The sequence below is a fragment of the Lissotriton vulgaris genome, chromosome 1_1 (assembly GCF_964263255.1).
Source record: "Lissotriton vulgaris chromosome 1_1, aLisVul1.2, whole genome shotgun sequence".
Lineage (NCBI taxonomy): Eukaryota > Metazoa > Chordata > Amphibia > Caudata > Salamandridae > Lissotriton > Lissotriton vulgaris.
Window position 1 is genome coordinate 305,533,152 of NC_141685.1, and position 144,179 is coordinate 305,677,330.

Sequence of the window (144,179 nt, forward strand, 5' to 3'; positions counted from 1 at the left end):
AGTCAGGGTTAACATCAATAATATAAAAAAATAAAAAGCTTTGTCAGTGTGGAATGCCTAAACATCGGTAATACATAACAGCAATAGCTGCAATACCCTTGGCACCAACATAATACCAATAATAATAATCTTCCCCAATGAATCATGATATATCAGCTATAAATATATTTAGGCAATTCAACCATTTTTCTCCAAATATCTGTTTATGAGTTTTATTTTAATATTCAGCCAAGCAAAAGGTTCTAATTTAGTAGACTGGGCTGCACACAGGAGAGACACTTCAAGGTAGCGGGAGAGCTACCAGTAGCCCACAAGCAACTCGCTGGAGAAGTCTCGTATACACAGTACATTGCTATGTGCCTTTAAAGGTGCTAAATTTCAGAGTACTGAGATGGCAAAAGCGTAAGGCAAAAGCAAAGCATGCACATGTACTGGCTGGGGGTGAATTTTCTCTTTCAGAACAGGAATGGACCATAGGATGGCTGCCAGAAGTCGCAGAAGGTTGCAGCCTTTGCAGTTAATTTTTCAAGACTTTGGGCCTCAAGGGCCATCATGAGTGTCAAGTTCTTCTGATGTCAAAGGGCACAAAACACAATAAGTCAGCAGTTTTAGTGTCAGACTTGTGCTTGAGCAGTGACAAGTACATTAAGCAATATATTTTAGAGTGAAAATAAAAAATTGGTTGTCTTCAGTTTAAAATGCACATATTAGATAAAGGACTGAATGTGACAAAAGTGTGAGGTGGTGCTTTTTAGATATAAAATAGTCCATCATACATTGCAAAAAATCTACTCCCATGGAGGCAAAATGATGCACCGAACATTCAACATCGGTAGTGAAAGATGTTTACTCAGAAACCCCACTCTATGTTTTAGAATAGTAGTAACAACAGCTCTGGCGACCAGATCTAAAGAGAATGAACGTACCAAGGGTCTATCCTCTGGTGTTCTCTCTGACTTACTGCCAAATACATATATGTAACCTAAAGCCTTTTGTTGTAACAATACACCCATCCATCCCCTGCCTTCATTTTTCTCCATCTCTCAGTAATATAACCCGTCTCCTTTACACACTGCTTGATCAGAACCACTGTATTACAATAATAATAATTCCGCATTTGTAAAGCGCGAGCTTATCACCCCTAATGGTATCCAGGCGCTGGGGGCAATATATAACTGAATTTATCTCCCTGGGTCCATCATTACTGCAAAAGGGGCCAATGTGCTCTTTACCCCCTTGCCCTTGAACTGTTTGATATAAAGTGGATACAAAGGCTGAATATCAAACCTACATCAACGCAAAGAAGGCAGCTGTGCTCACTAGAAAACCGCTAATGCCTCCTGTAAGTACACACGTATGCACATGTAGTTGTAAATTCTGGAACTAGTGTAGTGACATCTACTGATTAAAAAAATAATTAATAGAGCCAATTAGATACAGGTAACCTTGTCTGAGCAGCACCTGTAGTTAATTAAAAAAGTTCGCGGTTGTAGGTCATTATCCATCTAAGTGACCAACTGCAAGAGGTTTCTAATTGACCTGGCTAATTGGATTGTAGGCCTGTAATAATCTTGTGTTTTAGGATGGTCACATTGGAGGAAATGCCCAAAAACCCACATGGCCACCACAGCATCATGTAGAATCAATGTTGAAGTGGTCAACTCGAATTTCGCCATGACGCCAATATTTTAGTGTGCCTTGAGCACTGTGTCTATACTTCGAAGCACTTCTCTTTTGTTCGTTTAACAACTGCAAGTACTGGTTTAGGCAAATTTGCCATCAGATGCAAAGTGAAACATAATGACAATGGTCCCCGCAAACATTCCTCTTGGAGTAGCCTCTAAGTAAATGACCCCAGTCCCTATGAATATATAAAACTGAGTATGCTGGTTACATTTCTCGTTAACAGATGCAGCGGCAGTTCTCTAGTTTACCACACGGGGGTAGCGCAAGACTGTGTTTGCATCAGGCATAGACCTGCAGGAATGCGTGTGAGAAGTCCATTGCAAATGTGGGAGATGTGTGCTTATTGAAGTGTTAGAGCAGACCTGCCGACTCAAGGTGCTACCGCGCATCACGTGATGTACGTTGTCTTACTCTTCAATAAATGGCAGACACAAGAACAAACGTTACGTAGGCAATGGTGGCACTTGTGCAAGTATCTAAAGCAAACAAAATGAAGGAGGTAGCAAATAGTGTGTTACAAGAGAAAAGTGACGTGTGCATGTTACAAAAGAGTACCAGACACATGTAGAAGGATAATACTTTAAAAAAAAATGGCAGACCACTCAACACCACTCAAACCACAAGAACACACTGGGAAGGCACTTCCATAGTCATGGAGAATATAAATTCCTATAATGGAAGGTCCTCCTTCAGATAATAGAGAGGGCGAGCATTATACATGGAAGTGTCTGTGAAGGAGGAGAAATTTGAGGTCAGTTTTGAAGGCTGGGGGGGAGGTGGTGGTCCGGAGCTGAGGCAGAAGTGAGTTCCAGATTCTCACCGCGTTGCCTGAAAAGGATTGGGCCATCGATCTTTCCTTCTTGAAAGTGGGAGGTTCAAGCAGTAGGTTTTCCGCATTGCGTGAAGGTCTAGAGCCTCCAGAGAGTTTCAGTTTATACACCAGGTAGCGAGGAGAGGAGGAGTGCAAGGCTTTGTGGGTGATGCAAGCAGTCTTGTAGATAGATCTTGCCTCGATGGTAAGCCAGCGGAGGGTGGATAACAAGGGTGTGATGTTGTTGCTTCTTTTAGCTCCATAAATAATAATAATAATAATAATAATAATAATAATAATACACATTTGTAAAGCGCACAATCACCCGTAAGGGTCTCTGGGCGCTGGGGGCCTTCGAGAAGATTAAGCAAGCTATTGCCCAGAGTCACATGGTGCTGGGCTAATCCGCCGCCGGTGCCGGGGATCGAACCGTGATTCCCAGGTTACGGAGTCAGTCGCCCTAGCCGCGGCGCCACACCTCTTCCAAAAGAAACGAGCTGCTGAATGGAGAACAGATTTAAGGGGGGACAGGTGGGATTTGGGGATGCCAGTAAGAAGAGAATTACAGTAGTCCAGTCTGGGGAGGACCAGCGATTGGACTAGGGTTTTAAGGTCTTGCTCCGAGAAGAAGCAACGAACTCCCCAAAGAAGGCGCAGTTGGTATCGAGCAGACTTTGCAACAGAATTGATGTGGGAGATTAGATTGAGTTTTTTGTCGAGTATGACACCAAGGGATATTGCGCTGTCGACAATGATGGGTTTATTGTTAAGTAGATTCATCTGATCCATCCATGATTGAACCGGGGGAGGAGAAAGTGAGGAGGAGAGGAGGAGGAATTCAGTTTTTGCGGGATTCAGAATCAGTTGATGAGTTGACATCCAGTTTTGAATGGAGTCGAGAGTAGAGCTTAGGATAGAGAGATCGTGAGTGGAGGCAACCTTGAGGTAGATTTGAGTGTTTGTGTCTGCATAAAGATGATAGTGGATCCCGGATTTACTTAGGAGATTTCCCATTGGTTCTAGGTAGAGGTTGAACAATGTCGGTGCAAGTATAGAGCCTTGAGGAACACCTTGACCTACCGCCAGAGAAGATGAAAGACTGTTTGCTATTTTGATCATTTGGGATCTATCAGAGAGGAAGGAAGCAAACCATTTAAGCACAGTGCCCTCCATGCCCATTCTCTGTTGAAGAGTGTTGAGGAGAGTGTTGTGTTTTTTGGAGGGAGGGGGCGCGCGGGGAGGTGCAGGTCACTGTCCGGTACACTGGAATTGTGTAATTTTGCATCCGCTGGGTTTTCCGAATAATTATTTATTTCCCTCATTTGCCACATGATCTATCCTCTGCAGATTTTAACCCAACAATGTGTTTTTATTTTGAATCGATCAAAGGTACTGAAAGCACAGCAACATGTGGCCGTGTGGTTAAAGTCCCTTTGCAAAAGTTGACTGGTCCCGTTTCTGTTGCTTATTCTGTATTTGGATGTTAAACTGGTACTAATGAGCTGAAACCTTCTTCCAACCAGTGTTTGCCAGTGGTGGCTGCTTCCAATTGAAAGTGGGGAGGCAGTGGGGGGATGAGGGTAAAGGTGGGGGGAATAATATTTTTTTAAATAAAATTACCTGGCGCTCCCATGCTGCCAGAGTCCAGCTTCGTCCACGAGTGCAGTCCAGCTCCCAGACTCCCCTCCCAATCCTGATGTTGCTCTCATGCTATTACCCAGCCTGAGAGCAGCCCAGGATTGGCCTGAGTGGGCTGGTTTAATGCTCGCTCAGGCACTGGGAGCTAGGGCCTCTTCTCCACCCTGCTGTATAACACAGCTCGGTTGGAGAAATGTAAGTGCGCATGCCAGTTTGGCCGTCCTAAGATGGCCAGCCAAACCGACATGTGCAATTAGAATGCCCACCATGGCAAAATAATGAAGTAATACTAACACAAAATGTGCCATGTTACACCACCTGAATTGTCTTTTCTAGCTGTATAATTTAGACAACCTTGCTGCATAATTTGTTTATCCCCTGGCGCATAATTCCAGGGGCCTTTGTTTCAGTCAGTGCTCAGAATAACAACCTGCTCTGAACCCATTCAATAGCCCCACCCACCCTTCCTTCTTTCGTACTTTTCTTACTCTCGTTTTTCACTCAGAAGGAGAAGAAAGGGACTCTTGAACCCGCGATAGGGATCGTAGCTAGGGAGGTGGTGAAACCAAACTTGGTTCAACCACCTACCTTTTTTTGGGACAATCAGCACTATTTGTAGGTCATTGCATTAAAAAAATAACCCTTTATTTGCTTGGCAGTTATTCTGGAGCGACGCAAGTGGAGACATTTTATGACCAGCATGTCCAAACACAGGTTGTATAATCTGACGTGATCAATTTCTACACAGTTATTAGTAGGGAACCAACCCTTTACCTCAAGACAACAGCGATACTCATTTTATAGAACTACATTCTGGGAAATAGTTATGCAAATGTTATTTAATTTGTTACTTTAATTTGATTTTCTGCATGTGATTTAATTGTGTTTATATAATTCAAGCATACCATCCTGGCACTGCACGACGAAGGGTCAACAATGATGTCATTTGAGATGTCATCAGTGATGTCATACATGATGTCATAGAACATGTCATGAGTAATGTCATATGTGAGTTCAAAAGCAGCGCAAAGCGGGGACGCAAGTTATGGTTAGTGATGCTAACTATATGAGTTTCTGTGTTTTTTTTAGCTCAAAACGTTAACTTAGTCACTGAGAAATTCACCCAATTATAATGTTACTGAAACCTTTTTCTTTTCAGTGAAATTCTAGGGTTTTTTAAACGTAAAGTGATAATTAATTACCATATGTAAAAGTAACCCCTGCCGTGCATGGACTTTAGCAGTGCATAGCGGGAAGTTGGCTGCAGGCCAGGCCCTTCATCCAACACCCCCCATTTAGCGAGCCTCATGTTGTACAAGGCCTTCTGCCGTGCGCAGTCAGGCTCAGCCATATGGCCTGGCTTTGGCGATCCCATCTCCCAGGGCCGCAAAAAAATACAGGAAGGGGAGCACGCAGCCCTCCGGTCCAGTTTCAGGCCTGGGGACCGGTGCCATTTGAAAGGGGGAGGAGGGCACGCAGTACCCCTCCCTGGGTTTATTTTGGCCCCGGGGACCCCATCCCCCAGGAACCTATATCAAATGAGGAGAGAGGCATGGGGGTCCACTGCCCCGGCCCTGGGAACCCCATCCCACGGAGCCCAGCACTATGTTGGAGGGGGAGGGAGCACATAGCCCCCCTCTCAGGGCTGTTTTGGCCTGAGAACCCCATCCCTCAGGCCTAGCACCTATTTAAATGGGGAGGGGGCACTAAACTACTTTCAGTGCTGGGGACCCCATCCCCCAGCAGTTATTCAAATGGGGAGGTGGGCATGCAGGCCCCCTACCTCCAAAACAGTGTGCCCCAGGGAGATGGCGGTCCCCGAGGCAGTAGGGGGACTGAGCAAGCCCTGTCCCTCATTTAGAATGTTCATGTCCCGGGGAGGTGGCAGTTTCCTGGGGAGTTGAGCGGGCCCGCCAGTATTTTTGTCGTTTACAGGAGGTCGTGGTCCCGGGGTTTTGCATAAATCCCCTTCCTTCATGCACCCGGGATTTGGCCCACCCGGGGCCTGAAACAGCCGGCCAAACCCTCATGCGCAGAGAAGGGACAAGGGAGTGCACTCTTACTCCCCCACCACAGTGTCATCCCCTGGACCCGCCCCCAACACTCGTCAGAGTCCGGGGGCGGGCCCACGGGGATTAAAATAAAACGTTAATAAACACGTTTCATTACCGTTTTACTTTTCGGGTGGTGTCGGGGGTGTCACTCCTTCGCCCTAATGGAGGGGCCGCCGCTGGTGTCTAAAGGGTTTGCTGTGATCAGTGAAATGCATATTTGGGACTATTCACCTGTAAAAAACACACTAAATACGTGGAGAAGGTATTGGAACTAGGCCTCACTGTAACAAAGAATTATTCAGCAATAAGATGGATATCCAAGCGAAAGCAATGGTAATGGGAATTTGCAAGGTGGGTATGAGCTGAATGTGGGGTATGCCAGAGGTTGGTTTACAACAGAGTGGAACAGGGAGGAAGGATGGAATTGGACTTAGTAGAAGTCTGTAAACAACAGGGAAAAAAAAGAAAATATGGGGGAAATTGTAGGTGTTTCATGACTTAGATCGCGACTGACCCTATATGGGATGGGTGGGTCTTGGAACAACCCTACTACTATATATGCATGCTGTTATCTCTGAAAATCAATAAAATCTTGTTTATTACAAAAAAATGCATATTTCTGTCTGACCTGTCAAGTGTACACAAGTCCCAATGTAGCAGTAATCAGTTGTCTCAACTATATTGGCCTCCTATTGAGTTAGTCACGGAGATCAAATCAGGCCTAGCAAATGTCCACACCCATTGATAACAGTGTTCAAATTTGAACACTCTTTGGACCCTCTTGTTTATTTATTGATTTATTGGATAGATTTCTGAGGATAAGATTGGAGTCGAGTGGGAAACCTAAGTATTTGCTAGAGGTTCAGGCAAGTTCGCACCACTTTAAAGATTGAAGCCACAAACGATTGGTGGCCAGATTTGGGATGAGAAGAAGAAATTCAGGGCCTTACTTAAACTTTCGATGATGGTATGCTCTGTCACAAAAATGATATATCAAGGTTCTAGCCAGTAGCCTGCAGTTAAAAAATCTCTACTTCAGTTTTCAATTTCTTCGCAAAAGATCTACAAAAAATACTGATGCAACGCTATGAGTTCTTCATTAATCAAATTTATTTAATATGAATATAAAGGGTACAAAAAGATTAAAGCAGATGCAAAATTCACCGAGGTTTACAAAGAAATGTTGTGCTATTTTACCTCCTAGTCACTGAAGTGGTAGCGGCTTGTCAGAGGAGTTTCACTCTGTCTCGTGTTCGACTTTTGCGAGTATAATCACCAGTTAAACCTACATGCCCATTGTATATTGGTGAAACAAGATGCCAAGTACTCTGAGAGGTTCACCCAGGGGTGCTATATAGATATTATGAGGAATGAATGCTAGAATGGATAACATTGCTGTCTGTCTTAACACCAGCTTTTACCTAGTTTTAATACCAAATGTGAAATCTAGGAGAGTGTAAAAATAATGCACTGAAAGCACGAACTAAAACAGTTTGCTTGTGTTACTCTTTTTCCAGCAAAAATGTAAATCAGGAAAAACAACTCAGTTAACACCTTGAAGTGTTATTTGCACCATGGAGATTTTGTGCCAATAATAGACTTTGCTCTAAGTGAGTGTCTGATGGTACTCTTATAGAGGTAAATACAAATAGGATTATTTATAACAGTTCACGCAAAGCAGGGCTGCAATCAAAGTTGCTGCCGTGTGTTGGGTGAATGGGAAAGGGCCAAACAACATCCTGGGCCTCATTTATGAAAAGTGACGCATCGCTGCGTGAAAACAGCGATGTGTCACTTTTGACTGCGCCCTCGTTGTGACACCAATGATGTGTCATATTTACTGTATAACGCATCATGTCGCAAGGAGTTACAGGTACGTCAGTATTTCTGACTTATCTGTATGGCGCAAAAGTGACGCATTGCTGGAGTGTGTCACAAAAGTGACGCAACTCCAGCAATGTGTCCTTTCACATGGGGCAAGCCCCATGTGAAAGGGCCTGCATCAGTCTTACTCCTGCTGTGAGGCAGGCATAAGATTTTGACGCATTTGCGTCCTAGAAGTGGCGCAGTGAAATCTCATAGATTTCACTTCGTCACTTCCATGACCCTTTCTTGCGTCATGACCCCCCTTGCATACATTATACCTGGCGCAGGTATAATGTGGTGCAGGGCTTTACAAAGTGACGCATCTACCAAGATGCGTCACTTTGTAAATATGGTGCAACAAGGCACATTTTTTACGCTGCTGGTGCGTCACAAAAAGTGACGCACCGGCGGCGTAAAAGTGACGCACGGCCTCATAAATGAGGCCCCCTATCTACTATGATATAGCGCTATTTGGCTCTCTCCCTAACCCTAGCGCCAATGCACACACCCTTGCATTACAGGCGGGATCGTTTTTGTGCAGGAATGGCTACTTTCTTAAAGAAAAACAATCCTTAGAGGCATATTTGTTTTTATGTGTGCTGCAGAAAGTAACGAGAAGAAATGAAGCTATTTCGCCTCATTACACCTCTGTCAGGTAAGCGCACCATTTAGACGCCTACACAGGTTTACAAGCGTGTATAAATCTAATTTTGCATCAAAATGCATGGGTGGATGCCTAGAAACGTCCAACCTTAACCCATGTAATGCAAAGTAATGCGTTGCAGCGCTCTCAGCTGTGTTGCGTTACTTTGTATATACTAAACTGCAGAAAGCCACACCCATCGACTTTGGGAGGCTTAGTAACAGCCAAAAGGGTTTTGCATCGGGCTACACTATAAAAATGATGCAACCACACTGCATAATCCTAGTAAATCCGGGCCAAAGTGCATAATCAGATGCAAACACACGTTCCACCTATTTTTACAATTGTTTATATTATTTTTGTACTGAATTTTCCTCCAGGTATTGTCTCACAGTTAAACAGTGTGCAGAATGGGTGCAATCAGGGGTATAGCTTGGAAGGATTAGGGGAATGTTAGAATCAAATTTCCCAACAATAACACTGGAGCACAATGTTAAAATTCATTATACGACAAGCAGGGGACATGAGAGGATCTTAAGGGACAACGGAAAGGGAGAGGAATGTGTATTAGTAGGGGTACCAAGTGAGAGAAGACACATTATTTTGTGAAATAACCAACATTTTTTAAGTCTTCCCAAACAAAAGAAATCAAGAGAGTCTGTGTGCACTTTTGTCTGTGAGTGTGAAAACCAGCAGGCACCTCACCATACTCTTCTGCTTCTATGGTTACCCCCACTTTTTGCCTGGTGCTAACCTGTATTTTGACTTGTCTGACTGGGATCCTGCTAATCTGGACCCCAGTCTATCTGCTTTCTCTCTAAACTGTTCTGTTCAGTACTTAGGTATATCCCAGATTGGATACTGGGGTACTTTAAAGATCCAGGAATAGCATATACTTCATATAACCAACTTCTTCCATTATCAATCCTCAACATTCCCTTCCAGATCTGGCATCATAACATTCCATGTTGTCAGCTCTGCATGTCTCCACACATCTCCCCCTAACAATATCTTGAACAGGAAATTTACATTTGCAGATAAAACCCTTAGAACAATGACAAAGCAACAATAATAAATTTCCAGAAATATATGCATGCTGTAATATCATAACTAATTGTGGAGAAAAAAATGTGCAACTATAGCACAACGCACACATAATGGTGCCTATATTGTAGAAATTGATCCCATGAATTTACACACATCACCCATACTTCTCGTGGTGCCATTCTCCAAGACCACCACACTACGCTTGACTTCCTTCACTCTGCATGGAGCAGAGCACCTGCTTTCTCCCTTGGAAACAAAATCTTTTCTCTTTAGAACCACCCGATCACCAGGTCCAGCAATACACCTTCTCACACCCTTCCTTCTGTTGAAGTATACCACATTTTTCCTTTGCAAACGTAAAACTTTTTTTTCTAACTTCCTCCTCATCCCCCTCTTGATCCCCTACGACCTTCACTACACTTCGCAACCACACAGGATATTCTTTCATACCCGGCATCCTTCCCTTTAAGAAACAAACAGTGAAACTCCTGTCACAGAATGAGGAGTTGCCTATGTGACCACATCATTCTCCTCAATTCCTTCTGCCATGATAAGTGGTTAGCCAAGGACAATTGTACATTCTCCATTACCAACCGGTTCACTCTCTCCACCAATCCACTGACTTGGGGTCGGAAAAGAGCCACCTTCTCCTGCACAATCCCCATACCAGAAAGATAAGTCATCATTTCCTTATACACAAATTGCACCCCATTATCTGGGACGATGATCTTTGGTATACCCTCATTCATGAAGGTTTCCTCCATGAACTCGATGACAGCTGACGTGTTCACTTCTGGCAACACCTTGATCACAAACCATTTGGAATGGCAATCTACTAAAAAAACTCACAGTTCCCAGTCTAGCTACAGGTCCTAGAAAGTTAATGGCTAGCTTCTCCCAGGCCTTGTCAGGAAAACTTAACACCTCAAACTGAGGTTGTCTGAGCACCTTGCTCTTATCACTATTTGCACATGTCACACAATTGTTTACTCTTTCCTCCACGTCATGGTCAATACCAGGCAATCAGAACAATTGTATTGCTTTCCTCTTCATGACACCACAACCAAGATTTCCTTCATGGATAATGTCAAGAATCCTAGGTCGCATACTCTCGAGTGGAACAAACTGGCTCCTTCTCCTTAACTTCCCATCAACAATGCTCAACTTGTCCCTGATCTTAAAGAATTCATGCATTCCCTCTGTCTGTCCATCTCTTGCCTCCCATCCACACACAACCTTCTCCTCCACTTCCTTCATAACATCATGATCTTCCCTCACAACCGTCCATTTACTAGCAGCAATAGCTAACACCCCATCTACACACATTCCAGTGCTGGAAACTATCTCAGCAATTGTATCCTCTATTTCCACAGGCATCCTTGATAGATAGTCCACCACCACATTCTTGATACCTTTCACAAATTCTATTTCAAAGTTGTACTCCATCACGGTTAATAACCATCTAGTGATGCGTGGTGTAACATTCCCTTCCACACCTCTTCTGCCCTTAAAGATATAAGTTAAAGGCTTGTTATCAGTTCTTAGTTTGAAAAGATTTCCCCACACATAGAACCTGAAGTGATTGATTCCCCAGCAACAATCTAATGATTCTCTTTCAATCACGGAGTAAGGAGTCTCTGCTGCTTGCAACCTCCTGGACGCGAACCCAATCACATTTGGAGAAGTGTGGCTCAGGGGTTAGAGGCGGCAGACCCGGAAGCTGAGATCGGTCCTGGACCAGGGTTCAATTCCCCGCCTCGGCGGGTCTTGGGCTAAAAATTCCATGGACTCGATAATTCTCGCTCCGGTGCCTTCTCGACTCACGGGTTCACACTCTGCGACTCTGGGCAATAGCTTGCTTAATCTCCACAACGGCCCCTCGCGGCGGGATGTCTGACTTTCACCTTGTGGATACCCGCTGGGGCTATCACACAGGGGAATATCAGGACGGGTTCCCTAAGCAAGCGCCGGGACACCCACTGCGGGTAGCTGTGCGCTATATAAGCTCAACTACATTTACATTTACATTTACATTTACATTTTCAACACTATCCTTAAGCTGTGTTAAAACTGCTCCAATCCCAAACTTGCTAGCATCAGTAGTGACATATGTTTTTCCTGTTACATCAAAATATCCCAAAGTGGAGGCACGGACGATACACTCCTTTATTTTTAGAAGGCATTCTCACACTCCTCCGTCCAATCAAACTCCACTCCTTTTTCATTAATCCTCTCAAGAGTTCAACAATCTCCGTAAAGTTTTGTGTGTGATGCAAAGGGCTTTGAAGTTGATTCTCTCCTGAATCGGGAACCAGTGGAGAGATCTTAAAGCGGGCTTGGCTGAGCACCGATTTTTAGTACCTGTAAGAAGTCTAGATGCCGAGCTCTGGACTACCTGGAGGTTAGAGATGACTGTTTTGGGGGCGCCCAGATTGAGTGCGTAGCAATAGTCCAGTCTGGAGAGGATACGCCCCTAAATAAGCAGACCATAGCAGACTCCAGCGGTTTTCCTTGCTTGGGCTTTAAAAGTGAGGTCCTGGTCGAGCCAGATGCCCAGGCTTTTTATCTCTTTTTTAGGGGTGGGTGCTGGTCCCATACAGGTCGGCCACATAGAATTAGGGATGAACTTTGACTGGTTGCCTAGCAGTAGGAGCTCTGTTTTTACGCCGTTAAGTTTAAGGTGTGATCTGTTCATCCAGCTAGTAAGTTCTTTGAGGCAGGAGCACAGGTCTTCCGGGGATTGGTCTGCCTGATTTAGTGATACGATAAGTTGGGTATCATCTGCGTAGGTGACCAGTTTAATTCCAAAAGTGGCTACTATTTCCTCCAGTGGAGACATATACACATTGAAAAGTGTGGGGCTCAGGGACGAGCCCTGGGGAACCCCACAGTGAAGTGGAATAGGTCGGAATAGAGTGTTACCCTCGAAAACCTGGAACGTTCTATTTTCCAGGAATGATTTCAGCCAGGATAAGGCCGAGCCAGTGACTCCTACTTTGTTAAGCCATTGTACCAAGATACAGTGGTTCACCATGCCTTTAGCATTAATGGTATGTCCTAAATATGTTACTTCCTCTTTCTTAATTTGGCAATTCTCTTTCTTCAAAGTCAAGCAATGTTTTTCCAGCCTCAACATCAATTCTTGAAAGAACTTGTCATGGTCACTATCGCTTTCTCCACAATGAGTCCATTACCTTGGAAACACAAAAGATGATCTAAGTCTGCTAAAATATTCTTCATTACCATTTGGAAAAGTGCTGAGGCTGAAGCAAGACCGAAAGGCATTCTTTTATAACAAAACGCACCCAACGAAGTAACAAAAGCAGTCAGATGACATGACTCAACATGCAGATTAACTTGGCGGTATGCGGATGACATATCCAGGATGCTAAACACAACCCCTTTACCCTCCATGGTCAGCATTTCGGCAATATTGGGTAGTGGTTGCCTGTCCAGCCAAATGCACTTGTTCAAGTCACATAAGTGTATGCACTACCTAATCTTTCCTTCTCCCTTGGGTGCCACCAGAATCGGAGCTAACCATTCCGAGGCTTCAATAGGCTTGATGATTTGTTGTTTTAATAGTCTATCCAGTTCTTCCTTCAAGGATTCCCTCATCATGTTAGGAACATTTCTCACTCTATGCACCACCGGTTTTACACCTTCCTTTACAACAATTTTGTGTAAGAACCCCTTCAACAAACTACTGTAGGATATTTCTTCATCAAGCACTCCCCCACATAGACTTCTTCCACCACATCCTGTTCAACCAACATTATCGGTTCCACAGCATTGGGATTAATAATTATGCTAAATTCACGCTGATGACACCAACCTAGCAAATATGATGCATAGTCAGTAATATACACCCTTCCATAGACATCTCTGCCCTTAAAACTGATCATTACCCATTTCGTTCCTAAAGTTTCTATCTTCCTTCCTGCATATCCCACATCTCTAATGTCATATTTACACAGATGGGAACCATCAGCACAGTACCTTTTGTTCTTATATGTTTCTCTAGAAATAAGAGTGAATAGACTCCCAGAGTCTACTAACACCTCTATGGGTTGTCCTTCAAAGAGAACATGACAATGCGGGTTCTCTAACTTGTCAACACTTTCTAGCTTCACTCCCAGTAACTTGACCTTTGCCTCTTCTTTTTTGACGTTCTCCTCTACTTCTACAGTCAAGATTATTTCTTGAATGCTCTCACACCCATCGTTAACTTCTTGGTCAACTTGTTGGACCCTTCGTGTATCCCTGACCTCAAATCTGGCTCTTCACAATTTAGCATGATGTCCCCTTTTCTCACATTTTTTGCACACCATATTTTTAGCAACACACATTGTAATGGATGTGATATGGCCTGGAGCACCACATCCGAAACACTTTATTTCTCTTCAATTCGTATTTCTCGGTCTCAACTCTGGTTCCCCTTTATTTCTTTCCTCACTCGATTTCTTAGTATTGCCATCTTTATCTTGAGTTTTTTTCACTGCCTGCACAGCTCCAATTTCACCTAAGACGCTGTTTTTTTTTCATTGTTTATACTATCGATCTCTTTTAACCATATCGCTGTATGTTCCATGCTTTTTGCAATTTGAATTGTTCCCTCTAAGTTGGGGTCCTTCATTAACAATCTCTCCTTGACCCTCTTATTGTTGGCGCATCGTACTATTTGATCCCTAATAAGCGAATCTGTTAACTGTTCAAAGCGACAATGCTAATCCTCTCAAGTTTGTAACATAAGACGCTATGTCTTCATCCATCCTTTGCACTCAGGAGAAGAATTTATGTCGTTCCAGCACTAAATTGTTCTTAGGGGTAAACTGTATACATAGCATTTGCATGAACATTTCAAAAACATTGTTTGATTACCCATCACCGATACCCAAGTATACTTCCGGCAAATCTTAATAAATTCTCCTTCTCTCAGTGCCTAAATGATGGAGGAGAAGTGCTTGATGTCTGGGTGGACCATAACGATCCCCAATTGCCAAACATGTATGTAAGAAAAAAAAATTTCCACTGCTTCCACAGCACAAGTGGATCACCAGGAGAGGCCAAGACAGGTGGAGGTGAAGCCATGCTTTGATCTGCCATCACTGCAATAAATCCAACACAATGAACTAAAATAATAAGTTAAAATAACAATCTAATATATAACTGATTAATGTAATTAACTAAATTAAATAATGCAATTTTTGTCTTTCTATTTCAGCAGTCTTATTTCTATGTTCATTGTATTGGGCCAATAGTCCATCTTCTTCCTCTACTACAGTTGCCGGAGCAGGAAACAGGAAACCAATTGTTGGAATCACAGACCAGAGAACCAAAGGTCAAGGTGAGAAGAGGACACACACATGCAAAGGCCTTGCTCCGATCCCATGCTCCGAAATTGGCCTTGTGCTGGTGTCTGCTTTACGTTTGTTGTAATCGGCCGCACGCAGATGCCGCAAGCAGGTGCACGCCCATGACATTCCTTTTGTCATTACTGGCCGTGCTCAGATGCCGCAAGCAGGCACACACTTCAATATCAGTTAATTTAAATTAGGCCACATGCCACAATGCCACTTCTATCTTGAGTTTTTCCTGAACATTCATGCTGCTTGGCTTCAATCTCAGGCTTCAATCTAGAGCTGCTCAATGTAAAATCGAGGCCACAGGTAGGCATGCTTTTTGCACACAGTTGGGCTCAGTAAATTACAATTGTGCTACAATACAAACACAACAAATGTGAACGTGTGATATATATATAGCCAATATGATTGATATTAATCAGTTTCAAATGTCACGCTCATCCATTTTGTCGATTACCCCACACCAACACTGGTAACTTGCCTTGTATTTGATCCAGGGCTGAAGATGTCACAGGACTGTTACCCTGCACTGTTCCCTCAACCCGTCGCCAATGTAAAGATCCAGGAACAGCAGATACACCATATAAAGTTTTATTTTCAACACAACATCTCCAGCTGAGCTCAATGCTCACCAGCTTATTTAATTATCAATCCTCAACATTCCCTTACAGATCTGACATCATAACCTTCCATGATGTCAGCTCTGCATGTCTCCACACGTACCTTTATAAGTCCCTAGTATATGGTACTAAGGTACCCAGAGCATAGATACCCCAGAGGTCTCCCATGGGCTGAAGCTTGTATTATGCCACCCATAAGAGATCATTCAAAATGATTTACAGGCCTGCCATTGCAGCCTGTGTAAGCTGGTACTAACACCACTTACTAAAGATATAGGTTTACTATATCTAGGGTCACTGCACTTGAAACCAATAAATCACCCCTATAGCTGGCCTTTGCAATCCTGAAGGCAGGGTGCTTGGTTCTAAGTGAGAGGGTGCCCCTGCATGAGCAGGACACCCCTGCAGCCTACTGAGTCAATTCTCCAGTGTTGTCAGTGAAGCAGCCATATACTATTTAGAGGGGCACCTCGAAGTTACGCGATGACCATCTCGAAAACGTCTGCAAATAATCCTATCATGTTTGGTATCAAACATGTTGGAATCATATCCCCACACCGTAAATGGTGTGGGAGGTATGATTCCAAGCAAACATTTTGGAATCATACCCCCCACACCGTAAATGGTGTGGGAGGTATGATTTCAAGCACTGGAAGAGCCCTTCGTTAGGCTCTCAGTGTTTCAGGTACCAGCCTTCTTGACCCAGACAGCACAAAATGGTTGGTGCCGCCCAAAGACACGATCCTGCCCTCCTGTTGCTGAGCCAAACTTAAGCAGGAGAAGGCAGAACAATAGGCATCATGTCACAGTGAGGCGTGCCACCCCCCCAGATAGAATTTAGTTATTGGGATGAGGTGCGTGTGCTTACCAGTGCCACTCAGTCTGCACGAGGGGCACATTTGGCGTCCCTGTGCATAGTCCAGTTCAAACCAGTCCTGGGAGCCGATGGCTCCCGCTCTGGCTCAAAACTATACAAAGGACATGGGAATAACCTCCTCCTGTCTAGATCCTCTGGGTCCCCAGAATCTTCTCAACCCTTTCCCTAGGGTAATTAAGGGCTTAACTAGGTGTAGGTCCCTAGATTCATCGTGGGATAAGATTCAGATCAGACACCACTGCACTTTTACCGTCTGGGCACTCTGGACTTCGTGTGGGCCTGACTTCGTCTCCCTTCCAGTCTGCTGCATTGTCTGTGTCTGTACAACAAACAGGAACCTTCCAAGGCCTGTGAAGCATCAAAGACGCCTGAAGCATTCTCCCTTGGAGTCACTCACCTGCATTTGTAGGCACTGCTACCAAGTCGACCAGTCTGTAGATCCTGAGCTCCTCCCGACTCTGCGGGCTCTGCAACACAGGTGGTGGTTCTCCCTGGCTTCCAAGGCCTGCTCTCTCATCAAGTTTGAGGCCAGTATCCCTTGTGGGGGTTGCAATAACTGAAACCGTGTGTCAAACTTGCAGTTGCAAAGGCTTGTTGGTTTCTTTCCAAGAAGATCTTAGGGCTCCAAGTAGCCCTAAACTCAAGCATCTCCAGTGACCAGAATCTTCAGCCACACCACACCGCACCATGTGCATCGTGACCACCATCTTTTCATGAGCTGCTTGAGGTCCTCATGCGACTCCAGTGCCTCTGTCCTATTGGTCCACTTGAGAGTCACACTTGTATCTTTTAGGCTCCCTTGATTGCTGATCTGGGGGTAAATTCATTGTTCTTTTGCTCGCCATGCCACCCCAGTTTAGACCCAGCCATAAGCAAATCAGTCTTGACACTTTGCCTCATGGGAACAGTGCAGACCGAAATGCCAATCCAGGTCCTCCCTGGACTGGAAACAAGCATCCTGGGATCTGTTTTTGGGTATTACCATTCATCAGCAAGGCTAGCTTGAATCCAGTGGCACGGTGAGCAAGGAACCCACATCTGGGCATACCCATCCCACTTTGGGGGAAAGGCGCTACGCAAACAAATGATCGACGGAATGCTGAATAAATCATACATTCAGCCCCAGTCAAGAGATCTTGGTTAAATCCATCGTTCTTTTGCTCACCATGCCACCCCAGTTTAGACCCAGCCATATGCAAATCAGTCTTGACCCTGTGCCTCATGGGAATAGTCCAGACCGAACTGCTAAGCCAGGTCCTCCCCAGACCTGAAACAAGCATCCTGCAACTGGTTTCTGGGCATTACCGTTCATCGGACACTGACCCATCAGCACTTGACATCCTTTGTGGGACTCCACGTACATGGCTCTTGGTCCTCCTCAGTGTTGCCTGGTCCTCACAGCTGCAGAGTCAAGGTCACCGTCATCCATCCTGCCGCACTTGTCATCGGAGGGCATCCTAGTCTCCTGATCACTCCTGAGTGACATAGACTCTATTCCCTCTGCTTGGAGGTACCTCTCATCTAGAATCCACCTTCAGATTCCACCGGGCACTTTCTCCTTCTTCAGCACTGGCACTTTCCTGAAGTCCTCCGTTGGGTTTGAAGGCGGTTTACGACACCACTTCACATGTATGCACCCGGCTTCCATGGTGTAGGTAAAGTGGGTACTAGGGTATCCATGGGTAGGGAGGCTCTCCAACCTTCTGTCTTCCACAGGGTTTCTTCAGGGTCCATTGATAAGGGCTCTTAATATTTAAAAATCCAACTGTGACTTACATGTAGAGTTGTATGGAGCCTGCAGTCGTTTTCCCACACTACACACACTCTCCGTGGGGTCCCTATCTACTCACCTTGGGTGGTTCCTTTGGTTCACAGCACTTCTATACCCTCTTGACATTGTCTAGACTCCCGTCGTGGTTCTTATACCACTTTCTTAGTATATGGTTTGGTCCCCCCCCCCCAGGCCACTGTGTATTTTGTGCTATTTACTGTGTTTCTTTGCTAACGTATTGTGTGCATTGTGCACATCTTCGGGTAGGAGATATTTCTATGTGTTAGAGAGTGATGAATAATAAATACATACTTTTATAAATACTTTGTGTAGTTCTTTTTCACTTAATCTATCCTATAAGATTGCATTCTGGTACAACAAGCTGCTTTACACTCCTTCAGGACTAAGCCTGAAGGCTGCTCTCCACGGCTACCACTTAGAGAGCTTTCTAAAGTTGTCTAAAACGTCTTAAATCACCATAGGGGTTGTCTGGACTGGTGCAAGGTATCCACTTACATAAGTGTACATCATATACCAGGCCAGTTACTCACACCAACTATCACAAAATACATTTATTAAGGGGGTGTAACACCCCAAACACCCTCCCTGAAGCTACGCCCCTGGGTCCAATTACAAATGTAGATAATTCTTGTACGTATAATGTTCAGCTTTTAGCACCAAAGCATAAATATGCTTTATGAAATGGCAGCCCACGGAGGCAGGTATTGGGCCGGACTGGGAACCGAAACCGGGCCTGGCAAAGAGATCGGCCGGACCCCCGGGGGAGTTGCTAGGGTCAAGCTTTGTGTCGCTTTGGTTGCTGGAGGCCGATATTGCAGGTGTGCCGCAAAACAGGCCCTCGGTAACAAAAATGTCCCCCCACCCCCAGGGGTCTAAAACAGCCCCCCGCCCTGACGGCCCACCAGGTGCCCGCTACGGCCAGTCCGGCCCTGGGCCAGTAGTACTTAAAACCTGAGACCCTCAAGCTCTTTTATAAAATGGCCGCCGGGTCCCATAACTCAATATTTATTTATTTAATGCATTTTTATAAAGCGTGGACTTTACCCGAAGGTGCCAGAGCGCTGTACAATAGAACCAGTTACGTTACATGAGAGAAATGTTACAAAATAGAACGTTACAAAAATAGCAGGACACTGTACCAAACACAGCAGGCAAGAGGAGGTAGGGAAAAACAGAAGGCAAAAACACAAAATCAAACACAGCACGCTAGGAATGTACAAATGAAATATTACAAATTTACAATGACTATCGAACTTCCTGGCGGGGTCTGAGAATGATGAAGGAATTAGTTCTGAAAGTGTCTTTGGAACAGAGGAGATTTGAGGTCAGCTTTGAAGAATGGAGGTGGTGGCACGGAGCAATGGAGAAAGCGAGTTCCAGATTCTCACCGCATTACCTGAGAACGATTGAGCCATCGATTTTTCCATTTTGAAGGAGGGGGGCTCAAGCAGAAACTTTTCCGCATTCCGAGAAGGTCTCAAGCCCCCAGACAATTTCAGTTTATTCGCAAGATAGCGAGGAGAGGAAGAGTGCAAGGCTTTGTGGGTGATGCAGGCCGTTTTGCCTCGATGGGAAGTCATCATAGAGAAGACAGGATAGGAGTGATGTGGTCACTTCGTTTAGACCCTGAAATGAAGCGTGCTGCTGAATGGCAGACGGATTTGAGGGGGAGAGGTGAGATTTGGGTAGGCCAGTCAGAAGAGAATTACAATAATCCAGTCTAGAGAGAACTAGCGATTGGACCAAGGTTTTTAGGTCTTTCTCCGGGAAGAACCGACAAATCCCCCACCGAAGGTGCAACTGATAACATGCGTTCTTGGCCATAGAGTTAATGTGTGAGATTAGGTTGAGTCTTTTGTCAAATATGACACCTAGGGATTTAGCGCAGTCGACAATGATGGGTTTACTGTTGAGTAAATTCAGCTGATCCATCCAGGATTGAACAGGAGGCGGGGAGAGAGAGCTAGATAGAAGGAGGAATTCAGTTTTGGAGGGATTGAGAATGAGTTGGTGAACTAACATCCAGTTGTGAATAGCGTTGAGAGTAGAGTTGAGTAGTGAGAGATCATGAGGGGAAGACACCTTGAGGTAGATTTGGGTGTCATCCGCATAGAGATGGTAAAGGATTCCAGATTTGCTTAGGAGGTTCCCTAATGGTTCCAGATAGAGATTGAACAGAGTGGGTGCAAGGACAGAACCTTGAGGGACGCCCCGACCAACCACCAGTGGAGACGAGAGACTGTTCGCCATCTTGATCATTTGGGATCTGTCCGAGAGTAATGAGGCAAGTCATTTAAGCACTGTAACATTTAAGCCCATAATTCATACAAACAGGTTTGGGGCTTGGTTTGTGCTTGGCGTTGACATTATCTTTTAGTCGAAGTTAACTTTGATGTGTCGCACAGCCCTCCGTACGATTCTCCATTTCAATAAAGGACATGCGGAAATCTCACGGAAAGGGGCGGGCCCAGACACCCCTGCCCTTGCGTGGCTCTGTGATTTGCGAAGGAATCCTGCAGATGACTTGGCCTTCATTTTACATCTGCTCAATTAAGAACCCAATTTTATGGCGTATTTCAGCTTTATGTATTTATTTTGAGGTTTTATATAGCGTGTACTTTACCTAAAGGTGTCATAGCGCTTTACAATAGATCCAGTGACATTAATTAAGGACTTCAGAGTACATGGATTATATATAAAATACAAAACAGATACATGAGTCTTTCGGTCCTCTGTTGCAATGCTAGGCAAATTGAATTTTGCCACAGAACTGCTGGGTACCTTATTAATATCTTGTTTTTACATAGCGCTTAATACTACACTTCTGTTTCTACTATTGCTTTTACAAAATATAATGATTCTCAATTTACCGACCTCAGGCAGTTGAAAAACTCAGTCAGCCTTGCCAGAATTCATATTCTTCACCTTCATATAGCAAGTATTTTTCAATATTGAACATATAACTCACTGAGCCATCTTGTTAGACGCATAAAACCTGACAGCCTTACCCGTGATGAAGGCAGCAGCTGATCGAGGTCCGCTCAATGCCTCTTGGGAAATGCATATTTTTACGCCAGCTTGTTAAAAAGAGGACAACAGGCACTCAGTGCTCATCAGCCCGACAGCTGTGACCTATATTTGGCCTCCTGTCTTATGCATGTTTAATCTTCATAAATGGACATTTTATGTTCATAGCTTTTTGTTTTCTGAATAATGGCAGGGGCCTACTTAAGGTGCTTGTGTTATTTACATGTTTAAAAAAAAATACAAAATGCAAGGTTGTGTTAACAGAACTAGAGCACATACAATGAGCTTACTGTACAAATTCAAATTTAACAAGCATTATAAAACTGTTCACATTAAAAATATTCTAATTTAAACCCAAAACATTAATTTTAGATTATACAGAGACATACCAGCAAAGTATAGAGCCTATACAATTTTAAGATTCATGTTATTTTAATGGCACACTACGAAGAAAGGGAGAAATAAAGACAATACATATAAGCACATTTACAAAACCACAGAAACACATGGCATGCAGGACTAAATAACAAAGATTTTTTTTTAAATGTAAAGAATTCTTTAGACTAAACAGTCGCCTAGTACACCATCAAAATTTTGCAGAGACAGAGGTACAATGCATTGGCTGTGGTGGGAGAAAAGTAATAGGCCACAATTCTTTGATAATAATAACCCACAGTGTCGCCCCCTGCATCTCGAGGTCCTAGTGCCCCGGTTGCTTCAGTACATTTCCACATACTTCTCAATTAGTTTCTATATTCCACCCACGGGGTCCAAATCTTTTTCTATTTTTTGTGGCATGCCCTACTCAGATAAACTACTTTCTTCGCCTGCCGGTACCAGTCCATATCATGCTCCCAGTCCTTTAGCCTAGGGGAATCGGCTACACCCCATTCCCTCGCAATTGTTCCTCTTTACAACACCAGAGGCGATCTTGAGCCATATTTTCATGTGCTTGGGGCATGTCTCCTGCCCCGTCTCGCCTCCACCGGTACCCGGAGACACGTGGCATCCACCATAGCCCGAATCACCCCAACCCAACTAAATGATAGAGTTGACCAACACTACGTCATACGAGTGGAACTCAAATGTGTCTCCAACAGTATGTGTATTATTAATCTTAAGCATCTCACATTGTATTCCACATATTTAACTATCTGTTGGACCTGGCCCTTTTTGCAAGGTTATCCCAAAACGTTTTACCTTCTTCCTCCTAATCTTTCTGACCCTCTTTTTGTTGGCTTTAGGATTCTGAGCACTTTACTAATGCTAACCATGGTTCAAGTGCATGCACTCTCTCCTTTAAACATATAATTGGTTTACACCTGTTTGGCATATTTGATTTACTTATAAGTCCCTTGCACAGTGGTAAAGCATATACCCAGGGCCTGTAAATTGAATGCTACTAGTGGACCTGCAGCCCTACTTGTGCCACCACAGACGTAGCCTTTCAAACCTGTCTCAGGCATGCCGCTGCAGAGTGTGCATGCACAGTTTACTGCCACTTTGATTTTTCATTTAAAACTACTTGCCAAACCTTAAACTCCCCTCTTACTACATATAGGTCACCCATAAGGTAGACCCTAGGTAGGTGTATGGGCATGGTGCTGTGTAAGTAAAAGGTAGGACATGTGCCTTTGTTGTGTGGCATGTCTTAGTAGTGACAAACACACTATTTTGTTTCTCCCTACTGTGAGGCCTACTCTTCTCATAGGCTAGATCGGAAATTCCCTTATATATGTTTACGTGGTAATTCCAGATCTAAAAGGAGTAGACTTGTTTGGTGGAACCATGTTTGGTATGTTAGGAATAGTGATAATAAATACTGCTTACTAGTTTTGTTGGATTTTACATTACTATTTTAGAAAAAACACTTTTAGAAAGTGGGCACTTCTCTGTGCTTATGACTCTTTGTGATTTGCAGCCTGAGTCCAATCCATAGCTAGGCCTGGGTGACAGCTACACTTTGTCCATACTTTCAAGACAGCCATCACATAGGACGGGTTTGGTGTGACAGGGTTACACCTGCATTGATCTGCATACTGATGGTCCTCTTGGGCTGGGAAAGAGCATGGACATCATTTAAGGCTACCAGTGGGTCGCAGATCCGACCGCTAACTTGCTTCCTGCTACTCCTGGAACTTAATTTGCAACTATATCTCAAGAAAGAGAGAGGGGCCCTATTACACAAAAGGAGTAGGGCGCCAGACAGACCAAAATAACATAAACAATCCCCCTTAGGTAGCTACAATCACATCACATTCATACTCAAACGAGATTTTTTTTATCACCAAAACATAAACAACAAGAATCTCATAAATCCCAAAAACTCAATATGGGTCAATTGAACATTGCATATTTATTTTCCATTCATTAAAAACACATAAAACACATATATGTTATACAGTAAAATTAATTCTACAATGTGTAAAAAAACAATTAAAATAATCGTGCAAATGTCAATACATTGTCCAAATATTACAAGCCACAAAATTTGCATAAAAACAGTTATTGAGCCGAAACCAAATAGTACACTGCGGGAGAACAAACAAGAAAGTTATTTCTAGTCATAAAAGCACCACACCAATCTTACACAAAACACTTATTACACAGATGGATGGCTTTTTCTCTTATAATTTGTTTAGTGTAACAGTTGTCCGCAGAGATCTAGGGTGGGCTTTATCATTAAAGCATCGACGCGTTTAGGTGAGTACTAATATTCGACCGCCACCTTCTTCACGAAAAAACAATATCTCCCCAAATTCAAATTCCTGGTCTGCACTACGTTATAAAACAAAAAACATAAAAACAATGAGCAATTAAAAAGACAATTAACCCACAGTTTTTAGGTCTATGGGTGTTATTCATGCCCTGGTGATAAATGGATAACCATATACACACATGAGATACCATTCATTCTCACAGCACCACAAATTTTCAATACCTAGTAAACACTATGGTATCTTGGTGGAAGTACCTTAATATCTTCCAGAAGTATTTATAGTCCACAATAGGATTGTATCTTGTTTCAAAGCAGGGTATGTTTTTCTCAACCTCCCTGTACCACAGAAATCTGAAATAACATAGCACAATGTGCTAGTATTCTCCATGACATAAGCATATATACACATGGTTATTAAAAAACTCAAACACCCGATAACCTACCCTGTGCCTGCCTCCAACTATGAAATAAGGCTGGGCCCAGGGGATGGGGCCCCCGGTTCCAATATCGGCCTAGGGAAAGGAGCTGTCCAATATCGGCCTAGGGAGGGGGGCTTCTTCTACTCGGAGTGGCCCAGGAATGGGATCCACGTGCAGCCCTCCCCTATATATTAAATAATAAATTTCCCCAGGACCTGGCCTATCTAGGGGGCTAGAAAAACACTAGAACAGGAATGTATACTTGTGTTTTTCAAAACAAACAATTCCAGCTAATTAACCAGGAATTCCAAATTTTATTTTAATGGTTTTTCTTGGGACTCGGCCAAGTCCAAGTACCAAGATGGCGCCAACACGTCCTCATTGAAGTGCTGGCAGCCAATCAGATCTCATTTTGAGATCTATCAGATCCGAGGAGGATTTATGTCCCTAAATATACATTCATTTTTTTTCTTTTTTAACTTCAAAACTATTGAAAGGATTTAGACCAAATGACAAAAAAGGCTCTTTTTCTACCAAGAGCTAGCTTTCTGCCAAAGGAAGTGTAATATCGTCCAGCAGTTTGGGCTGTAGTCATATGAAAAAATCTTATAGGAAATCGCATGGGGAAAATGCGTTTTGGGATCTCCCATTTTTCTCAGCCCCCGCTTCATGAATCACCCCAACACCTTCCAAACAGCAGCTGGAGTTGAATATTTCATGAAGATTTGTCAAATGGCACCAAAGTTATTAGCAAAATAAAAAAAAGAAGGTATTCCTATGGAAACTAGGTCCTAACTATAGCTACCTACTGGCGACCGAAAAAGCAAAGATTATAAGAAAGTTATAGTTAGGTAAAATGTTCAGTAACAACGACAACAAACATCACTCATAACATCTAAAAACCATGTTAATTCACCAGTTATAGTTTCCTCAAGTCATTATAACTCATGCCGTAAGGTAACTATAACTCGCACCTTTACCATTCACAGTTTTCTCATCAATAATTTAATTGCAAATGTTGCAGTGAAATTATCAATGATGTCATGGAAGATCTCATGAGTGATGTAATAGGTGCATGTGCAGTGCATGGCAAGGGCATGAGTTATAGTTTTCTTAGGGCAGGAGTTATACCCCTACATGCATCAAAGTTTGATTTTGCGATTCCTCAATAGTGATTTTTAAGGAATCGCTAATAAGGAATCGCAAAAGCCAATGCACTAAAACAATCGCTTAAAAATTACAATTCGCTAATATTTGCAATCGCTTTTAGATATTACTGACTCGTTAATAGTAAAATCGCAATTAGCGAGATCGCAAAATGCAATTTCGATATTAGCGAGATCTCAAATTGCGATTTCGCTTTTGCGAGTCGCTTTTGCTGCAGCTTGATGACATCACAATCAGGAAGTGATGCATCCCATGTTGATTCCAGTACATTGAGAGAGTCAGAGGAGGAGGCAGAGTGCAGGAGCCCAGCTGAAGTTCCAATTTATTTTTTGCAAAAACTGTCTTGGGACAAAGCATGGCTACTGGAGCAACTGGGAAAAAAGCTGCCAATCGAAAAAGGAAACTGAAATTCAGTGAGAAGGAGATAAAAATCCTCATTGAGGAGGTAGTGAGGAGCCATGACAAGGTGTTTGGCAAACTATCACTCCAGGTCCCTGAGTCAGAGAAGCGAAATATTTGGCTAAGGATACAGGCCAAAGTGAACTCAGTTGGGGTCACCCACCGCACAATACAAGACCTGCGCAAACGGTGGTATGCCCTGCGCAGCTAGGCAAAGAAGAGGGTTGCTGACAGGTTTTCAAAGGCAAAGCAGACTGGAGGTGGACCTAAAACACTGCCTGGGAACACACCCCTGGAGGACCTAGTGGAGTCCACACTTCAGCCTGAAGATGTAGTCAGAGTGACGCAGTTGGACACCTCTGCATCGGCCAGTATATCACAAGGTGAGGCATGCTAATGACCATTTAATACAGAATAGAAAATTAAGAAACATTACGTCAGATCAGGTCCAGTGTGCAGAATCCTACTCCAGTCCATATTTTACTTGCTGCACCCAAATGCATTATGGGAGGAACAGGCAGGGAGGGAATTTGATAGGAAAACAGCATTGTTGCCCAAAAGTGCAAGGAAGGAAAACATATGGGCACTGATTGTCAGTAATTTAATGTAACTCAAAAATGCACTCTGTGGGACATAAATATTTACATGATAACTGAAAATTGCACTGTTTAACATCACAGGTGCAGCTGCATAGGAGTCAGAGGTAGTGAAGGCGGAGACAGACATGAGAATCTGGCTGAGGCAGCTGTGGACACCCGTGGCCATACAAACCACAAACCCTGCACCTACTAGACGCAGGTCCACTGTCCCACCACAAACAAGCACATAGAGAGGCAACAAAGCAGTTATTTTTCAAAATGCTTCGACACACTAAAAATAAGAGTGTCCTTCAATGATGCGAAAAACAGTCTCTTTAATACATCTTTGAAATATTCTCGATGCAAGATGATCAAGCACAACAGCCACAGTACAGCCAACGCATTTCGCCCAATTGGGGCTTCCCCAGAGCATAGAACTGAGTCCACCAGTGTAGTGGTGATCTCTGAGATACCCACTACTATCTGCCAGGGAAATTGAGGAAGAGAGCGAACATGATCCCCAGACATCCAAGCCTAGGCCTACGCCCACGACAAGACCCCAGTCACAGGTCTGGCGCAGCAATAATCAAACCTGGAGGCACAGGTCAGGGGCACAGATGACAACACCAGAGGATGAAAGTCCTAATGTGTGGGTAGGGCTGGAGAGCCAAATGCAGAGGGTGCCGCAACTGCAAACAAAGAACATGAGGTTAATGCAGGCACAACTTTGTGCTATGTGTAACAACATGGCAGACATGAGGGACTGCTTGAAAGAGCTGCCTACAGCAGTGGTGGAAAGGCACAGAAAGTCCAATGAGGCCATACAGGAGCTATGCAGGGTGAAGCAAGAGGACCAGGCGTCCCAAAGAAAAAGGCATCACCATTTCTTAAGGCCCCAAGATGGCGACACAAGATCCATCAACAGGCTCAGCACTAACACAGCTCTGCTGTCCCATCATTCTGTGGCCATGCAGGTAGAAATTAGCCATTGCTGTGGGAATGTGGCCAGGGAACTTGGCCAGGTCACAAATGCAGTGGAGCAATTTCAGACTGCATCTGCTGGGGGCAGCAAATGTCTTGGTGGGTGGAGAGAGTGAGGAGGCGTCCAGCCTCAGTAGTCTCTTGGTGCCAGAGGCGCATACTAGGAGTACCACAGCTTCTGAAGGCTCCACGAGGGAGGTGCATGAGGCTACGAAAGGCGTTTGAGAGTGTGTGGACAGGAAAAATAGGGTGGCATTGGCAGACTACCTCATATATGGTGATGTAACCATTATCATGGCCATAGTTGTGACTGACATTCAAGTCCATTGATCATGTCTTGTTTTTGTTTTTTGGTTTACACCCACTGCGCTATTTAGCATCTGGTATGTGTGCATTAACACTACCACATTTCTACATTAATACAAATCCTGTACAGTTCTGCCACGCTGTGTGTTGTCTCATCATTACTCACCTCAAAAATAAGGCTGTGTTATTTCTGCTCGTCTCCTTCTCCCTTCTGCTAAGCTTGCCCCAGCTGCTGCTTGTAGTGGTTGCCCTGGCTGGTTGTCCTCCTCAGGCTCGCTGTCAGACAGTTCCAGGGGTATCCCTCTCCTAATAGGGATGTTGTGCAACATGGCACAGGTGGCCACAATTCTGCAGCAGGTCTCAGGCCGGTACTGCAATGACCTGCCAGTCTTGTGGAGGGAACAAAGTCTTTTTTTCAGTAGGCCAAAGGTGCGCTTAGTGAGGTTTCTTGTTGGGATGTGCGCTGCATTGTAATGCTGCTCACTTGGGGTACTTGGGTTGAGGTTTGGTGTCAGGATGTAGTTGCGCATGGAGTATGCGCTGTCACCTATTTATTTATAAAGTTTTATATAGCGCAAACAGGATCCCAGAGCATATCAGAGCGCTTTACAATTTTACGGAAAGGAGGTAACAGTTCCATTACAGGCATCAAAAGGAATACCAACCCAAACAAATCAAATATGCATACCAAACAAAAAAGTAACAATCGAAAGGGAACAACAAGGGTAAGATAATAACTGGTACATAGCGAACTAGGAGGGGGGCAAGTAGTTAGTAAAGAAGAATAACACCCAATGCAGGACTTAGGGTGTGAGTCCAAAGCATTAGAGCAGACGATCCATGACCTTTATAAGGTAGGAACTTGTTCATGAGGAATCTTTTTACTTCCAATTTGAAGGTAGCCTTGGAGGAGATTCTGCGTATTTCCGTTGGGAGAGATTTCCATATCTTCAGCGCAGAGCCAGAGAAAGCTCAGTGACACGTTCTCTTTTTGCGAAAGATCTGAGGTTTCAGGGGGAGAGAGTTAGGACTCCTAGAAGGTCTACCCCCTCCGGATAATTCTAGCTTTTGTGCTAGATAACTGGGGGTTTTGAAATGGAGGGTTTGTGTGACAGACAGACAATCTTTAGCTGAGTTCTTGCCTCATGGGGCAACAAATTTAGGGATTTTAAGACTGGGGAGATGTGCTCATTTCGTTTGGTACCCGTAACCAATCTGGCCACAGCATTCAGTGAAGCCCTTAGTGGGGCCAAGGTATAATTCGGGAGGTCCAAGAGCATAGCACTGCCATAATCGAGCCTCGGCAAAACAAGCGCTTGGACCACTTGCTTGAAATCAGCTTGTGGGAGGAAAGGTTTGAGATTCCTGAGTATCCTCATCAGGTGATTAGCTCCCTTGCACACATTACTGATATGATTCTTCATGTTCAGATGCTTGTCCAGGATGACTCAGAGAGATTTGGCTGAGTCAACAATAAGGGGGGAGCAGTTTAAGGCGGTGAGGTGGTTCATCCAAAGGTCTAACTTGGGGATGTGATTTGGGCAAGAAATTAGAAGGAATTCTGTTTTGGAGGTGTTGAGCAAGAAGTGGTTCTCAGTTAACCAGTTTTGAGTATTTATTAGGGTAGAGTTGAGTGACATGAGGTTATTCGGGGAGGAGATTTTCAGATAAAGTTGCGTATCATCCGCATACATGTAAAAGAGAATGAATAAATTGAAGAGTATGGGAGATAAGGCGGACCCTTGGGGGACCCCCATGGATACAGGTGATGGCTGGGAGACAGAGTGGTTCGCCTTAACTCTTTGGGATCTGTGGTGGAGGAAGGACGAGAACCATTGCAGCACCGAATCAGAAAGGCCCATCCTGTGCTCCAAAATGTATAGAAGGTTGTCGTGATTAACAGTGTCAAACAACCAGGCGTGGCCAGCAGCATGGCCGGCTAGACGTGCCTTGCCGGAGCTCCTGTCGAGCTGCGACTAAATCCGACGAAAGACTTTCCCCACGAAGCACACACGGCACCCAGCGAAAAACAAAACAGGGGAGCAGTTGAAGGCGGTGAGGTGGTTCATCCAAAGGTCTAACTTGGGGATGTGATTTGGGCAAGAAATTAGAAGGAATTCTGTTTTGGAGGTCTTGAGCAAGAAGTGGTTCTCAGTTAACCAGTTTTGAGTGTTTATTAGGGTAGAGTTGAGTGACATGAGGTTATTCGGGGAGGAGATTTTCAGATAAAGTTGCGTATCATCCGCATACATGTAAAAGAGAATGAACAAATTGAAGAGTATGGGAGATAAGGCGGACCCTTGGGGGACCCCCATGGATGCAGGTGATGGCTGGGAGACAGAGTGGTTCGCCTTAACTCTTTGGGATCTGTGGTGGAGGAAGGACGAGAACCATTGCAGCACCGAATCAGAAAGGCCCATCCTGTGCTCCAAAATGTATAGGAGGTTGTTGTGATTAACAGTGTCAAACAACCAGGCGTGGCCAGCAGCATGGCCGGCTAGACGTGCCTTGCCGGAGCTCCTGTCGAGCTGCGACTAAATCCGACGAAAGACTTTCCCCACGAAGCACACACGGCACCCAGCGAAAAACAAAACATCCTAGAAGCTGGGAGGAGTGCCGCGGCGACAATACCGAGTCGGGCTCTGCAGAAATCAGTGATTTTAAGTCCGACCCGGTGGGTCCTTAAGCAGCCAAGATGGCGGCCGCGCCGCCCGACGGACCCCGGCGAGCCTAGGAGCCAGTCCGTATCCCTACAGAGACGGAGCAAGCCAGCGGAGGCACCGCGACACGACAACAGGCCAGGAGGTACTAAAATAACTTTGCCAGGCGCTTGGATGAGAGACTGAGTAGCCTCCGACGGCCAGCCACCTTTACCAATATGGCGGCCGGCAGTACCGGTGATCGGCGATGAGGAGCTGCGGCGCTCCGATGCTCTGAGGCTCTCTCCCCGCGCTACAGTGAGGCCGGGGGACGCCGAGAGTGGAAACCGGAGGAGCAGCGGTGCAGCCAAGTGCGGAGGCGGTGAGTGGCCGAGACCGCGAACGGCGGGAACCGGGGCACACTCGGAGAAAGAGGAAGACTGCACCTGCATGGCGGCGGCGGTCGGGGGCAACACGGGGGGTGCACAACAACAGTGAAGGTGGCCGGATGGTGAGGGCATTGCGTGGGCTCATCTGTGAAACGCGGCCCCACCGTGGGGCCCCCCCTCCTCGACAAGGCGCTGAAGGTGCATAGCGCCGAAGACCCGGCAACCCATAGAAGGGAAATCTGCACTCACCTGGGGCAAAGACTATTCGGACACTCTGGGCGCATGGTGGCATAAATACTGCGGCCCCCACAGTGCATAACGCCAACCCCCCACCCCTGCCCGCTATACCAAGTGGAGAGACACAGGGTCGGGATCAGAAGATAGCGAGGAGGTACTGGACGGGGCCGCCACAGACAGGTGGGGCTGGGGGTCACTAAACAACACGAACCTGAGGCCCACGGTGCGGCAGGACAGATACCCACCACTCCCTGATCAGACCGGCCCACTGCTCCACCACCCCGGGGGTCGGTGACCTGCAGCCTGCGGCGGGAGCTCCTAACCGAGGAACAAGCAGCCATGGGGAAACGAGACATGATCCCTAAACCCTCAAAGCAGGGCCCCATGGACAACTTTGCGGCGCCAAGGCATGTGGCGGAGCAACAGTCTATGCCGCCTGGAACGCGGACTGATACGGAAATGTTGATGGAGGCCATCCAGGCATCCGCGACTGACATACAGGCATCTCGGGCGGCCCTATAGGTGAAAATTGGAGAGGTGGGTGTCGAGGTGACGCTGCTGAGGCAAGATCTTCGGAATCTGACGGATAGGGTGGCGGCGACGGAAACTGGGATAACCGAAGCCGATGCATCGATCTCTGGCGGAGCTGCAGGCCTCACACCGTCAGCTGATGTGGAAGGTGGACGATGCGGAAAACAGATCGAGACGCAACAACCTTTGCTTTGTGGACTTTAGGGAGGGAATCGAGGGGAAGAGCATGTCATCCTTCCTCCACTCCTGGTTGAAAACTACATTCCCATCAGCGCAGTTTTCCCCGTGCTTCATCATTGAGAGGGCTCACAGGGCCCTTCTGGCCAAACCACCGGAGGGGGCAAGACCGAGACCATTTATAGCACGCTTCTTGAACTATGCAGACAGAGATCTAATCTTAAGGGAAGCCAGGAAGCTGGGAGAGATCCGTTTGGAGAATGCCACCATAATGATTTTCCCGGACTACAGCCAGGAAGTCGCGAAACAACGCCGCTCATTCGACTCAGTAAAGGCAAAACTGAGATCCTTAAACATAACGTACATGCTCCTCTTCCCCGCCAAACTCAAGGTGCTTTACAAGGACAAGGCCATCTTCTTCGCACACCCGGAGGATGCATGGCAGTGGCTTGAGGAACGCCCTATCCAAAATAGTAGAGAGGCGGCAGGCCGGGAAGCGCTGGACAGATCTCTGCGGGAGAGACCGCGTTGGGTGTTGCCGAAACCACAGAGACGGAAAACAAGAAGGATAAGGAAACAGACCCCGGCGACGCCATACCGAACCCGTGGTACAGACGACAGGAGAGGAGGCAGATCAGCATCGCCGGGAAATGACTCTGTGGCGGGTTCTAGGTTCAGTGGCCTGCGGAACGGAATCCGTTCGGAAGGAGACGAGGGGGAAGACTCGGAGGGCCGCACATCTGGAGCAGAAGAGGAAGATACAGTGGGCGATTCGGTACACCCGCTGGTAAAAGAAATCCAGCATTTGGAACAAGACTCCTCGGGGCAGGTGCCCGTCACGGACACTCAGGACTCGCACTCATGAACAATGGTATTCGGGGAACAGGGAGATCGCAGCTCGATGACAGGGAGCACGCAAGTTGACACGCCCTTCATTGTTTCTTGAGTTTCTCATACTGTTTTTTGGTTTGTGATGGGAGGGATGTGTGGGAGGGCGACAGGCCTTCTCACGTGGTTTGGTCCCATGTTGGGATACGACTGGAAGGGGGGGGAGATGGGGTGGGACAGTTTTCGATGTCTCTCGAGTTGGGGCCAGTGAGGGACAGGGGGGGAGGGGAGGGTCAGTTTGCGAACAGCAGCAGCGCACCTTGGGGCACCGAACCACTCTTCTAACACAGGGACAAAGCAGTACAGGAAGTAGCCTTACACAATGGCAAGTACACTAAATACAGCACATGTGGGTGATCAAGGGGTCACCATCTTGACGTGGAATGTCAATGGACTAGGGTCAAAGATCAAGAGGGGACTGGTAAATGCCTACATCAAAAGAGTGGCGCCGGATATCGTCCTGCGACCCACCTCAGGGGCACCAAATGTGCTTTCATAGCGAGGGGACGATACATAGCTCTGGCGCATGCAGGGTACACCTCAGACTCTAGGTGGCGATTCTCATAAAAAAAACGTCCCCATTCAGTGTCACACGCTCGTGGCTAGACCCACAAGGTACCTATGTGGGGGTGCAGGGGACATGGAAAAGACGTCGATACACTATCATTTCGGTATATGCACCGCCGAAACTCCAGGCGCGTACCCTCAAATCAATCACCTCCATTCTCATTGATACGGCGGATTCCATACAGATAGTGGGTGGGGACTTTAATGATGTCATGTGTGAAGCGCAGGACCGTACAGGGACTACACGCAAAGGGGGGGCATGTACAGCACTGGCACGACAAATGAATGTTGTAGGACTAACTGAAGTTTGGAGGTGGCTCCCCCTACACAAGTGGCTTACTCGTACTATTCCGGGGCACACAAGGTCTTCTCAAGAATAGACTATATATTCACATCTAGGCAGAACCTAACCTCGAGTGAAGTGGCAGAATACAAAGCGAGGGGAATCTCGGATCACTCTCCGCTATACACACAGCTGGGACAGGGGAGGAGTGGGAGGGGGGCTGAATGGCGCCTAGCGGCATGGGACCTCCACACACCAGAAATACTATGTGGCATCAGAGCTGGCATCAGGGTATTCATAGCCGAAAATGAGGGAACGGTCGACTCAGGGGTCACCTTCTGGGAAGCAATGAAGCCGACACTGAGAGATCGAATACGGAGCAGACTAGGGGAGGCAAGACGGGCACAACAAGCCGAGGTGTCTACCCTGGAAATGTCTATCTTGGCCCTCGAAGCAGAATACCAACAGGGGAAAGAAACAGGGATACTCAGACAATTACTTGATACACAAAGACACTACAGGGAGATGGTCTCCGATGAGGCACAAACTCAGTCATTGGCGACCCTACACCGGTTGTACGATGTGGGGGACAAGTCCGGCAAACTCCTTGCATGGCTTGGCAGGAAAGAGAGGGCGGCGAGGTGGGTGGAACAGGTCACAGCGGTGGACGGTAGGCAGATGCACACAGATGAGGCCATAGCGGAAGTATTTGCGGCCTACTTCGAACGTTTCTATGAGGCTAGGGACCTGGGTACGGGGGAAGATGCTCAACAGCATATAGGTACCATAGATTTGCCAGTACTGTCATCCGAGGCTAGCGCGGCATTGGAAGCTGAGGTAACTTTGGATGACATAGCCAAAGCCATAGCCTCACTGAAGCCGGGGAAAACTCCCGGGCCGAATGGCTTCCCGGCGGAATTCTTCAAGAGAACAGCGTATCTGTTGACACACCATTTAAAAACCCTCTTCGGGGAGGCATATCAGGAGGGGTGCCTACCGCCAGACCTCGCGCTGGCCACGATAGTCCCGATTTATAAAGAAGGTAAGCCGAGGGGGGAGTGTGCCTCATACCGCCCCATATCTCTCCTTAACATAGAGGTAAAAATCTTGGCCACCATTCTAGCTAAACGCCTGCGGTCAGTCATACCAGACCGCATACATATGGATCAGTCGGGGTTCTTGCCGGATAGGGCGACTAAGTTGAACCTCCGCCGTACGCATAATTGGTTGCAGGAAGTTAAAGGGAGGAATAAGCCCCATTGGTTCCTCTCCCTCAACGCTGAGAAGGCATTTGACGCGGTACACTGGCCGTTTCTAATGGCGGCGCTACAGAGTTTTGGATTCGGCCCAAAATTTCAAAAATGGGTCCGTCTCCTGTACACAGCCCCTAGGGCGCGGGTTCGGGTCAACGGGAGGCTGTCTCGCGAATTCCAGATCGGCAGAGGCACACGCCAGGGGTGCCCACTATCCCCCCTTCTGTTCACACTCACTATAGAAATTCTAGCGGCAAAGATTAGACAGAATCCGGTGATCCGGGGATTTTCATGGGGAGACTCCAACTCCACACAGGAAAAAATATCCCTATACGCAGACGATGTGCTATTATGCATCACTGAGCCTGAAACGACAATTCCGGAGTTATTTAGGGAATTGGACGGCTTTGGTGCTAGGGCAGGCCATACCATAAACTGGCACAAATCGGTCCTCTATGACCCACAGGGTTTGGAGCGAGGGGAGTGCCTCCCGGAGCAACTAGTACACACCCCGGAGGGTGTCTACATCACACAGAATAGAGACCTCTCCTTTCGTAAGAATATAAAACGGATCATGGATAGCGCTACGATAGAGATGACGAGGTGGCGACAACTACCGCTCACCTTATTGGGCCGTGCGGCGATATACAAAATGATTATCCTGCCGAAATTCCTGTATGCGCTCCAAAATGAGTACTATCAGCTACCGGCCAAAACCATAACTAAGATCCATGCAGACCTTCGGGCGTTCCTGTGGTTGGGGAAACAACCTCGGGTGGCCCTTGCGACTCTACAGCGCCATCAGTACAACGGAGGGATTTCACTCCCGAACCTTGAAGCATACTACTGGGCGGAACACCTCGCCCCAATCAATGATTGGATACACACTCCAGCGGACCATCCGACATATGCGCTGGAAAGATTTAAAATGTCAACCAGAAATCTATTGTACTACCTATACGGGGGCGGTGCGAGCTTCGCTCCTGCCGGCCACGGCGATCACCCTGAACGCTTGGAACAGGGCTACTAGATGCATGGTTTGGGATAAGAGGCCTACTTGACAGACACCGCTGTGGCACTGCCAATGGCTGAGAGAACTCTGTAAGCTACGCGGCTTCCGGAGATGGGATGATATAGGAATCTCCACAATTGGGGATGTGATAGCAAGGGGGAGCTGAAACCTTTCCGGGTGCTTAGAAACGAGTTTGGGCTGCACAACACTCAGTTCTACAAATACACACAATTGAAACATGCTTGGAGGGCACAGAATATCACACTCACGGGTATTCCGGAATATGCACCCCTGGAGGGTAGGCTACTTCAGGAGAGGGTCGCGGAAAAGGTGGTATCCCTCACATACAAAACCCTGACAAACCACATGTTAGGCGACTTGGCTGGGCTCAGGAGAGTATGGGAGGCTGACGTGGGAGGAATGGAAAACCTGGACTGGGAGATTATCCTAATGCATCCCCGTGAGGTGGCGATAAAATCAAGGCTCCCCCTCATTCAACTGAATGTGCTCCACAGAACCTATTTTGACAGGGTACGCCTCCTTAAAATGGGGAGAATCACAGATCCGACATGCCTTAGGTGCCAACACCAACGAGGAGATTTCTTTCACACGATATGGGCATACGACACTATCCAAACATACTGGGGGCACATATTCACAGAACTAGATGAGGTCCTGGGAGTGACCTTGCCACGCGACCCTAAATTGGCGCTACTGGGCATGACAACAGAGGTGGACCTGCCACGCCCACTGATTATTTTCTTGGTACTCGCATTGGTGGTGGCAAAAAGGGACATTGCAAAATACTGGGGTGCGGCGGAAAGGCCAGACATTGAGGAGTGGAGAAGGGGCCTGGACCTCTATATGGCCGCGGAAAGGGTAACCTATAGAGCCAGGGGATGCCCCAAAAAGTTTCAGAGAGTGTGGGCAAAATGGAGGCAATACCATGGACTGGAGGGGGGCCAATGAGGGAGACTACTGAAGGGTGGGAGGGCCCGAGACAACAATGATTGGTCAAAAGTTCCAACGTGGGCAATGTGAAGTTCGACTAATCAGTCTATTGTAGGGGAGATAATGGAAATCCTGGATAGGATGGATTTGCGATGGGTCCTGGAGAGTGGGGGAGGGAGGGGGGTGTAAGCTGCACTGTGACGCATAGTTATTATGTTCATGTTATATATATATCTGACGAACAATGACTAGTGGAACCAAAAAGTTGCGCAAACAGCGGACAGAGGCGGAACGTTGACGCCCTGCCGGCTGCTGACTATATCGCTGTTTATTTCTTACTGATGCAACAATAAAAATATATTTTTTTTTAAAAAACAGTGTCAAACAACGAGGAAAGGCCAAGAAGGATAAGGAGGCACGATTCATTTTGGTCAAGCATTTTTTAAATGTCATCATAATGTGAGTGAGAGTTGATTCAGTGATGTGCCCACTATGGAAGCTAGATTGGTGTCGGGCCAGGAGGTGGAAATTCTCGATGTAGGCACAAAGTTGAGATTCAGGGTAGTAAGCAAACAGTTAATGACATATGTGCATTACCATTTGTACATACTGTCAGAGACATTGTAAGATCTGTTTACCTAGCAGATATCCTTCTCCAAATTCACCCCCAAGGTGAACAGTGTGTATGCCACTGTGTTGGAATATGTACGAGTCATGTGTGCTGCCAGAGTATTGTGCCACTATGTCAGTGATGATGTTTTAGCATTGCAGACTACTTGGATATTCAGTGAATGGTAGGACTTCCGGTTCCTAAAGATGTACTCATTCACTGATGGTGGACAAATGGAATATCTTCTCACATGCCTCCAATCAGTACAAAATTCGGCGGCAAGGGCAATTTTTCGCCTCAGCCGTAGGGCTCATACTTCTGCTCTTTTGAATTGACTTAATTGGCTGCCGGTGCGCAAACGCATTTACTTTAAGACTCTTACTATGGCTTTTAAATCTCTGCACGGCATCGGTGCTGTCTACCTAAGGAAAAGAGTGCGGTTCTATTTTCATTCTAGATCTCTTCGCTCTGCCTCTCAAGCACTGGCTGTTGTCCCTGCAACTAAAAGAGTGTGCATTGGAGGTCGGTCATACAGATTGCTGGCCCCCCAACTTTGGAACAAACTGCCCCTCTCCCTCAGGAAATTAGACAATCTGTTGTCCTTTAGGAAGGGGCTTAAGACTTGGCTGTTTGGACAATAATCTGCCTGTGTTTTTCTGGTCACCCCTCTACAGATCTGTATAGCGCCGGGACACTCTGTCCGAGTAGCCGAGCGCTCTATAAGACCCCCACTAACATAACATAACATAACATAACATAACATAACATAACATAACATAACATAACATAACATAACATAACATAACATAACATACATGCGTTCCATCAATGCAACCTATTAGATGGGGAAACCGGGTTACCTGATAGAAGTCTAGTTTTGTCTTAAGCAAATCTTGTGGGGTTTAGGGGAAGCTAATGTGGTGGTGTATCCTGCTCAACATGGTGTTGAGGAATGAATTAAAGAAATGTAACAGGGCACTTTGTGACACCCCTCCAGCTACAGCTACTACACCCTGGAAGCTACCTGGCGCTAGTAGGTACAGGGAACATAGAACCTGCACATGAGTGGGAATGGCGTGTGTCCTGCGAATCTGGCGCTGCAGTAGGGGATCCAGTTCAGCAATCAGGTCATGGATCATGTCTGCATTTAACCTATACTTGTCATAGATCTCTTCCTCTGTCTGCCACAACAATGTAATGCGCACTCAAAAAATGCACTCCTGTATCTTCCTCCAATGTGCTGCTGCTCATAGCATCATCCTCCTTGCCATGACGTAGAGCGCTTCCATTTTGAAACATTATGAGGCCTTCTTAGCCTGTTTAAATACTTTGCTGATGCTCACCACATGTTTTGATTGCTTTCACCTATTTACCAACTGCCTGTAAAATTCGATATGTTGCTATCGCAACTTTGCGATTTTCATGAAAATCGTAATTTGCGACTTTTCAAGCATAGCTTTGCAAGTCTGTAATAGCGAATCGCAACTAATGAGTCACTATTTTGGGTCTTGCAAAATTGGGATTCCTTATTTTTGTGATTTTCTCATTTTTTGACAGATTTGTTTTGTTGCATTGCATAGGGCTAATTTGCAAGCGGAAAGGGCCTGTTTTACAGATTCGCAATTTTTGTGCTCGCAAATTAGCTCGATGCATGTGTACCATGGTTCCTTGAGAAAGCTATAACCATAAATGGTAAATTTCCATGGTTTTTAGAGTTTAAAACTCTATGTTATTAATGAACATCTCACCTAACTATAATATTACTTTAACCTTTGTTTTTTCAGTGAGTTTCTAGGATTAAAAAAAAATGTTAAGTAATATTTAATTACAGTATTTAATAACCTTCCCAGGCATGGTGGGGGTTCGGCCACAGGGCCTGAGGCTAATCCCTCATCCAACACCCTATATATCAAGCAGATTTATCATCTTTCTGTATAGTACGCAAAAGACTAAGGGCCGGATTCACAGAACTAACTTAAGACAAAATCCTAAACTTACTACTTTTGGTATTCACAGAAGTTAGCATTTTCTCTTAAGACAGGCTTAAGACAGATTTAAGTTAGGGTTCTGTCTTAAATCTGTCTTAAGACAAAATCCTAACTTCTGTGAATACCAAAAGTAGTAAGTTTAGGATTTTGTCTTAAGCTAGTTCTGTAAATCAGGCCCAATGTTTGTTATTATTGAGTGCTTAAAACATATTTAATAACGTTTTATTAAACTACACATCTATGACTCTTTGAACATAGCTTTTAGTATTATAGTTTTGGGGTGAAATATGTGAAAATAAGCAATTAGAAATATACTATATTTTCTTTAAGAAAAAAACAATGTAACATGTCTCTGAGGCTATCTTTAAACATTTTCCAACCAGAAAAATGCAATTATAAGAATAAACATCAAAAAGCCTCACATTTTATGTGATACATTTTCATGCCATATAAAATATAACCTGCCCCAAAATGACACTGCAGTCCCAGCTGTAGAGCAAAAGCAGCAGCCTGGGAAATGTTTTTAAAAAATGTGGTGTTTTCTCTTGCGGTTATTGTTTCAATGACCCAGGAGACTTATGTTTTATATTCTAGTGTTGCTGGGGGGAAGTGGGGGTGCAGAACTCCCTGCATCCTCTCCACAACATTAAAAACATGGTGATGTCCCTGCCCCTTCTTGGACATCACCAAAAACAAAATATATGTAAATAGCCTCCCAGGGCATTATGGGATGCTCCTTGAAGAAGCAGTGAATAATAAATGACCGGCTGTGGCAACTAAATCTTTTTTTTGGGGGGTAGATTGGTCCTACCTGGGGGATGCAGTTTTTTGTACAGGGCCGCAGGGGGATCCCCAGGGCCCCTCCCCTCCCTGAAAACGGCCCTATATGGCTGCGTCGGAACTGTTTTGTTTTATGTTGTATCTTGAGTCTTCCTGCTGCTCAGCTAGAATGTCTGTGTTGTGGAATGTTGGATGATTGGAATTGTGAATGTCAGTTGGGTGAGGGCTGAGCAGCAGGACAGCTGCTCCTGATGGGGTTATCATTTATATCATAACAATTTATCTTAATAAAGTAACTTATATAATCTATCATGAAGAATCCATCTTCTTTTGGATTACATAATTTTAAAATTATCAGGGTGCCCACCCAGTTCCCCTCAGGCCATTATCCTACTGCGGGTGGAGCCAGAGTGCCCCAGAGGCCCAGCCAGCTCCCTGCTCCTGCAGGAGGTGGCATTACATTTTTTTATATATGCTCCAGTGATCAAACAGGGCATGCCACAGCTCACTCCATTGTGGATGCAGCGGAAGACAGCGTTGCTCCAACCCATCAGGAGCTGTTTTTTTTTGCGTTCACGGGGTGGGGGCAGTTCAATACATTTCCCAGCCTGAATACGTGGGTACGGAAATGTTTTCTACTCCCACCAGGCGGCAGCAGTTTTGTGCTCCTGCCCAATGGGAGAACATTGCATTTTCTCTACCCGTGCCCACGGGTAGGATAATAGATAGTGGCCCTTGGGGTTTGGGACCCTAGGACACATCACTGATCCGGCCCCGGGAATGGGGTCCCTGGGCCATTGTAATGGCTCAAAGAGGGGGGGGGGGCACGCTGCCGCCTCTTCTTTATTTAAAAGATAGCCCCGGGGAATTGGGGACCCAAGGGCTTGTCCTGGCTTAGTGAGGGACCGCACATACTCTCCTCTTTATAAAATTATCAGCCCCAAGGATGGGGTCCCCGGGGACTTTTTAGCATTGGGGAGGGGTGTTGCACGCCCTCCTCCCTTAATTTGTTACACAGACTTGGGGAATTGGGTCCCCAGGGCCTCTCTTGGCTCCAGTGGGGGGCCAACTGACTCTCACTCCCCTTCAATAAGATGGGGTCTCTCGTAGGCTTGAGGAATGGGGCCATGTGCCTACCTCCCTCTAAAATATACATCACGCCTCCCCCGGGCCCTGGCCCACGTGGCGGCCGGGTTTGAAAGGCATGGAGCCTGCCCTTTTTGTTTAGGTCTCACCTATGCAGCACGCAAGCGCTGCTTAGAGAGACCTCTTGGCATCGCTCAGCACTTTTGTTAAAACTCGTACATTTTTGCACTGCTCTTTATGGGCACTCGTGCACGTTTCCCTTGCAGGAGCGAGCAGCGGTGCCATCTGTTAGCAATTATCGTGCCTTGCTGCTTGCTCCCGCAAGGGAATTGCCAGACATGCCCTTAGCGTCTACAGGCGCGCAGGGGCCATATGTTTTTAATTATCGTGTCCTGGTGGTGCCTTCCTCCAGCCGGGATGGATGTGGCTTCATTGCCGAACCTTTTCAAGCATGCTCTCGTGCCTGGGCTGCCGTTTATTGCCGGCTGCCGTGCAATGCCGGTGATTTGTGTGCTGTTATGTGGTAGTAATGCAGCTAGGGATTCCTTCTGGTGCTGCGGTGTGTGTGTTATATTTTATTTCCCCCGGAGCCCATGATATGTCGGTGCCTGCATGCGGCTACACAGTCGGAGGTCTGTGCTTTCCTCCAGCTGAGGACAATGTGGTGACTTTCGGGGTTGGCTGCCCAGCCGAGGTCCTGCTGTGCCAACATCTGGCTGGGGAAGGCGTGGCTATTTACTGTCAATTGCCCGACCGGGTTGTGTGATGCATTCTCTCCGGCCGTTGTATGCTGTGCTTTACAGCAAGTCTCTGTGCAATCTGACTGCCTTCCCAGATCTTATGGGCATTGGCAGGCGTTATGGGCGCTGCTGCTTGCGTGTCTGGCACCTCCTTGGCAGTATAATAGGGCGTGAGTAAGGTCCTGTTTTCGGGGTCTTCATTCGGCATACAGAGCCTCTGGGGCTCTAGAACGCAGTTTGTTCTTTGCCATGCAGGACGGCTGCCTATAAAGGGGCTGTGTTCTGTTTTCGGACCGTTCCTTCTCCTCTTCCTTTATGTTTCCAAATGTATTTTTCTCTGCATCCGTGTTACAGAGTTTGCAGGCTGGGTCTGCTTCCCAGGGTCTGGAGTAGCTGCACTCTGTTACTTCTCTGTTCCTGCTTGCTGTACGAAGGAACATGGCAGTTGGCTTTCAGCATCCCCGGGGCTGCTGTGCACCTGTGAGGGTAGCAGGACTGGTAATGGAGTCTGGCTGAGTCCTGCATAGCCAATAGGTCTCGCCTTTGGGACCTTGTAAGTAAAAATAGAAAGCTAAAGTATAAGACTTCACGTTTACATTTACTTCGTATTTAGGATGCAGTAAATGTAAACGTGAAGTCTCATCACAAGGTCCCAAAGGCGAGACCTATTGGCTATACTAATGCTTGTTTTAAATGTTGCTTTGGATTTGCGGATCCTCCACGAATTCCTGGCGAAATTCTTTAAAATGTTTTTGTACCCAGCCAGGGTCCTTCTAGCACCCCACCACCATGCCTTTAGTGTCAGGGTATACCTACACTGCGCGCTATGTAATTGTTTGTGTTTTGTTCCGAGTCTTAAGATGGCTGCCACTACTTCCTCTACTTCCTGGTGGTAGCAGCCAATCAGATCTCAGGATGAGATCTGTCGGCTCGCGGATTACACGCAGCGTGATATATATATATATATATATATATATATATATATATATATATATATGTTTTTGTTTTTTTCAGATTGTGAAACTGCCTACAATCAATTACAGAATAGTATTATTACTGCCCTTGATAGCACTGCCCCTATCCGCACTCTAGTAAACCCCAAGAGAGCAAGGAAAGCTAGCCCATGGTTTACCCACAAACTCCAGACAGCTAAGTCTGCATGTAAAAAACTTGAACGGGAATGGCGTACCAACTTTTGCCCGAAAATTAAAATTTTATATAAAAAAGCGCAAAAGGATTACAATAAAAAGATTCGAATCACCAAAGCATCACACTATAATAATCGTATTGTGGAAGCAGAAAATTCTTCAAAAGAGCTTTTCAAGATTTTCAAAGATTTCTCAGTAATAACCACTGATAGCACATCTCATAGTGATTCGGTGGATACCTGCAACAAAATCGCCAAATATTTTGCCGGTAAGATTACTGACATTTATGCCAAATTCTCGGGCAATGTGACATCTGGTCATGACTTTGTGGAAAGGGTAGATGTCGCTCCCACAGACGCTTGTCTACTAAATTTTACTGTCCCCCCTCCTGAAATACTTACGAAAATCTGCCAAAGCATTAAATCAGGCTCCCCTCGGGATCCTGCTCCACCCAAAGTATTAGGAGCTAGTCTAACGGTTTTGGAGCCTTACTTTAGACACGTGCTCCAAGTCTCCTTTGACTCAGCCTGTCTTCCTGAGGATTGGAAGAAAGCAATTGTACTTCCTATAAAAAAAACAATGTTAGCCAGGACACCCTAGAAAACCTGCGACCCATCTCTCTGCTACCCTACCTAGCTAAAGTGGCGGAGAAAATAGCCAACATTCAACTCATGGCCCATCTTGAATCCCACAATGCTCTACACAGCTCGCAATCTGGTTTTAGGTCGGGATACTCTACAGAGACAGCTCTCTTGAGAGCGACCGAAACTCTACGGGAAGGAGCAGATGAGGGTCAGACCATGGCACTTATTATGCTGGACCTCAGTGCCGCGTTTGACACTGTAGCACACTCCATTCTGCTACAGTGTCTAAACACAGCAGGGGTCACCAAGGCGGCACTGGGTTGGCTGAAATCCTTTCTCACTGATCGTTGCTTTCAGGTACAGAGAGGCAATCACCTCTCTGACAGCATAGCCTTAGAACAGGGGGTACCTCAGGGCTCTGCCCTGAGTCCCACCTTGTTCAACCTCTATATGGCCCCTCTGGCAGAGGTGGTTCAATCGTACGGCGTAGAGCTAGTCTCTTACGCCGACGATACCCACATGATGTCATACCTAGCCATGTTTTTATGTACAGTGTGCTGAAACAATTTTCTTCTCCACTTTCTAGCATAAATGAACTACTCTAAATTGTGTATAGGATGCAATAATATGTGTATATATGTAGATTGAAAAGTCACATGTATAGTGGAGATATGCACATGACAATTACTCATAATAAATTAATGATGTTTTTTATTAAAATAACATTTGAATAAAATAAAAGTCACAATTTGTATCACATATCTTGTTCTCTGATAGTTCTTGCTGTCAATTGTCCGCCTCTGCCCTCCTCTTTAAACCAGTTCCTAATTACCCTTCTTCCAAATACTATACCTATCCCGAATTAGGAACTCTAGTCGGGGATACCCCTCTTTTCTCACACATACAAACAACTAATCAGCAAATTGCAAACCAACCATGACATTATTGTAAAACAAGCAGATAAGGGTGGTAATGTTGTTCTGTGGCCAAGAGAGATGTATCTAAAAGAGGCAGAAATCCATTTAGGTGATTCCACCTGGTATCATAGAAGCAACATCCAAATAGTGAAAGCCACCTGGGTGGACCAATACCAAAAATTACAGGCATGGAGAAGTGCGGGCGGTATGACGAGTTTCGCTACCTAAAAAAAGAACATCCAGTAATTCCATCTTTTTATCTAATTCCCAAAATTCATAAGAGGACTGACATACCACCGGGTCGGCCAATAATCTCTGCTATTGACAGTTCCATGGAACATGTTTCAAAATACATTGACTTCTTTCTTCAAGACTATGTCAAGTCTTTGGACTAATATGTAAAGGATTCATTTGATTTCCTGAGTAAAATTGAGTGTTTTGCTTGGGGCCCAGACATGCTATTGATGACTCTGGATGTTTCATCCTTATATACCTCGATAAGACATTGTGACAGACTTAAGGCCCTGGAATTTTACCTGAATAAGTGCCCTCCGAATTCGATGGCTCACAACAAAATGCTATTGGACATGACTAGGATGTGCCTGGAGCAAAATGTCTTCATTTTCAATGGGGTCATCTACCAGCAGGTCAGAGGTGTGGCGATGGGGGCTTGATTCTCCCCCAGCTACGCGTGTTCAGACGTCGGGCTGTGGGAGGAGCAGGTCCTCTTTGGCCAACACCAAGAATTCCCTACCAACTATGTTTTACTGTACCTGCGGTATATTGATGATGTGTTTCTTGTTTGGAGGGGGACTGTTAAAAGTGCTAAGGCTTTTGTAGAAGTAATCAACAAGAATAACATCAATCTAAACTTTACTTTCAACATCAGTCGAAGCTCCATATGTTTTCTAGATGTGGAGTTATTCATTGAAAACAACAGTTTGTCAACCAGGTTGTATAGGAAGCCCAGTGCTTGCAATACAATATTGCACACCAGCAGTTACCATCCTGCACATCTGATCCGGAGCATTCCCTTTGGGGAAATGCTTCGGATCAGAGGATCTGCAGCACGGAAGCCGAATGCGCAGCTGCACAGGTGGCTTGTAGATTACGCTTTCTGGCCAGGGGCTATTCAAATACCAGTTTGGTGAAAGCTATCCAACGGACCAAATCTATCAGTAGACAAGAGGCTTTAGTTCCTAGGGACAGGGCCAGTACAAAGGTTGACCAATTGGAGGTAAAGGCTCCGGAAATTTCTTCCCGTGTTATACTGACCTACAACCGCCAGCATGGAGACTTAAGAAAGATCATATACAAGAATTGGAATCTTGTCCAAAGTGACCCGGTCATCGGACATAAAGCGAGCAACAAGCCCTTGCTCACTTTTCGTAAATCACCCTCCATGTCTAAGGCTCTGGTTAGCAACACTATAGAGCCAAAACTTTCAAGTACTTGGTTGTTACTCAAAAAAGGTTTTAAGACCTGTCTCCAATGTAAAGCCTGCCGTTATGGCAGCAATAGGACACACTATAAAAGCCCTTTTCGACAGGAACCTATTGACATCACTAAGAGGTTGACCTGCAAAACGGAATATGCAATCTATGTGTTGGAGTGTCCGTGTGGGCTGCAATATGTGGGCAGCACTAGGCTTCCCGCTCACAAACGGATACTCCAACACATACGGGCGATTTCGGGACACGACCAAAACTATCCGGTTGCCAGGCACTTCGAAGTCAAACATCTAGGCATTCCTGATCAGCTTCAGTATTTTATCATAGATGCAGTAGAGGTATCAAGGAGGGGATGTGACCATGAGGCCAAACTCCGTCTTCTTGAGACCAGGTATATACTGGAGCTAAACACAAAGAATCCGAATGGATTGAATGACACGGAAGATCTTTATACTTGCATTTAGGATTCCAAGGAAATTACGGTTGACTTGTCCGGATAATGTATAGAGTAGACTGGCTTTAGCCAAATTTAATAAGGTGTGGTTGCTCATATAGATGAAACTTATGGAATTTTTGATATATTTGTAAAAAATTGTACTGTCTAATACTTTTTGCACTTTACAGCATTTTTGCACATCACTTATTATGCACTTTAGATCTTTGAACAGACTGCTTTAGGTGATAGGCCCACTTGGGCTTCATGTGTTCAACAATTAGTCACATTGAAAACAGATGTATTTTTACAAGTGAGCAGGATTATGTTCTCTTCACTGTAAATAATGTTTATGACTTGCTTGCAACAAGATGGTGGACAAATGACCTATTTTAAACTTGTACAGCATATTGCCATAATTAATTGTATGAATTTCCCTGCATAGGTGGACTTACCACCATGATTATATAGGAAATCTCAGCAGTATGCCACCACCCAGGATTACCTATGTACCATGAATTTTAAACTTTTTTAATTACGTTTATTATTGTACAGGTGGTTTTAACAAAGTAATAAGATTTACAAGTAATTTTCCATGCTTTGTTCCGACCATCGCGATTTTTGCACAGTATTTTTGCTATGTCTATTTCCAATTAATTTGCACTGTCACTTTAAATAGTCTGTTTGTAGGCTAGCAGTTTGTCATGTGATCAAGCCTCCATGGAGGCGAAGCGCGTCTTGGCGGCAGCGCTAGCAATCATGGAATAAAAGTCACTTTCTTTGCACCAGCAACTATTGGGTTCACTCCTCGTCATTTTGGATGTTTGCTGTGGCAGTCTGCAGTGTGGTGATTTTCCGAAATATAAATATATACATATATATGTATATATATATATATATATATATATATATATATATATATATATATATATATATATATATATATATATATATATATATATATATATATATCCTACTAGCGGTTACCAGTAGGTAGTTATAGTTAGGACTTTATTATCTACAGGATAACCGCAACATTCTATTGCCAATAACTTTTGCGTCGATTGATGAATCTTCTTGAAATTCTCCAAACTTTTGGCCAGCTCAGTTACCCTCCTTCCCTGAAAGTTTGGGGGTGATTGGTGAAGCGGGCCGAGAAAAAAGGGGGTCCCAAAACACGTTTTTCCCATGCAATTACTCATAGGACTTTTAGCCACAGCTACAGCTCGAATGGCTTAACAGAATTACACCAAATTTGACAGAGAGGTAGTCCTCAGTTCTGACTTGTGCCTTTGGCATATCTGGTGTCAATCTGTTCATTAGTTTTTTTCAAAATTACGGTTAAAGTCATTTATAGATCTACGGGCACAGAGGATCAGCGGATTGTGCGAGGATTGGCCTCGTAGGATAAGTGCACCATTCCGATTACGTGCTGAATTCTAATTAGCTGTCAAGTGGTTGTAAACATTCGAAACCAGAAACTGTTGGCAGCCATTTTGTGCCTCGGTAGAAGCGAGGGTGAAAAAGTCTGTGAAATATGTTGGCAAAACGTGTACAGGGGCAGGTTAGACACACCCTGACCCCTAGGCCTACTCAGGGGGCGACATAGGGACCCATACGGCAAAAAAAGTAAGAACATTATTTTACAAAAAAAGTCACGAGATGTGCGTAGGATCCGAGCATTTGGTCGCTGAAAGAATAAAGCATGTATTTTTCAGATATATATCAAGCTTATGTGTGTTGATGTTGGGTGGTTCTACAAAGAGCCCTTGTGTTTATTGAGAGATTTTAGTAATTACAAGTAAGTACCGATGCAGAGTCTAGAGTTTATGAGGAAGACTCAGTTTCCTTCATCTGCAAAATCTACACTATCTCTTTAATAGATGCATGCATATTGAAACGGAGATTGTTGTGGTATATGGACAATATTCTATAGTCTCGTAGAAAAGTAGAAAGATTTATTCACATGTTTATTCACTTATCTGCGCAGATCAGGTGTTCCAGTCTTCCCCTATCTCGACGACTGGTTGTTGAAGGCGGGCTCGCCCCAGACAGTCGTCTCCCACCTCCAGACTACGGTCGACCTCTTGCACCTGCTTGGGTTGTCCATCAACGTGCCAAAGTCGCACCTCTGCCCCTCTCAGAAGCTCCTTTTCATCGGGGCAGTTCTGGACTGGGCACCGTTTTGGGTTTTTCACTCAGAACAGCAGGTTCGGAATATTCAAGCTCTGATTCTCATCTTTCAGCTTTTATCCCGGGTCTCGGTCAGGTTGACGCTGCGGCTCCTGGGGCTGAAGGCCTCCTGCATCCTACTGGTGCATCACGCAAGGTGGCATGTGAACAAATATAAACTTAGGCCCTGCATTTTGCCTCCCGTAATATACAAATTTCAGCGGGTGGTGGTTCCCAGGGCTTGATGGGGGTCGTTAAAGCCAACATACTTGTAATGTTGGGGGGGTTGGAAGCGAAAGTTGTGCCAGGGGATTGTAAATCTGGTACACAGTGTTTTGTTTTACTTTGCTTTCCTTTCTGTGATGTAGAAGATCCTGGGTAAATATAATGGTTTTTGTACAGCCAGTAACTTTTAACCCTAACAACAAACGGCTTTCTGCCTGTTACCATAGTAACAGTTCATGGAACACCTACGTGAGCACAGAGGTTAAAAGTTCACCACACTATGTTGCTAATGAGTTAGCCTCAAAATTATACTTCAAATTATAAATAGAATTTCTATTGATGACTGCTACCCCCACAAAAAAAATAGACGTATGTTCTTTTTTAATTAACTTTTATTAAAACAATAACAGGAACTATAACTAAAAGATAACAATACAATAAATAACTATAAGTATAACTAACAAAACAATATAATAAACAACATATATTATGGACTCCAAAAGAAGTATTGTAGTTAATCTGCAAAACAAAAAAGAAAATTAGTGTTTAAAATTAGATTGATGTGACTAAATGAGGTCAAACATTACAAGTCGAAGTAACACTTGGCGATATTTATATTTTTTTCAATGTTTGCAGTGTGCCTGAAATGTTTCCATTGGCATTGTACATGCAGACTTTGGTCCACCCTTTTTATCAATTTTTGCAGTTTGTGATATATTCATCTCCTCCTTTCAAATTCTCTTGTAAAGACCTTAACAACAATTAAAGGGAACATTTTCTGCATATTTTTAATAAAGCATTTGATCCAATGCATAGTGACACCTTATATATTGGATGTTTTGAAATTAATTTTTACAAGTCTTAAAAACGGTGAATGCAAGAAAAGTTACTTGCCGCATATGCAAGACTGCTTTCAAAAGGAGACCCCAATAAAGAGGACTGGTGTGGAACTGCAAGTATGTGGAAGCACTTGTAGACTAAGAATCCGGTCAACTTTGCAAGGGAAGAGTTAAGGAGATTGAGAGAGGCTCCTCCTGCTTCATGAGGAGGCCCAAGTACCAGTGGAGCAACACTGTCAAACTCTACTGCACAGCCTAATATTTGTCCCCAAATTGGAACCCTTTAAGAAAAGAAAGTAAGAAGGTTGGGAGCTCTGTATGCCATCCTAATACCTAATCCTCCTTTAGTTATACAGAGATCTAACCTGTATCAGACCCATCTGTACAAGTGTGAATTGGAGATTATCTGCAACCGAAAACCCATCAAGTACTTATATCCGTTACTTTTTAACTTCGTCGAGTAGTTGTTTTGTGAGTATTTACCTTAAAGTTGTCCGTTAAAAATGTGTGAATCTCTCTGGCTTCATACAACTAGTTCCTGCCATATTTGAGACATTGGTGAAATGAACTGGAACAGGAGGATATACTTTCTTCAATTTTGGTAACTTGCTGCTGACTTATGTAACATTGTGGTAAAAAAAGTTAAAAATGTATATGTTGTACATATGCCCAAGCTTAATTTGAATGTTCATAAAAACAATTGTTCTCAATAGGATTGGCGATGAAAAGTAATCATCAGAGGTTATATTTGAGCAGCAAAATAGGAAATAGTATTGCATTATACAACTGTTAGCCCGAGATTGGTCACTCACTTCATTTACAAACTCCTGTGCTTGATCTGATAGACCCTTTTTGGACTTCCATGATCTAGAAAATGAGAAATAAATAGCAAGGAAAATTAAAAGACAAGTTTAGAAAAAAAAAATTAAAAACAACATTTTTACTTTATCTGTATCTGAAGTACGGCCTGAAAAAGTGTAATGAGCATTTAAATGAGAAATGGGTTACAGAAAGAAACATCTATAAGACTATCACAATGCAGATTTATATTTTATAAAAATATTTATAGAAGCAAGAAAAATTATAACTCATACATTGTTCAATTTTAAATCACCTATTTGGGTAATAAAATCGGGAGGACATGCTTTTTATATGTTTGGTTGATTTCAGAATGCCTACGAATTCTAGTAAAACATGACAATAACACAGTTATCCGTCTGCAAACACATGAAATACCCAAATGCTTATCTCAGAATGGTTTTCTATCATGAAATGATGAAGTCAAACCTGATAACTCCATTAGGTCCATTGCAATTTTCGGCTGATAACATATGGAGAGCAGTCAGTGGATCTGGTGTGTCGAGTTGTTCACCTCCACGTGGTATAGTGTATGGGCAGGACAGCTTTTGGCGACCAGTACGTCTCATGGTTGAGATATCTGTATAATGAGATAGAACAGGTGGCAAATGAAGTTTAAGGTTATTAAAAAACATGGAGAGCGTGCTAAAATACAACATTGGCCAATTGATTACATGTGCAGTGCATGGGGCAGAAGCAGCATGTGACACACTACTTAAAAAATTATATGCGGCAGGATTAAGTGATTTGCCCAGAAACATTGCCTACCAAGGCAAAATATTTAAGTTATAAGAGCTGGAAACCGTGCTAAAATAAACTTTTGCCGAAAACATTACTTTTGAAATGCATGGGGCACGTGATGCATTTCTTACACGAGAAAAACTACATTGCATTAACTTGAACAGCACGTGGCACACTGCTGCGGGAGCGGCCACGTGGCGCTTGGTAAATTAAACAAACGCAGCAGGATTAAGTGATTTGCACAGAACAAAGGATAGGAAATCAAGTTTAACGTTATTAAAAAATATGGAGATCGTGCTAAAATACAACTTTGACCAATCGATTACATGTGCAGTGTATAGGTGGGAAGCAGCACGTGGCGCACAACTTAAATAATGACAGACGGCAAAATTAAGTGATTTGCACAGAAACATTGCCTACTAAGGCAAAATATTTGAGGTATAAGAGCTGGAAATCGTGCTAAAATACACTATTGCCGAAAACATTACTTTTGCAATGCATGGGGCACGTGACGCACTATTTACACGAGAAAAACTACATGGCATTCACTTGAACAGCACGTAGCACACTGCTGTAGGAGTGGCCACGTGGTGCTTGGCAAATTAAACAAACGCACCAGGATTAAGTGATTTGCCCAGTAACAAAAGTTACGAAGTCAACTTTAATGTTAAAAATAGCAGGAAAGCGTGCTTAAAAACAACATTGTCAAATCGAACATAAATTTGCATTTAGGCGGGATTTAAAGATTGTTCAGATTAAATAATGTATTTACTCTTAAGAAAAGTACTCAACTACGAAGAAGTGGATACGAACACTCTCAATAGCTGTGACTGCGGAATAGGAAAAGTTCAAGAAGGTTGGCAGCTTATAAATGCTTTGCAGAAGGATGATTGGTTGAGCATGATGTCACTGGGTGTGAGAGCTGTGATTGGGCATGTTGTAATTAAGCATGCGCAAATAAAATTAAAAACGTTAGGAGTACATAGCCAGACGGTGGGACGTATTGTGCGCATGTGTAACATTAACACGCATGCACTACCACAAACATGCATGCGCAAAGTGAAGGCAACTCCTACTGGCTACATACATAGATGGAGTTCAGATGTCCCTGTGGTCTTGAAGTGGCTTCAGGAGGGGGGCTTTGCAGCCCTCCTCTATAAAATAATAATATATAATTGGCCATGCCCCTGGGGCTAGGGACCCCGGTGCCGGGAATTTGGCACAGGAGGGGGCCACGTGGCCCACTTCCCATAAAAAATTGAATACGTATAGTCCGCTTATGGTCATCGTACCATAAGCGCACCCTTCCGATCATACGCTGAAGGCTCATTGGCTGTCAAGTGGTTGTCAACATTCGAAACTAGAAACTGTTGGCAGCCATTTTATGTCTCGGTACAAGGGAGGCTGAAGAAGCGTGTGAAATGTCTGTTTAAAACATGAAAAGGGGAAGGTAGACACACCTTGATCTACTAGGTCTCCTCAAGGGGTACCACAAGGTCTTCTAAGGCCCCTATTTTTTTTGGGGGGGGGAATCGCGGGGTGCGTGTATGATCCACGCAATCTTGCGATATTAAAAAAAAAAAAAAGATGTGGGCTTCCGCGTGTCTTTGGTAATTTGCCTTCTTTCAGCTGTTTAGAGGAGATGCAGCAGTGCTGGATCCAGAATCCACCACTGAGTAAGAAAGGGTAACAATAACAGTATTTACCTGCTAAGTGAATTTCCACCCATAGGATAACAGTGATGTACTTTTTAAGAAAGTTAAAGAAAATTATTGAAATAATAATCTCAGATAATCTCTTGTCTTAATATTTATATTAAATGTATATAAATAAGTTTTTCAACATTGAAAAAAATCGCGGAAGTCGGGCACACATCGTGTCTGATATGCATATGATGTCACGTGCTACAGTGCATCCGTCACATCGCGTTATACATACATCTCGTGTATGCGCAAGGTGTCGCGCACAAGTTGCATAGCCACCGCGTGGGAAAAATTGTACCCGTTGCACACCCTACGCGGATCCTAGACAGCGAACCTAAAATGGCGGATGCGTTTCACGCAGTAAATGAGCAGGGTGTTCGTAGGGTGTGCAACTGCAAAAATGAAAGAAAAAAATAATAAAAATAATTTAAGTATATTATAAACAATATAACAAAATGAAGAAAAAAATAATTTTTATGTAAAAAAATGTAATACAAAAACATTTGTAATGTAATTTAAAAAATAACATCTAAAAATAAAAAGATTACAAAAATGTAGTTAGAACATATAAAAAAACAATAAAAATATTTACAAATTAGCATTTAAAAAACCTTTAAAATTCACTGAAAAAACCATAGGTTTCACACATGTTATAGTTAGGAATTAGCATTTAAAAAACCTTTGAAATTCACTGAAAAAAACCATAGGCTTCAGACATGTTATAGTTAAGAATTAGCATTTAAAAAACCTTTGAAATTCACTAAAAAACCATAGGTTTCATATAAGTTATAGTTAGGAATTAGCATTTAAAAAACATTAGAAATTCACTGAAAAAAACATAGGTTTTAGGGGTGTTTTAGTTAGCTACACATTTCACTCATATAAAACCATTGTAATTCCCCATTATAGTTAGTTGTACTAACTATAACTCACGAGCCCGCAATCCACTGCTGATGATGTCACATATTGCATCATTCATGACATGGTCAGTGACATCACTGATGACATCTCAAATGACATGCACTGATGACATCACTGATGACATAATCCATGTGACAAGCTGATACATCTGATCATACAGTAGCATAACCTTTCAACACTCATTATAAAATATGATACCATATTTGAAACCATTGACACACCAGTACATGTTTCTAAAAACCCACTCAGTAATTCCTACATCTACACACATCTAAACACTTACCTATAGATTCACTCATACATGCTAACAAAGATCAATAGAACACTATTAAATATACTTATACACCTATATCAACATTACACACCAGCACATATCCTATTGCTTTATGCAGACATCCTACTCACTTATGCAAACAATTGATCATACTTATATTTACTAAGCTACTCACTTACACAAACACCACTTTATTTATTCATATAGATAGTAACTTATACTTAGGCCCCCGTTAGGATAGCGGGTGGAAAATCACCTTGACTGCCATGGAGGCAGGAAACAACCGCCCGCCATACAAGTAGGTAACCATCTTGTGTTGGAGGACTGTTTGGGGGTGGGAGGCCTGTATAACTACTCTCAGCATGCCCCCTGTCCCACACTCCAGCTGCATGGAGGCCTCACCCACCCAGGAGCATGTGTCAGCCATTACACTGTTCTCCCTCACCTAACAGGTATGTAGCCTTCTTGCGTGTGATGTTTGTCCAACTTGCTTGGGAGGCCTCTGTGGGGGTGGGGGGCCTGTATCACTACTCGCAGCATGCCCCCTGTCCAACACTCCAGCTGCATGGAGGCCTCACCCACCCAGGAGCATGTGTCAGCCATTGCACTGTTCTCCCTCACCTAACAGGTATGTAGCCATCTTGCGTGTGATGTTTGTCCAACTTGCTTGGGAGGCCTGTGTGGGGTGGAAGGCCTGTATCACTACTCCCAGCATGCCCCCTGTCCCACACTCCAGCTGCATGGAGGCCTCACCCACCCAGGAGCATGTGTCAGCCATTGCACTGTCCTCCCTCACCTAACAGGTATGTAGCCATCTTGCCTGTGATGTTTGTCTAATTTGCTTGGGAGGCCTCTGTGGGGGTAGGAGGCCTATATCACTACTCCCAGCATGCCCCCTGTCCCACACTCCAGCTGCATGGACGCCTCACCCACCCAGGAGCATGTGCCAGCCATTGCACTGTTCCCCCTCAGCTAACAGGTAGGTAGCCATCTTGTATTGGAGGACTGTTTGGGGGTGGGAAGGCTGTAGCACTACTCCCAGCATGCCCCCTGTCCCACACTCCAGCAGCATGGAGGCCTCACCCAACCAGGAGCATGTGTCAGCCATTGCACTGTCCACCCTCACTGAACAGGTATGTAGCCATCTTCACTCTTCCTGATGTGTGTGTGTGTGGGACCTACATCCCAACACAAATTGCCATGCATTGACACCTGACATGTATGAGTAAATGATGTTGCTCTGCCCCATTAATTACACAGTGTTGCAATGAATAATACTAGTGTTGACTTCACAATTTTGTAGTGTACAGACAGTTGATGATATGCAATTGACACAATACTTGCACAGTGCCCAACAATGACCATTACCCATCTAATCCACAGGTGATGAAGAACTCACTTCTGAGGACCAGAACATCGACCAGCAGACCCAGTCTCCACCCGCGGGTCATGGCCTCTCGGATGTTTACTCCCAGGACAGTTTGGACGATGAACTTCAGCCCGGTCCATCTGGTGTGCCACCGACCCAGAGGTCCCAAGTCCCCATCCTCCCCACCACCACGTCTGCTGCAACAACAACAGCACAGCAGACCCCTGCAGTCACGGCCTCTGCCTCCGCCGATGTCACGACTGCCACCACCACCAGTACCACCTGCAGCACCCTCCCTGTCCCAGGGGATGACCAGGCCACACCAACAACTGTGCAGGGCAGGGAGAGTGTGCGTGGACTCAGAGTGGCGAGGCAACAGGTCCGTAGCAGCAGGGCAGGTGGGAGGGCCAGGGTCACCACCAGACCTCAGGAGGAGTGGACACCATCCCTGGATCACTTCACCAGAGTGGTGGAGGCATACCAACAGGTCCAGGGACAAAGTGGCCGGTCTGATGAACTATTACGGGAGCTCATCCTGCTGATGAGGTCCATCGACAACCGCCTAGGCCCGATGGTGGACCTCATGGGCCAGCAAGTGGTGTTACTGAGTGTTGGACTTGGCCATTTTCCCTGAAATTTTTCGCTTTTCGCTCCCCTAATTCAGGATGCCCCCCCATCGTAATAACGTTGTATAGGCCCTCTGAGGTTGAGATGCCCTGTGTAATATTAAAATCAATGCTAGGTGTAGGTGCTCTCTACTTCCAACATGGCTGCCACTGACCCATGCTACTGCAGTGTGGTCTTTTTAGATGCACTCTAGTAGCCAGGAGCTGGCTGGAACCCCTAAACCAGCCTGCCAGCCTGCCCATAGCTAGAGTGAGGAAGCTCCTGGAACCTTCCAGAATAGGGGAGTGGACACCAACTGCCACTGCCAACTGCCAACTGACGCTATAAAAGAAAAGGGAGGGAAACTTTCCAGTCAGTTGGGGCATCACTGACCTGGGGGACCCTACGTAGGAGACTTAGGCGGTAGGGCCTAATCAGGAACCTATACCACTGGGGGTGACAGGGTTTAGGCGCTGCCCACTAAGCTGAGTAAGGAACACTGAACTAGCCCACTGATCTGGCCCGGCGGGAGGGGAAGCCAGGGACCACCTGAAGTGACCTGCTGAGGAAAGCCTTCAACTCAACCCCCCCTCCTCAAGAAACTGAGAGATTGTAACCTACCAAGGGCGCAGGAACCACCAAGCACCAAGAACAAACCTCACTCCCAAGACTACTGGGGAACAATCAGGTATGGGCTGTGTTCCTCCTGCGCCCCTCATCTGGGCCTGCGCTGTCCTGCCTAGTCCCCTTTGTTGTCTTTCATCATCTCCACTGTGGGGTTCCCTGCCTGCCTACCTAGCGCTCTTCTACTGTGCCCCCTCTGAAAGCACTGGGATCTGCCTTACAAGCGCTATATCTCGCCCCTGGCACTGGACTGCCACGTGCTACTGTGGCCTGTACTGCCCCACCCCCTCGCGCCTGACGCGCTGTGGCGCCTGAGACTGTTGGAGCTCTGTGAAGCACTGTTCCTGCAAGCGTGGTAATTTCCACTCAAGCGCTCACCTGTGGTGTCCTGTGAAGCGCTGCGATTTGCCCCGGGCTACCCTCGGTGCCAGGAGAGGGCCGCCACCGTGTGGTTGTGGGCCGCGCCAGGCCGGAGTGACTGCGGTCCCTGCGGCGGCCCCCGGAGCCTTGGGGAGGCCGCCGCGATCATCAGCTAGGCTGTGCCCTGACTTGGAGCCTCCTGTCCCCGCCTTCGTAAATTCCTGTCAGGCCACACTAGGCCGCAAGCCTGAAGCCAGGAGGAACCCCCATCACGTGGCGGGGGAACGCCGCCGCGTCACCGGCCGCACCCCTGTCATTGTGGCCTGTGATTTGTAGGGAGGCCGGTACGCCCCGCGGGCCGCGCTGCCATTGGCGGCCGCGGGTGTGCCTTCCCATCGCCGCACTCCGATTGGTCCCCGGACCCCAGGAGCGGGTGGAAGGCCCGGGACTGAGGGAGTCTCCAGCGCCAGCACTCATGAAGAGCGAGAGCCCCCACCTGCCGACGTAGGCCCCGGAGGGCCTGGAATCAATCGGGAGGCCGCTTGAAGCCTACCAGAGGGCCGGAGCCCTCCCCACCTGCGGCTAACACCGCAAGAGGCCGGGAAGGCCTGAAGCCCTGAGGTAAAGCCCCGGGGGAGGGTGAAGGACTCGGGGAGAAGTGGGCCTCCTGGATGTGAGAGGGGGCCCCGAAACCGCCCCTCCCCCACGGGGAACTGGTGATTGGCCCTGATTACTGTCCCCAGGAACTGTGACTATTCTGGCATAATGACCTGTCTATTTTTGCTTAAGGAAAGGGTGATTTTATTCTTATAGTTCCATAATGGTTCATTAACGCCTAAGGGAATATCTAGGGCTGGGCCATGAAATAGCTGGGAACCTACTGAAATGAATATTCCTACTGAAAGGGGTGTCCTTACCTAATGAATGGTTCCTTCTAAATAATGAATTGCCTTGTTTCAGCCTTATGAAATTTTATACTTCAGCTGTTGAACTGCTTATCTTTGCAGCTAGGAAACGTTATTACTGAGTAACGCAGCGTTTATCCTCTAATGAAATGAGGTATTGCTACTGTGGGTATTGATGGCTATAAATGAAATGTTATCTGAAAAGGTTGATGTCAGGCCTACAGTTAGTCACTATTTAATATTTATCTTTTTATGTATTTATGGCTGAGTACTGAGAAATATGCGTTTTAAGATGTGCATTGAGTTAATGCTACAGTGAATATTGAATTGCACCACTGATGAAATGTACTGATGAAATGTTTTAACGAGATATTGATACATGTATTGCCGAAGATACCTTGAATATTGATTGTCCTGATTCTAATCCTATATAAAAGCTTATTGATTTGAATCAAACGTACCGGTGTGGTCTCAGTCTTTGCGTGCATTTATTGTCTCCGTGGCTGTCTGTGCTGTGTAGTCACTTAACACCTGAGCTTTCGGGTGCCTACCTGCTCGTGCCAACCTACCCCAGTTCCTACACTGAGGGACAGGCCAACGTCCCAAACAACACCTCCGCCACCCTCTGTTGTGCCACAGGATGACAGTGCACCATCCTCCCCTGCGGCCACAGAGAGAGGTGAGTTCTCAGACGCCGCTGGCCAAGCAGCAGCCCCCCCCCCCGCCCCCCAAGAGATCAAGGGGGCATCCAAAGAAGAGCCTGGGAGTCTCTGGAGGCAAAGCACCAGCCACACGCCAGTCACAGAGCCAGCCCTGATGGCAACCCTCTTCCCCAATGCATTGACTCTTTGAACTGTCCTTCCCCGCACTGCCTTGTGAATGGCACATGTCTGTTGGACTGGGTCACCACATCCATGTGGTCTCTACTCTTGCATCTCATGTACCATGACTGTCAACTCACTGCTCCATCACCACCTACATGTGAAAATGTCTTTAGTGCTATTTTGACTGTCTCCAAAATGTCCATGATGTATACAAAAGATGTACATAATGAAGGCCAGATGACTCCGTAGCACCTAGGGAGACACAACAGAACAACACTCACTGGTGTCAGTGTGCTTTCACAGACATAACACAACACCAAACATCAACATAACTGTACAGGCAGACAGCACAATGTGCAGCAAGTGTCAACAAACAGAGTCCGGCATATGGTCACATGCGAAATGTCATTGACACATTTTCGCATACAGGTCACTCCACATGTGCCTGTCTGTTACATCTGCGCATAGCCCTTCACAACAACAGCAACCACTCCAGACAATGTACAAGTCGTACCTCGTCACCCACCTTCAAGTGAAGCAGCGGTCGATGAGCTGTTGGAGCAGGTCAACTCCTTCCTCCTCTCCACCATCCTCATCACTGGACTCAGGTCCTTGAGCAGGCGGTGGCCTTGGTTCCTCACCATCGTCCATGAGCAGGGAGATCCCCTTGTGGATGGCCAGGTTGTGCAGCATACAGCATGCCACAACGATCTTGCAGACCTTCCCAGGCGAGTATGCCAGTGCACCTCCTGTCCTGTCAAGGCAGCAGAATCTTGATTTCAGCACCCCAAAAGTCTGCTCGATTACACGTCGGGTCCTGGGATTCCTTAGCGGGCTCAACAGCCCGCTAAGGATATGCTGAGTCACCTGTGAATCACAAACACCCAAACAGCCAGAGTGCAGCAGGTAACACACAGCACGCCATATCAGTAGGCATACTCGCCCTCAATCCAAGCACACTCGGGATGCAGATTTGCCATCATCCGTGGCACCATGCTGTTCCTCATGACGTACGAATCATGTGCAGAGCCAGGAAATCTTGCAGACACATGGGAAATGGTCATGTCCGCAAGGTACACCACCTGCACATTGATAGAATGATAATGTTTACGATTTCGAAAAATGTGCTCAGTTGCCTATTGTGGCAACAGACCTACATGGGTGCAATCGATGGCACCAATAACATGGGGATGCGCCCAAGGGAATAGAAGTCACCCTTCACACCGGCCAATTCTGCTCCCTTAGGGAAATGAATGTAGCTATTCTTATATAGGATCATGGCTGCAAGAACATCCCTCAGCACCTGGCTCAACATGGGCTGCGACATCCCTCCAGCGCTGGCCACGGTCTCCTGGAACGAACCAGTTGCAAAAAAGTGGAGGGCTGCCATCACCTTGTATGTGGGTGTGAATGCTGTTGGATAGTGACAGCAAGGCTGCAGGTGGGGCTCCAAAAGATCACACAGGGTCTTCAGTGTTGGTCTGTCGAGGTGGAATTTCCGAATGATTGCAACATTCCCCATGTCCTCCAGCACTGTCAGGTGACGTAGGAGATATGGCCTCCTCCTAGTTGAGATGTAAATGTGCAAATGTCTGTGACAACCATCATGAGATGGCCACAGCACACACCATCAACTATGTCATGGCAAAACAAAGACTGCCCTGAGAGATGCATGGCACACCAGGTTACATGGGTGGCCAGTTGACACACACAGAGGACCCACCTCTCCACTAACAATACACAAGTGCTGCAAACAACACATAGGTCAATGTGAATGCACACATACTGAACCACACATTTCACATGTGCACGCCTGGTGCTGTAGCATCCACCAATGTGTCTAAAATGATCATGACTGTATCATACCCATCTGCTCCACCTGTCACACCTCAATGCATCATGTCAACTCTGCACACATCCACAAGACAATAATCACAGTAGACGGCAAAATTGCAGTTGTGTGTATGAGCTGAGAAAACACCAGTCTGGTACGATACCATACAGTGAGAGAAGCCTTGACAAGTTGAGCACTAACCCACAACACATTGATGACTTGAACATCATTGACACCAGCTTAAGAGTGTCAAGCATCATCAACCATCAAATGCATAAGTGACATGCAGGGATCACAGACCAAATTGCGTCACACAGAACGTGCGTCCATATGTGGATGATATGGAAGAATGGCATTGTGTGTACAAGGATGTGCCCTTCACCATGTTGCTGCTGTGTCCTGATGCAGTGTTCACGATGTATATAGCCAGTAAATGTTAATAAAATGGCAGTAGCTATCGCCTCCCCGGAGGTGCGACACCAGCACCACCCCCTTCACAAGTGCGGTAGCCATTGGCATGGAGACATGCGTAGATGGCTGTGGGCATGTCCGCCACCCAAATGGTGGTAGCTACCGCCTTGCCCCAGCGGTGCGACACCAGCACCACCTTCTTTACAAGTGCGGTAGCCATTGGCATGGAGACATGTGTAGATGGCTGTGGGCATGACCCGTCACCCAAATGGCAGTAGCTACCGCCTTGCCCCCGCAGTGCATCGCCGCCATGGAGCCTTGCCTACAGCCAATAGCAGCGATGATGGCGGTGGCATGATGCAGATTTGAAAATTGCGGAAGGTGTGCACCGCCACCGCGGAGACGGTCATTGGATGCTTTTGAATGATGCACCATTGCACCATTGTGGTAGCGCACCCCGGGCCCCCGCGGTGCATCACCGCCATGGAGCCTTGCCTACAGCCAATGGCAGCGATGATCGCGTTGGCATGATGCAGATTTGAAAATCGCCGAAGGTGTGCATCGCCACCGCGGAGGCGGTCATTATTGGATGCTTTTGAAAGAGGCAGACCTGGACAACCAATTGTAGCAGCTTTTTAGCTTACAAACGAGCCGAGGGGGCTATAAATCTGTGGGAGTGAGCCTCACATTTCCACTGCTCACAGAGAATGCTGCCTGGGACCCTCTCCTGCTGCTGCCTCAAGAGCCTGCTGCCTGGGACCCTCTCCTTCTGCTGCCTCAAGAGCCTGCTGCCTGGGACCCCTCACCACTCACTTCTACCACAGGTGTTCCATGTCCACAGGGATGGCAAGGACAGAGAAGATCCGTGCCACTCCATTCACAAGTGAGGAGCTGGAGGTCCTTGTGGAAGAGGTGCTGGCACAGTACCCAAGGCTGTTTGGTGGTCCCAATGTAGTGGTAAGTCACCATGAAGGTAGCTGTAGGGCCGGGGGGTGTCAGATGTGTAGTTGTGCAGCTGCAGTATGTGGGGTTGTGTCAAACACTGACAGACAAGCTATCTCCAGGGCGAGGGAGTGTGTGTGTCCCAAAGTCACTCTTTTCTATGCCTGTACTTGTATGTGTGAGTGGGGTGTGCTACATTGTCAGCCATACAGAGCCACCGGATGTTAGCCATGTAGGTGCCAGGTAAGTAATTGATTGTGTGAATATTTCAGTGTGCCCCTGTTGTCTGAATCAGTGTGACCCAGGGAGTAGGTCCAGTGCCTGCCTACCCAAATGAGAAACATCACCACACTTACATGCTCCTTGCTCCAGTTCCTTCACAGTGAATAGTAGATATGGCCCATCTGTGTCCTGTATAATTGCACTTCTGTCAATGCATATTGTGCTGAAGCATCCTGCATTTGTGATATTGTCATTGACTCTCAACGCCCCAATGTGTGCATGCAATCACATCTGTGTGGGCCATGCAGAGTGCCCTTGTGAGGGGTGCACATGTTTTTTATGGAGGGAGGCTACAATTGGTCCTGAGTCTGTGTCTTGCTACTGTACTGATAGATGTTGGTACCTGACTGTGTAACTGGTCATTTACCCTTCTTTTCTCTCATACCTGTAGCTTAAGGTACACCAGCGTAAGGCCGGGTGGAGGGCCATTGCAGCAAAGGTGCGAGCCCTGTGGGTATCGAACAGACGACGCACCCACTGTCACAAGAGGTTGGACGACATCAGCCGGCTGGCAAAGAACGTGGCAGAGATGACCTTGGGGATGCTACCACGCACAGGGCGTTTGGCACGGCGCAGCATGACTCCACTGATGGGCCGCATCCTGGCAGTGACTCATCCAGACCTGGATGTAAGTCTGAAGGAGCATCGCCAGCAAGGCAGGGGTGGTGAGTATCTGGGGAGGGTGCCTTTTGCTGGGAGTGGATGCATGTGTATAGGGCCTGTGGCAGCAGGGACCCATGTGATGTGCGTGTGTTGCTGTGCTGTGTCATGTGAGTGGCTGCTGGGATGTGTGCTTGTATGAGGCATTGGGCCACCCTGGCCTTAATGAGCTGATCCTCTCTGCTGTACTTTTGCATTGCCAGATGTGTTAGGTTCCACATGGTCATTCATCATTGGGATAGTGTGGGGAATCTATTATGGGGTGAACAGCAGTGTGACTTCATTAATGCATACTTTGCAGGCACCATCATCGTTGAGGCACACACATCTGAAAAGAATGTGCCCCAGATTACCACATGGGGCTTGCTGTCGCCTACTTGGCATTGTGGACTGTAATGTCATTATAGGTCTGTGTGTTGTCCCCTCCTGTTCCCTGTAGGTCTGTCAGTGGTAATAAGTGTTGTACCCACATAAAGTCCCTAGGTGAGGGCAGGGCAAGTTGTGTGTGTGTGGTGCACTCCATCTACGGGCATGGTGTAGTGCTGTGTGGCATCAACATGGCTCACTCATGTCATATATTCTGCGTTACAGGCACTGTTGTGGTCTATGTTGTGTGTTGCTGCACAGTGATTGCAGGGTGTGGTGGTTACCATGAAGATTGGGGCCTCTCCTTTACTGCATTGATTTGAATTTGTGTGACCAGATAATGACACTTACACAACCCTGTATCTCTCTCTCATGCAGATTCGCAAGAGACCACGGAGGGACATGAGCCAGAAACCAGTGGTGGCAAGAGTAGCACAACAGCTGCAGTGGAGGCCAGTGACACAGAGCCCACCAGCGCATCTGAGGGGGACCGAAGTATGCAGGAGGAATCCCTGGCTGAGACACAGAGTAGCACATCATCTGATGCCAGCGGGGATGCATCCATGCTGGTAGGCACAGGGGATGGGGAGTCTGCATCATCATCCACCACCCAGCGGCCAGTGCCCAGCCTCCCATCCACTTCCTCTGGTGCTGCCCGTATCCGTGTCACTAAGAGGGGATGAGTCACTTTCACACCTGGCACTGCTGCCCCTGCACCTGTCCCCCCTGTTGCCCTCAGTGCGGAGTGTGTAGAGCTCCTGTGCCAGCTTTGTGTGGGTCAGACCGCCCTGCTAAATGCCTTCTGTGACCATGACAATAAATTAGGCCAGGTGGTTGCATGCATGGAGGGCATACACTCTGACATGGGTGGGCTACACCGTACAGTCCAGGTGTTGTCATCTACAGTGACGTCTGCACTTCAACAGGCACATGCTCCCATTGCAGCTCAGGTGCCTTTGTCCACCCCCTAGTCAGTGGTCACATCAGATGACAGTGACCAGGGTTCACCAACGTCACCAAAACGATACAGCACAAGGAGCACACAACAGACACAACCCAAGCACAGCCACCCACAGACACCATACCCACTGAAGAGCAGGGACACCTCAGAATGCACAGAAAAGAGCGAGTCAGGGAAGAGCAAAGCCAAAAGAGCAATGAGGCAGACATCAGGCTCAGATGCCGCAGAGGCATCACCATCAAAAGACTCTCCTGTCACTGAAAAACCACACTGACATTCCCATGCATTGTCTGTACCCACTGAGGAGGTGTGGCATATCAGGGGTACACCTAGGAAGAGCACAGTGACACATCCACCCACCACATCAACACCAATTCCAAGACCATTGAAGCAGGTGGAGGAGGGCACTGTAGAGACCACCCCTGGCAAAAAGGGAAAGGAGGCACTGTCAAGACCACCCTTGGCAAAAGGGAAAGGAGGGCACTGTAGAGACCACCCCTGGCAGAAAGGGAAAGTAGGACACTGGAGTGACCACCCCTGGCAAAAAGGGAAAGGAGGGCACTGTAGTGACCACCCCTGGCAAAAAGGGAAAGGAGGGCACTGTAATGACCACCCCTGGCAAAAAGGGAAAGGAGGGCACTGTAGGGGGTACACCTGGCAAAGAGGGTAAGGAGGTCCTGAGGCGTAGCCAGACCAAGCGTTCTGCAGGATCCAGCACATCACCAGAGGTAGTGCCAGTGTCTGCACCTGATGTGGGACAGTTGGTGTGTGTGCCTGTTGTGTCATCACCACTTCCCATCAACCCCAAGACAGGGAAGCCATTTCATATTCCCAAGAAGTGGAAGGGCACCCCTCCAACCTCTCCCACCCACACTGTGTCGGAGGTCTGCATGACTCCACCTCCACGTGCCACTATGCCACCTGGTCCACACAGCCCTCCAGCTTGCCTTGCCACTGTTAGCCCCACATCACCTGGGGCTCTGTCACCTCAGTCAAGTGGGCCTGCTGTCCCCGACACACAGCCTGGTCCAAGTGCGCATGACAGCCAGAAGTGAGTTGACATCCCCCTCATACGCCTGTGCCTAATACAGGTGTGCTACTCTTGACCATTGTTTACAACCTGGGTGTGTTGCTGGCCCTGTTGCTCTGCTGCGCTCTACTCTCCCCCTGTGCAGCCTCTCATGTACTTGATGTCTCACCTGTGCCATGGACACTGGCCCTGTTGCTCTGCTGTGTTGGGCTCTCCCCTGTGCTATGAACACTGGCCATGTTGCTTTGCTGTGCTGTACTCTCCCCTGTGCAGCCTCTCATGTACTTGCTGTCTCACCTGTGCCATGGACCCTGGCCCTGTTGCTCTGCTGTGTTGGGCTCTCCCCTGTGCTATGGACACTGGCCCTGTTACTCTGCCTTGCTGTACTTTCGCCTGTGCAGCCTCTCATGTACTTACTGTCTCACCTGTGCCATGGACACTGGCCCTGTTGCTCTGCTGTGTTGGGCTCTCCCCTGTGCTATGGACAAAGGCCCTGTTGCTCTGCTGTGTTGAGCTCTCCCCTTGTGCTATGGACACTGGCCCTGTTGCTCTGCTGTGCTCTACTCTCCCCTGTGCAGCCTCTCATGAACTTGCTGTCTCACCTGTGCCATGGACACTGGCCCTGTTGCTCTGCTGTGTTGGGCTTTCCCCTAGTGCTATGGACACTGGCCCTGTTGCTCTGCTGTGCTGTACTCACCCCTGTGCAGCCTCTCATGTATTTGCTGTCTCACCTGTGCCATGGACACTGACCCTGTTGCTCTGCTGTGTTGGGCTTTCCCCTGTGCTATGGACACTGGCCCTGTTGCTCTGCTGTGCTGTACTCTTCCCTGTGCAGCCTCTCATGTACTTTCTGTCTCACCAGTGCCATGGACACTGGCCCTGTTGCTCTGCTGTGTTGGGCTCTCCCCTTGTGCTATTTACACTTACCTTCCTGTTTGTATTTAACCTGTGCATGGTGTCTTGCATATGATGATCATTGTGTGCCTTGCTGTTGTCTACTATTGTTCTACTGCTACAGCTGTGAAATATGTGAATAAATACAGTTACTCATGTTGTGTGTTTTGTCAGTGTCCTTGCTGATTAAAGTTCTTTTTGTGTTTGCATTTGATTGTCTGTGCCCCATGCTCTATGTATCACTTCAACATTGCAAAGCTCTTTGCACGCATCAGATTTTTAGACAGGGGTGACAGGGTCTTCTGTCCATTCTGAACCTGATAATAGTATAATCTGTGATGGCTATTTTACCTGCCATGCAGTTTTCTTCTTGGTGATTTGCTATTGTTGGCTACAATGTTCACATGGAAGGTTGGGGGACACTGCCAGCCCAGGGTGGGATGCTGTGCAAAGGTTTGGAAGCAGGCTCGGATATATAATGAGGTATGTGTGTGGATTCCTTTATGTGTGCCCAGCCGTATATGTGTATGGTCATCTTGTGTTGGCCCTAAGTCCTGGTACCATGGCCTACATGAGATGCATGGTCTTGGGTGTAGCAGAGGTGTGCAGTGTGAAGGGTGTAAGTTTGTAGTGGATGTGTGTGTGCCCCTGGATTGGGAGAGACACACATGTGTCACCCAGGATTTGTGTGCCTGTTGTTTGTTTTGTCTTGCCCGGTGTATGAGATAGTATGCACTTGTGTGAGCTGTTTGTTGTGCACTGTGCTTTGTGTTGGTGTCTCCATGCTGTTATGTGTGACTCCTCCTTGTTGTGTTGGTAAGTTAGAAGTGTGCAACGTGTGTGAGTTGCACATCAGTGTTGTGTTTGTTTGATCCTCTATGTGTCTTGGGTGTGTTTGTGTAGACTGTGTGGCCCTGCTGCTCCACACTGGCATTGTGCTTGTGTTTGTCATGCATTGCAGGCACATGGTGGGTTTTCTACTCCTGTATGGCATGGTATGTGTGTTGTTCATCCATCCCCTATGTGTGCCACTTGTGCCTGGCCATTGTGGGTCGTCCCTCCCTCTATTTGTGTGTGGTACACCCCTTATACCTCTGCTACTGACATGCAGGGTATTTCACTTTGATGTCAGCTGTCCCCTTGGTAACCATGTGTGTGTGCCTCCCCACCACTTCATTAGTGAGCTTGTGCTTTGTGGTGCAGTTCTTGGGCAATGAGTGTTGTTCCCCTCTGGACATTGCCCCAATGGTGTATGTGTGCTGTCCTTGTGCTATTGGTCATTCTGTGGTGGTCATGTGCACTTCAGCTGTGTGTGCTGCCCAATGATCTGGTGGAGATGGCTTGGCACTTGCATCCCAGAGTGGTGCATGTGTAGTTGTTGTGTTGGATGTGTGTGTGTTGGCTGTGGTATTGCTTCACTTCCTGGGTGTGCTGTTGTATTTGTGCTGTGCTGGTTTGTGGGGTGTGTCATGAGGTTGTGTCAATCATGTCTGTGTGTGGCTGTTGTGCTTGTTATGCACACACTGCTTGTTGTGCTTGCAGTGCTGTGTGTATGTGGTCTTGGCATTGCCTGATGTGCATCCCCTGATGTCCTGTGGTATTTTTTGATTAGTGTTTGATGTGCATCTGTGGTTGGTTTGATGTGGCAGTGTGGCGTTGTCCTGATGCACTTCTTGTGTGATGTATGTTATGGTGTGTGTGTTTTGTTCCTGAGTGATGATGTTGTGAACTTCTGTTGGGTCTGTGCTCCCATTGCCTTTCCCCAGTTTGGCTTGACAGGGTATGTCTGTTTCTGTTGGGGTTCAATATGTGTTCCTGTGGTGTTTGTGTGGTGTTCTTGTGCAGGCATCTGCTGAGGCATCCCTGTGTGTGTTGTGTTTGTTGCTACACCCAGGGTGTGTTTTTGTTTGTGTGTGTATGTGCTGGCAAGGATTGTGGGCCTTCAGTGTGTGTGGCACTGGTGTTGTGTGTTCCTTGTCAGCCACTCCTGCAGTGGTTGTCTCCCTGGTTGTGTGGTGCAGGGTGTGTATTGTGCTTGCTTGTTGCTGTGCTTGTTGCTTGTCGGTGTGCATGGAGGTGCACAGGATGTGACTTGATGGGGTGTGTTGCTTTGTGGTATGGGGTGGTGTGGCCCTGTGGTGTTTGTGCCCTGCCCATGCCTTGGAGTGGCCCTGCCTTCTGCATAGTGCGCATGTGTTGACCGTGGCGGTGACGTGACTGGGAGCGGGACGTTGCTGTTGGTTGGCGGTCAATGTGTGTCCCGGATGCTGAGGGGTGCCTTGTTGTCAGGTGGGTCATATGTGGGTGCCCTTGTGGATGTGTTGTGACCCCCGGCAGGGTGTCTGTGTGATGATTGACCCTGTGTCGGCCTGTGTGTTGTGTGTTGTATTTGTGTAGTTGTGTACCTGCGGCGGCGTCCGGGGCGGACCATCTGCAGGTAGTGTTGTAGGAGGTACATTAACGGATGCATATGGAGGGCTGGGTCCATGGCGTTCATGACCGGGTCTCGGCTATCTTGCTCCGCTGTCGAGTTTCCGCCTGCTCAGGTTGGGCGGTGTCTCCGCTGCGGTTCTTCTGCTTGTTTGGGCCATCCTAATTTGTTGAGCGGACGGACGTCATTCCGCATGGCGGCTTATACTGGAAAGTCTTTTGCAGATTCGTTGAATGGTGCTGATCCAGCGGGCCAAAGGAAATTCAGTCTCATATGAACAACTCTACACCATGATACTCGCCATAATTCATAAATCTAACACTAGGCCCATAAATGACTGAGGCATGAATTGACCAACTGAATCATATGACCTAATTAATCAGAAACACTTTATATACATTTAATTAAGTCAGAATCATAGACAATGGATTAACTAATGGCAACTCAAGGAAATAAACAAATGAAATGAAATGAAATGAAAAAAGAACTTAATTAAGCCCACTGCGGCCAAGCGGCTTCCTGGCGCTGGGGGCTGGACCAAACTCACTGAAAGGGAGCGGGGATACTAACAGGGAAATGCCTGGGAAAACAAGAACGTTTTTAGAGCTTTACAGAAGTGAGAAAAGATGGGGATGGACGGATAGAAAGGGGGAGACTGTTCCAGAACCGGGGGGCCAGAACCGCGAATCGGGTGCCCCCCGTTCTGGATTTGCGGAAACGGGGGGCATGCAAGAGGGAGAGAGAGGATGAGCGGAGAGTGCGGTTAGGGACGTGGGGAGAAATGAGAGATCCGATAAAGAGAGGAGCTGAGTGAGTGTGAGCCCGAAAGGCCAGGCAGGCCAATTTAAAAAAAGATCTAAAGTGCACAGGAAGCCAATGGAGGGACTTGAGTGCAGGGGTAATGTGGGCAAATTTAGGAAGACGAAGAATAAGGCGGGCTGCCTGATTTTGAATGGCCTGAAGGCGGCGGGTTTCATAAGCGGGTATGCCCACGTACAAGCCATTCCCATAGTCAAGGCGGGAAGTGATAAGAGCCATGACTATGGTTTTGAGGGCGTCCGTGGAGAAATAGCGAGTGATCTTCCGAATGAGACGGAGGGACAGGAAGCAGGAAGATACGACGGAGCTAATTTGGGCATGCATAGACAGGTCCTGGCTGACCTTGATGCCCAGGGTCCGAACTGAGGAAACCGGGGAAGGGGGGACCAAGGGAAGGGGGCCAGTGAACCGCGGACCAAGGGTTTGAGGGACCACCCATGAGGACAAGCTCCGTCTTGTCCGGGTTGAGCTTCAAGTGATTGATGCTCATCCATTCGGTTATAAAGCCTAAGGTAGAGCAAAACTTGGGAAGAGAATCAGAAGGGGAGGAGAGATCAAGACGAGCTGGAGGTCATCCACGTAGTTGTACACAGAGACCCCCAGCTCGAGGAGAGAGATGATAAGGGGGTAGATGTAAAGATTGAAAAGAAGAGGGGAAAGGGAAGAACCTTGGGGGACCCCACAGGTGACCAAGCGAGAGGGAGCAGAGAAACCTGAGAGGTGGACCGCTTGGGACCTGCCCTGAAGAAAGGACGCAAGTCAGGAGAGTTCAGTGCCCCGAATCCCCGCTGAGCTGACACAGTCGAGAAGGATGGAATGATCGACCATGTCAAACGCAGCGGACAAGTCGAGGAGGACCAAGGCTTGGGGGAGATTGATGTCAGCTTTCCCCTTGAGTTCGTCCAAGACCGCAATAACCACTGTCTCTGTGGAATGGCCTGGGCGAAAGCCCGCCTGATGGGATGCTAGGAGGTGGTTCTCCTCAAGTCCAGCTTGTCATTTCAAAATCTATTTTATTAACTTTATTATAAAGTAAAATGCATTTTTAAAGCTTAAATTCTTTTATTAGCAATTTTTATTAAGCAAAATTATTTATTAGAAAGGCACATTTGACTGTCAGCTCAAATCAAAATCAGAATGAGAAGTGCTCAAACATTTGAAAATGTTTCCCTGGACCCTATTTCCCTATCTTAACTAAAGAAAAACCTAAAGGGAAAAAGTAAAGTTCAATGAATCTTACGTGAGTCAAAAGTCCGACAGCATCTCTGGAGCACAGGAACGAGCCAACAACGCTCTTTCCAAGGGGGCAATTTTTATACATTTTTCCTATCTAAAACTAACTAAAAGAATACAAATATCCGAGCGACACGAAGCACGATTGGTCGAGAAATGTCACTCGATGAAGTCATTTGCCTTTCGCATAGCAAAAATCACGTTCCTCAAGAGCAGCATTGTTCATTGACTAAGTGTGTCACAGGATCTACCGAGACTCGCAACATTAAGCAAAATCATCCGTTGCTTCCTCCGTCCAAGCCTTTCCGCTGCTACACATCCTGTCTTTGGCAATGAAAGTTTTATCAATGTTCATTTCAATGCTCCGCACAGCCTTGCTTTTATGACCGTCTTTCAAAGAATTATTGAAGAAAATATTTTCCTGATCATATGCTGCTGTGCAAGGCCCAACTTTGACAGGACTTCAGACATCCATTTTAGAAATAGGCCACAGGCCTCTTTTAACACGACTCTAGTATGCAAGGAAACACAAGACATCAATTAATTCAAGAAATGATAATTATTCTGTTACCCACCCCCTTTGCTAATGTTAACCCATTAGTCTATGTTACCTAGCTTTGCATACAAAAGACCATCATAGAACAGTTACATAAAAAGACACGACATAAACAAAAGCACATAAAAGAATGCACATGCTATTATTTGAAACAGCCGCAATTAATGTTTGACAAAACGAAAGACAAGGTAAATATATTATTTAAAACGAAATGACAAACACGACAAGAGCACATATAATTAAACCCAAATATTCGTGTAGGTGCACATTATTCTAGGTTGAATTAGTACAAAAACATGCAACACTCATTAGTGAATTAAAAATTATGGGAGTTTTAAATCAGCGTACTTAATTCTAAACTTATTTCTAAAGTCTGCTTCATCAACTCCCTCATCTGGTGATTTATAAATCACCAAACAAAACCCAAAAATGTATTCAAAATTTTACTTTTAGCAATGTCATATAATGATCTCTCTCTGTGTTAGTAAATCTAAACTCCTGTTTCATCAGTCTGTCTGGAACTCTCATATTGAGCCCTGCGAAATTTATCCATTTATATCTCCTTCTCCTGAGCCTTTCTAAGTTTATAAATTTGTTTCTTTTCCCTCACATGCTTCTTTCTCTTGTGAATCATGCAACTGATGTTTAACAAAAGTGTCACTATAACAATGATTATCACAGGATAAAGCACTTTGCCAATGATTGAACTGCCAATTTCAGCAAACCATTCTCTAATTGCCCCAAATCTTTTAGCCAAACGTTCTGAAAAATTGTTACTTTCCATGGGTTCTATTTCTGAGTAAAATTCAGTGATATTCTTGATCAACAATTCTATGATCTGGCTCTTGTCTGGGATATATGTGCAGCAGTGCTGCACATGCAAAATCCCACAGACTCCTCCCTCTTTTGCTAGGAGAATGTCTAACGCAAGCCGGTTCTGCATAACCATGCTTCTGGTGGCAATGAGCTCAGTGTTAACCAACTGGAAACCGCTTGCAGTATCAGTGGACAACCTGTCAACAATTGTGGAAACCTTTCTGATTTTGATTGCATTCAGAGTGATTTCTACCATAGGAATTATTGCGCCAAATATATCTCCCATGATCTCAGAAAAGCTTTCTCTTTTATATCTATTCAGGTGTTTGCCAATTTCAAATGAACCTTCCCCATTTCTGTCAACATGGAAAATTTTAGGAAAGACAAGACCAAGGTAACATGTACCATACCAATGGTCAGGGAGACTGAAATATGCTTTGTTCCCACAGACAAAATAAATTCCCGGGAAAATTGGGTCTTTACCACCTTTAAATCCCCAACCCCTTACAATTCGATAAGTGTCCAATTCGATAATTGTCGTAAAGCGTGTTATCTCTTCTAATGCAGAACTTTCCACTAACTGGATCATCTATGTGAATAGCGGCATATCTATTTTCACCATTGAGCTTCTCGTCCTCAAGTTGCCACAACTTAAATTTAGTCTGTTTCAGCAACTCATTCCTTTTGTAAATCGCCCTTCTCTCCTCAACCTGAGTGAGAAAAGATCTTTCTTCATCTCTCATTTTGCAAGTTAAATTATTCTTGTAAGCATATTTGTAAGTAAGTTCGTTAGTTACCAGGAAGAATTCCCTCATCTGTTTGGCAGGCCTAACTTTGTTAAGACTATGCACAACCTTTAAGTTAGCAAAAATCTCATCGAAGTCTGAGTAATAGTACTCCAGTCGACCTGTTTTATAAAACAAGCTAGATATAACACTGCATGTTATTCCATAAGTAAGAGGAAGCATATTATACTTGACCCCTTCAGAAACTGAAGCAGGAAGCTTAACGCACACATAACAATCTTTAACATCCATGACTCTAACGTACTCCGATAAGAGTCCTGAAAAAGAATTAGTAGAAAAATCTCCAACAGATCTGTCCTGATGGATCTCTGGTTTATGCTCAATAACCCTGTTAGTTTTGCCTGCAACATCATGAACAGCTTGTTTAGTTTCAGCTTTACTTGTCATGTTCACCTTGTAATCCTCTTTGTCTATGCCAAGAGGAAAGATGACTGCCAAAATTAACCAAACTAAAATGATTAGAATCACACAAATGGGAGACATTTTACAACATCTTCTAAGAATTGCACACCTAGAATTGTCAGTATTAGGCATTTTTACTCGGCTTTACTTAAAACAAAATTTTAAAATTAAAAATGAGTATCTAATTAATTAAAATAACACCACCCTCCCCTTTTTAATTTTTTTTTTAAGTAACCCTCTAACAGCTTTTCTTCGACCTTGCGTCCATAAAGTGTATCCAGCTAACACAATTTCTTCGACCTTGTGTCACCTAACACAATTTCTTCAGCCTTATGGCAAAAACAAACCTCAACCTTAAAGAAAGCTAAACCTAATCATTGTGTAGTAATGTTTAGAATTGCATGATGCAGTTATGGTGCAATGGAACTGCATCACAGTCAATGTTCTAATGTAAACCAGTACTTGGTGAGACTGCTGATGGTTGCTGCAGATAACTTGTACTCCATTAAAGATACTTCAGAAATTTATTTAAAGTATTTGCGTGGATTACTACATAAATTGGCGACGAGGATGGGAATTGTACATGAAGGGCATCTTGGTAGGAGTTTGACTAAGCGAAGATTAAGAGAATCTTATTGGTGGCCAGAGATGGACAAGAATGTGGAAGAACTTGTGCGAGATTGTCATGCTTGCAGCAATAGTGATAAGGTAAAGGCTACAAGAGAACCTCTATTGAGATGTGTGGAATTACCAATGAAACCTTGGGAGAAATTAGGTTTGGATGTTTTGGGTCCGATTGACAAGTTGGGAAGTAATAATCGTTTTTTACTCGTATTGGTTGATTACCATAGTAAATGGTTTACTTGCAAATCAATGGGGCAAGTCTGCACTGCAAATGTAATAGCGTTTTTAAAAGAAGTTTTCTCGGAAGAAGGGGTGCCAAAAACTCTTGTAACTGATAATGGCGTTCAGTTAGTTTCTTCGGAAAAGACTAGTTTTCTTTTTAGTCTTGGAATTAGTCATGAGAGAGTGGCTTTGTTCCGTCCGCAAGCCAATGGACTTGTAGAAAGGGTGAACAGAATTGTAATGGATTGTATTCAACTTTCTTTGGCTAATGGACTATCATGGAAAGATGAATTACGGAGAATGATGTGGGGTCATAGAATTACACCTCATTCTGTAACTGGAATTTCTCCTTTTGTGGCTTTGAACGGAAGAGAACCGGGTACTAAGGAGTCTCCGATGTGGTTAAAGGAAAAAATCAGGTTTGGGTAGATAGGGAAAGGATGAGGTCAAGAGTTGAAGACTGTCAGTGGCGTAATAAGAAGGATTTTGACAATAGGAAATGTGCTAAGGAGTTGGTCTTTGCGGAAGGTGATTGGGTTGTTGTGAGAAAATTTGGTTTTGTAAGGAAGGGAGAAAGTAAGTTTTCTCAGCCACATAAAGTAGTTTCTGTTAAAGGTTCTGTGGCTGAACTAGACGATGGCAAGAAATGGAGTTTTGCTAGTTTGTGTAAAGTATCTCATCTGTAATGTAATGTTTTATAAATGCATTTGTATTTTGTAATGTTTTCTTGCAGAATGTTTTATTTATATACATAGACTTATTATTCTTCTAATGTTTTCTTATTTTTTTCTTTTAGATTCCATAGGGGGGAAGATGTGTAGTAATGTTTAGATTTGCATGATGCAGTTATGATGCAATGGAACTGCATCACAGTCAATGTTCTAATGTAAACCAGTACTTGGTGAGACTGCTGATGGTTGCTGCAGATAACTTGTACTCCATTAAAGATACTTCAGAAATGTATTTAAAGTATTTGCGTGGATTACTACACATTGTCACTATTTTCTTCCAAATCTTCCTGATTGCTACTGCTAACCTCAACTACTGGTGGAATTATTATATAGGCCCACTCTGGAGATTTATACTTCTGATTTGGCCTCAATGGTCTCTTGCTTTTTCTAGTAATTACCTCAATCTTCTTTCCAGCTTGCTCTTTTTTGTCTGAATCACACTTCTGACTTGATATGTCATTAACCTGTTCTTTCGATCTGTTCACCAATTTGAATTTCAAGTCTTCTTTTGGCCAGACATCACCCTTTCTCAAGAATTTCTTCTTAGGCTCAATTTCATTCCTGTCAGCTTTCCAAGCTCTTTTTCTGAATTTTCTTATTTCAGATTCTTCATCACTGTAATCCGAGTCAGTTTCAGAGATTTCAATACTGTATCTAGGAACTTCTTTACTCTGCAGCTTTAGTCCGTTAGGAACAACATCTCTGTAGCTGGTACTTGGCAATTCGCCCTCTTCTTCCGGAATTACTTCTAACTTCCCAGTTCGAGATTTTCCGTTCCTGCTTTCAGAGCTTCCAATCTGCTTTTCAATACTCTCCTGATCTTGAATCTCTTCTGACACAGTTTCTTTTTCAGTTCCTTTTTCTAGAACATCTTCATCATTCTCTGAATCAACAACAACGATGTCTAGATCTTTTTCATTTGATGCTTGATCTGCTTCTGAATTTTCCAGATGTCGACTTCCCTGTCGATCTTCAGAATCTGGATTTTCAGGTTCTCCTTCAGAATCTGAATCAGCTGTAGTGTCGTCACTATCTTCATCAGGGTTATCAGGTGCTGGTACACGAATGGTGTGGCTTGCATGCACCCACCTTTTCAATCCCTTACACTTAACTGCATTTGTTGTGACTAGTATCACCTGTCTTGCTTTTTGCCACCTGGGTACCAAACAGTTTCTCCTCCGATGAACCTTTCTCCTGACCCAGTCTCCTGGCAATAGATCATGAGCCTGCTCCTTTTCTTTTGAAATCACATCTGTTCCCACCTGATGGAATACAGAAGTTACGACATCAGAGAGCTGCTTACAATAGTCTAAAATGGCACTATCATTTATTGCTAACAATTTTCCAACTGGAACAAAAGCTTGTCTCATTACCCTTCCCATGAGTATGTCATGAGGGCTAAGACCTGTTCTTTTACCTGGAGTGCTTCTCAAAGACATCAAAACAAGTGGAATTGCATCAGTCCACTTTATTCCTGTAGCTAGACACATTTTTGAAATTCTGTTTTTAATTGTGCCATTGATCTGTTCAACGACACCTGATGCTTCTGGTCTATAAGCACAGTGCAACTTTTGTTTAATGCCAAAGGCTTCACAAATTAATTCAATCAGTCTGTTTTCAAAGTGTGTGCCACGATCACTTTCAATAGTTACTGGAAATCCATACCTAGGTATGATCTCCCTTAAGAGCAATTTTGCCACAGTATTTGAATCATTGTGACGTGTTGGGAACGCTTCCACCCATCTTGAAAACAAACATACAATAACAAGAACGTACCTAAGCTTGTTATGTTGTGGCATGTCAATGAAATCCATTTGCAACCTAGTAAAAGAACCACCCTCCCGTCCTATGGTTCCCATGCTTACAACTGTTTTCCTGTTTGGATTGATTTGTTGGCAGATCAAACAACGCTGGCAAAGTGACTATGCAATAACCCTAAATTGTGGATTATACTAAGTCTCCCTGAACTGTCTGATCATTGTGTCTCTTCCTAAGTGACCTGGTCCATGGTACATCCGTGCCATGTCAGCAATCATGCATTTGGGCATAAAAGGTCTACCATCTTTGTAAACCCAAATTCCATCTTCCTCTTGCTGTCTGCAACCTTCTTTGAGCCATGTGTTTTTCTCCTCATCGTCTGCCTCATCCTGTAAGTCCTTTACTCCCTGCCATGTTTCTACCACAGATATTAGCATGAGAGAGTTCAATATATGGTCATTATCCTTTTCCCGATTAAGTGAGAGATTATTTTTCGCACAGGAACGTGCAGTTTCATCTGCAATGGCATTTCCTTTAGTTATGTAATCTTGTCCTTTTTTGTGCGCTCCACATTTGACAACAGCTATTTTCTCTGGTAACTGAATGCCATTGATCAATCTTTTGATCAATTTTGCATTCCTGATTGGAGTTCCCGCAGAGGTCAAATAACCTCTCTGAGATCAGAGCTGGCCATAGTCATGGACTACGCCATATCCATACTGACTATCAGTCACTATGGTAACTTTCTTCCCTGCTGCTTTTTCACAGGCACGAATTAAAGCAACTAATTCTGCCACTTGCGCTGAACGAATTACTTCAAGAGTTGAACCCTCAATTATTTCAGAAACTGTGCAAACTGAATATGCTGCTCTTAGAATGCCTTCATCGGTTCTTAAACAGGAGCCATCAACAAAGTAAACAATGTCTGACTCTGGTAAAATCACATCTTTAATGTCCTTTCTAGGTTTAGTAAAGTATTCTAAAACATCCAAACACTCATGATCAACATCATCAGCTTCATTGTCATTTTCAGAAACCACACTATCTGGTAAAAGTGTAGCTGGATTGAGATTAACACATCTCGCAATGGATACATTATCTGATCCCAGAATAACCTTTTCATATTTGGTCAATCTGTTACTCGACAGGTGCTGTGTTTTACTTCTGGTAAGAAGTGTCTCAACTGAATGAGGTGCATACACTTTTACAGGAAATCCCATTATGATTCCTTCACTTTGCTCAAGGCTTACACTTGTTGCAGCCACTGCTTTTAAGCAACCTGGCAATGCTTTTGCAACAGGATCAAGAACGGCTGAAAAATATGCTATAGGTTTTCTCATTTTTCCATGTTTCTGAATGAGAACTGATAATGCACAACCTTCCCTTTCACTACAGTACAGCTCAAATTCTTTGTCGTAATCAGGCAATCCCAAAGCTGGTGCTTCACAGAGACTTTTCTTTAGCTTTTCAAAAGCCTCCAATTCTGTTTTTGTCAAAACAATCGGGTCTTTTATGTCTGCCTTTGTTAATCTTTGCAAAGGTTTCGCAATTACTGAAAACCCACAAATCCACTGATGACAATAACCAACCATTCCTAGAAACATCCTGATCTGTCTTTGTGTTGTCGGTGGTTGTATTGCTCGAATCATTTTTAGTCTCTCAATTGCCACTTGTCTGATTCCCTTTGCAATTCTGTGACCAAGGTATTTAACCTCTTGTTTGCAAAACTGTAGTTTTGCAGGTGACACTTTCTGTCCCGCATCTGCTAATCGATTCAAAAGTGTAATGGTGTCAGTTATACAATTTTCTCTTGTTTTTCCTGCAATCAGGAGGTCATCTATGTACTGGACCAATGTTGACTCTCCAGGTAATTTTAAATCTTCCAGGGATTTCTTTAACAACTGATTAAAGATAGATGGACTCTCAGTATACCCTTGAGGAATACGACACCATGCTAATATGCGATCCTGGAACCGGAACGCAAAAATTTGTTGGCTATCCGTATGCAGTGGAACCGTAAAGAAGGCATTACATAGGTCAATGACCGTGTACCATTCTGCATCATGTGGAATCTGATATAAAATTACTGCTCGGTTTGGTACAACTGGACAGCAAGGAACAACTATCTTATTAACCTTTCTTAGGTCTTGAACTATTCAGTACGTTCTGTTTGGCTTTTTAATTCCCATAATCGGTGAATTACATGGGCTGCGCTTTATTTCTTTCAAAACCCCTTGCTTAATGAATTTTTCATTCACAGGAATGACACCCTCAATAGTTCAGGTTTCATTTTGTACTGGGGAATGTTTGGAAAATCTATTCCCTGTCTCACAGTAATTTTCACTGGGTCTACATGTTTCATTAAACCCATTTCATCACGTTAGATCCCAAATTTTCGGATTTACTGTCTCTTTCAATTCCTCAGGTAAGTTATTTTTATCAAAAGCTGGGAACATTTTAATTTCTTCGTCAACCATTAGCAGTGTCAATTTATACAGACCATCTTCTTCTAAAGTTTGAAGCTCAATACCTTCCGGTGAGCAATACATTTTGCAATTCATCTTGCATAGCAGATCACGTCCTAGAAGATTAACAGGACTGCTGTTACAAACAACAAATCTGTGTTTGTCTTTGTAATTTCCAATTTCTACATCAACTGGCTTTGTCAAGTTTGTTTTGATCTGCTGATTAGCTACACCAACTACCTGGATGGATTCACCCGAGAGAGGATGATTTTCAATTTCTACTGTAGAACAGTAGAACGGGTAGCACCAGTGTCCACAAGAAAAGTGATATCTTTATCATTCACTTTACCATTTACAAATGGACCCGACTGATCTACCTCAAGGGTGGCTCCAAGCACACACTCTTCTTCCTCTCTCAGGCACCGTCATGAGAAATCCTCTGAGTCACTGCTCTCATTTTATTTTAGCCAAAATTGCTGAGAGACATTTGACACATTTACTTTTTGTGATCTTTTTACCTGTTCAGCTCCGCAGAAACCCGTCTCTGGACTGTATCTCTGTGTATTCATGCAATTTGGTAAGGGTGGCTGTCGAATTTGGTTCTGCTGATTCGCTAACTGTCGCTGTAGCTGTTGCTGCTGACTTATTTTATTTAACTGTCGCTGTAGCTGGTGCTGCTGATTTATCTCACTCTGCATCTGTGGATTTAATGATGAATTTTTTAAATTTCTGGGCGGATTTTTACACTCACGCTTCCAGTGTCCAATTTCGCCGCAATTAAAACAAGGTAGCTTTTGTTTTAGCTCTTCAATATTTATATAAAATTTTGGCTTATTTGTAAAGATCCCTTTGAAGTTTCCTGGATTTTGCTGAAAATGTTTATTTTCTAAGGTTGCTATCTGCTGTTCAGCTACCTTCACTTGTGCCCACATTGCCTTTTCCTTGAGTTTCTTCTGTTTTGCATCTAACTCATCACTGCAGTATTTTGCCTTTCTCAGGATGTCATCAACTGAAAGTGATTGCCAACCGACAATTCCGTTTCTAATCATTTCCCATATCTCAGGTCTCAAGCCATAAACAAATCTGTAAATGAAGTGGCTCATGCCACTGTCACTTAATTTTTCATAGCCACTGTATTGTTTAAATACCAGGAGTAACCTTTCATAAAAGGAATGAACTGATTCTTTTGGTTCTTGATTTGTCCTGTCTATTTTAACCCAATCTACTTCTTTAGCAGGAATCTTGTCTTTCAGCCAGACAATTACTTTGTCATAGAAGTCCATGACAATGTCTGAAGGAGCGCCTGTTACTTTATGTCGAGGCGGTTCCTCTTTGGGCCAACTAACAGAAATCTTACATTCGGTCCAAAGATCTGACAGGACAACAATGTCAAAGAAACCATTAAGATCAATCCACAGAACTTTTGAGACTTTAATGAATCTGTCAACCTGACAATACCATCCACCGGCTTTTCTCTCAGTCGAGGAAAATCATTTGTAAAGAGTAGAATATCCTGTCTTGTCCATGGAACATGAACATAACCCCCACCAGCTATTTCCCTCATAGGAAATTCACCAAAGACTTCCCCTCTTTCTCTCTTTTCTTCTTCTCTTTTCTTTGTCCATTTAACTCTCCATTTACTTAAATCACCTAATCTTTTTAGAAACACAATTAATTCTTTTATATTGGTTATTCTGCCTGTGGTATTTAGGTTCTCTATATCTTTCTCAGAGAAATCCACTCTGTAATGCTTTTGCAATTGTTTCTGGCAAGTCAAATCTATTTCCATTTCAGCAGCCACCTCTTCAAATTGTTCATATTTATTTTTAGTTTTCCACTGAATGCTCTTACAAATGAATAACAATTCATCATCCTGATATTGCTTTAAACAGTCAGTACCAATTGTGCCAATAATTAATTCTTCTAAATCTGCTTTTAATTTTGCAACATCAAGTTGTTTAGATTCAGGAACTTGTTGAGGAATCTGTGTTAAATCTGTTTTATTTATGGAACCAGAATCTGATTCTGCAGCTGATGGTGTGACATTTGACAAACTTTAATTTAAAGTAAAATTCAGCATTGTTTTATCTTTGTGCATTTCTGTTAACTCAGAATAACATTTTTCAGCCACTTTTTGAATTTCTGCATTTAAAGGATTTGTTACAACAGAATGTCTATTTTCACTCTGATCAAAAACTGGTACAACAGGTCCAATTGTAACTGGAACTGTCACTGCTTCCATGCCTTTTGTTAACTGTTGAATTAATTCTCCCTTTGCTTTTAAATATTCTGAAATATTTGGTATATATCTCCAGGTAACTCTGTCTTTTTTTCATTTTTCGGGAAATTATTTCTCAAATTTGAACTTTCTCTTGGAGTATTCGTTTTACTTCTCGATCTCTCTCTTTCAGGTAATCTCATAAATCTGGGCGAATATTCAATCTCCCTAGGTGCATTAGGAGAAATTCCTGAAAGACTCCTTGGGGTAGAATGTGAACAACCTGGCTGATAAGGTGGAGGACTATTTAAAATATCTTCTAAAACTGCATCATATAATTTTTGATCAAGATGACCTTTTTTCTGGGAATTCTTTTGACCTGATGTTTCTATAACCATTTCTAAAACCGGATACAATCCTTCATACATATCTCCTTACCTCCAACGACGCACTTTATCTTGGTGGGTTTCCCTATCTATGCTTTTCGGTGCTCCCCAATTTTCTCGCTCAGGTTCCATCATTTCAACTTCCCATTCAACTAAAGCCTCATATTGAGTGGGTCTAGGTCTTGGTGAAAGAGCCATCATTTCATCTCTCAAGTTTCTTAAAACTTTAACATTAAACGATCCATCTTCTGTCCAGGCTAAAACGCCATCATCTTTGGTATAAAGCATCCAATTTTCAAACCAGATAACCATATTCTCCTTCCATATATGCTGCGGGTGTCTTGTACTTATGAAGTATTTTTCCACCACGCGCTTCAATTTTCTTGTCAGGATTGAATACATTTTTAATTTTCTGAAACCATGAAGGCTTCTTTTCTTCTTTATACCAATAACTCATGTTTTTAAACTATTCCGTTCAATTTAGTAAAGATCGTAAATATTTCCTGTTGTTCCGCTACTCTGACCAATCCGTGCGCGAAACTCACCAACAAGCCAATCAGGTTAAGCCACGTCACTACCTTGCTCAACCAATGAGAATCCTGTTTTCAGAAACGACCAATCAGCTAACAGCTCGTTTTGGTCACGTGAACCAATCAGCGCGCTCGCTGTGATGTATGTCGACCAATCGCAGCTTGAACCCTGTGACGTATACTGCCGCTGCAGCGAAGCTGCGCGTATCAGTGTCACTCCGTAAACTCACCCCTCCTTTACAAAATATTTTCACAGCGCCATTTTAAAACAATCCTTTTCAATGGATTTCAGTTAATAAATACAGTAAAACAAACCATTTGTCCGCTCCGCTAAATAAAGTGATAGTTTTACCAGACATTGAAGATTCCACTCTTGTGAAATAGACAACGCTATTTTCACAAAAACAGTTTTACACTTTCATACGGAAAACCTATTCATGCATACATGAAATCTTCGGTAGGACTTTAACCAACCAATAGAAATCCAGAAACGCCAGTAAGAATAGACGACGCTACCTTACCCTTCACACAAGCTCGGAAAAATCCTACTACTCTTTTCGCAACGAGTTTTAAAACGGGCTCCTAGTCCCTATACTCGGGACTACAATTTCATAGGCAAACCTCACTATTCATGCAACCTGTCATACCTAAAAAACCCTAAACTTGTGTTATACATCCACAACACTTACTGATATTTCAGTACCACTAATTTGAAACAGAACAAATGAACTGTGTAACTTCACCTGTCACACTACTCTGCCGGCACATAGGATTTTTCTCACTGCTGGAAAAAACCTTTCGACAACAAATAACAACTAGACAAAACTTAACATGTGTTAAACATGTATCCTATGTAATTACCATGTAACATGTCAGTTACCAAAGTAACCGAACTCTGCTACCAAAGATTTGATCCAGCGGGCCAAAGGAAATTCAGTCTCATATGAACAACTCTACACCATGATACTCACCATAATTCATAAATCTAACACTAGGCCCATACATGACTGAGACATGAATTGACCAACTAAATCATATGACCTAATTAATCAGAAACACTTTATATACATTTAATTAAGTCAGAATCATAGGCAATGGATTAACTAATGGTAACTCAAGGAAATAAACAAGTCCAGCTTGTGATTTCAAAATCTATTTTATTAACTTTATTATAAAGCAAAATGCATTTTTAAAGCTTAAATTCTTTTATTAGCAATTTTTATTAAGCAAAATTATTTATTAGAAAGGCACATTTGACTGTCAGCTCAAATCAAAATCAGCATGAGAAGTGCTCAAACATTTGAAAATGTGTTCCTGGACCCTATTTCCCTATCTTAACTAAAGAAAAACCTAAAGGGAAAAAGTAAAGTTCAATGAATCTTACGTGAGTCAAAAGTCCGACAGCATCTCTGGAGCACAGGAACGAGCCAACAACGCTCTTTCCAAGGGGGCAATTTTTATACCTTTTTCCTATCTAAAACTAACTAAAAGAATACAAATATCCGAGCGACACGAAGCACGATTGGTCGAGAAATGTCACTCGATGAAGTCATTTGCCTTTCGCATAGCAAAAATCACGTTCCTCAAGAGCGGCATTGTTCATTGACTAAGTGTGTCACAGGCTCTTCCGAGACTCGCGACATTAAACAAAATCATCCGTTGCTTCCTCCGTCCAAGCCTTTCCGCCGCTACACATCCTGTCCTTTGCAATGAAAGTTTTATCAATGTTCATTTCAATGCTCCGCACAGCCTTGCTTTTACGAGCATCTTTCAAAGAATTATTGAATTAAATATTTTCCTTTTCATACGCTGCTGTGCAAGGCCCAACTTTGACAGGACTTCAGACATCCATTTTAGAAATAGGCCATAGGCCTCTTTTAACACGACTCTAGTATGCAAGGAAACACAAGACGTCAATTAATTCAGGAAATGATAATTATTCTGTTACCCACCCCCTTTGCTAATGTTAACCCATTAGTCTATGTTACCTAGCTTTGCATACAAAAGACCAACATAGAACAGTTACATAAAAAGACACAACATAAACAAAAGCACATAAAAGAATGCACATGCTATTATTTGAAACAGACGCAATTAATGTTTGACAAAACGAAAGACAAGGCAAATATATTATTTAAAACGAAATGACAAACACGACAAGAGCAAATTTAATTAAACCCAAATATTCGTGTAGGCGCACATTATTCTAGGTTGAATTAGTACAAAAACATGCAACACTCATTAGTGAATTAAAAATGTTGGGAGTTTTAAATCAGCGTACTTAATTCTAAACTTATTTCTAAAGTCCGCTTCATCAGTGCCTAAGTTATTAAGGAAAAAAATATATTTTCCATGGAAAAGGCAACAACAACACAGACTCTATCACCATCTGTGTAAAGAAAAAAGGGGGGGTTCCAAAACATGTTTTCCCCAATCATTTTTCCATAGCAACTTGAAACACAGAAACGGATTTACTCTAATTTGGTAGAAAGCTAAAGCTTGGTCCAGAAAGAGTGCTTTTTGTGGCACCCTGCCATCTCGGAGTCTACCTGGAGACCCAGCAAAAAAAAGTGTTTTCAGCATCCATGTGCCCGATCTCCAAGATAAAAACTGGAATGAAGATCCTTTGTAAAGCTCTCACATCACGTTTGGGCCTGGTGTTTCTCCGGCTGGTCCACTCGTACCAATGAGGTTTTATACCTGGCCGGAACACCGCCATGAACATTAGACGCTTCATACATATGCTTCATGAGTTGGAGGGTAGAGCAGGAGAGTTTGCCTTAGTCTCCATCAATATTGCCAAGGCATTTGTTACAGTAAATTGACGTTTTTTACTTGCGGTCCTTGAAGCAAGTACTTCAGGCGAGGTTTTCATGACTGGGTGAAGTTGCTCTACACAGGGCCCACGTCCAGAGTCAAACTGAGCAGATCATGCTCAGCACCTCTGATGACCCTGAGGGGCAGACGGCAGGGGTGCCCTTTGTCGCCCCTGCTGTTTGAGATAGCACTGGAGCCTTTGGCTCTTGTGTTCCCTTTGGGTGGGATGGCAACACTGGACGTAATGCACTCCCAGGTTTGCTGTTGCCATAGGAGATAGATCACTTTTGTTATTTGAGGGTACAGGTGGCAGCAGAAACAAAAACAAAATTATATTGACCGTATGAAGGTCTAGCTAAATCAGTGCAGTTTTGAAACACTCTCCTACTGTCTGTGATTGGATGAGTGGCAGTGGTGAAAATGTTTTCTTACCATGCAGCCTATCCGCTCTCCAACATTCATTCGTCACTCTGTCACAAGCAGTTTATAAGCGATTACACTCCTTACTGACAACACTGGTCTGGGTGGAAGGTAGGAACATGGTGTCCTGTGAGACTCTTCATCTACCCATGGAGGAGGAAGGGCTGGTATTACCTGACCTGGAGTTGTACTATTTAGCGTCTCAGTTGCAGCATGCGGCACGCTGGTTTTTGGATTGGGAATAGTGGGAGAAGGATTATCTCCTAGTGGACTACAGGGAACTGGGACTATCGCACCTTGCTGTGGGAGCGAGGACTGAAAGTGGTATTGAAATGCATCCCCTTCGCATGCAAGTTTAACTTTTGGACCTTCCAGCATCCTGCTAGTTAACCACCATGGTGGACGTTGCTGCTTGGAGGGACGGGGTTGTTTGACGCTGGAGGACACATGCCCCAATAGAAAAATTAATTATTGCGTTTCAAGCAGCACAGAGAGCCTTTGGGGTTGGTCAGGGTCAGTTCTTACTGTACGCAAGTACTGTAGACATAGGGCCTCATTTATGAAAAGTGACGCATCACTGTGTGAAAACAGCGATGCGTCACTTTTCATTGCGCCCTCCTTGTGACACCAATGATGCGTCATATTTATAGTATGACGCATCATGTCGCAAGGAGTTACAGATACGTCAGTGTTTCTGACGTATCTGTATGCGCAAAAATGACGCCTTGCTGGAGTATGTCACAAAAGTGGCGCAACTCCAGCAATGGGTCATTTCACATGGGCAAGTCCCATGTTAAATGTGCCTGCGTCAGTCTTACTCCTGCCAAGAGGCAGGCGTAAGATATTGACGCCTTCGCGTCCTAGAAGTGGTGCAATGAAATCTTATAGCTTTCATTGAATCACTTCTATGTGGCTTACTTGCATCAAAACGCCCACCCTGCATACATTATACCTGGCGCAGGTATAATGTGGTGCAGGGGTTTACATAGTGAGGTATCTAGCTAGATGCCTCACTTTGTAAATATGATGCAACATGGCACATTTTTTAGGTCGCTGGTGCGTCACAAAAAGTGACGCACCGGCGGCGCAAAAGTGACGCAAGGACTCATAAATAAGCCCCATAGTACGGGACATTTGGCCAAAATATCCGGCAGTCCCTCCCTCCTTCGACATGTTTAGGGCACTGCTGGAGTTTGGCGGGGTTAGACGGCAATGTTTGCTGACAATCCAAGGACCATATTTAGCAGTAAAATGGCCTGGGAAGAGGTACCTGGTGTCCTGCTAGAGGAAGCGCAGTGGAAGGGCATTTGTGCACTGGTTTAACAAGGGACCTCTAACACACAGTTTAAATTGGTACATTAAAACTACATGTAATAATCCGGTCCTGTTGCACCAGATAGAGCCTACTAAGATGGATGAATGCCTTGTGCCCGGGCGGCCCTGCTATCTTCCTCCAATTGGCTTGGTACTGCCCCCTGGTGTGCAATTTCTGTGACCTAGTCATCCAAAGACTGGGGTATATCGAGGGTATGGCTTTAGAAGTGGACTCAACCAAATGTTTTCTGGGAAACATTAAGAAATGAAAGAATAGAAAGATGGATTGGAAATGTATGCAATTTGCCCTTCTACTGGCAGAAAGGCGGGTTGCCATTTCATGGCTGGGTCTTAGGGAACAGAGTTGAACAAAATATGTTAAAGAATGGGGGACAGCAGAAGAGATACGTCTTCGCCAGTGTAGGATGGGCAGAAAGGCAGCAGCTGATTTATATACTACTCTTTACAGGCAGGGGCGTAGCTAGGGGGGGCGGTGGGGGCGGTCCGCCTCAGGCGGCACTATTTTGGGGGCAGCTGCACCTGCGCTGTACGCGTTTATGAAGTGCAAGCGCGAATTCTGCTGCACGCACTTTTCCAGGCTTGCCTGAGATTTCATGCCAAAGAGCGTGAGAATCAGAGACTTGGAGTTGCACTTTTCATTGCGGCCACAAGCGCCTGGGATGGACACATCCAGGCAGTGGCATAGCTAGAGGGGGGCGGAGGGGGGGCGGGGGGGGCAGTCCGCCCCAGGTGGCACTATTTTTGAGGCATCCGTGGCACTAGAGGCCCGTTGCGGCCGCGGCGGCCTTTATAATTTATTTGGGAACGAACACTGTTCCAGTGTAAGTGCAAAGCCGCGCTGCGGACTCGAGTGGCGTGCGTGCATGCATGCACCTGACCTGACTGCTGCACAACACAAACGCGGGACTTAGTTTTGGCAATTTAATTCAAATCACTGCAGTGCAGGCGGTGCTTTCAATTAAATTGCCAAAAACTAAGTCCCACGTTTGTGTGAGTGTTCTCGGACCTCGCCTCCTCCTACTCCTCGACCGTTGTTGGCCCCCCCATCCCTGCCTCCATTCCAGGGCCGTCAATCTTGTTGTAGCGCGCGCAGCGCGTGCGAGCGCTACCAATGACTGCCCTGTAATGACAATTTGGCCAGCCCTCGGGATTAGAACGTAGCAATGAAGCGTTACGCGCTTCACCGCTACGCTCTCGTGAGGAATCAATTCTGGCCTGGTGCTTCCAGCTTTGGGCATTTTGCTGGCTTTCTGGAAGTAACTAGGGGAACAAAGTTTGAACCGAACCACCCCTGCCTGCCTGCCATAGAGACCCTGCCTGGAGCGAGTGAGGTAGGAGGTCAGAGGAAAGCATCAACAGGTTCAGAGGCGTGGGTGGCTGAGTCTGTGGCTCACTGGCTCATCCAGCTGGACTGTACACGTGCTTCATGTTCTTTAGCAGAAATCATGCTACCTCACGGATAAATTGAGTTTGTAATGTCGATGAAAACACCATGTTCTCCAAAGACATGGATTTAAAGCAAATAACTGTGTCTTCCTCCTTCTTCTATTTTGTTCACAATATTTATGTTCTGATAAATGTATTTGCCCCTAAACAGTGCAACTAATAAAAGCTATATTTCACTCTAGAAGTTCAATGCTATTCCTAAAAGGCTGAGTGCTTTATGAGTCCGAAGGACCACAATACTGAAATATATAGTGAATAAATAAGGGATGGCTGCCAATTATAAGCAGACACCGCAGTGGAGGGAAACTGTTAATATCATAAACCTAACTCCAGATAGGATCAGGTATGTTTTTTACAAGTCCTGCCGGCCCCCAGGAAGACATTACTGCGACCCTGGTAGGGCCTTGGCAAAATAAAGTACTCCACTTGTTTCCTGTTACGTTACGGTGAGCGCTGTTTTTAAAAGACACCCGCCGCGCTCACTGCAGTTCTGCTGCTGAGAGCATTTGCCCTTTCTGCCCCGGTCAGAGCACCGTGGTGTATGGACTGCCCCACAGTCTCGAGCACAGCACAGTCTGTGAATAGCTGAGCAGAGCAGCTGTCAGCAGTGAGTTCGCCACTGCAGCTTAGAAACTACAGCCCCAGGCAGGATTTTCTCATTGGTAAGTGGCCTGTTACACTACGGCGCAAGCACTAGAATCAGTGCAGTGATGTTTATGTTTAAAAAAGCACACGCACATTCTTTTTACGAATCTTTATACTCTCCTGAAAACATTCTTTTTACGAATCTTTATACTCTCCTGAAAATCCCCCTACCCCAGATCTTCTCCAATCTTACTTTGAGAACCTGCCTAGGCCAGATACTTCCCAACTTAACTTTTCGGACATTGATACTGATCTCACTATTTCTGAATTATCCACTGCTTTGTCCTCTCTAACTAAAGGCAAAACTCCAGGGCCTGATGGCTTTCCAGTTGAATTTTACTTACACTTCTCCGATCTCCTCTTACCCAAACTTCTCTCTCTTTTTCAATCTTTTTGTTCTGCTGGTCTGGCTCAAGGCTCATTTCAAGATGCTACCATATGCCTTATCCCTAAAGAAGGTAGAGATCCCAAATTTTGTAAGAATTATCGACCTATATCTCTAGTTAATGTGGACTATAAGATTTTTGCAAAATTATTAGCTCTTCGCCTTGACCCGCTCATGCCACATCTCATTGGTAAGGAGCAATGTGGTTTTGTTAAGGGCCGCCTTACATCGGACAATTCCAGACTCCTCCTTAATGTTTTAAGTAAGGCCCCCTCTCTTTCTATTCCTCTCGCAGCCATCTCAGTTGATGCTGAGAAAGCCTTTGATCGGGTTGACTGGTCTTTTCTAATGGCTTCCCTGAAATGGCATGGCTTCAGTCCTAAATTTATTTCCTATATTTTCTTGATATATTCTATGCCCAGGGCTTCCGTTCTCGTTAATGGTCACCTCACTTCCCCATTCACACTTCAACGTGGAGTTCGTCAGGGCTGTCCTCTTTCACCTCTTCTGTTTATTTTAGCTCTTGAACCCTTTCTTTCTTCTATACGTAACAATCCCTCCATTTCTGGATTCCCGTATGGTGATCATCATCTTAAATTATCTGCCTATGCTGATGATATCCTTTTATTCATTTCAGATCCGGTTACCTCTGTCCCTTCTTTATTAGCTGAATTTGAGAAATTTTCCTTGGTTTCAGGCTATAAAATAAATTCTGATAAAACGGAATTTCTTCCTCTAACTAAGTTTTGCCTTCCTCATTTTTTTACTTCCACCGGCTTTGCTTGGAATTCTAAGAAAATAAAATATCTTGGTGTTCTTTTCTCTAACTCTATCTCGTCCTCTATTCAACTTAACATGAATGCAGTCATCTCTAGAATAGATTCTTTACTCTCTTCTTGGAATCCTCTATTTCTTTCCTGGTGGGGTCGTCTTGATTCCATCAAGATGATGATTGCCCCGATCTTAATCTACTTACTGTCCATGCTCCCAATCCGTATCCCAGCGCTCTACTTCCATCGCATTGACTCTGTCTTGTCTAAATTTCTCTGGAAACAGAAAAAGGCTCGTATATCTCTTTCAATCCTTCGTAAGTCTAAATCTAATGGTGGGATCAATTTTCCAGACTTCCGTTTTTATCATAAGTCCTTCTCGCTTCGCCAAGCTTCTCGCTGGTTATCACAGGAGATCTCCCCTTTTTCTCCCCTTTGGCTCTCTGTTGAACATGAATTATTACTCCCTTATTCTTTTCAGGAGGTAATTCGCTTCACTGCTAAAGCTCCATGTCTTAATCCCCTCTTATTTAAACACACATCCTCTCTTTTGCGGCCTTTAGTTTCCTCCGTCTCTGTCTCTCGGGAATCCTTCCTATTATTACCTATCTGGTATAACTCACTCATTTTAATACACAATAGACCTATCGCCTGGCCCTCGTGGAGATCGAAAGGTATCATCTGGGTACGTCATCTTTTTGATGGCTCATCTCCCTGTTCGTTTCCTCAATTTCAATCCCAATTTCATTGCCCTTCCTCGTTTGCAAAGAAATACTTCATTCTTATGGAGACCATTCTTGATCGATTTTACTCTCTTACTCCTGAAGTTCTCCCCGCCTCGTCTCCCTCTCTACTTACCATTCTTTCCACTATTCCTAAAGCTTCCCTTATTTATCGATACTTCTCAGCTCCTGATCCTGATCGTCCCAAATCAAAATTGGAACTTTCTTGGGAAAAAGACTTGGGCTACTCCTGGCCGACTTCTCTCTGGGACAAACTCTGGGCTAAATCCTTGAAGATTTCCCGTACTGCATCTCTCACTCAGTCCCTATTTTTCTTCTATCACAGACTTTACCTTTCTCCTCTTTCCATCTCTCGCTTTCTATTTTCTTCTGTGGCTAATTGTTGGACCTGTAATGCCCCCAATGCTGATCTTTTTCATCTCTTCTTCCTCTGTCCCTCAGTTCGACTTTTTTGGACGCAGATATGGTCGCGTATTTCCCGTATCTTTAGTCTCTCTATTCCTTTTTCCACCTCCTTAGTATTTCTGGGTAGCCTTTCAGAATCTTTGGATCTCCCTCCACATTCACATGGTCTCTTTGACCTTATGCTGGCCCTTGCACTACAACATATTGTCTCCAATTGGAAATCCCTGAACAAACTGCCCTTAATCTGCTGGTGGAATCTATTATGTCATTCACATAGACTTGATGTTGCTTTTGCGTCCTCCTGCAAACCTTCTCGAAATGTTGAACTATATTGGTTGCCTCTCACCCTACATTTAGATCAATCCGCCAAAAAGACGTACTCTCCATTCTCCTCGGATAATTTCAAACCCCCTTGAGCGTTTGTACTCCTGCTTGCAGTTTATGCTGTTTTAATATTTCACTAATGCAGTTTTTATTCTTTCTTCATGTTTTCTTTTTTTTTTTCTAACGTTCTTTGTTCATGTATTTGCTGAAAAATTGTATATTTACTGTACTTTATTGCCAACATTCATTATGTTTATTTCTATTTCATTCTTATATGGTATTATCATGGGTTTATTTCCCTCCCTTCCCCTCCCCTCCATCCCCCCCTAAAAAACTTTCAAATGCTTTGCTTTTTCATTGTGCCACCGGCTACTTCTGTTTGGTTTCTCCCGAAATTGCCCTTTTTTCTTGTTATTTGCTGATGTCACCTTATTGTACTACCAATTTTTACCTTAATAAAGCTTTCAAACATAAAAAAACAAGCATTGGAAATGCAATAGGTCTCGCATTAGGAAAGTTTGAGCGATTGTTATTGTAAATGACACTTTTTTATTTATGTGTTGGTTTTTAAAATAGCAAAATTAATAGCTTTGTCAGTTACAATGTCAATAGTTTTAACTTTCGCAAATGTGACACCTATAGCATTTGTAATGCAATGTGTGTTGTATTTACGTGACTTAGATGTATTGATATTACAAATCACAATGGCTTTTATTTTTGTAAATGATTAATACTTAATTAAAAGTTATTTTAATTTATAATGGCAATACCTTAAACGTTTGTAAATAAGTTTTGTGAAGATTATGTTCAGTGTATTTTATTGTGACGAAAATCCAAGCACATTGCATTTGCACCTACACACACACAGAGCCACACACACACACACACATATAGATGTGGTGGATCTGGGGGATATGGTGGTGGTGGATGTGTTGGTGGATGTGGTGGTGGATGCGGTGGTGGTCATGGATGTGGTGTTGGTGGATGAAGTGGTGGTGGATGCGGTGGTGTTGGAAGTGTTGGTGGATGTGTTGGTGGATGTGTGGTGGATGTGGTGGTGGTGGGTGTGGTGGATGTGGTGGTGGTGGGTGTGGTGGTGGATGTGGTGGTGTATGTGGTGGTGTATGTGGTGGTGTATGTGATGGTGTATGTGGTGGTGTATGTGGTGGTGTTGGATGTGGTGGTGGATGTGGTGGTGGATGTGGTGTTGGTGGATGCGGTGGTGGTGGGTGTGATGGTGGTGGGTGTGGTGGTGGTGGATGTGGTGGTGGATGTGGATGTGGTGGTGGTGGATGCGGTGGATGTGGATGTGGTGGATGTGGTGGTGGTGCATGCGGTGGATGTGGTGGTGGATGTGGCGGTGGATGTGGATGTGGTGGTGGATGTGGTGGTGGATGTGGTGGTGGTGGTGGATGTGGTGGTGGATGTGGATGTGGTGGTGGATGTGGTGGTGGATGTGGTGGTGGATGTGGTGGTGGTGGATGCGGTGGTGGTGGATGGGGTGGTGGATGTAGTGGTGGTGGGTGTGGTGGATCTGGTGGCGGTGGATGTGGCTGTGGATGTGGCAGTGTATGTGGCAGTGGTTGTGGTGGTGCATGTGGAGGTGGATTTGGAGTTGATGGTGGATGTGGTGGTGGTGGATGTGGTGGTGGATGTGGTGATGGTGGATGCGGTGGTGGTGGTGGATGCGGTGGTGGTGGTGGATGGGGTGGTGGTGGATGGGGGGGTGGATGTAGTGGTGGTGGATGTGGTGGTGGTGGGTGTGGTGGATGTGGCGGTGGATGTGGCGGTGAATGTGATGGTGGATGTGGTGGTGGATGTGGTGGTGCATGTGGAGGTGGATTTGGAGTTGATGGTGGATGTGGTGGTGGTGGATGTTTAATGAGCAATTGCACAGCTGTGTTCCATTTACTCATGTGAAGTTGCACATCAGTTAAAGTTAGCACGTGGAAACGATTATTGGCAGGACTTAAAAAGAACTGGGTACTGTTGTAGTGCAGGCCAGCCAGCCAGAAAGAAATGACTGAACGAAAAGGACCCCTTTTCCTATTTCCCCTTGTGACCTCATGTTTATTAGGATTATTACTGTTCGTGATAACCTTTGAGAGTTTGTGTGCACTGTGCCTTTAGTGCATATGCGAAATTGAGACCCACTACTCCAATTCGAAAATGCGGTTCTTGTAGATTTGTTAAGCTGCTCGCATTAAATCCAGCATTTGGATTGTGACTATAATTATACAAAATGAGATAATTCAGTCCGTGTTTTAATAGTCATTTGTTGGCCCATCAATTGGAGGTGGGAGGGTGAAATAGATCAGTTAGCCTAAAAAAAATTGATTATTACTGTTCGTGATAACCTTTGAGAGTTTGTGAGCACTGTGCCTTTAGTGCATATGCGAAATTGAGACCCACTACTCCAATTCGAAAATGCGGTTCTTGTAGATTTGTTAAGCTGCTCGCATTAAATCCAGCATTTGGATTGTGACTATAATTATACAAAATGAGATAATTCAGTCCGTGTTTTAATAGTCATTTGGTGGCCCATCAATTGGAGGTGGGAGGGTGAAATAGATCAGTTAGCCTAAAAAAAAATCCTACGTTTTAATTTTTATCATGCTTCTGCGGAAATTGTGCGTAAAACAATGAAAGTTACAAGTTTATCATTATTTATCACGTGAACTATATCAGCCATGCGTCAGCGCCATTATACATTATAAGCAAGCTCTTTTCAGATGTGACTTTGAAATGACATTTAGGTAAGAGATTGAACTCCACACGTTACACGTGCTGGAGCCTGGTGTAATATGCTGGTTAAGGTAATTGTTCAGGCAGGAAGGTTTGAGTGTTAGTAAGTACGCTTCATTTGTAGCTTAAAAGAAGGCAGCAGTCACGTGTGGGGGAAGGGTGGGGTGCTGAGCAGAGTGCCTGTTGAAGAAACTGAATTTCCTTCAAGGAGACCCTTTCATGCGTGTCGCGCTCACTGTCAAATAATCGACAGCCCCAAGCTAAGTAAAATAAGTCAAACTTCAAGTAAAGCATATGTTTGGTGACTTCCCATTCCCCCTTTCATGAATTGCAGACTTGCCACCGCGAAAGTGATGAGTAAATAATTTGGGCGTAATTGTGTTTTATAAAATATGGTAGTTTTAAATAAGTTACAGGAACATGTCAATTGGTTGGTACTAAAATAAGTCGACGAGCTGGCGGAGCCTGAATATCGTGTTGTATGCTGGAGGGGGAGGTGTGCTGGGAGAGAGAGTGGGGAGGGGGCGGAGCGGGAGGAGCGTCGTGAGGGGAGTAAGTACGCTTCATTTGTAGCTTAAAAGAAGGCAGCAGTCACGTGTGGGGGAAGGGTGGGGTGCTGAGCAGAGTGCCTGTTGAAGAAACTGAATTTCCTTCAAGGAGACCCTTTCATGCGTGTCGCGCTCACTGTCAAATAATCGACAGCCCCAAGCTAAGTAAAATAAGTCAAACTTCAAGTAAAGCATATGTTTGGTGACTTCCCATTCCTCCTTTCATGAATTGCAGACTTGCCACCGCGAAAGTGATGAGTAAATAATTTGGGCGTAATTGTGTTTTATAAAATATGGTAGTTTTAAATAAGTTACAGGAACATGTCAATTGGTTGGTACTAAAATAAATCGACGAGCTGGCGGAGCCTGAATTCCGTGTTGTATGCTGGAGGGGGAGGTGTGCTGGGAGAGAGAGTGGGGAGGGGGCGGAGCGGGAGGAGCGTCGTGAGGGGAGAGAGAGTGGGGAGAGGGCGGAGCAGGAAGAGCTGCTCTAGGCAGGCTGGGGAACAGATGCTGCTGGGGAAGTGATGAGGGGAGGTGCCCTGAAGAAATGCGACACGGCAGGCAGGGGAGGGCGGGCGGAGCGGAGTGCCTGTTGAAGAAACTAAATTTCCTTCAAGGAGACCCTTTCATGCGTGTCGCGCTCACTGTCAAATAATCGTCAGCCCCAAGCTAAGTAAAATAATTCAAACTTCAAGTAAAGCATATGTTTGGCGACTTGTCAATTGGTTGGTACTAAAATAAATCGACGAGCTGGCGGAGCCTGAATTCCGTGTTGTATGCTGGAGGGGGAGGTGTGCTGGGAGAGAGAGTGGGGAGGGGGCTGCGACACGGCAGGCAGGGGAGGGGGCGGAGCTGGGGGGGGTGGGAGGAGTGCGGCTGAGGGAAAAGACGTGCAAGGCAGGCGGCTGGGGGCATGTGCACGCGCTTTTAAGCTCAATGCGCATGCGCATTGAGCTTAAATTTCACGGGCACTGCAAGGAATCGCCACGATTCCTTGCAAGTTGGTTAAAGAGTGTTTAAGCCCCCATAGTCTCGCAAGCTCGATGCGCATGCGCATCGACAGGCGAGACCTAAAAAAGCACACGCAATAAGGTTCAGATTGCAATACAAAAATGAGTTGAGTTGCTGAACTAACTAACTAATAATTGGTGAGATAACCCTGGAGATTGAAATATTTCTTGGAGAGATTTCTGTTGGTGTAGTCCCAGATCTGACTCAAAGTAGTATAGAAGGTTAATGTATCTCCAAAGCACATCATGTAATATGCAGATGGCAGAATTGTTTTTATTTTATTTTTGATGTAGCTAGGTAAGTGGGTTACTGCTTTGAACACAGATCCATTTGTTACTTGCAGTTCTTAAATACTAAGCCTTTTAATATAGCACAGGGAGCTATGTAGGATATGTGACTGCTACACCTTTTAACCCTCACTGACTCATGCAACACATCTCGTACACTGATTTACACACCTGCGTGATTTACTGTCAATCTGTATGTTATGTAAATCTCTCTGACACCCTCCATTGGGATGCGAGTTTAGTGTTGGGCACACTGCACCTCCGCTCCGACCTTTGCTTTCACCTGCAGTGGAGTAGAGAGTGGGGTCATAACTTAAACACTGCCAATCCACCACACTGCTCGCCGCCCTGTTTCCCCCGCACCCTCCTGCTACCTGCCATGGGTGGCAATCTGGGGGATAGCCACGGGCACCAGAAGCTCTAGCTACGCCACTGCTTACAGGATTTGAAGAAGCAGGGGAGGGACACGAGGACCACTCACTGGATTGTGACACCTGACGACACATCTTTTACCCATGGGAGGCAGGAAATATAATTGGATAGAAGAGGCTTGGACTCTACTTACATAGTGATGCTTTTTGCCGCATTAGGAGGGATGGCTGTGTTTTTATGAAAGGTTGAAAGTACAGAAGTTGTAATTTACTGTATGGTAAAATGAAATAAAAAAAATCTTTAAAAAAAAATCTAAAACCTCTACTATACTTTCTTAACTCTACTTCAAACATTGACCCACTACTATCATATTAAAAAACTTTATTTAAAAAACCCACAACAATATTATGAAAGCATGGAACTGTCATAAAAAAACATAACAGAAGGAACAAAGATACCCACAATCGTACTACAACACATACTATTACAAAATGGAACAGCAACCATTATATACCATGCAATTGCTGTGAAAAGTAAAACACTTGGTATCTTACTGCAACACACCTTCTGTGATTTAGAACCGCTCCCATATAACAGAAACAGCACACCAGAATCATATCACAACACCTCCACTGAAAAAGGCAAACACAAAGAATAATGTACTGTCACTCTGACTACAAGCATAAACAGGTATACTGTTATACACTCTATCAACAAGTAATATACATTAACATATATATTACCATACAAACGCAAAAGTAGCATCATAAAGCCAAATTTCACCTGGGTATATAATCTCAAACAGTGAACATATTCCTGTATCACCAATATACAAACATACAACGATTAATATATAAAAAGAGACCCACCATTATATTGCAAAGTAACAAAAATTCTAAAAATCTATTCATTGCTTTTCAAAAATATTGTCACAAATACAATACATTCAAAACATCCTTTAACAAAAAAGATTTTACTCCTATTAAATATAAGGAAAATATCAAAAGATCACCATTCACATCATTGCAAAAATAAAAACGAATGGCAACAGTAGTATTATGGATATTATCATCAGTGATATCATTTTAGATGTCACCTTTGACGTCAATGATGGCATTTAACATCATGAGTAATGTCATATGGAATGTGTGACAGGAACGGGAGCTATGGTTATCTTACCCAACCCTAACTAGTAAAGTTCAGTGTTTTTATTAGGTTATGTTTATTTCAGAGAAACTTAAAATATATATTTCTATGAAAAAAACTAAGTTTATGTGAAGTTAGTTAGCTTTGGTCATAACACCTTGATACATATTTTTTTAAACTTAGAAATTCCCTTAAAAAACACAATTAAAATGCAGTTATGGTTACAAATCAAAACCAAAGCAACACTAAAATTTGCAAGCAAACCGTAACTCACACATCAAATGCAAAGAGGATGTAGCCTTATGGCTAGAGCGGTCGACCTCGAAGCTAGGGAACCGGGTTCGTGTCTCAGCAACGACGCTCAACATCCTGTGATTCTGGGCAAATCACTTAATCTCCCCGGGCCTAACAAAAAAAGAATGTGTCCTTGTGTAACGAAACTGGTGCTCATGTAAAGCGCTCTGATACCTGATATCTTTGGGTCTAGATCGCGCTACATTAAAAAATGTTCATGACCTCACCCTTGATGTAACAGATGTATTTGCTAGTGTTCCAAATAGTCATACAGATGAGATCACACACCTGAAAGAGATTTCTAAGAATGTAGTGTTATTTAGTGGTTGTGTTGTATTATATTATTGTTGTACTATAACTCATGCATAGTGAGGGTGTGAGTTATAGTTAACTTAGGGCACAAGTTTTAGTTACTGGACATAACTATAACCGGTCAATTACAGTGTTTTTAGAGTTTAAAACTTTAGGTATTACTGAACATTTCACCTAACTATAACGTTACTTTAAACTTTGTTTTTTCAGTGAATTTCCATTTTTTTCACATAAAGCAATATCTAATTACCATATGCTAATCAAACCCCTGACGTGCATGAAGGGTTGGCTACAGGGCCTGTGGCCAACTCCTGTATGCAGTCAACCCCACACTGTACAGGGTCGGTCTGTCGTGTATGGAGGTGGGTCGGCCACAGGGCCTGAACTGGGCCAGGCCCTGCAGCCAATTCCCCACATGCAGCCAACCACAGTGGGGGGGCTGGACACCAGGCCTGGCCTGCATGACTAACCCCCCCAAAGGAAGCCAACACCACACACTGCCTTTGGGCCCTACAACATATTAAAGAGGAAGAGAGGCACACAACCCTCCTCCCTGGGCTGATTTCTGCCCTAAAGACCCCATCCCATGGGCCCAGCACCATATGCAAGGGGGAGGGGGAACCCCCCCCCCCCCCGCCCCCCCTTCGAAGGCCAATTTCAGCCCAAGGACCCACTCCCCATTGACCCCAGACAAAAAGAGTGTGTGTAACTATACATTAGATATATATATATATGTGTGTGTGGGTCTATATATATAAGAAAGAAGTGACTCAAACAGATAGATTCACCAAAGAACAAAAATATGTTTCCACTACAACGTATCAGCTTCCGTCTTCCTCAGGCAGAATAAGATGGTTTGCTCAGTGGCTGCACATATGACACAGCTACATTTTCAAAAATCATCATGAGTGAAGATTCCATTTGTGACTCATTGTATCTTTTGGGATCCAAATTTGTGCCCTGGATGGCTGTTGTTTTCTTGTGATCCTTCATCTTTCAGTATATATATATATATATAGATATATATACATCTCTATATATATATATGTAGAAACCACAATCCTGTAACACCGACAGCTTGGTGAAAATCAGGTACGGAAGGCAGAATGCTTTTCCAAAGTGCAGTGCTTTATTCCAGTGTCAATGGCATTGAATCAAAATACACAGGCAAGTGCCCAGATTATGTGTTTCGACCGCGTTACCAAGGTCTTGATCACAAGATATACATATATGAAAATGTTTTCTTTATTCAATAACCAAATCTTAGTCTGGCAATGAAGAGGCAGCACTCCAGGAAACAGCACAATAGTTTATTGTGCAATCAAATCCAAGGACGACACGTTTCGGTATTAGCCTTTGTCAAGTTACTTCTAGATCCTCTGGTTCCTACAGAAATAGATTGAAAAGTTGGACGACATAGAGAAAATACTTCCCGCATTTCAAATGCAACATGTTGACTTTCTTTCTCAACAATTATAATTCATTTCGAGGTTGCAGCTACTTGCATTAGTCATATGTACAATTCATAATATCACATTTTGCTCTTTGTAATTTGTTTTGCAACATAATAGTTGCGTAATGCATTGAACCATGCTATGGACATAGACAAATTACTTCGCAAGTTGCCCAACTGCACTTTTTAAACTTTATAATAAAGGTTGTTATAAATATCAGAACAATCTGCATAATTTTGGTTATAAATAATAGAAAAATCTGCCTTATATAGAGCTATGAATACACTCTACCGTAAAATATCAGCGCAACTTGTTGCAAATTCAGGCGTAATGATACCTGAAAGTGCTACATTGTGAAATTACGGAGGACCTGTGCGCATTGTGTGGTACTGCTTAAGCGTTGCGAACTGCAATGATGTCAGACATTCGAAAATTGCTTTACACGTTCACTTTCGTAATCCATGTTTCAGTGCTGGCCTTTGACAGATTTAGAGGTTTTATATAGTGAGGCTTCATTTATGACACTTACATTTTTGACAGCCACATAAACACTGCACTATATTATCAGTTCTGTTTCTAGAATGATAGCATAGGAACTACACATGACCTAAACCAATTGGCAATATGCCTCCTTATATTATACTGAGAAATTGCTCAACCAGTGTTTATGGATATCAGTATATGATATGCATAGCATTTATCTGTCTAGTCTGACAAGCTTGACATTACATGGGTTCGATCCAAAGCTGAGCCACAATGTCATGTGGGAGGATGCAATGTCAAATTGGCCGTACCAATGGTCAGGACTGCCTGAGGATCGGAGGGTATCCATAACGGATTGTACAGTGTGGGAAAAATTTGTGCAGGGAAAGTGCAATGTGCATAAATAGAGCTAAGTGAATAAATGTGAAAGTGGGATGAAGATTATCAAATGTGATCTCCAACCCCAGCTCCAACACCAATGACATCCCGCCGTCGCAAGCCCTGTGCGACTACCTCGCCACCTTCTTCCACCGGAAGATAACAAACATCCATGACAGCTTCAACACCCAGACAGCCCCAACAGACAGCACCACAACAGACCCTCTGTACACCATCGACCACAACCCCCTGCTAGCCTGGGTCAGCGTGAGCATCGATGACACCATCAAGACTATGCGCTCAATCCACTCCGGCTCTCCGGCAGACCCATCCCCGCACCATGTCTTCAGCAGCACCATCGCACCCCACCTGTGCAACGTCATCAATCTCTCCCTCGGGACCGCGACCTTCCCAGAGATCTGGAAACACGCCGAGATCAACGCCCTACTCAAAAAACCTAAGGCAGACCCAAGAGACCTCAAGAACTTCCGGCCCATCTCTCTGCTCCCCTTCCCGGCCAAGGTCATCGAGAAAACCATCAACAGACAACTAACCCGATACCTTGAAGAAAACAGAATCCTGGACCCTTCCCAGTCAGGGTTCTGCAGCAACCACAGCATGGAGACTGCCCTCATCACCGCCACCGACGACATCAGGACCCTGCTGGACAACAGCGAGACAGCAGCACTCATTCTTCTAGACCTCTCTGCCGCCTTTGACACCGTCTCCCACCGCATACTACGCGCACGCCTCCACGCCGCAGGGATCCGAGACAAGGCTCTGGATTGGACCACCTCCTTCCTCTCCGGCAGAACCCAGAGCGTCCGCCTCCCTCCATTCTGTTTCAAAGCCTCCGAGATCATCTGTGGCGTACCCCAGGGATCCTCCCTCAGCCCGATGCTGTCCAACATTTACATGGCCCCGCTCGCACACGTAGCCCGACAGCACGACCTCAACATAATCTCCTACTCCGATGACACTCAGCTGATCCTCTCCCTCACAAGGACCTCATCACAGCCAAAGCCAACCTCCACAAAGGAATGAAGGCCGTCGCAGACTGGATGAAGACCAGCTGTCTGAAGCTGATCTTGGACAAGATGGAGGTCCTCATCTTCGGCTCCAACCCTTCAGCCTGGGACGACTCCTGGTGGCTGACAGCACTGGGGGCAGCCCCAACACCCTCCGACCATGCACGCAACCTGGGAATCATCCTCTACTCAACGCTCTCAATGATCAAGCAAGTCAACGCCAATTCCTCCTCCTGCTTCAACACCCTCCGCATCCGTCACCCATGCCCTCGTCAGCAACAGACTCGACTACGGAAATGCCCTCTACGTGGGAACCCAGACCAAGCTCATCAAACGACTACAACACATCTAAAACACCTCGGCACAACTGATCCTCGATGTTCCACGCCACGGCCACATCGGTGCACAGACATAATATCGACTCCAAAATATCGTTTGGACAGAATATCGAGTTTTAAATATCGTTTGGACAAAATATCGACTAGACAGAATATCGACAGCCAAAATATCGTTTTTAAGGTAAGTGAAGTAATATCGACTGTAAATAATATAGACAGTGAAAATATCCAAGTATATAATCTAGATAGTAAAAAATATAGTTTTTAAAATAATATTTAATTATTTATAGTGTTTTTATGTAATAATATGTGTGAAAAGTGTCATTTTATTTCATAAGTATTTTTAATTAATGATTTTTTAAATTATTGTGTAATTTTATTATGTAGCGGGTTGTGGGTTTATAGGGGAATAGGGTGGGAAGTAATTTAATTATAATTAATTAAATATGTAAATGTATTAATTTGTAGTAATAATTAATTAATTGGTAATTAAATAATATATGGTATTTAATTAAAATGTAATTGGTAATTAATTTAATTTAATTGATTAATTGCTAATTATGTTAAATTAAAGGGGTATTTTTAGGGTTCAGGGTCAGTTTTTGGGTAAAGGGGTATTTTTAGGGTTCAGGGTCAGTTTTCAGTTTTTGGGTAAAGGGGTATTTTTAGGGTTCAGGGTCAGTTTTTAGTTTTTGGGTAAAGGGGTATTTTTAGGGTTCAGGGTCAGTTTTTAGTTTTTGGGTAAAGGGGTATTTTTAGGGTTCAGGGTCAGTTTTTAGTTTTTGGGTAAAGGGGTATTTTTAGGGTTCACGGTCAGTTTTTAGTTTTTGGGTAAAGGGGTATTTTTAGGGTTCAGGGTCAGTTTTCAGTTTTTGGGTAAAGGGGTATTTTTAGGGTTCAGGGTCAGTTTTTAGTTTTTGGGTAAAGGGGTATTTTTAGGGTTCAGGGTCATTTTTGGGTTTTTGGGGTACATATACAATATTGCGTATTATTTAATTAAATTTTGTTACTATATATATATATATGTTTTAAGAAATATGATTAAAAAAATATTATTTTTTTACTTTCATTAATTATTTAATTATTAAAAGTTATTTTAAGTATTGTTAATTATATTTTAGTAATTAATTTTTTATATTAATGTAATTAAACATTGTTTTTAGTAAAGTCGATATTTTTTACAACGATATTTTTTACAACGATATTTTGTACTCGATATTTTTGTACTTACCTGTTTGTACATACAAACTCGATATTTTGGTTGTAGATATTTCTTCCTCGATATTTTGGGTAGTCGATATTTTGGTAGTCGATATTATTTCAGTGATCCGGCCACATCACCCTCCACCTGACAAACCTGCACTGGCTCCCCATCAACAAGAGGATATCCTTCAAGCTCCTCACCCAAGCACATAAGGCACTCCACAAGACTGGCCCAGCCTACCTCAACAGACAGCTCTCCTTCTACACCCCCAACCGCCAGCTACGCTCCGCCGCCCTCTCACTTGCCACCGTCCCGCACATCCGAAGAACAACCACCAGTGGCAGATCCTTCTTTCACCTCGCTGCCAAGACATGGAACACCCTCCCACTGAGCCTACGACAGACCCAAGACCTGCCGACCTTCAGGAGGGTACTCAAGACCTGGCTGTTCGATCAGTAGCGGCCCCCAGCACCTTGAGACCCTCGCGAGTATGTAGTGCGCTTTACAAATGATTGATTGATTGATTGATTGATTGATTGATAGATTGATTCATTGATAGCGACCATAGATGGTCCCTGTTAGTGGCTCCACAATTGTGGTATAGGACTCACTATTGTCCCTGCTGGGATTCATATTGCCATGTATCAATGTAATCTATTTAACTCCCATTAAATGGAAAATTAATTAGAAAAAACAGCACATTAAAATAAGCATAAAAGGCATGATGTTACAAGAATAGTTCGCTACAGCTATTCAATGTACAGGGAGTTAGCGGCCTATATGTGTGGCCAATTCTTCACCACTCTTTAGTCCTCTCCTGACCTTGCTGTCTAATTCTAGAATTAATCTAGACTCGAGGATCCTGAGTCGTTTCTCGCGGTTCCCTCCCCTTATGTGTTTAGGTATCCTGTCTATGCCAAAAAATTACAAACTGTTGTTATTACTGTTATGGTGTTCAGAGAAATGGCATGCCATAGGAGGATAGTTGTGGTCACGGTTAGATATGGCACGTAGATGTTGTAGGATTCTCTGTTTTAGGGGAAGTTTCGTACTGCCTACCTACTGGAGCCCGCATGGGCACTCCAGCACGTATACAGTAAAGTCACTATTACAATTGATGGCGTGTTTTATGACTTTTTTCTGATTAGTGCCCGCCCTGTGTTCCTTGCAATTCCTACCATTGCGGCACGCCTTACAGTTGCCGTAAGTGGTGAATCCATTGGGCGTTCTAAGCCATTGTGCACTTGTGTCATCTGTAGGGTAACTGTGAACTTATCGATCTCGTAAAGATCTAGCTTGTGAGAATGTGACTTGCGGAGCGGCTCCTATTCGCTGGCCTATTATAGGGTCTGCTTTGAACAAGTTCCAATGCTTTCTCATTATTCTCTTGAGTGCCGATGCACCTCTGCTGAATTTGGTTATCATTCTGGGTGCCTTGCTTGCACCCTCAGCAATTTCACTAGTCTTTTCCATACACAGTTTAAATAATAACTCATGTTGGGAAAGAACTTCCATTTTGCTTTTAGCTTTAGTTAAAGTGTCTTCTTTATATCCTCTTTGCATAAAGTGAGTCAGCATAGTTTCTTGCTCTTTCTGGTAGTTGTCATCAGTGTTACAATTACGGGATGCCCTTAATAGCTCACCATAAGGTATGCTTTGTATTAGGGAGGCTAGGTGATGACTTCCAGCATGCAATATTGAATTTCCTGCCGTAGCCTTGCGGAACAAGCGTGTTGTAACTTTGCTGTCCTTTATTTCCACCGCTATGTCCAGGAACTCACAGTGAGGGGGACTGATAGTATGTGTGAACTTCAGATTTAAATCATTCTGCCCCAACCACTCAATGAACTCATTGGCTAGGGATTCTGGGCCGTCCCAAATTACGAAAAGATCATCAATATGTCTGATCCATACAAGTATGTGATCAGTATATTTTGCCATGCGGTCGGTCCAGACAACATGTTCCCATCACGGTTCCGCTGCGTTGCCGATACACCGTTTTTTTTAAAGATAAATATGTTTTGTTGCAAGCAAAATAACATCATGATCTCCAGCATGTTATTGTGTATGGTGTAATCAAAATGTCCACTTTTTAGGTAATGCATACATGCCGCCACTCCTTTTACCTGGTCAATACATGTGTACAAAGAGCAGACATCTAGACCAATTATAAAATATCCCTCTCCCCATTGAACGTCATATAATCTTCTGAGAAAATCATGCTGTCTCTACAGTATAAACTTAAATTGAGTACATAGTTTGATAGAAACAGATCCAAAAATATGGAAGTATTCTCCAGAATTCCACCATTAGAAGAAACAATCGGGCGCCCATTCTTGTGAAGCTTTGGCAAAAAGTATTTGTGGCTTATCTGTTCTCAAAAATGTGTACTCATCAGTGTCTAGTAATCGCCCTCGTGATACAAATTCCCCAATAATCCATGATACTGTTCGATTGTTTGTTTGTATATGGCCCAATCAATAACTTCATAGCAGGATTCATCAGATAATTGTCTTATAGCCACCGCTCTGTAATTGCTTGCATCCATAACAACTACGTTGCCCCCCTTATCGGAGGGCTTAATCACAATTGTGGGGTCTTTTTCCAAGGCATGAATGGCTTCTCTTTGTGGTTTAGATGAATTGTCCCATTTTGAATTGCATGGCTTCTTACGGGCACTTCTAAGATCCAATGTGACCGCTGCATTAAACGCTTCTAAATTATCATAGGAGACATTTGGATTGTATCTGGATTTCAATTTCAATCCACTGTGTTCACGGTTTGTATTTGTAATTCCACAGGATTCATTGAGTACCACATGATCACTGACTTTTTGACTATCATTCATTTCCAATTCGCACAGGATTCTTAGGAGTTCCATGTCTTGGACTTGTAGGCCTAAAGAATTAGGGCCTTCGCTCGTTACAGTAATACTTGATTTGGTTTTATTGCGTGTTTCATAAATCTTCATCAGCTTTAATTTGAGAATGTAAAGAAAAAGGTCAATTCTTGTGTCTGTGTAACTCAGTTCATTGCTGGGACAAAAAGATAATCTTAATTCTAGAACGGACATCTCGGTGTCCGTGAGAGTTCTAGATGATAAATTTACAACAGATTTCAGATTTTGCACGCTAATAGGGATTTTCTTATTAGGGCTCGACCTCTGCCAATGCGCAAGCATTGCAGATGTCGAACATATTATGGCTTATCCAGACCTTAACTAAAGGGGCGATTTGATGCTGTGCCCGTGAAAAAGTGCGTGCACAGCATCAAAGCCACCAGCCTCCCCCTTCAAGCTTACCCCAGCGTGAGCTCTGGCATTTCTCCTCCCCTAATTATTCACTGCCCACGGCCGGCACATCAAAGGCTGCTGCTCCCCGTGCGTCTCGTCACCCTTACTCTCAGCTATTCTTCCCTTCTTGCCTCTCCCCGCCCCCTCCCCCCACGTTCCCTGGCCTGCACACTTAACTTTCCCTAGCTCCGATGCCTGGGACTTCATTCCGCTTTTTTTTTTTTTTACAATGCATTTACCAATGCTTGTTTTTTTAATTTGCTGCCTTGCATTTCTATCTACCCCTCCTTCCTCTCTCCCTCCCTCCCTATCGCTCAGTGCCGAGGCCGAGCCCCTGGCACAGCTTTGCAACGGAGGCCCTCGGCAACAGGGAGAGTCGATTTACACAGGCAGAAATGCAGCCTCTAGAGACTCTGCAGCCTGGGCCTACATACAAACAGGCAACCATGGACACGAAGAAACGACATAGCAAAAATATATCAATCTAACCATGGAGACTTTATGGCGACCATTTGCACTGCTCCAGGCAAATACCAGATCAGGCCTCTTTTGCTGTTAAACGATTGACAGTTATTACCCAAATCAATTAACTCTTGTTACGTAGATCACGAAAGCCTTGGCTGCCCCTGCCAGAGCACAATTCCCATCCTGAGCAACAACGCCTATGCTCATTTGATCTCTCATTCAGTGAGGTTTTTCTTCGCAGTCTCAAACATAACTTTGCCATACATGCAGACGCATGCTTGTTAACTTACTCTTATTTGGATGATGTCCGCTTTTCAGTGATTTTCGCCATCCTACAAAGCACCATGCTTCTAAAGTCTTCAATATGGGTAACCATTTTTGCAAACCTGCAACACCTTCCTAAAGAGGTTTAGTCCTCATTGAATGTATGTGATGAAATCAACCTCATTCGCGAGTCAACAAAAAGGTTGACATTAATACACAGGTCCCGTGATGCAAATTGAAGGAGGAAAAAAAAACAGCCCTTCGTCCCATTCACTCCAGACATCTCCATTCGCACCTCTGCATTATCTTCCTAGAGCACAACCACCAGAGACGAGTTGTTCCCAAATAAAACACAGTGACTGCTACTTGAGGCCCTGCAATTAGAAGTGTGCACAATGCAGTTTCCGGGATCGGACATTAGCACAACTGTTTTAATATGCCTCAAGTTTTAACACGTAGAACAATGATGGAAATTATAAAGCCAGTTCACAAGAGAAGCAACATTCCAGTTTTCACTCGCACAGCCACCACACAGCTCCACCGATGCATCCACCACACAGCTCCACCACACAGCTCCACTGATGCACCCACCACACAGCTCCACCAATGCACTCACCACACAGGTCGACCGATGCTCCAACTAAGCTCCACCAATGCACCCACCACACAGCTCCACCAATGCACCCACTAAGCTCCACCGATGCACCCACCACACAACTTCACTGATGCATCCACCACAGAGCTCCACCGAGGCACCCACCACACAGCTCCACCGAGGCACCCACCACACAGTTCTACCATGCCCCCACCACACAGCTCCACCGATGCACCCAGCACACAGCTCCACAGATGCACCCACCACACAGCTCCACTGATGCACCCACCACACAGCTCCACCGATGCACCCACCACACAGCTCCACTGAGGCACCCACCACACAGCTCCACTGAGTCACCCACCACACAGCTCCACTGAGTCACCCACCACACAGCTCCACCGATGCACCCACCACACAGCTCCACCAATGCACCCACCACCCAGCTCCACCGATGCACCCACCACACAGCTCCACCGACACAGCTCCACCGATGCACCCACCACCCAGCTCCACCAATGCACCCACCATACAGCTCCACCAAGGCACCCACCACACAGCTCCACCGATGCACCCACCACACAGCTCCACCGATGCACCCACCACACAGCTCCACAGAGACACCCACCACACAGCTCCACCGATGCAGCCACCACACAGCTCCACCGACACAGCTCTACCGATGCACCCACCACACAGCTCAACCGATGCTCCACCGACACAGCTCCACCGATGCACCCACCACACAGCTCCATCGATGCACCCACCACACAGCTCCACTGAGGCACCCACCACACAGCTCCACCGAGGCACCCACCACACAGCTCCACAGATGCACCCACCACACAGCTCCACCGAAGCACCCAACACACAGCTCTACAGATGCACCCACCACACAGCTCTACAGATGCACCCACCACACAGCTCCACAGATGCACCCACCACACAGCTCCACGAAGCACCCACCACACAGCTCCACCGATGCACCCACCACACAGCTCCCCTGACGCACCCACCACACAACTCCGCCAAGGCACCTACCACACAGCTCCACCGATGCAGCCACCACACAGCTCCACCGACACAGCTCCACCGATGCACCCACCACCCAGCTCCACCGATGCACCCACCACCCAGCTCCACCGACACAGCTCCACCGATGCACCCACCACACAGCTCCACCGATGCACCCACAACACAGCTCCACTGATGCACCCACCACACAGCTCCACCGATGCAGCCACCACACAGCTCCACTGAGTCACCCACCACACAGCTCCACCGATGCACCCACCACACAGCTCCACCGATGCACCCACCACACAGCTCCACTGACACAGCTCCACCGATGCACCCACCACCCAGCTCCACCAATGCACCCACCACACAGCTCCACCGAGGCACCCACCATACAGCTCCACCAAGGCACCCACCACACAGCTCCACCGATGCACCCACCACACAGCTCCACCGATGCACCCACCACACAGCTCCTCAGAGGCACCCACCACACAGCTCCACCGATGCACCCACCACACAGCTCCACCGATGCACCCACCACACAGCTCCGCCGATGCACCCACCACACAGCTCCACCGACACAGCTCCACTGATGCACCTACCACCCAGCTCCACCGATGCACCCACCACACAGCTCCATCGACACAGCTCCACCGATGCACCCACCACACAGCTCCACTGATGCAGCCACCACACAGCTCCACCGACACAGCTCCACCGATGCACCCACCACCCAGCTCCACCGATGCACCCACCACACAGCTCCACCGAGGCACCCACCACACAGCTCCACTGAGGCACCCACCACACAGCTCCACAGATGCACCCACCACACAGCTCCACGAAGCACCCACCACACAGCTCCACGAAGCACCCACCACACAGCTCCACCGATGCACCCACCACACAGCTCCACCGACAGAGCTCCACCGATGCACCCACCGCACAGCTCCACCGATGCACACACCACACAGCTCCACCGACACAGCTCCACTGATGCACCCACCACACAGCTCCACCGATGCACCCACCACACAGCTCCACTGAGGCACCCACCACACAGCTCCACCGAGGCACCCACCACACAGCTCCACAGATGCACCCACCACACAGCTCCACCGAGGCACCCAACACACAGCTCTACAGATGCACCCACCACACAGCTCCACAGATGCACCCACCACACAGCTCCACAGATGCACCCACCACACAGCTCCACGAAGCACCCACCACACAGCTCCACCGATGCACCCACCACGCAGCTCCACCGACACAGCTCCACCGATGCACCCACCACCCAGCTCCACCGATGCACCCACCACCCAGCTCTACCGACACAGTTCCACCGATGCACCCACCACACAGCTCCACCGATGCACCCACCACACAGCTCCACTGATGCACCCACCACACAGCTCCACCGATGCAGCCACCACACAGCTCCACCGACACAGCTCCACCAATGCACCCACCACCCAGCTCCACCGATGCACCCACCACACAGCTCCACCGACACTGCTCCACCGATGCACCCACCACGCAGCTCCACCGAGGCACCCACTACACAGCTCCACCGAGGCACCCACCACACAGCTCCACCGAGGCACCCACCATGCAGCTCCACCGAGGCACCCACCACACAGCTCTACCATGCCCCCACCACACAGCTCCACCGATGCACCCACCACACAGCTCCACTGATGCACCCACCACACAGCTCCACTGACACAGCTCCACCGATGCACCCACCACACAGCTCCACCGATGCACCCACCACACAGCTCCACTGATGCACCCACCACACAGCTCCACCGATGCACCCACCACCCAGCTCCACCGATGCACCCACCACCCAGCTCCACCGATGCACCCACCACAGTGCTCCACCAACACAGCTTCACCGATGCAGCCACCACACAGCTCCACCGATGCAGCCACCACACAGCTCCACTGACACAGCTCCACCGATGCAACCACCACCCAGCTCCACCAATGCACCCACCACACAGCTCCACCGATGCACCCACCACACAGCTCCACCGATGCAGCCACCTCACAGCTCCACCGACACAGCTCCACCGATGCACCCACCACCCAGCTCCACCAATGCACCCACCACACAGCTCCACCGACACAGCTCCACCAAGGCACCCACCACACAGCTCCACCGATGCACCCACCACACAGCTCCACCGATGCACCCACCACACAGCTCCACAGAGGCACCCACCACACAGCTCCACTGATGCAGCCACCACACAGCTCCACCGACACAGCTCCACCGATGCACCCACCACACAGCTCCACCGATGCTCCACCGACACAGCTCCACCGATGCACCCACCACACAGCTCCACCGATGCACCCACCACACAGCTCCACTGAGGCACCCACCACACAGCTCCACCGAGGCACCCACCAAACAGCTCCACAGATGCACCCACCACACAGCTCCACCGAGGCACCCAACACACAGCTCTACAGATGCACCCACCACACAGGTCTACAGATGCACCCACCACACAGCTCCACAGATGCACCCACCACACAGCTCCACGAAGCACCCACCACACAGCTCCACCGATGCACCCACCACACAGCTCCCCCGGCACACCCACCACACAACTCCGCCAAGGCACCCACCACACAGCTCCACCGATGCAGCCACCACACAGCTCCACCGACACAGCTCCACCGATTCACCCACCACCCAGCTCCACTGATGCACCCACCACCCAGCTCCACCGACACAGCTCCACCGATGCACCCACCACACAGCTCCACCGATGCACCCACAACACAGCTCCACTGATGCACCCACCACACAGCTCCACCGATGCAGCCACCACACAGCTCCACTGAGTCACCCACCACACAGCTCCACCGATGCACCCACCACACAGCTCCACCGATGCACCCACCACCCAGCTCCACCGATGCACCCACCACACAGCTCCACTGACACAGCTCCACCGATGCACCCACCACCCAGCTCCACCAATGCACCCACCACACAGCTCCACCGAGGCACCCACCATACAGCTCCACCAAGGCACCCACCACACAGCTCCACCGATGCACCCACCACACAGCTCCACCGATGCACCTACCACACAGCTCCACAGAGGCACCCACCACACAGCTCCACCGATGCACCCACCACACAGCTCCACCGATGCACCCACCACCCAGCTCCACCGATGCACCCACCACACAGCTCCATCGACATAGCTCCACCGATGCACCCACCACACAGCTCCACCGATGCAGCCACCACACAGCTCCACCGACACAGCTCCACCGATGCACCCACCACCCAGCTCCACCGATGCACCCACCACACAGCTCCACCGAGGCACCCACCACACAGCTCCACTGAGGCACCCACCACACAGCTCCACAGATGCACCCACCACACAGCTCCACGAAGCACCCACCACACAGCTCCACGAAGCACCCACCACACAGCTCCACAAAGCACCCACCACACAGCTCCACCGATGCACCCACCACACAGCTCCACCGATGCAGCCACCACACAGCTCCACCGACACAGCTCCACCGATGCACCCACCACACAGCTCCACCGATGCACACACCACAGAGCTCCACCGACACAGCTCCACCGATGCACCCACCACACAGCTCCACTGAGGCACCCACCACACAGCTCCACCGAGGCACCCACCACACAGCTCCACAGATGCACCCACCACACAGCTCCACCGAGGCACCCAACACACAGCTCTACAGATGCACCCACCACACAGCTCCAAAGATGCACACAGCTCCACAGATGCACCCACCACACAGCTCCACGAAGCACCCACCACACAGCTCCACTGAGTCACCCACCACACAGCTCCACCGATGCACCCACCACACAGCTCCACCAATGCACCCACCACCCAGCTCCACCGATGCACCCACCACACAGCTCCACCGACACAGCTCCACCGATGCACCCACCACCCAGCTCCACCAATGCACCCACCACACAGCTCCACCGAGGCACCCACCATACAGCTCCACCAAGGCACCCACCACACAGCTCCACCGATGCACCCACCACACAGCTCCACCGATGCACCCACCACACAGCTCCACAGAGACACCCACCACACAGCTCCACCGATGCAGCCACCACACAGCTCCACCGACACAGCTCCACCGATGCTCCACCGACACAGCTCCACCGATGCACCCACCACACAGCTCCATCGATGCACCCACCACACAGCTCCACTGAGGCACCCACCACACAGCTCCACCGAGGCACCCACCACACAGCTCCACAGATGCACCCACCACACAGCTCCACCGAAGCACCCAACACACAGCTCTACAGATGCACCCACCACACAGCTCTACAGATGCACCCACCACACAGCTCCACAGATGCACCCACCACACAGCTCCACGAAGCACCCACCACACAGCTCCACCGATGCACCCACCACACAGCTCCCCTGACGCACCCACCACACAACTCCGCCAAGGCACCTACCACACAGCTCCACCGATGCAGCCACCACACAGCTCCACCGACACAGCTCCACCGATGCACCCACCACCCAGCTCCACCGATGCACCCACCACCCAGCTCCACCGACACAGCTCCACCGATGCACCCACCACACAGCTCCACCGATGCACCCACAACACAGCTCCACTGATGCACCCACCACACAGCTCCACCGATGCAGCCACCACACAGCTCCACTGAGTCACCCACCACACAGCTCCACCGATGCACCCACCACACAGCTCCTCCGATGCACCCACCACCCAGCTCCACCGATGCACCCACCACACAGCTCCACTGACACAGCTCCACCGATGCACCCACCACCCAGCTCCACCAATGCACCCACCACACAGCTCCACCGAGGCACCCACCATACAGCTCCACCAAGGCACCCACCACACAGCTCCACTGATGCACCCACCACACAGCTCCACCGATGCACCCACCACACAGCTCCACAGAGGCACCCACCACACAGCTCCACCGATGCACCCACCACACAGCTCCACCGATGCACCCACCACACAGCTCCGCCGATGCACCCACCACACAGCTCCATCGACACAGCTCCACTGATGCACCTACCACCCAGTTCCACCGATGCACCCACCACACAGCTCCATCGACACAGCTCCACCGATGCACCCACCACACAGCTCCACCGATGCAGCCACCACACAGCTCCACCGACACAGCTCCAAGGATGCACCCACCACCCAGCTCCACCGATGCACCCACCACACAGCTCCACCGAGGCACCCACCACACAGCTCCACTGAGGCACCCACCACACAGCTCCACAGATGCACCCACCACACAGCTCCACGAAGCACCCACCACACAGCTCCACAAAGCACCCACCACACAGCTCCACAAAGCACCCACCACACAGCTCCACCGATGCACCCACCACACAGCTCCACCGACACAGCTCCACCGATGCACCCACCGCACAGCTCCACCGATGCACACACCACACAGCTCCACCGACACAGCTCCACTGATGCACCCACCACACAGCTCCACCGATGCACCCACCACACAGCTCCACTGAGGCACCCACCACACAGCTCCACAGATGCACCCACCACACAGCTCCACCGAGGCACCCAACACACAGCTCTACAGATGCACCCACCACACAGCTCCACAGATGTACCCACCACACAGCTCCACAGATGCACCCACCACACAGCTCCACGAAGCACCCACCACACAGCTCCACCGATGCACCCACCACGCAGCTCCACCGACACAGCTCCACCGATGCACCCTCCACCCAGCTCCACCGATGCACCCACCACCCAGCTCTACCGACACAGTTCCACCGATGCACCCACCACACAGCTCCACCGATGCACCCACCACACAGCTCCACTGATGCACCCACCACACAGCTCCACCGATGCAGCCACCACACAGCTCCACCGACACAGCTCCACCAATGCACCCACCACCCAGCTCCACCGATGCACCCACCACACAGCTCCACCGACACCGCTCCACCGATGCACCCACCACGCAGCTCCACCGAGGCACCCACTACACAGCTCCACCGAGGCACCCACCACACAGCTCCACCGAGGCACCCACCACGCAGCTCCACCGAGGCACCCACCACACAGCTCTACCATGCCCCCACCACACAGCTCCACCGATGCACCCACCACACAGCTCCACTGATGCACCCACCACACAGCTCCACTGACACAGCTCCACCGATGCACCCACCACACAGCTCCACCGATGCACCCACCACACAGCTCCACTGATGCACCCACCACACAACTCCACCGATGCACCCACCACCCAGCTCCACCGATGCACCCACCACAGTGCTCCACCAACACAGCTTCACCGATGCAGCCACCACACAGCTCCACCGATGCAGCCACCACACAGCTCCACTGACACAGCTCCACCGATGCAACCACCACCCAGCTCCACCAATGCACCCACCACACAGCTCCACCGATGCACCCACCACACAGCTCCTCCGATGCAGCCACCTCACAGCTCCACCGACACAGCTCCACCGATGCACCCACCACCCAGCTCCACCAATGCACCCACCACACAGCTCCACCGACACAGCTCCACCAAGGCACCCACCACACAGCTCCACCGATGCACCCACCACACAGCTCCACCGATGCACCCACCACACAGCTCCACAGAGGCACCCACCACACAGCTCCACTGATGCAGCCACCACACAGCTCCACCGACACAGCTCCACCGATGCACCCACCACACAGCTCCACCGATGCTCCACCGACACAGCTCCACCGATGCACCCACCACACAGCTCCACCGATGCACCCACCACACAGCTCCACTGAGGCACCCACCACACAGCTCCACCGAGGCACCCACCAAACAGCTCCACAGATGCACCCACCACACAGCTCCACCGAGGCACCCAACACACAGCTCTACAGATGCACCCACCACACAGCTCTACAGATGCACCCACCACACAGCTCCACAGATGCACCCACCACACAGCTCCACGAAGCACCCACCACACAGCTCCACCGATGCACCCACCACACAGCTCCCCCGGCACACCCACCACACAACTCCGCCAAGGCACCCACCACACAGCTCCACCGATGCAGCCACCACACAGCTCCACCGACACAGCTCCACCGATTCACCCACCACCCAGCTCCACTGATGCACCCACCACCCAGCTCCACCGACACAGCTCCACCGACGCACCCACCACACAGCTCCACCGATGCACCCACAACACAGCTCCACTGATGCACCCACCACACAGCTCCACCGATGCAGCCACCACACAGCTCCACTGAGTCACCCACCACACAGCTCCACCGATGCACCCACCACACAGCTCCACCGATGCACCCACCACCCAGCTCCACCGATGCACCCACCACACAGCTCCACTGACACAGCTCCACCGATGCACCCACCACCCAGCTCCACCAATGCACCCACCACACAGCTCCACCGAGGCACCCACCATACAGCTCCACCAAGGCACCCACCACACAGCTCCACCGATGCACCCACCACACAGCTCCACCGATGCACCCACCACACAGCTCCACAGAGGCACCCACCACACAGCTCCACCGATGCACCCACCACACAGCTCCACCGATGCACCCACCACCCAGCTCCACCGATGCACCCACCACACAGCTCCATCGACATAGCTCCACCGATGCACCCACCACACAGCTCCACCGATGCAGCCACCACACAGCTCCACCGACACAGCTCCACCGATGCACCCACCACCCAGCTCCACCGATGCACCCACCACACAGCTCCACCGAGGCACCCACCACACAGCTCCACTGAGGCACCCACCACACAGCTCCACAGATGCACCCACCACACAGCTCCACGAAGCACCCACCACAAAGCTCCACGAAGCACCCACCACACAGCTCCACAAAGCACCCACCACACAGCTCCACCGATGCACCCACCACACAGCTCCACCGATGCAGCCACCACACAGCTCCACCGACACAGCTCCACCGATGCACCCACCACACAGCTCCACCGATGCACACACCACAGAGCTCCACCGACACAGCTCCACCGATGCACCCACCACACAGCTCCACTGAGGCACCCACCACACAGCTCCACCGAGGCACCCACCACACAGCTCCACAGATGCACCCACCGCACAGCTCCACCGAGGCACCCAACACACAGCTATACAGATGCACCCACCACACAGCTCCACAGATGCACACAGCTCCACAGATGCACCCACCACACAGCTCCACGAAGCACCCACCACACAGCTCCACCGATGCACCCACCACGCAGCTCCACCGACACAGCTCCACCGATGCACCCACCACCCAGCTCCACCGATGCACCCACCACCCAGCTCTACCGACACAGTTCCACCGATGCACCCACCACACAGCTCCACCGATGCACCCACCACACAGCTCCACTGATGCACCCACCACACAGATCCACCGATGCAGCCACCACACAGCTCCACCGACACAGCTCCACCAATGCACCCACCACCCAGCTCCACCGATGCACCCACCACACAGCTCCACCGACACTGCTCCACCGATGCACCCACCACGCAGCTCCACCGAGGCACCCACTACACAGCTCCACCGAGGCACCCACCACACAGCTCCACCGAGGCACCCACCACGCAGCTCCACCGAGGCACCCACCACACAGCTCTACCATGCCCCCACCACACAGCTCCACCGATGCACCCACCACACAGCTCCACTGATGCACCCACCACACAGCTCCACTGACACAGCTCCACCGATGCACCCACCACACAGCTCCACCGATGCACCCACCACACAGCTCCACTGATGCACCCACCACACAGCTCCACCGATGCACCCACCACCCAGCTCCACCGATGCACCCACCACAGTGCTCCACCAACACAGCTTCACCGATGCAGCCATCACACAGCTCCACCGATGCAGCCACCACACAGCTCCACTGACACAGCTCCACCGATGCACCCACCACCCAGCTCCACCAATGCACCCACCACACAGCTCCACCGATGCACCCACCACACAGCTCCACCGATGCAGCCACCTCACAGCTCCACCGACACAGCTCCACCGATGCACCCACCACCCAGCTCCACCAATGCACCCACCACACAGCTCCACCGACACAGCTCCACTGATGCACCCACCACAAAGCTCCACTGATGCAACCACCACACAGCTCCACCGATGCAGCCACCACACAGCTCCACCGACGCAGCTCCACCAATGCACCCACCACTCAGCTCCACCGATGAACACACCACACAGCTCCACTGACACAGCTCCACTGATGCACCCACCACACAGCTTCTCCGATGCACCCACCACACAGCTCCACCAAGGCACCCACCATACAGCTCCACCAAGGTACCCTCCACACAGCTCCACAGATGCACCCACCACACAGCTCCACCGAGGCACCCACCACACAGCTCCACAGATGCACCCACCACACAGCTCCACCGAAGCACCCACCACACAGCTCCACCGATGCACCCACCACACAACTCCGCCGAGGCACCCTCCACACAACTCCGCCGAGGCACCCTCCACACAGCTCCACCGATGCACCCACCACACAGCTCCACCGATGCACCAACCACACAGCTCCACAGAGGCACCCACCACACAGCTCCACAGATGCACCCACCACACAGCTCCACAAATGCACCACACAAACAGCTCCACAGATGCACCCACCACACAGCTCCACCGATGCACCCACCACACAGCTCCACCGATGCACCCACCACACAGCTCCGCCGATGCACCCACCACACAGCTCCACTGACACAGCTCCACTGATGCACCCACCACCCAGCTCCACCGATGCACCCACCACACAGCTCCATCGACACAGCTCCACCGATGCACCCACCACACAGCTCCACCGATGCAGCCACCACACAGCTCCACCGACACAGCTCCACCAATGCACCCACCACCCAGCTCCACCGATGCACCCACCACACAGCTCCACCGAGGCACCCACCACACAGCTCCACCGACACAGCTCCACCGATGCACCCACCACACAGCTCCACCGATGCTCCACCGACACAGCTCCACCGATGCACCCACCACACAGCTCCACCGATGCACCCACCACACAGCTCCACCGATGCACCCACCACACAGCTCCACAGAGGCACCCACCACACAGCTCCACCGATGCAGCCACCACACAGCTCCACCGACACAGCTCCACCGATGCACCCACCACACAGCTCCACCGATGCTCCACCGACACAGCTCCACCGATGCACCCACCACACAGCTCCACCGATGCACCCACCACACAGCTCCACTGAGGCACCCACCACACAGCTCCACCGAGGCACCCACCACACAGCTCCACAGATGCACCCACCACACAGCTCCACCGAGGCACCCAACACACAGCTCTACAGATGCACCCACCACACAGCTCTACAGATGCACCCACCACACAGCTCCACAGATGCACCCACCACACAGCTCCACGAAGCACCCACCACACAGCTCCCCCGGCGCACCCACCACACAACTCCGCCAAGGCACCCACCACACAGCTCCACCGATGCAGCCACCACACAGCTCCACCGACACAGCTCCACCGATTCACCCACCACCCAGCTCCACTGATGCACCCACCACCCAGCTCCACTGACACAGCTCCACCGATGCACCCACCACACAGCTCCACCGATGCACCCACAACACAGCTCCACTGATGCACCCACCACACAGCTCCACCGATGCAGCCACCACACAGCTCCACTGAGTCACCCACCACACAGCTCCACCGATGCACCCACCACACAGCTCCACCGATGCACCCACCACCCAGCTCCACCGAAGCACCCACCACACAGCTCCACTGACACAGCTCCACCGATGCACCCACCACCCAGCTCCACCACTGCACCCACCACACAGCTCCACCGAGGCACCCACCATACAGCTCCACCAAGGCACCCACCACACAGCTCCACCGATGCACCCACCACACAGCTCCACCGATGCACTCACCACACAGCTCCACAGAGGCACCCACCACACAGCTCCACCGATGCACCCACCACACAGCTCCACCGATGCACCCACCACCCAGCTCCACCGATGCACCCACCACACAGCTCCATCGACATAGCTCCACCGATGCACCCACCACACAGCTCTACCGATGCAGCCACCACACAGCTCCACCGACACAGCTCCACCGATGCACCCACCACCCAGCTCCACCGATGCACCCACCACACAGCTCCACCGAGGCACCCACCACACAGCTCCACTGAGGCACCCACCACACAGCTCCACGAAGCACCCACCACACAGCTCCACGAAGCACCCACCACACAGCTCCACAAAGCACCCACCACACAGCTCCACCGATGCACCCACCACACAGCTCCACCGATGCAGCCACCACACAGCTCCACCGACACAGCTCCACCGATGCACCCACCACACAGCTCCACGATGCACACACCACAGAGCTCCACCGACACAGCTCCACCGATGCACCCACCACACAGCTCCACTGAGGCACCCACCACACAGCTCCACCGAGGCACCCACCACACAGCTCCACAGATGCACCCACCACACAGCTCCACCGAGGCACCCAACACACAGCTCTACAGATGCACCCACCACACAGCTCCACAGATGCACCCACCACACAGCTCCACAGATGCACCCACCACACAGCTCCACGAAGCACCCACCACACAGCTCCACCAATGCACCCACCACGCAGCTCCACCGACACAGCTCCACCGATGCACCCACCACCCAGCTCCACCGATGCACCCACCACCCAGCTCTACCGACACAGTTCCACCGATGCACCCACCACACAGCTCCACCGATGCACCCACCACACAGCTCCACTGATGCACCCACCACACAGCTCCACCGATGCAGCCACCACACAGCTCCACCGACACAGCTCCACCAATGCACCCACCACCCAGCTCCACCGATGCACCCACCACACAGCTCCACCGACACTGCTCCACCGATGCACCCACCACGCAGCTCCACCGAGGCACCCACTACACAGCTCCACCGAGGCACCCACCACACAGCTCCACCGAGGCACCCACCACGCAGCTCCACCGAGGCACCCACCACACAGCTCTACCATGCCCCCACCACACAGCTCCACCGATGCACCCACCACACAGCTCCACTGATGCACCCACCACACAGCTCCACTGACACAGCTCCACCGATGCACCCACCACACAGCTCCACCGATGCACCCACCACACAGCTCCACTGATGCACCCACCACACAGCTCCACCGATGCACCCACCACCTAGCTCCACCGATGCACCCACCACAGTGCTCCACCAACACAGCTTCACCGATGCAGCCACCACACAGCTCCACCGATGTAGCCACCACACAGCTCCACTGACACAGCTCCACCGATGCACCCACCACCCAGCTCCACCAATGCACCCACCACACTGCTCCACCGATGCACCCACCACACAGCTCCACCGATGCAGCCACCTCACAGCTCCACCGACACAGCTCCACCGATGCACCCACCACCCAGCTCCACCAATGCACCCACCACACAGCTCCACCGACACAGCTCCACTGATGCACCCACCACAAAGCTCCACTGATGCAACCACCACACAGCTCCACCGATGCAGCCACCACACAGCTCCACTGACGCAGCTCCACCAATGCACCCACCACTCAGCTCCACGGATGAACACACCACACAGCTCCACCGACACAGCTCCACTGATGCACCCACCACACAGCTTCTCCGATGCACCCACCACACAGCTCCACCAAGGCACCCACCATACAGCTCCACCAAGGTACCCTCCACACAGCTCCACAGATGCACCCACCACACAGCTCCACCGAGGCACCCACCACACAGCTCCACAGATGCACCCACCACACAGCTCCACCGAAGCACCCACCACACAGCTCCACCGATGCACCCACCACACAACTCCGCCGAGGCACCCTCCACACAACTCCGCCGAGGCACCCTCCACACAGCTCCACCGATGCACCCACCACACAGCTCCACCGATGCACCAACCACACAGCTCCACAGAGGCACCCACCACACAGCTCCACAGATGCACCCACCACACAGCTCCACAGATGCACCACACAAACAGCTCCACAGATGCACCCACCACACAGCTCCACCGATGCACCCACCACACAGCTCCACCGATGCACCCACCACACAGCTCCGCCGATGCACCCACCACACAGCTCCACCGACACAGCTCCACTGATGCACCCACCACCCAGCTCCACCGATGCACCCACCACACAGCTCCATCGACACAGCTCCACCGATGCACCCACCACACAGCTCCACCGATGCAGCCACCACACAGCTCCACCGACACAGCTCCACCAATGCACCCACCACCCAGCTCCACCGATGCACCCACCACACAGCTCCACCGAGGCACCCACCACACAGCTCCACTGAGGCACCCACCACACAGCTCCACAGATGCACCCACCACACAGCTCCACGAAGCACCCACCACACAGCTCCACGAAGCACCCACCACACAGCTCCACAAAGCACCCACCACACAGCTCCACCGATGCACCCACCACACAGCTCCACCGATGCAGTCACCACACAGCTCCACTGATGCACCCACCACACAGCTCCACTGACACAGCTCCACCGATGCACCCACCACACAGCTCCACCGATGCACCCACCACACAGCTCCACTGATGCACCCACCACACAGCTCCACCGATGCACCCACCACCCAGCTCCACTGATGCACCCACCACAGTGCTCCACCAACACAGCTTCACCGATGCAGCCACCACACAGCTCCACCGATGCAGCCACCACACAGCTCCACTGACACAGCTCCACCGATGCACCCACCACCCAGCTCCACCAATGCACCCACCACACAGCTCCACCGATGCACCCACCACACAGCTCCACCAATGCAGCCACCTCACAGCTCCACCGACACAGCTCCACCGATGCACCCACCACCCAGCTCCACCAATGCACCCACCACACAGCTCCACCGACACAGCTCCACTGATGCACCCACCACAAAGCTCCACTGATGCAACCACTTCACAGCTCCACCGATGCACCCACCACTCAGCTCCACCGATGAACACACCACACAGCTCCACCGACACAGCTCCACCGATGCACCCACCACACAGCTTCTCCGATGCACCCACCACACAGCTCCACCAAGGCACCCACCATACAGCTCCACCAAGGTACCCTCCACACAGCTCCACAGATGCACCCACCACACAGCTCCACCGAGGCACCCACCACACAGCTCCACAGATGCACCCACCACACAGCTCCACCGAAGCACCCACCACACAGCTCCACCGATGCACCCACCACACAACTCCGTCGAGGCACCCTCCACACAACTCCGCCGAGGCACCCTCCACACAGCTCCACCGATGCACCCACCACACAGCTCCACCGATGCACCAACCACACAGCTCCACAGAGGCACCCACCACACAGCTCCACAGATGCACCCACCACACAGCTCCACAGATGCACCACACAAACAGCTCCACAGATGCACCCACCACACAGCTCCACCGATGCACCCACCACATAGCTCCACCGATGCACCCACCACACAGCTCCGCCGATGCACCCACCACACAGCTCCACCGACACAGCTCCACTGATGCACCCACCACCCAGCTCCACCGATGCACCCACCACACAGCTCCATCGACACAGCTCCACCGATGCACCCACCACACAGCTCCACCGATGCAGCCACCACACAGCTCCACCGACACAGCTCCACCGATGCACCCACCACACAGCTCCGCCGATGCACCCACCACACAGCTCCACCGACACAGCTCCACTGATGCACCCACCACCCAGCTCCACCGATGCACCCACCACACAGCTCCATCGACACAGCTCCACCGATGCACCCACCACACAGCTCCACCGATGCAGCCACCACACAGCTCCACCGACACAGCTCCACCAATGCACCCACCACCCAGCTCCACCGATGCACCCACCACACAGCTCCACCGAGGCACCCACCACACAGCTCCACTGAGGCACCCACCACACAGCTCCACAGATGCACCCACCACACAGCTCCACGAAGCACCCACCACACAGCTCCACGAAGCACCCACCACATAGCTCCACAAAGCACCCACCACACAGCTCCACCGATGCACCCACCACACAGCTCCACCGATGCAGCCACCACACAGCTCCACTGATGCACCCACAGCTCCACTGACACAGCTCCACCGATGCACCCACCACACAGCTCCACCGATGCACCCACCACACAGCTCCACTGATGCACCCACCACACAGCTCCACCGATGCACCCACCACCCAGCTCCACTGATGCACCCACCACAGTGCCTCACCAACACAGCTTCACCGATGCAGCCACCACACAGCTCCACCGATGCACCCACCACACAGCTCCACTGACACAGCTCCACCGATGCACCCCCCACCCAGCTCCACCAATGCACCCACCACACAGCTCCACCGATGCACCCACTACACAGCTCCACCAATGCAGCCACCTCACAGCTCCACCGACACAGCTCCACCGATTCACCCACCACCCAGCTCCACCAATGCACCCACCACACAGCTCCACCGACACAGCTCCACTGATGCACCCACCACAAAGCTCCACTGATGCAACCACTTCACAGCTCCACCGATGCAGCCACCACACAGCTCCACCGACGCAGCTCCACCAATGCACCCACCACTCAGCTCCACCGATGAACACACCACACAGCTCCACCGACACAGCTCCACCGATGCACCCACCACACAGCTTCTCCGATGCACCCACCACACAGCTCCACCAAGGCACCCACCATACAGCTCCACCAAGGTACCCTCCACACAGCTCCACAGATGCACCCACCACACAGCTCCACCGAGGCACCCACCACACAGCTCCACAGATGCACCCACCACACAGCTCCACCGAAGCACCCACCACACAGCTCCACCGATGCACCCACCACACAACTCCGTCGAGGCACCCTCCACACAACTCCGCCGAGGCACCCTCCACACAGCTCCACCGATGCACCCACCACACAGCTCCACCGATGCACCAACCACACAGCTCCACAGAGGCACCCACCACACAGCTCCAGAGATGCACCTACCACACAGCTCCACAGATGCACCACACAAACAGCTCCACAGATGCAAACACCACACAGCTCCACCGATGCACCCACCACACAGCTCCACCGATGCACCCACCACACAGCTCCGCCGATGCACCCACCACACAGCTCCACCGACACAGCTCCACTGATGCACCCACCACCCAGCTCCACCGATGCACCCACCACACAGCTCCATCGACACAGCTCCACCGATGCACCCACCACACAGCTCCACCGATGCAGCCACCACACAGCTCCACCGACACAGCTCCACCGATGCACCCACCACCCAGCTCCACCGATGCACCCACCACACAGCTCCACCGAGGCACCAACCACACAGCTCCACTGAGGCACCCACCACACAGCTCCACAGGTGCACCCACCACACAGCTCCACGAAGCACCCACCACACAGCTCCACGAAGCACCCACCACACAGCTCCACAAAGCACCCACCCACCACACAGCTCCACAAAGCACCCACCACACAGCTCCACCGATGCAGCCACCACACAGCTCCACCGACACAGCTCCACCAATGCACCCACCACCCAGCTCCACCGATGCACCCACCACACAGCTCCACCGACACTGCTCCACCGATGCACCCACCACGCAGCTCCACCGAGGCACCCACTACACAGCTCCACCGAGGCACCCACCACACAGCTCCACCGAGGCACCCACCACGCAGCTCCACCGAGGCACCCACCACACAGCTCTACCATGCCCCCACCACACAGCTATATATAACATTCAATTATGGGCACCTATTCTTACTAACGTCCTTAATTCTTATGCCCGTAAAGGATTCCCTACAACATGGCAAGAAGCGATCATAATACCCATTTTTAAAAAAGGAGAAAGAACGGACCCAAAATGTTATAGACCAATTTCTTTATTGGACTCCATGATGAAGGTGGCCGGGAGAGTCCTTCTGAATCAACTACAAACATGGGCACAGGAAAATAACATTTTGTCTAAATTTCAATATGGGTTCGTTTCTGGTCTCGGGACAGTGGAACAATGCTTAAATCTAGCTCTGATCATTGACAAACATGTGCTAGCAAAAAGAGGCAATATATATATGACTTTCGTGGACCTAAGCTCTGCTTTTGATTGCCTCAACCATAGCCTACTCTGGTCTACCCTCATCAACATGGGCGTTGACCCCAACATCTTATCTTTCATAAAAGAACTATATCGAGGAGCTGGGGCCAAGGTCCGATACGGGAAGGATGGAGCCTGCACGAATAAGCTTCCAATTAGAAAGGGGGTCAGGAAGGGCTGCATCCTTGCCCCCTTTCTTTTTAATCTGTACATCAACAGCGTCGCCGACTGCCTGGCCAAATTAGATGTGGATTACCCAAAAATAAATGGCCAAGCGGTTCCAATCCGTTTATACGCGGACGACGCTGTGATCATGTCTAGGACCCAACTAGGGCTTCAAAAAGCGCTGAACGCCTTTTCTACCTTTATGGACATGAGAGGTCTTAAGATCAATGTAAGCAAAACTTTTACAATGTGTTGCAGTAACAAAAAGAACATCTCTTGCAACACGTACATTGATGCAAATAAGATCAGTCTCACAAAAACCTTCACCTACTTAGGTATACTTTTTTGCAGTACTGGCACCTGGAAGAATGCCGTACACACCCGAAACCTGGCTTTTATAAGACAAATTGGAGCCTTAAAGAAATTTGTGACTAAATTAGGTGGGAAACCAGTAAGGACATATTTGCTGCCAAATGCGTCTCTACCGCTACATACGGAGCAGGTATATGGAGCCTGGCGGAAAGTGGAGAGATCCAAATCAGTGAGAACGCGTTTTTAAGATTTCTGCTGGCTGTTCCTCGATCCATTTCAACCACAGTCTGCCACAATGAGCTAGCACGAGTACACATCTCGGACATAATTAAAACCGCACCAATCCTGCTATGGCACAAAGTTTGGTCCTCAGAAAAAACGGTGTTAAACCAGGATATAATTAAGGACTGTATGGCCTTAACCAATTCAAGAAAAATACCCTGGCTCGCCTATGTACAGAAATTTTTAACCTCACTGGATCTAGCTGATATGTAAATTAACCCCACAACGTGTCAAACGATTACTAAAAAGGACCTCAAGGCACGTTGTTTAGGCTTACTTTCAGACAGACGTTCATATCTTGAAGGTAACAAACTATCGATTGTCAATCACAACCTCTTACTTTATGATGACGGCATCCCATCCTACGTTTCCCCGTTCACCACACCCTATACGAGAATGTTGCTGACAAGGATGAGGACGGATTGTTTCTTCCGTCTACTAACATTTCCCACTGTAAACGATTGGTCGGTTACTCTGTTGGCCTGTCCTTGTGACAATGTTTCCAAGCAATCCAACATTCACGTTATTTTATTCGGCAAATTTTATGACTGGGGTAGAAGGAAACATCTTCTCCCGCTCCTCAAATTCTGGGGCTTAAGACAGTGCAGGCCAGCCTTACTTAAGCTATACATGCTTGAAGATGAACTCACAATCAATGCAGCTAGCAGCTTTTTGAAATTCGCAGTAAGGTGTAGAGCATCTATGAATTAACTGTCTTCTGCTCCCCACTAGCCAAAATTTTGCACAATTCTGCACAAATTCAATTTTTTAACTTGTTCTTAATATGTAGTATGTTTTTTTGATTGCAATTCATACTCCTTTTATGCTGTATTATATGTGCTTTTATGATTTTCTTTGCAAAAATCGAATAAAGCTTTATTTGAATTGAATTGAATTGAAAATAAATAAATAATATATATATATATATATATATATATATATATATATATATATATATATATATATATATATATATATATATATATATATATATATATATATATATATATATAAGCTCCACTCGCACCAGCCTGTTGCACTCCTTGGCGGGTGCCTGCCAGTCGGGGGTGCACCCGACAACAATATCGGCTCAAACAGTCCCTCCCCGCAATCCACGGGAAACAGGAAGCAGCACTCCAAAGATAGGTTTCACATAGTTTTTAATCTCACAAAAACGCGCTTTCGGCACTCGCCCTTCCTCAGTTATGAGACGGTGAGTTGTATCTACCAACATTCATTTAAACCTTCACGTTACGTAAATCATAGACATAATGGTAGGACTCAAAATTAAATCGGCATCCGCCATCTTTGAATGGGTTTGTATCCATTACATATAAGCATTGTGTATATAAATACAATGTAATTGCTATGAAACAATTTATACAGACGACTTAGTCTACATTGATTGATTTTGTGTTCATATAGCCCATTATGGGCTTAAGATTCCACACAATGCAATCGATCCCCATGTATCGTATCTTATCTTGCCCTGGATGGGCATAAACCATTCATTATATCTGCAACGTGAATCAACCCACAATTAATGTTATAATTTGTGTGAATCTAAATTCATCATCATCATGGATAAAATAGAAGGAAACCAAAGGAGAAGCAATAATGCAGTTAATCAGATCTATACAAACAATTTGTAATCATACTAAATGAACAGCTAAGTCCTCATGCATGTTTAATCCAGTGGGCGTTTTGCTTTGCAGATCTATAATGTAACGCGACTCCAATCGCCTCAACTTTTGGAGTCTGTCCCCGCCTCTAACACTGACCGGGACAGAGTCCAAGCAGAAAAAGGTTAGTAATTCCCTGTTGCGTGCATGCTCTTTGTCAAAATGTCTGGCCACAGGGTAGCTCACATCTGCATTCTGAATGGCTCTCTGGTGCTCTAAGATTCTTAGCTTCACCGGATTTGTCGTGCTCCCAACATACCTTCTGCCACAAGGACATGTCAGACAATACACAACGTAAGGTATGGTACATGTGAGGAATTTTTGTATTTTCTTAGGCTCTTTAACACCTGGTATGCTGTATTGAATAGTGCGTTTACTCCCTTTACACGCCTTGCAGCGTCTACAGGGAAAGAACCCCTTCATAGGTTCTATCTTAGGTTTGGACTTCAGTTCTTCATGGTGACTATGGACCAAGTAGTCTTTTAATGCTCTAGCCTTTCTGAAAGTCACTAAAGGATAAGAGGGCAAATCCTGTTTTATGACATTATCCGTCATCAAGATATTCCAATGCTTACGCAAAATGCGTTTTATATCATTGGAATTTCTTGAGTAGGTGGTTATGAGACGGAATAGTCCATTATCAGCATTCCTGTCATGTGTTTTGTCTTCTAGCAACTTTTTTCTCTCTAGAGTCACAACCTTACTTAAGGCTTGCCTGAGTACCCCTGCCTTGTACCCCCTGGCTTTGAACCTCTGTATGCTGTTGCTAGCCGCTTTCCTGAACTCGTTGTAGTTCGTGTTGTTCCACTTTATCCTCAATAGTTCACAGTAAGGTAAACTATTTACCAAGCTTTTGGGATGTCCACTGGTGGCATACAACGTTGAATTACCAGCGGTAGCCTTTCGAAAGAGCTTGGTATGGAGACTGCCATCTTCAACAAAAACAGTTAAATCCAAGTAATTTACTTCCTTTTGGCTGATTTCTCCTGTGAATCTCAAGTTATTGTTATTGTTATTTAGTACCTCTAGATATTCTTCAGCTAATTCCACTGACCCTTCTATGATGATAAACAGGTCGTCTATATAACGGTACCAACACTTAACAAGATCATTCCATTTCTTGTTGGCTTGCGACCAGGCCACCCGTTCTTCCCAATGCCCCACGAATAAATTCGCAAAGCTTGGTGCTGAACAAGTGCCCATCGCTACACCTGTTAGCTGTCTATAGAGGTTTTTGCCAAAAAGGAAAATATTGTTGTTGAGGCAGAATCTTAGAAATTCCATCAACATTTCGTTGTGTTCATAGTATTTCACTGGTCTACTCTCTAGAAACCAGGAAATAGCTGAAAGTCCTTCATCATGCTCAATACATGTGTACAGACTCGCAATGTCAATAACCAACATAGTATACCCCTCAGTCCAATTAATTTGATCAATACAGTTCAAAAAGTGTTTTGTGTCCTTCAGATATGATTTGAGATTAACCACATGTGGAGAAAGAAAGGAGTCAATATATATTGATAGATGTTCTGTTAGGCTGCCCTGGGAAGCTACAATCGGCCTCCCAGGGGGATTCACCGGATCCTTGTGTATCTTGGGTAGATAGTAAAAGGTCAGGGTTACTGGATTCAAGCATCTCAGAAATAAATGTTCATCACCATTCAACATATTGTTATTGTACCACTTCAATATCATATCGTGATAATCTTTTATGCTGTTGTTATACACTGATTCGTTAACCCTCATATATGTATTAGGATCATTGAGCTGTCGTAACGCTTCTTGCTCATATTGCGTCTTAGTCAACAATACTATGTTTCCCCCTTTGTCCGAGGGTTTACACACTAAGGACGAATCATCACATAACTTTTTTAATGCTGTTTGTTGTTTATTGGTGAAATTAAACCTGCCATCATCAGATTTGCGCTTGCTTCTGAGATTTCTCAAATCCTGAATCACAGCTTCAGAAAAAGTGTCTATCGCATCTGTTTCCATTACCGGCATGAAAGTAGAAGTAGGTTTAAAGTTCGTGGCTCCCCCTCTCTGTTGTACTTCCATATGTGTCACCAGTTGTGTGTCTCTTAAGTTGACAATATTCTCATCCTCCACCTCCCTTCTCAACTCTTCTAGAGATCTAATGCCCGCCAGATCTCTACAAAGCAATGTGCCCTCTTCAGTGTTACCAACGGCCGTTGGTTTGGGTAAGGGAGGTTTCAACTTAAAGTATTTGTACAGTTTTAGTTTGCGGGTGAACTTGAACAAGTCTATGCGGGTCTGCGTGAACTCAAAGTTTTTCTCAGGGCAAAATGTGAGTCCAAGTTTTAGGATGTTTTGTTCCTCTGTAGTCAAGATCTTGGGTGTCAAGTTAACAATGGTTAGGTTGTCTGCAATGTCTACGTTTTCTTCTTGTAGGCATTCTTCATACTTCTGGTTAAGGGTGGCAAGCCCACAATGTTACAACATTAATTGTGGGTTGATTCACGTTGCAGATATAATGAATGGTTTATGCCCATCCAGGGCAAGAAAAGATACGATAAATGGGGATCGATTGCATTGTGTGGAATCTTAAGCCCATAATGGGCTATATGAACACAAAATCAATCAATGTAGACTAAGTCGTCTGTATAAATTGTTTCATAGCAATTACATTGTATTTATATACACAATGCTTATATGTAATGGATACAAACCCATTCAAAGATGGCGGATGTCGATTTAATTTTGAGTCCTACCATTATGTCTATGATTTACGTAACGTGAAGGTTTAAATGAATGTTGGTAGATACAACTCACCGTCTCATAACTGAGGAAGGCCGAGTGCCGAAAGCGCGTTTTTGTGAGATTAAAAACTATGTGAAACCTATCTTTGGAGTGCTGCTTCCTGTTTCCCGTGGATTGCGGGGAGGGACTGTTTGAGCCGATATATATATATATATATCTAGATATATATATATATAGATATATCTATATATATATATATATATATTACCTACTGGCGGTCGCCAGTAGGTATATATAGTTAGGATTTTTTCTCCATGGGATTTTTGAAAATTCTATGTCTAATAACTTTGGCGTTTGTGGACTGAATTGGCTGAAATTTTCAGGAAAATGGAACATTTTGTTTCTGAGCAGCCCCTGACAATTTGGGGGGGGTTTCATCAAGGGGGGGCCGAGAAAAAAGGGGGGTCCCAAAACGCGTTTTTCCCATGTTAATTTCCATAGGGCGGTTGGCCTCACTTTTAGCTCGAACGGCTGAATGGATTTGCACGAAACTTGGCAAAATTGTAGGGACTGTTAGCCCGATGTGCCTTTGCTAGGTCTCAATATATGTGCTCCAGTGGATTTTGAGTAATTTAGGTTCAAAAAAAGATATATATCTGGGCGGAGCCTAACCACACATCTGATCTGATTGGCTGTCAGCACTTCATCCAAGAAGTGTTGGCAGCCATCTTGGGACCAATATACATGATAGCACCTCATTAAAAAGCATTGTAGTTAATAGAGGGTTTTAGGACTTTAGTTACATTATAAATCATTTGTTGATGGTACCATACTCGTTTTAGGAATTGTGGTGGGTTCTAAGGTGATTTTACCATGTGAAAAAACTTTCTGCTGTGATATCATGAATATTGTTTGAAAGAAAACTAATATCTCATGATTTTCCCACAGTGGTTTGGAAGGGGATCTATAAGCTAAACTGAAAGCATATTTTCTGTAAATTCACATTATCTTTCTCAGTCATGTGAAAATGAAGTCTGACATTCTCAGTAAAACATGTACATCCAACAAGGACAGAGACTGTCAGTTGATTCCTTTGTGTTCTACTGCAGCCTCCTAGAGTGTTCTAAAGAACAACTAGAGCGCTAACAGTCCTACTTATTACAAAGGTATGGCACACCTGAAGCCATCTTGATTGGAATAAAGTGGTAACTCTTAAAACATTTAATTTAAAAAGAAACAACATGAGGGGGTATATTTTGCCATAGAAAGTATGATTAGTGCTGCAGAATGAAAAATTAGGGCACATTTTGAGTGACTTCTCAAATCCTTTTCTATTTCATTAAAACATTCTGACATGCAGTCTCCCAAAATGGCCACCAGAGACAAAAGAGCCCAAATGTAGCCCAAATATCACCCAGATGTAGCCCAAGTATAGCCCAATGACAGAATGTCCCAGAGTGTTCTAAAGAACAACTAGAGCGCTAACAGTCCTACTTATTACAAAGGTATAGCACACCTGGAGCCATCGTGATGGGAATAAAGTGGTAACTCTTAAAACATTTAATTTAAAAAGGAACAAAATGAGGGGGTATATTATGCAATAGAAGGTATTATTAGTGCTGCAGAAAGAAAAATTAGGGCACATTTTGAGTGACTTTTCAAATCCTCTTCTATTTCATTAAAAAATTCTGACATGCAGTCTCCCAAAATGGCCACCAGAGACAAAAGAGCCCAAATGTAGCCCAAATATCACCCAGATGTAGCCCAAGTATAGCCCAATGACAGAATGTCCCAGAGTGTTCTAAAGAACAACTAGAGCGCTAACAGTCCTACTTATTACAAAGGTATGGCACACCTGAAGCCATCTTGATTGGAATAAAGTGGTAACTCTTAAAACATTTAATTTAAAAAGGAACAAAATAAGGGGGTATATTTTGCCATATGAATTATGATTAGTGCTGCAGAAAGAAAAATTAGGGCACATTTTGAGTGACTTCTCAAACCCTCTTCAATTTAATTAAAAAAATTCTGACATGCAGACTGAAACATGCACTTTGAATACCAGCAGCAGACGTCCCTGGTGAGCAGTAGCTTTACTACAGTGATCTAATGTGCAACTAGAGTGCTAACATTCAGAATTTATGGCAAATGTGTGACACATCTGAACGCCTTCTTGATGGAACCAAAGTAAACAAGCATTGAAAATGCAAAAGATCTCGCCCTCGTTTAAGTTAAAGCCATTCTGTTTGTAATGAGGTGGCTTTTTAGCTTTGCTTTTATTATTGTTTTTTCAACTTTCATGTAAATAACATGCATCTGTATGCATATAAGTATATGTATGCATGCATTTATGTTTGTATTTATATAGATATACAGATGATATATGTTTATATATGTATGTATGTATATATATTCACTGAAAAAACCATAGGTTATAGACCATATATAGTTAGGAATTAGCATTTACAAAACCTTGAAAATTCACTGAAAAAACCATAGGTTATAGACCATATATAGTTAGGAATTAGCATTTACAAAACCTTGAAAATTCACTGAAAAAACCATAGGTTATAGACCATATATAGTTAGGAATTCGCATTTACAAAACCTTATTTTACTCACACAAAACCATTGAAATTCCATATATAGTTAGTTGCACTAACTATATATCGCGCACCCGCAATCCACTGCTGATGATGTCACATATTACATCATTCATGACATGACCACATGGCCCGCCTCCTCAATCCTCTTTACACCTTGGGAACTACATCCCCAGGAGCTTTTTTTTTATAAATGGGAGGAGGGCTGCATGACCCAACTCCTCGAGCCTCATTAGGCCCTGGGGGACCAAATAAGCGATCTTACCGTGCCACATTAGGTCCCCAATTCCCTGGGCTTTATGTTTTTTAAAGAGGAGGGGGCATGTGTCCCCCCGAGCCTCATTAGACTCCGGCACCCCATTCCTCAGTGCCACTAACTAAGTTAAAGGAACGGGGGCCATGTGGTCCTCCGTCCCTGTGCCATTTCTGACCTTGGGACCCAATCCCCTGTGGTCCAAAGTATATTTTATGAGTATGGGGCCAAACAGCTCCCCTCCCCACGTATTTAAGTGGCCCTAGGGTACCCAGGCCCGCTACCTAATTGAGAGGGGAGGGGGTTCCGCACGCCCTTCCTCCCCAACTCATTTTCATCCCAAGGGAACCCATCTCCAATAGCCCAGGTGGGTGCCCACCCAGGCCACCCATCATCCACAACCTTGAGGGATGTGGGGGACCCCAGCCGGCTCCTTACATGCTGCAGGAGCCGGATTCGCTCATGTCTGCAGAGAGCAACTATTGATGCTGCCCCCTTCAGGCGGGTTCAATATATTGAGCTTTGGGCAGGAAAACAAATCAAAAGTCTGCACCCAGCAGGCTAAAGCATTTTCAAAGCTCCAGCCTGCTGGGTGCGAATTAGTGTTCGCTCCCATTTGGAAGGAGTTTTGAAAAGGCTCCCGCCAGGCGGGAGCAAAGACAAGCTTCCCTTCCCCCGCCTGTGCAAGCAGGGAAACGGCTATGTCCTGGGGTGGGGTCCCCAGAACAACGCAAGTGAACTGGCCCCCAGGGATGGGCTCCCTAGGGCCATAGAAATCGCAGGGAGGGGAGGGGCACGTGGGCCCCTCCCTTTTGTTAAAGGTAGCGTCCCTGGGGAGGGATATGGTCCCGAGTAAGTATGGGCGGAAAATCCGTTCCGCTCGCGGATTTTGCGGATTTTCGGTAAATTCGCAATCCGCGAGTTTGCGAATTTCCCGCAAAATCCGCAAATCAGCGAGCAGCGGATTTTATGGCTTGCTCGCACTGTTCGCGTGAGTTCGCGGCTTCCCAGTTCAACTTCGCGCCCCGCGAATAAGCGCTAAATTGCAGAAATACGATCTTAGCAAAACTGAAACTACTTACCAGGTTCAAAAGTTCAAGCTCATCATTAGTAGCCATTTCCTGTAGTGCTTCCTAGGGGCCCCTCCAGAGTTCAGTTGCCTACTTGCAACTATTATATGACCCTGCTCTGACCCTCAGAATAGTTACACATATGCCACAAAGGTCCTGAATTACAGCTAAGGGAGACAAGCAGGAGCCAGGCTGGAAGTTCAAATCCAGTGACACATTAATCAGCCCCTAATTCATTATTGTCAGTTGGGGCAGGGCAGGTGTTGTAACTAATTTTGCAACAATGAAAGCACTTAGCAAGTGCAAAAGATCACTAATCAGGAAGCACTAAGGAAGCAGGTGCCAGCTAAAAAAATATTCTGTGACACATTAATCAGCCCCAAATTAATTCAGGTCACTTGAGGCAGGGAAGGTGTGCTTTGCTTTGCCACAATAATGTACACTGGACAACCAGAGGGTGCTGTGATGAAACAGAGGGTGGCATGGGTGGGCCAGAGGGTGGCATGAGTAGTCAGAGAGTGGCAGTGGTGACAGAGGGTGGCAGTGATGAAGAAGAGTGTCCCAAACAGGCTGGACACGTAGAAACAACAAGTTCGCAAAACTTGCGACCCGACAGGTAAATTCGCGTTTGCGAAATTGTACAAAGCCCTCGCGAACTGGCAGAAACCCGCACGAACACACACAAAAAACGCGAGATTCGCAAAATTCGCCCATGCTTAGTCCCGAGGGCTTTGGAGAATGCTACGTAAAGACAGTACGTAAAGAATGCTTTACGTACTGTCTTTTCTTCAGATACTTCCTTATTGAAAACCATTGGAAGTGGTATCCCTGTTGAATAATTCATGATTCTTCTCGTCACCTATGAAAGGTGAGTTTGCATATCTCAAAATGAAGTGGGTGGGTGAGAGGAGCACTCCGGTGTTTAAATAAAGTTTAGAATTTTAACTAGGCTTAGTTACTATAAAGTTCAACACAAGCGTGCAACAGAGGTAGCACATTTGTCCTAACCGTGCCTCAATTTGAAGTCCTAACTTGAGCATGGAACACACTCAACCTCGAAGCACTGTTGCTATATGTGGTTCACAGATTGAACAACACTACATTATCAACAATTTTCACACAAATAAATGAATAATACTTCAATACTTAGCATAGAACTGAAGTTATCATGTATTTTTACTTCACAAAGATATCAACACTTTTCTACATTCTGATACAATTTAAAGCAAATTTTTCAAAGACATTAGTAAAGCAAACAAACACATTGATGCATCTTCTCTTGAGCCCAATGCATTTCGAGCTTAACAAGCTCTTCATCGGGGGCCTGAAACTGAAATGAACATAGTGTCAACTCGAATACAGGAAGTACACTGTTTCAGACTCTACATGGCAAACAGTTTAGTGCATTAAGTTCACTTATGAGAAATGTGTAAAAAACGTTAAAAAGTCATAGTGATAGCCTTAGCCCACACCACGGTGCTCAAAGGGAACGTTTAGCATACTCACAATCCCAAAGGCGATTGTGCGCAAGAATCCTTAAACAACAAAACCTACAAAACATAATGCGACTGTTGGAGAAAATTCAAAATACCAAAAAAACGGAACTAATGGCAAGAAGTCGGTAATCCAAATACCTGGGACACAGAGTGTTGCGCAGAGGTCTCGGGATTCGTAAAAACTGGAGTAATGAAAGCTGTACCAATCGGTCGCCTCGGTCTGTTAAACAAAAAGCCGATAATGAGCGCCAAACTCTAAGGGCTGGTGAGCTTTGAGAACAAAACTCTTCATTACAGAAACCTTACCTCTCTCAACGAAGCGTCACACCGAAGGACTACTCTAGCTCACAGGCTGACCGCGATCGGGTGTTTACCGGAAGCAGCTGTACTCGTCAAGATCTCAAGCGATTATAACCAAAGGAACTGCGGAAACTGACAACGGACTGTAAAAACCTTGGCACTGACTCCAGGCGAATAACGACGGACTCAAACTACGTAACTGGGATCTAGGCGCGCTGATAATACAAAAGAACCCTATTACTGCAGGGAACACTCGGGACCAATCTGTGATAAGTTGGCCGAACGGAAAAACTGACGCCATCTTGAAATAGGGACCATGTACTCACTGAAGGGTAAACAAAAATAGAATAGGAGAAGGATGATAAAAATAGAAATAAAGTAGGTTGGCAGAAACTGTGAGAGGTGCAAAATAAAAATAAGGAAGGGTAATGCACATTAACAATTTATACATACATTGAAAATAAACCACATTTTATAATTAGCAGGCACAGCCATGATTACAGACCACAGAGCTAACAGGGATCACAAGAAACATGAAAGATCTATTTTTTCATTAAGACCAGCGGGTTCTTGTGTTTTGAGAAATGTTATCCAGTGGATCTCTCTCTGGAGGAGGGATCTAGTGAGATCAACCCCCTCATTAGTTTTTATAAGTTCAGTATGGAAAACCTAAGCTGGGAAATGTTGTGACTATTCTCAACCCAGTGTTTCGCAAGATTGCTCTTGAAGTTTTTATTCCTGATCATACTTTTATGTTCAGAGATTCTGGTCTTAAATTTCCTCTCAGTCTTGCCTGTGTATAATCTACCACAGGGGCATTTGATGTAGTAAATCAGATTTTTGGTGTTACAGTCACCGCCATAATGTAAAGAAATTTCTCTACCATTTAAAGGATGATGAAAAAATCACTGAAAATAGAGCCACCACTCTAGCATATACCAGCGAACAAGCAACTGATATTTATTCTCTAATCCAGGATGTCAGGTCTTCGGACATACAAGGCAATACCATCATACAACAATTAAAACAGTTGGAATACCTGGCAAAACGAGAAGTAAACCAAAAATTGCATGCGTCAACTTTGGTGCAGTACCACAGATTGAAAAGGATCCCACGAGGATTGAGAATGTCAATCAAACCCATGTTGTATAGATTCCACCTCAATAAGGAGTTTATGGAGAAGTGGTATTCAATTCTTAATAAATTCTCCTTGGATTTGATCCTACTATTGATTGAAGAATTAGCCAAAGTCATCAACGAGCTTTCTCATGAAATTGATGAAATTAAACACAACCTTGAATCAAGAATGGATAAAACAGACTGGGAAAAATCCTTGAATGATATCAACATTAAGCTTGAAAAATATTCCAAAGAGTTGCAAGAAGGAAAACTGAGGAAGTTTAAAAGGGACACTTTGGACTATAAACTTAATGAAGTATATACGTGGGCGGAAGTTTATGCCCAAAGGAAGGTATACCCAAAGAAAAAAGCTCCCACTACCTCAGAGGAGAGTCTTGTTTCAGACACAGATTTAAACATCACTAGACCATCTGCTCAAACTCATATAGACGGAGCTTCACAACCAGCTCAAGCAACCACATCAGAAGCTTCTAGGACAACAGGACCAAACCAGTCTTTTTTAGCCCAGGTAGGGGATCTCAGCCAACCACCAGGAAAGCAACCTCCAAAAAAACCCGCAGAGGACACAGAAGGAGCACGTACAAGAAGCAAGAGGCAAACTTAGTTCTCAACATTTCAAAAACTCAGTTAACTCAGGATGAGATCAAAGTCCTAAATAAAGGTCTTGGATTCGTGCCTACTTATGACACTAATAAACTGGAATGTGAAATCTCTTTCTTCAGATTCATGCGAGTCCTGAAACTCAAACACTTTTTCACAAATATTGTTCCACCTCAGTCCAACAAAGAGGAACCAGAGTTCCTAGAATTCAAACCAAAATCTAAATTTCAGGCACCGGTCTCTCATAAAATTCTGGATGCTTTTGAAAAAGCGGTTCTGAATGATTTTGAACGTTTGAATTTAAACAAGTCCAAAAAGAAAAACCTATTGGTTTATGATATAAACATCCTGAAGAGTTTACAAGAGAACACTGAAATCCAGATCCAGAACGCGGATAAAGGAGGAGCAATCATTGTCATGGATGCCTCCATGTACAAACAGAAAGTAGATGAGCACGTAGCAGACACATCCATTTATTATCCACTTGATAAAGACCCGACAGAGGACCTAAAAGCAACTCTCCAAGATATCTTGATACAAGCACTTGAGTCAGGTCATATTTCCAACACGACTAAAACATTTCTTACAGTGCAGTACCCCAGGAGACCACTCCTCTATATGCTCCCCAAGGTGCATAAGAATTTACAAGACCCTCCTATGCGTTCAATAGTGACCGGGTGTGGCACTATTTTTGAGCCACTCGGTCAGTATATTGACACATTTCTCCAGCCATTTGTCCAACAGTGGCCCTCGTACATTAAAGACACCAACGACTTTTTGAGAAAACTCCAGGAAATACAAATCAGTGATCAAGTACTTTTGTGTACAATCGACGTCAAAGCGTTGTACACTTCTATACCTCACCAGTCTGGCATGGAAGCCGTAGAATGGGCATTGTTGCAACAACCATCTATTAAAGCAGATAAAGTTTTCGTCCTTGAGTTGTTACATTTTTGTCTGTATCACAGTTATTTCCAGTGGTCTTCAAAATTTTTCCTCCAACAGAATGGAACATCCATGGGATTTGCGGGTGCTCCCGCGTATGCAAACACCTTCATGGCAAAATTTGAAGCTGATTTTGTTTTTGGAAAAGAACCTTGGAAGAAACATGCCATCATTTACCACCGCTTCATTGACGCCATCTTTGTACTTTGGTCTGGCACTAAAGAAAGTTTAGAACATGAAATTGGAGAACTCAACAACTGTTTTGAACAGATTGAATTTACCCATACCATCAGTGAAGAAGAGATTTCTTTCCTGGATGTTCAGATCAATATTCAAGATCAAAAAATCTTCACTACTCTATATCGAAAAGAAACTGATGTCCATAATGCACTATCCTACAATAGTTTTCACCCGTTGAATTTAAAGAACAACTTACCTGTGTCTCAGTATATGAGAATCAAGAGAATATGTTCTACGAACGAACAACTAGAAACGAATTTGACAACACAGCATCAGAGATACAAAGAAAGAGGGTATCCCGATGAAATACTGGATAAAGCCAAAGTGAGGATCCAAATGACCAACAGGGACAATCTGCTTACGCTGAAGCCCAAAAAATTGAATGAGAGGCACGTGTTTGTCTCTAAATTTTCGACATCATCACTGAAAATCAAGAATATAGTTAAAAGACACTGGGAACTATTACAAAATGAACCAGATTTCAATGGCATCTTTATTCACAAGCCAATCTTCGCTTATACTAGATCCAAAAACATCAAGGAACTCCTGACCACACCAAAAAGAAAAACTGATGGTCAACATAGAGGAATGAAAAAATGCCATAATTGCGTTCATTGTTCTAATGTGATTGTAGGCAACAAATTGCATCATCCTTTAAATGGTAGAGAAATTTCTTTACATTATGACGGTGACTGTAACACCAAAAATCTGATTTACTACATCAAATGCCCCTGTGGTAGATTATACACAGGCAAGACTGAGAGGAAATTTAAGACCAGAATCTATGAACATAAAAGTATGATCAGGAATAAAAACTTCAAGAGCAATCTTGCGAAAAACTGGGTTAAGAATAGTCACAACATTTCCCAGCTTAGGTTTTCCATACTGGAACTTATAAAAACTAATGAGGGGGTTGATCTCACTAGATCCCTCCTCCAGAGAGAGATCCACTGGATAACATTTCTCAAAACACAAGAACCCGCTGGTCTTAATGAAAAAATAGATCTTTCATGTTTCTTGTGATCCCTGTTAGCTCTGTGGTCTGTAATCATGGCTGTGCCTGCTAATTATAAAATGTGGTTTATTTTCAATGTATGTATAAATTGTTAATGTGCATTACCCTTCCTTATTTTTATTTTGCACCTCTCACAGTTTCTGCCAACCTACTTTATTTCTATTTTTATCATCCTTTTCCTATTCTATTTTTGTTTACCCTTCAGTGAGTACATGGTCCCTATTTCAAGATGGTGTCAGTTTTTCCGTTCGGCCAACTTATCACAGATTGGTCCCGAGTGTTCCCTGCAGTAATAGGGTTCTTTTGTATTATCAGGGCGCCTAGATCCCAGTTACGTAGTTTGAGTCCGTCGTTATTCGCCTGGAGTCAGTGCCAAGGTTTTTACAGTCCGTTGTCAGTTTCCGCAGTTCCTTTGGTTATAATCGCTTGAGATCTTGACGAGTACAGCTGCTTCCGGTAAACACCCGACCACGGTCAGCCTGTGAGCTAGAGTAGTCCTTCGGTGTGACGCTTCGTTGAGAGAGGTAAGGTTTCTGTAATGAAGAGTTTTGTTCTCAAAGCTCACCAGCCCTTAGAGTTTGGCGCTCATTATCGGCTTTTTGTTTAACAGACCGAGGCAACCGATTGGTACAGCTTTCATTACTCCAGTTTTTACGAATCCCGAGACCTCTGCGCAACACTCTGTGTCCCAGGTATTTGGATTACCGACTTCTTGCCATTAGTTCAGTTTTTTTGGTATTTTGAATTTTCTCCAACAGTCGCATTATGTTTTGTAGGTTTTGTTGTTTAAGGATTCTTGCGCACAATCGCCTTTGGGATTGTGAGTATGCTAAACGTTCCCTTTGAGCACCGTGGTGTGGGCTAAGGCTATCACTATGACTTTTTTACGTTTTTTCCACATTTCTCATAAGTGAACTTAATGCACTAAACTGTTTGCCATGTAGAGTCTGAAACAGTGTACTTCCTGTATTCGAGTTGACACTATGTTCATTTCAGTTTCAGGCCCCCGATGAAGAGCTTGTTAAGCTCGAAATTCATTGGGCTCAAGAGAAGATGCATCAATGTGTTTGTTTGCTTTACTAATGTCTTTGAAAAATGTGCTTTAAATTGTATCAGAATGTAGAAAAGTGTTGATATCTTTGTGAAGTAAAAATACATGATAACTTCAGTTCTATGCTAAGTATTGAAGTATTATTCATTTATTTGTGTGAAAATTGTTGATAATGTAGTGTTGTTCAATCTGTGAACCACATATAGCAACAGTGCTTCGAGGTTGAGTGTGTTCCATGCTCAAGTTAGGAGTTTGTATATCTGCCATGAATTTTGGGCAACACCTATTAGAATTAGGCCAGGATTACAGATTCAAGAACGGTGATAATTGGTGCACACATTGTCCACTGATTTTATACAGTGTCCAATTCTCATGTGGATACTTTGTGCTTGACATACTTGAGATGAGAACTATTCTGGCCACAGACATTTTTGTATCTGTGGTAGGCCTCTGAAATGTGTTGTTCCCCTTTTAGGAACGCTGTGTGATTATCAAGTCACCGCTATTAAGTCTGAGGGGATCAACACTTGGACTCAGGGAACCCGGAGGGGCTGGCCTACTACATATTATTAGAAAACCATCCTTTAACTTCTGGTAGGTCTCTTGTCACATATTTGTTTGTTACTTTGAATAACCCAGGTTGGTAGTTAGGTCTATGACATTATTGTGTTAGGGACCTAGAAAGTAAATTCTCTACAGGGGAGTACTTAGGTATACTTATTGGAGGTTTTTTTTCATGTGGTGTTGCCTACTTCTACAAGATGGGACAGCAGTTAATTTATATATTTTTTATTTTTTAACCTAAAGTATCACCTTTAATAACTGCAATAGTGTAGTTTTCCACCCACACTAGGGAGGTAAGCTTTTTTTTATAACATCCATGTGTCCCAGCATTGGACTAAGTATGAATATCTCTTAGGAATGGTGAATATTGTTATGGTAGAATATGATGGAGTCTATATATTCTGATATTCAGTAAATATACCTGGTATACTTAAATGATTGATGTGACCAATCAAATGCAATGTAGTTCTAGCATAATGGTTCTGCATTTGAATATTTTTGTATGGTTGTATTAATTTTTGTTTTGTTTTTATGTGATCATCAGAATGTTTTTTATCTAGCTGTGTTAATAAAATATTTATAAAATATTTATAAAATATTTATTGTATGATTTGTTTGACACTTCCAGCCTTGAAAAGTCTCTGCAAGAGACGAAACACGTGTCGGCGGTGTGAGCTGAGAAGTCTTATTTTTACATAAACTTTTAATAAAGAATGTGAAGAAACAGTACCTGGTTTGGATCTCGGAATCCGTTGATATAATACAAGAACTGGACATTGTTCATATCTGACTGCTAAACATTTATTAGATGATTGTTGGATTCTATCGTTTCTAAAGAGAAATCTGGGATTACCTAGAGGTTACATTATATTAAACATTAGTTGGTGTGCTAACTAACTAAGCCTGTGCCTTGTCTAGCACGATATGCACCTTGTGTGCTTAATAACACTCCTGGTGGTGAGTGTTTATCAGGCTGTATAAGCACCCAAAATGTGGTTGGTGAAATATCCATGAAAAGCTCATAAAGTTCACGTATAATTTTGGAATCGTGAGACAGTTTACTATATGTGCGGACGTTTCTCCTTGTTCTTTAGGGGGACACTACCACCGATCTCTTTGTATCTGTCTTTACCAAGACTCGAACCCGGTTCCCCAGATTAGAGATCGACCGCCCTAGCCGTTACGCCTCATCCTCACCCAAAGAGGATGTTGCTTATTTATCTGATCAGTCTAGCTTGTGGTAGGCATGTGTTCGTGACTGTGTGGTATACCTGGATACATTAAGCGAAAAATTACAGAGCAGCACCCACAAACTGATTTGGTAGCAAGCTGTATGAAGCACAGGGTTTTAGTTCACATTTTAGTTCACATCCTTAAATATAA